Source organism: Muntiacus reevesi, chromosome 7 (genome assembly GCF_963930625.1).
Source record: "Muntiacus reevesi chromosome 7, mMunRee1.1, whole genome shotgun sequence".
NCBI classification, from domain to species: Eukaryota; Metazoa; Chordata; class Mammalia; order Artiodactyla; family Cervidae; genus Muntiacus; species Muntiacus reevesi.
This window is the reverse complement of record NC_089255.1, coordinates 66,365,748-66,509,926: the sequence shown is the minus strand read 5'-3', so window position 1 is coordinate 66,509,926 and position 144,179 is coordinate 66,365,748. Positions and strand designations below refer to the sequence as shown.

Sequence of the window (144,179 nt, the reverse complement as noted above, 5' to 3'; positions counted from 1 at the left end):
TGAAAAGAGGTGCTTTTGGCATCTGGCCACTGAAAACAAGAAAACCAAAGCCTAATTCTCTGAGTGGGATGTGAAGGCAGGGGCAGGTGCCTCTGTCAGCACATTTAGACAATGGATAGAAAGGTGGGGTAGCCCAGTCCCGCCTGCCTCAGAGTGAAGGGGCTGACTGTGGAGATATTCTAAGTAAAAGCTGCACCTTGGGATGCATTTCCATCCTCCTACTACTCAGGGTGGTAAATGTAGCACCTGTGAGCCATTGTGTAGAGAATCAATTACACCTTGGGCCCAGTGATAAGAATTCATCCCCCCTGAGCATAGTTTTCAAAAGGCTTCAAAAGGCCTCCCACCTCTTTCCCTTTTTCCAATGCAAATGAGCAACACTTCGGAAATTTGCATGCCAAATTCCAACAAGGGTTTCAAGCGAGTAAATGGTCATATTTATTAGTAATAGCAGTAGTAGAGGAGTAAGAGGTATTTAATAAATGTATGCTGAATGTGTAGCATTTCTATAGCACTTACTTGTTTTCAAAGTTTTTTTTAAACTCCTCTGTACCTCATATATTTGATTCTTAAATAAGCAAACAAATCCAAAAGTCCCATGATGAGAATGGAGGGGAATTATTATCCTCATTTTACTGATGAAAATAAGGCTCAAGAAAGATTTTATCTTGCACAATGTCACATCCATTGGATCATAGAAAAAGCAAGGGAATTCCAGAAAAACATCTACTTCTGCTTTGTTGACTATGCCAAAGCCTTTGACTGTGTAGATCACAACAAACTGTGGAAAATGCTTCAAGAGATGGGAATACCAGACCATCTTACCTGCTTCCTGTGAAACCTGTATGCAGGTCAAGAAACGACATTTAGAACTAGACATGGAAAAATGGATTGGTTCCAAATTGGGAAAGGAGTACGTCAAGGGTGTATATTGTCACCCTGCTCATTTAACTTACATGCAGAGTACATCAAGCAAAATGCCAGGTTGGATGATGCACAAGTTGGAATCAAGATTGAAAGGAGAAATATCAATAACCTCAGATATGCAGATGACACCACCCTTATGGTAGAAAGTGAAGAGGAACTAAAGCGCCTCTTGATGAAAGTGAAAGAGGGGAGTGAAAAAGCTGGCTTAGAACTCAACATTCAAAAAATGAAGATTGTGACATCCAGTCCCATCACTTCATGGCAAATAAATGGGGAAACAATGGAAACAGTGACAGACTTCATTTTCTTGGGCTCCAAAATCACTGCAGATGGTGACTGCAGTCATGAAATTAAAAGATGCTTGCTCCCTGAAAGAAAAGTAATGACAAACCTAAACAGCGTATTAAAAAGCAGAGACATTACTTTGCTGAAGTAGAGGTGAAGTGAAGAGAAAGTCACTCAGTTGTGTCTGACTCTTTGAGATCCCATGGACTGTGTAGTCCACGGAATTCTCCAGGCCAGAATACTGGAGTGGGTAGCCTTTCTCTTCTTCAGGGGATCTTCCCGACCCAGGGATCAAACCCAGGTCTCCTGCATTGCAGGCAGATTCTTTACCAGCTGAGCCACACCCTTGCTAACAAAGGTCCATCTAGTCAAAGCTATGGTTTTTCCAGTAGTCATGTATGGATGTGAGAGCTGGACCATAATAAAGGCTGAGTGCTAAAGAACTAATGCCCTTGAACTGTGGTCCCTGAGAAGACTCTTGAGAGTCTCTTGGATAGCAAGGAGATCAAACCAGTCAATCCTAAAGGACTGAACCCTGAATATTCATTGGAAGGACTGATGCTGAAACTCCAATACTTTAGCCACCTTATGCGAATAGCTGACTCATTGGAAAAGACCTTGATGCTGGGAAAGATTGAAAGCATGAGGAGAAGGGGATGACCGAGGATGAGATGGTTGGATGGCATCACCGACTCAATGGACGTGAATTTGAACAAACTCCTGGAGATGGTGAAGGACAGGGAAGCCTGGCATGCTGCAGTCCATGGGGTTGCAAAGAACTGGACATGACAGAGACTACAATGTCACACAGCTGAGTCATAAGTGTCAGAGTTCTGACTAGAATTTGAGTTTGATTCCCTGCCTTACTGCTGTGCCACATTGCCTCATGGCATTTCAGAAGGGTCAGGGGTACAGAACAGCAGCTGTATTAAGTAATAGCAGGAAAGTGCTATCAATAAGAGCTAAAATGTATCCCTAGGTTTCCCAGATATCTGTCATGGATATTCACTCGTTTAACTATTCATTTTTTAATATTTATTTATGTGGTTGTGCTGGGTCTTAGTTGCAGCACACAGGATCTAGTTAAAGCTTCCAAACTCTTAGTTGTGGCATGTGGGATCTCGTTCCCCAACCAGAGAGTGAACCCTGGCCCCCTGCATTCGGAGCACAGAGTCTTTGCCACTGGACCACCAAGGAAGTCCTTCATTTCATTATTTTAAACTTTTTAGTTTGGGATAGTTGTAGATGCCCATGCAACTGTAGGAAATAAAAAGGCAGTTTCTTCCAACGGAACAATGACAGAGATTGTTAGACAGACAATGTCAAAAGCAGGATATTGATATGGATACATTTGAGATACATAGTATTTCCATCACCCCAGGATCCCTCAGGTTGTCCTTTTATTCATACCCACTTCACTCTCTTCGCCATACCTCCTTAACCCTTGACAACCACTAATCTGTTCTCCATTTCTATAAATATGCTATTTCAAGATGATTACATAAGTGGAATTATGCAGCATGTAATCTTTTGTGTTTTTCTCCTGCACTCAGTATAATTGTCTAGAGATTCATCCAGGTTGTCTCATGCATCAGAAGTTCATTCCTTTTTATTATTAAGTTGTATTCCTTGGTATGATGCACCAAGTTTGTTTATCCACTCATTTCTTGAAGGACAATCTGGGTTGTTTCCAGCTTGAGGCTAATATGAAGAAAGTTATTATGAATATTTGTGTATAGTTTTGTGTGTCTTCATTTTTCTGGGAAAAATACCCAGGGTTGCAATTATTGAATTGTATGATAGTTACATGCTTAGTTTCTTAAGCCATTGACCAGTTGTTTTATATTCCCACCAGCAATGCATGAACAATCCCGTTTTTCCACATCCTACCAGCATTTAATGTTGTCACTATTTTTTACTTTAGTCTTTCTGATAGGTGTGTACTAATATTTCATTGTAGTTTTATTTTGCATTTCCCCAATGATGTGGAACAGCTTTTCATGTGCTCATTTATTATTTATATATCATCTATGTTGAAGTATCTTTTCATGTCTTTTGCCAATTTTCTATTGAATTGTTCATTTTCTGTTCTATTTTTTTTCCTATTGAGGTTTGAGTTTCTGAATTTTTTATATTCCAGATACGAGTCCTTTATTGGATATATGATCTGCAGTGTTTTCTTGTACTCTGTAGCTTGTTTTTTTCATCTTAAGAGGGTCTTTTGCAGAGCAAATATATTTTGATGAAGCTACCAACTTATTAATTTTTCCTTTCATGGACCATGGTTTTGGTGTCAAGTATAAGAACTCCTTGCCTAACCCTAGTGGGGAGTTTTACCCACTGGCTCTCATCTCCCTTGGTCAAGGCTTGCTCCAAGGAGTGCTGACTCCCTCACACCTCCAGGTCTGTGCGTGGAGATGCTAGCCTGACCAGGCTGGCTCCCACAGGCAGGGAGGGAGAGGAGCCCTGGGCAGAAAGGAGGAGTAAGGAAGCACAGCTGAGGGAATGGACCGTCAGGCTACAGCGGGTGCAGGTGTGCCCCAGTAACAGCTGGAGCTAAAAGGCGGCCTGAGTCCACATGAGAAAGGGCACAGAAACTATCTGGTGAAAAGAATGTTATCTGAGGGGAAATAAGTCACTACTGGGACTTCCCTGGTGGTCCAGTGGCTAAGCATCCACCTTGCAATGGAGGAGACATGGGTTTCATCCCTGGTTGGGGAACTAGGACTCCATGTGCCTTGGAGCAGCTAAACCTGCGCGCTCTGGAGCCTGCACGACACAGCTAGAGAGTCTGTGTATCGCAACAAAAGATCCTCATGACATGACAAAGATCCTAGTGCTGCAACGAAGATCCGACACAGCCAAGTAAATAAATATTAATATAAAAAAGTCCCTGTTACATTAGGTTAGTGTCAGTCACTGATTACATATATTCAGCTCTGATGAAGCATTTATCGTATGACCCTGGCTTGCTCATTCAGGGTCCTCCTGAGGAAACAGTGTAGAGGGCGGTAAGTTCTGATAGGTCAGTAGGAGGAGAACAGTTTGATGGTGGAGAGGGAAGACCCAGGAGAACAACTCAGATCACTGACTGCCTGAGAAGAACGCAGGCAGGGGCCTGGGATCTCCTAAGCCTGGAGTCTCCTCTGGAAAGGAAGAGAAAAGTGCCCAAAGCAAATCTCTCCCAGGGACTTCAAGAAGAGGTAGGCTGACAAATCTTTGAGGAGTCTGAGAAACTTGCATCCTTAGCTTATTTTTTTGAACTGGTACCACATTGCAAACCCAGGCCATTTCACATGCTTGAAACATAAGACAAGAAGGCGAGGCCAGTTTCTACAAAGATTGGTCATAATGAATAGCCTTCTCATTGCTTCACCAAACTTGGGTTTCATTGGAATTGAGTTACACTCTTGCTGCTTTGAACATACAATATGCTTCAGTGGGGAGCTAACACACTAGCTCTGTGGCTGGAGCTCTGTGCTCTAATAGAATAACTGTCAGAACCATTAGGCATCAGTTATGACTTCTTTCCTTATTGGTGTTGGAAAATACCACAGTTGTGTTTAAAAATAAATGCCCAAGTGTTTTATCCCAGAAGACCAAATATAGCCTGGAATTCTTCAAGTAACTTGGGCCCCCATAATACCCCACATAGTTTATTTTTCACATGTGCAAACCTGTAGAGATCCATATGCCTGGACCATAGCTCCTAAACCAGGAGAGGATAAAAGAGAAGAAAAAAACCCACAAGAAATAGAGTTTCAAAAAAAAAAAAAAGAAATAGAGTTTCAAATCTTCAAAATCATAGCTTTATTAACTAAAGCTGCCATTTCTTGCATCCTTACCCTGTGTCAGGCCTTGTACAGCGCGTATCTTCTTATTTAATCCTTAGGACAACAACAGCGTGAAGTAGGTGTCCACTTCCCCATTTTTAAAAAATTGAAGTGTAGTTAATTTACAATGCTGTGTTAGTTTCTGGTGTACAACAGTGATTCAGATATATGTATATTATTTTCATTATAGTTTATTACCAGACACTGAATATAGTTCCCTGTGCTATATAGTAGGTCCTTGTTTATCTGTTTTACATATATAGTAGTCTGTATCTGCTAATTTGAAACTCCTAATTTATCCTTTCCCATTTCTCCCATTTTATAATCAAGAAACTTGATAAAGTAACTTGCCCCATATCACACAACCTTAAGGGGAAGATCCAGGACTCACAACTAGGTCTGATTCTGAAGCCCAGGCTTTGGACATTGAATGGAAAAAAAATGATTAATAAACGAGAATAAAAATATACCCCATGAAAAAACCTTCTCTCAGGCTGAGTTGAGATGTTTCTAATAATTTGTCATAATTGCTACGGATTCTCAGCTTCATGAGCAGAGATGATTTTGTTATTGCTGTTTTCCAGTTGCTAAGTCATGTCTGACTCTGTGACCCCATGGACTGCAGCAACTCAGGCTCCTCTGTCCTGCAGTATCTTCCAGAGTTTGCTCAAATTCATGGTTATTCTTCTACAAAACCAGGTCACCCAGCCATCCCCTGCCCCTCCCTCAAACCACAACCAATTAGTCCTACACACTTCTGCTAATTATGCTGAATTATTTAGGTCCTTTTAAAGGCAGAGGGAGTGGTGGGGTCAGTCGGCCATAAAATATCTTCCTTCTATGAACATTCCTCTCTGGGGGCTGAGGAATATTCTTGGCTGCCTAGGGCTGGGAACATAGCCCATCCTGAGCTGGGTAGACATTTCCTTCCTTCTCACTCTAAACGATATTTGATTGTATCCTGTGGTGCTGAAAGGAGAAGGGACTGGGTAGATTAGTTGTCAATTTTGACTGTCTTCTGTGGTTAGGCCATGGCATGATTGATTTACCTCTATTACAGAGAGTTCCTCTTTCACACACATGGATGCCTACTGAACTCTTCAGAGACCACTTGTCAAGCAAAATGAGGCACTAGAAGACAACTGAATGAACAACCCCTGTTTTAAAAATTTTAATCGATTCTTTCATTTTGCCCTTGCTCTTGGTGGGTGACTTAGCATCTTAAATGCACACCTTTTCTCCATTATGCCGTCTTACCTGCTTATGGTGCCTTTCACCATCTTCTTGTGGAACAGAATCAATATTCTGTTATTCTCTGTTATTTGGATGCTACTTTGTGCAAACAGTAGTTTTTAAAAAAATAACATCAGGAGCTCTGCTGTCTACACAAATCAACAACAACGAGAAACAAGAAGTGGATTACTACCGAAATCCTTTTTGTTCTAAATTGTAATCAACTATATTGGATGCGAGGTTTGTCCATTTTAAAAATTTAATAATGGGTTTTGGTCCTCTTGGTTCTATAAAAAGGGCATTTATAAATATTAATATGGAATACCAGGGAAAGAACAATACATAACAATAATGAGAATCACAAAATCCCATCACATTTGACACTGTCATATCACCAGCTTAAGGATTAGTAGGTTAACCTCAGAGTTAAAAATATTGCTTCATGATTAAAAAAAAAATCTCAGAATAAAAAAAGCTTCTTGTTGCATTATATATTCCTTTTGGCTTCCTTATTTTTCTTCAGGTTATGGGATCATTGCTTCGATTAACATTTTCGGGGAGAGTAGGCTGAGGGGAAGGTGGTGGGTTGACTTATCTGCATTCTTTCCTGCCCAAGTCGTGCTGGGCTTGGCTTTTGTCTAAGTCTAACCTCTGACACTGCTTGAGTCAAAGGCCTGGTGACTAATACCCCTATTTTAGCTGGTTTTTTTTTATCCACCCGAAGCTCCATTTTAAATGATAAAGTTACCCAAGGTGTCAGTTTTCACCAGTATTTCTAAATACACCTAGTAAAAAATGCAGCAATTTCATAGAAAATCCAAGCTATTGAGATCTAATCACTGCGTAAGCTGTGGCTTTATTCAAATCTGGATCACCAATATGGCTTAAGATGTAAATGAAGTGCAGAGAGAAATAAAGCAAGAAAATCTCCGATGGCCTTTCTCTCTGCTATTTGATGCCCGGGCCCTTATCAGTCAATTAATGCCGCTAAACTTCAGTGGCGGCATCGGTGTCACAGCCCCAGTAGCTGCTGAACTCCTCCAGCCTTAGCCAAACAAAACGCACTTTCAGTAGCCTTAATATGAAACGGAAAAAAAGGTCAAAATAGATGGGCTTTGCCAAATAAATCCTGGAGATCCATTCTAATTTCCACCCGTGGGTCTTTTAAGTCATCCTGGATGCTCTTTATGATACGTTGATCCACATTTAGTTTCATTAAAACTTTGTGACTTGGTATTTTTCAACCTGATAGCTTCACTGAACTGGTTCTCAGAGTGTTCCCTAAGCCGCTATGCATAAAACGTCTTTGCTGTCATGGTGGCTTCTAATACCACCTAAAACGCAGGCAGTGGCTGTCCTGGAAATGAACCTGATCTACATGCATTCCATCTGAGCTGGGGAATTACTTTGCTTTTGCTTTTACTGGATGCCTTATGAGGAAGAGTTGCCGTCCTCTGCAGCCCCCGCCCTAAGCCCTCCGGAAACCGAATGCTGAATTATCTACTACCCTGTATTTGTTCTGGAAGCAATCTACACAGAACATGACTTTTATCTGCTGAGGTTTCCAACCGGGATTAACAGATGCGAAAACATTTGGAGAGGAGGGAGAGAAGAGGGACCCACAGAAGAAAAGAAAATTAAAATCAAGGTCTCTTCCAATAATGGCATGGTCAATACAGGGCAGATTCTGACTAAGCTGGAAAAGCAAGAGGTTTCTCAGAGGGGCGCACCAAGAACCTGGTTCTGCTGACATGATTTTAAAATAGTAAAAGAAAAGGAAAAAGATGAAAAATAAAAACCCACCACTCTGGGTTCTTGACTCGCCTGAAAATTACTTCTGAGCTGGCCAGGTCTCCCTAACAATCAGTGACCCCTCAGCTTCCCTGCACCCTGAGGTCTAACAGAAGCCTTTATTTCTTTATCAACTGCTGTGGTCAGTATACATTACTGCAGTTAACAGAACTATTGGCAAAGGACTTCAAAAGAGGTGGAGATCATTTTTCTAGGGGAAAAAGGGATTAAACATAAAATAAATAAACCAACAAGGCAGAATAACCAATTCCTAGCCTCACCTGAGGCAGTTGTCGTGTTTTCAAGTAACAAGTTGGTCCCCCAAATGTGTTGTCCTTCCAACAAGACAGGTGTTCATGGCTCACATCTACTTGGGATGCACAGTGGGAAGCCAGCCCTCACTTTAGCTGACCTTGCCTTTCTTCGTGAGCTTTGTTTCAAGGTGGGGGAGGTAGAGGCTGCGATCTGACACCAGGACTGTATTTATACTCATAAACTACCCGGCTTTGCAACCAAATCAACCTGGACTGGAAACTTGACTCTCTTGTCAACCAGCTGTGTGACCTTGGCTACCTTCTCTGAGTCTCAATTTCTTCGTCTAGAAATGAAGATGAAAATAACTCCCTCTTCTTGAGTTGATGAAATGAGATAATTTATGTGAAGCAGCTAGCCTAGTGCCTGGCACATGCTTGATGTTTAATGTGCTGTGCTGAGACAGAGTCGTGTCTGACTCTTTGTGACCCATGGACTGGAGCCCGCCCATGGGGATTCTCCAGGCAAGAATACTGGAGTGAGTTGCCCTGCCCCACTCCAGGGTATCTTCCCAATTCAGGAAATCTAACCCAAATCTCCCACATTGCAGGCAGGTTCTTTACCGTCTGAGCCACTAGGGAATCCCATGAATATTGGAATGTGTAGCCTATCCATTCTCCAGGGGATCTTCCCAACCCAGGAATCAAATAGGGGTCTCCTGCATTGCAGGTGGATTCTTTACCAGCTGAGCTACCAGGGAAGCCCCTTGATGCTTAATACAGGGCAGTTAATGTAGTGAAACTTATTATTGTTGTATTGTGACTCTGCAAGTACTGAGAACCGAATGTGACTGTTCACTTGGTCTGTTAAACAAAACAAATACATGCTGAAGCAAAACCCTCCACTTTTCTAGTGTTGCTGAAAACCTCTCACTATTAGAAACTGTGCCTGGATACCCCCATGACCTGGGAATTAAGAATATTTAATTCTTCACTCACCACCCCTTCACCAGATTGTATATTGTATATGACAACCCTGGGCTGGCTTGAGTCCCCAGGAATGTTGGGAAAGGTGAAGAACCCCTAAGGAGAACTCTTGGAAAAGCAGAGTGGGTTTTGCTGGGGACCTTAACTCCACCTGCCTTACTCTCTTATCTTTTCCCATAGCATCTTTCAACATGGCTGCAGGTACTCTGCTTATGGGCCCCAGCTAGCTCAGTTCTGCTTTCCTAGCTGAGACTCCATAACCTTGGGAATCTGGTTCAGAAAACTGAAGCCCTGTGATGAGAAAGTGATGGATATAAAGGCCAGAAGGGAGAAACAAAATCAGCTGCAGGATGTGTTTCCTGTAACCCCAAAGAATCTGTTTTAAGGTGTGGTTTTGGGCTTCCAGAGAAGTTTGTTGACAACCTTTACTGATTCAAGAAAAACAAGTCATTTCCTTGTTAAAAGTACTGAAAAGTTGCTGACAGCTTGGGGTGCTGGAAGAGTCTCCTCCAAAGAGGAGTGGGTGCATGTCGCGAGGCAACTAAGACTGTGAGCCACAGCTGCTGAAGCCCAGGCACCCTAGAGCCTCTGCTCTGCAACCAGAGAAGCCTGCACAACGAGAAGTCCACACACCACAACCAGAGTGTCCCCGCGTGCTGTAACTAGAGAGAGTCTGCGCACATTGATGACCCAGTGCAGCCAAAAGTAAATTAAAAAAAAAAAAAGACTACCCTTTCTTCACTGAGCTGCCTTTGCATCTTTGTTGGGAATTAATTGCCTATTAAATGTTTGGGTCTATCTCTGAGCCCTTTTTTTCTGTTAAAAAAAAAAAAAAAGAAAAGGAGTGGGTGGAAAGAGCACTGGATGCAGAGGTTGGGGCCCCCATCTTTGCTCTGCCATGTTATCATTGACTTCACCTCTCTGAACCCTCACGTCCACATCTGGAAAACAAGGTGGTTGACGCCTGTAACAGGGATTCTCTCTGAAGTGTGAGATTGCCGGGAGAACTCTCCCTCCCCACTGTGAACACCACTACTTGTTTAAGGAAATTCTCCTTAACAACACATTTGTATTAGTTCTATAACGTAAACTTTCATTGAACATGAAACTAAAGGGCTAGGGCAAGATACTCTCTAAGATCCAGAGGAGATGGTGTGTATTATTATAGGCATGACCAGGTAAAGACAGTTTGGGCAGCCAGGAAAGCCTGCAAGTTTTCTGATGACCATGACAGGATAGGATCTGAAATGTGATCATAAGATAATCAGATGAAATGGGGCCCAAAACACCTAGATTCTATTAAGACCTGGTTCTCACTCATTGGATAAACCATATGAGCAACTCAGCTCCCTACCCTAAGCTGCTGGTCCTTTAGAACACTTCCTGGCACCGTGAAATGGGATTCTTGGGGGAAGGGAAGCAACCAGCATTTTGTCTTGGTTTGGAGAATGACTCCTATAGTTCAGACTAGATTTGTCTACAAATCTAGCCTGAACAATAGGAGTCTTGCACTTTGGATTTGCTTGCACTTTGAAGATGGGGACCTGCTTCCCACCAGCTTTAGTCCATACTCAGAGGCTATGGTCATGATACCCTGTGCCCCGGCTGATCCAAGGTAATCTCCCTGGTACCTCTGCTTTTCTTCCCATCTCATGCCCATGCCCTTTCACCAAAAGGTCACTAACTGGTTTCACCCAGTAGTTCTGCATTTCAGACCTGGCTGCATATCAGGAGCACCTGGGTAGTGAGTTAATAACACAGATTCCTGACTCCTATCCCAGGCAGTTCTTCAGTAGATCTGGGAGGGACCCAGATGTCAGCACAGATTATGAAGCACTCCAGGTATTTCGGATGCCACCAGGCCAGTACAGTGATAACCACTGTGACACATTGCCAGATGATTTTTTTAGGGTTTCCCAGGTGCAGTGATCCAGGCCTGAAAACAGTCACGCATGGGCAAACCATCCAGACAGGTGACCCTAACAATAATCTCAACCTGCCAACACACCATCCACAGGTGGGTATTAGTGATGGCAACTCCATATGGGTCATGGGTGTTTTGGCAATACTGAGGATGCCTCTCCCCTGCCCCAGACACAGTGCACACCTCCCCTCGGGCCTCTCCCTTCCTCCCAACGGCAAGTTAACACAGATGGAACAAACTTCCAAAAACAGAACAGCTCTGCGGGAAGCATTCTTGGCTATGGGAGAATTCAGTTCAATTTGCCACCAATATCAAGGCTGGCTTTTGATTATGTTGATGATCAAGACTGTAAACAAAACAGCCTTTCTTTACTAATTAATTCCCTTCAAAGAACTCTAAAGATCTTTAATTACACAGTTTGAAAAGCAGCGGTTACCCAATCGGGCTGATCAGCCTGTGCACTCCTCTCTCTGCCCACCCAAACGAGATATTTTCTTGTTTTCCCTGCTTCACACACCTAGGATGGGCTTGCAGTAAATCCTGTCAACTAAATGCCTGACAAAAGTGCTCTGATGTCAGGTATAAAGAATGCCACCTACAGCTTAATGTCTGAAAAAAATTTCTGAGGGCTGCAAACAATGAAGGTTTTTGTCTTCTTAATGCCCAGTATGCAATCGAGTGGAAATGCTACTTCCATCTGTAATCTACAAATGAAATTAAAGTTGTTGAAAGACACAGGGTAAACCAGAAGCCTTTGTTTCTTTGCAGAACAGGAAAAATTTAAACCACTAAATGTTTTAGCAGATTTACTAAATTTCCAATTAAATCATGAAATCTATGATTGCAAAGCTTGGTGAGAGCTGTCTGCTCTGCCTCCCCCAGGATACATATGATATCACAAATTAAACAATGTCCCCCATATTTAGCTTCTTTCTGTCCCGCCTGTGGGGAAACTGGGGGGCAGAGTGGGGCACACAAGCTTGAAGGGGAATGTGGCCAGCTCAGCAGTGTTTGGGGGCATGGCCCAGGTCGGTCTTTGGGAAAAAAACAGCAATTTGCCCCACGTGAGGGTTCCAGGGCCTCCAGCTGGTGGAGGCAGCCTGGCTGGAGCAGAGAGTTCATTGGTGGGGAGGGAGTCAGATCTGCTATACAAGAGCACCCTCTGCCAGTTGGCACAGAGGGCTGGCTGGAAAGACCTGTGGTCCAGAGTTGGGGGTGGGGCTAGGGGAGGGCACTGGACTCTGCTTACAAAGCTGATGAGGCTGGGGGACCAGGCAGGAAAGAGATTCTATCTTTGAAACTAGACAGAGCGCTCACCTCTGGAACAATAGCTGGTGCAGGCAAGGGCGATGCTGATTTTTCCAAGGGCTCTCCACATTAATCCGCCCCACCAAATCCAGCCACTAGGAGCCTGAATGGTCCTCCAGACACCCATTCAGGAGAAAATGACGGGTGATTTTTGCCCTTGTCTCGGGAGATCTCCCGTGAGCACCGCTGCTCTGGCTGACATGTGTTTGTAAAGATAAAACACCAGGCTACTTTGGGGGCCCTCCCAGGCTATTACAAAGAGCAAGTGGTGCCAACTTGGCCTCTGCATGGCTTTTTAGAATTGAGTTGTTAATTTTTTAAAAAAATATGCACCTCTTTTTGAAAAAGGATTTAAAGCAACTTATAATAAAGGCAAACACAATAAAGTCATTCAACTAAAATTAGAAAAGCAAAGCGGTGGAAAGAAAGAAACAACAAGCATTGACTGTGAAATGTAATAGAGTTACTGTGATTTAGCATCAGATTAGGCTTTGAGCTTCCTGGCAGCCATGGCAAAAGGGGACATTCAATTAGTTCATACAACCTACTAGAAGAACAATTCTCCAGGAGAGGTATGCTTTCTTCATGGTATTAAGTTTCTTGTAGAAGACTTGGTAAAAGAACTCTGAAAACATGCAGTATGTTTGACAGTCTAGATGTGAAGGGGTACAGCAATAAACAAGCAGGCAAAGTCCTACTCTAGGGGTAAGATCTAGAAAAGAGCTTGGCATCCTCAGAGGGGCGGGGGGATAGCAGGCTAGTTCTCTTTAGCTTAGTTGCAGAATACGGTCAGATGTAACAGATAGGATGTTTTCAGATGTAAGTCTCAGACATCCCACCTCACATTGGCCTAAATAATAAAGAAATATGATTTCTTCGGTTCAACTGCTCAGTCATGCTTTCCCTATGCTACACCACCATCACTATTAGCTCCATCAGGCTGATAGCAATATGGATGCCACAGTTCTGGGAGTCACACATTCAGGACAACCTTCAGAGCAAGGCAGGAGATCATTTCTTCCTGTGACTTTCACTTAGGATAGAGGGAATTTATTGTTGCTGTCCCCACCCCATTCAACAGACTTCCTTTTTCATCTTACTGGCCAGAATTGGCCCACATGCCCATTCTTGATTCAGTCCTGGCAAGGGGGATAGGGCCACCCATAGACCAAGTAGGCCACTCCTATAGTTCTTGGCCAGGTGGGGAAGGAGGATTCTTGATCAAAATTGGGGTTGTGTTAGGGAAGAAAAAGGGCAGGGGATTAACAGATGCTGGAGTAGACAGCTAACACTGCCATTTTGGTCTTTAAATGCCCCTCCCCGGATGTCAAGATTGGTGTAGGTGAACAGTTATCAAGGCTGTTGGAAGGTCTGTCTGCTTGGTTTTCTCAGAAAAAGAGCATCCTTACTATTTTCCGTATTTCTGAGTCACATTTAATATTTCCCATACCTTCTGCCTTTACTTACTTCTCTCAGGTCTTTGCTTCCACTTGTATACATTAAAAAAAAAAAAAACCTGACTGGCCTTTTTCCATCCAATTTTACTCAGATAATAATCCATCTTCTATACTGGTAGAACAATCTTCTTAAACAAGAAATATACTTTAGGGATCCCTGGTGGCTCAGTGATAAAAAGAATCTGTCTGCCAATGCAGAAGACACGGGTTCTATTCCTGGTACTGGAAGATCCCACATGCTGTGGAGCAACTAAGCCTATGTGTCACAACTATTGAGCCTGTACTCTAGAGTCTGGGAGCCGCAACCACTGAGCCCACGGATCTACAAAGCCCATGTGCCCTGGAGCCCGTGCTTCACCACAAGAGCATCACAGAAAAGAGAAACCTGTGCACCATAACTGGAGAGCAGCCCCACTTGCTGCAACTAAAGAAAAGTCTGAGCAACCGCAAAGACCTGGTATAGTCAAAAATAAATAAATAAATAAAATTATTAACAAATAAAATAGACGTACTATATCACTCCTCTGTTTAGCAACTTCTTTGACTTCCTATTGTCTACCACATAACATTAACAATCTTTGCGCTAGCACATAAAAATGTGTATAAGATCTGTATGGGGAAAGCAAAAAACTCTGATGAAAGAAATCACAGAAGATCTAACTCAGTAAATTGAGAAATATTTAATGCTCATGGCTAGGCAGACTCAATATTGTCAAGATGTCAATTCTTCCCAACTTGATCTATAGAGATTTAATGAAATTCCTATCAAAACCCCAACAAGTGAATATTAACAAACTGATTAGAAGTGTTGTATAGAAAGGCAAAAGACTTGGAAGAGTCAATGTAATATTCAAGAAGAATGAAATTTGAGGACTGATGCTCCCTATGTGTCAGACCCATCAAAGTCCCTATCTTAGAGAAGCCCATGGTCTATCAGAGAAACAACAATTCAAGCACCATTATAAATATTTCACTAAAGAATTCAGGTTCTTTGTCTTGCTGATTGTAGTCCACAGGGTCAGAACTCTCCATGTAGTTACAGGATGGCTTCTGAAAGCTTCCCCATTTTTTTCAGATGGTAACGTTGCCACTACCTAATAGTGGAGAGACGAAATGGCTATTGCAATATTAACTGCCATGTGTATTTCCAATGTATTTTTCCACGTTAAGTAGTGTGCCCATTCTACAGGGTAGTAAAAGAGGCTCAGGGAAGTTCAGGAATTTGGGTAAGATTGTTCAACAAGAAGACAGCAAAGCTGGTATTCAAACTCGGGTCTTCAGAAGGAAGAACAGAATTCCTACCACCTGCTGGTGGCTTCAACCCACACAGAGACCCCTTAGCTGGTACGTGAGAAGGGAGGACAGCATCATGAGTTAGCTGGGCTCAGAGCTCATGCTCTTGATCACATGCCACTTGCCAGCTCCTCACCCAGAGTTAGTGCTCCTGGAAGAGGTGCCTGGAGATGCAGACCAGAAGCTAGAGTGGGCAGTCCCGACTCCATCCTCATAACCAGGGAAATGCATGGTCATCTCAAGAAAACAAACAGATTATGGTGGTAAGATGTAAAGGTGCTTTGGGTAACAGCCTTATTGAGGAATGTTTGAAGGCTTAGCGTGGTTCACTGACCTCTGGAAATACCTCAGGTTACAATAAAATTACACCTGTCATTCTGAAGGTGTAGATAGAGAGTTTTGTGGGAAGCTTTCTGCCAGTCTCTGAAGGCAAAGAAAGCGGATGGAGCCAGAAAGCAGTTCTGGGTTGGGTGTTCCTACGTGAAGACCATGGAATGTGGACGTTGGGGGTGTCCTGCCTCTGTCTCTAGCAGTGAGAGGAAGGAAGGCAGTGTCTACCTTATCAAGTACAGGGCCTGAGCATTGAATGGCCTGGGGGCCATGGGACAACACTGAATGATGATCTGTGCACCTCTACACGGAACTCTGAGAGGAAGGGCAACAGCATAGGAATGATTTAACAAAGGAAGCAGTGTTGTGCTGCTGAGGTCTTTTTATCTTTCCTGGTATTTACCAAATTCCAGAACATGCAGAGCAGTGTTAAGAGGTGACCCTGTGATGGGGGCTTTCAATTACTACCAGCCTCTGAGGGCTCCAAACTTTCTAAAGGGATCTGTATGCTAAGCCACTGAAGCTCCAATGTGCGCTGTCTGAAAACACTTAGAAAAGATGGAGGGAGATGAAATACTTCTTCCTATCTCTAAAGTAGGGATAAATTGAAGGCCAAGTTGAAGATCAAGCCTATGTTAACAGGTCCTAAAAGGATAGTCCATGATTGCTACAGGCAGGAGTGAAGAGGGCAGTGCAAGGGTTGATGCAGCCCCACCCAGCATGGGGATCCCCTCCTGTCATCCTGGGAGGTGTCGAGGACAGAGGATCTGGGGACTGTCTGGCACTGGGAAACTGCTAAGTCGTCTCAAAGATCCCCTTTCAGCTCTGGGCTGAGACGTGCTAACAGGAGAAGCAGGCTGTAGGATATGGCCTGGGGCTCTTGTTGTATGTTCAACGCTTGGCTGCCCTTTGGAGGGCAAATACCACCGTGCACGACCAGGAGAAGAAACATAAAGGAAAGGCCCTTCCACCCCAGATGTGTCTCTAAACTCATCTCATCCTCATTCCCCAATAAAGTTCAAATTCCTGTGGTTGGCATACCCAGTCCTTCAGGAAATGGCTGCAACCAACCACTCCATGCCATCTCCCTGCTATTTCAGTTCTCACTCCTGCGTGGGCATCTCACAGACCTTACCCCCTAAACACAGTGCATGCCTTCAAGCCTCTGTGCCTTTATCATGCTCTCCTCTCAGCCTGGACCACGTCACCCTCTTTTAGGGTTAGGTAGCCCCAGATCAACCAGCTCTGTCTCTGGAAAGCCTTCCATTTCCTCTAAACTGGGGTGGGGCCCTCCTGTGAACTCTCCACGCCCACCCCCAGAGCAGCATTTATCGCATTGCGATCTCCTGTTGCCCCATCTGTTTTTGTACTCCCCTGGAGGCTCTGCAGGGGCAGCACTCTCCCAGGTTTGCAATAGGCACGCAACTCCTGGTAGGAGGCCAATCACATATTGGTTGACAAATGGAGGCTGAGAAGAGCAAATATTTGTTTAGTAAACGTGTAAACAAAATGTATTCATAATTTCAGTCGCTATATTTAAGTTCCTATGTAATTAAGTTGTTGTTGTTGTTGTTTGATTGGGCTACACTGGGTCTTAGTTGCGTGCAGGATCTTTTTTAAAATAAATGTTTAAATTTAATTAATTTATTTTTGGCTCTGCTGTGTCTTTGTTGCTGCGTAGACTTTTCTCTAGTTGTGGCTCACGGGTTTCTTATTGTGATGTCTTCTCTTGTTGCAGAGCACGGGCTTTGGGGCACACGGGCTACAGCCGTATTTGACCATATTGACTCCAGTAATCATCCTGTGTCTTCTCAGTCCGATTTCTTGGAGACTTGTCCACACCAGCTGCTAAACTCCTGTCTGCATATCCTCCCTCTGACTCATTCTTCCACACTGAAATTGGACTGTGGCCTCTACCATCTCGAGGCTACCATTTGTCTGCTTCATCTCAGTCATGTTTGACTGTGGATCACTCCCTCTATGCAATGCTCTGTACTCTTGGAGCTTTGCTACCACACCAGCTGTTGCCTCCTAGTCTCCTTTGAGTATACCACTTTCTTTGTCCTTCTCTTGAAGTTTCATGTTTCATGGGACTTGGTCCTAACTCCCTTTCTCTGTCACTTTATGCCCTGCTCATGGGAGATCACATTCATTCCAGGAGCTCTATATATCTATTATCTATCTACCTAACTATCTGTCAGTGGCTTCCAATCCTCATCAGCCCAGAACTCACTCCTTAGTGCCAGATCCATAATCTGAAGTCTTAATGGAATCTTATTCCTTTATCCAGCAAATGTTTTACTGAGCACCCCTTATCTGCCAGACATTGTTGCAGGTGTTGGATATAGGTAGTGAACAAAACAGACAGAAAGCCCTGCCCTCATGAAACAAATATCTTACTAGAGAAGTCAGAGAGTAAATTAACCAGGAAAGTAAATAGTATGTGGAAACCACAGGCTTCCCTGGTATCTCAGTAGTTAGGAATCTGCCTGCCAATGCAGGTGATATAGTTTTGATCCCTGAGTCAGGAATATCCCCTGAAGAAGGGAATGGCAATCCATTCCAGCATTCTTGCCTTGGGAACCTGGTGGGTTACAGTCCATGGGGTTGCAACGAGTTGGACATGACTGAGCAACTAGCACACACTTTTGAGAGCCACCGGGAAGAGGTAAGCAGAGGAGGGATGTCAGCTGCTCAAGTATCTAAAGGCTCAACCTGGATGCTGGGTTACAAACAGTCTGGGGGAGGTGGGGAGGCAGAAACTGGGGTGCCAGTTAGCCGACCTCTGCTTTTGAATGACGCACAGGCACCTCAGACTCAGAAATCCCATACTAAACTTTCCCCAAACTTGCTCTTCCTCCCACGCTCTGCAGTTCAGTGAAGGACAACTGAATCCACCAAGGACTGGGGTGGGAACCAGGAACCCCTGACCACTCCAGCCCCTTCCCCTCGTATCTAACTGGTTGAAAACCCTCTTTTTTCTAGCCTATGAGTACTTCATTCATTCCTTTGTTCGTTATTTCACTCAGTTACCAGATATTTACTGAAACTTATGTTTCAGGCCAATAAGGGCAGGTAAACAATCAGATGTGATCCCTGCACTCTTGGAGCTTTGGGTTTACTGTGGGAAATAAATAATACAAACAAAAATAAGCCAATACTTTCATGACTTCCTCTCATAAGGACTATAAAGAAAATAAACTTGTTTCAAGAAAGAAGAAAAATATGAGAGAAAAACTTAGATAAGGTGGCCAGTGAAGAGCCCCACAGGGAAGGCTCTGAGCTAAGAAGGGATGGGTCATGTGAGAATGGCGCCATAGCAAAAGGTCACAGACTGGGGGGCTGAAAACAACAGAATTTTATTCTCTCTGAGTTCCGGAGGCTAGAGGTCAGAAACCAAGGTATCAGCAGGGCCATGCTCCCTTTAAAGGCTCTAAGGAAGAAATTTTCCTTGCCTCTTCCTATTGCTTTTGTCCACAGTCCTTGGCTTGTAGACACACCACTCCAGCTTCTGCCTCCACCTTCACAGGGTCTCACTCCCTCCATATCTGTATCTTTATATGCCTCTTCTTATAAGAAACCAGTCACTGGATTTAGGGCCCACTTTTACCCAGTATGACTTAGTCTTAATTAATTAAATCTACAAAGACCCTATTTCCAAATAAGGTCACATCTTGAAATTCTGGGTGGACAAGAATTTTAGGGCCCAAAATTTGGGGACATGATTCAACCCAATACAAGTGGCGAGATCTTTTCCAGGCAGGTGGAGTAGCTTTCACACAGGCCCTCCACGGAGAAACATGCTTGGAGTGTTTGGGGCCAGTGTGGCTGAAGTAGGCATAAGGAGCAGAATAGACCCATAGAAGCTTGGAGAGAGAGGCAAAGCCAGATCACAGATGAATGGGGGGAGGGGTAAGGGAGAGAGAGAGGGAAAGCCTGAGGCACCAATGATGTGGAAGAGAAGTCCAAAGGATTAGCATCCTGGACAAGGTGGCCAGCACAGGATGTCACAGTTGGGACAGGGTTGGTTCGTGATAGCAGGAAGGTTCAAAAGTGGAGAAGGGGAAGATGGACAGAGGTAGGTGAGTGTGATGGTGAGAAAAAGAGAAATCTTTCTAATGGCTCCTTTTTGCTCAGCTAAACAGGAGATAGCTAGAAGGTGGAGGAAAGGGAGCTGGAGTTTGGAGGAGAGAAGAAACTTGTGATGGTTGTCTTGGGGAGAGGGAGATTAGGCTTACCAGGATGGGTAGGCAGAGTTAAGAGCCTTTTCCAGGTTCAAGTTTCTCTAGTATATGCCCATTTCCCTGCCTTTCCACAGTCACTTCCCCAGCTCAGGAAACATTATCACCACTATGTGACTGTGACCACATCCATCCAATGGGTTTCTCTTTCCTACCTTGCCGCTCCTCCAGTCTGTTCTCAACATCGCTGTCTCTTTGATCATCCTACACTCACATGGCATCACGTCCCAGTGTGGAACTCTCAATAGTTTCCCATTGTCCTAAACACACAACCTTAACTCCTCCATCGGAGTCTTCAGCTCCTTCAGGGGCCGGCCCACTCTTGCTTCACAATCTCATTTCTTGCCACTTTCATTTCAAATTCTGCATTTCAAACATTCAGAATTACTATAAATTCCTTGAATGTGCTACACACTCTGAGACTTTGCACTCACCATTCCTTCTTTCTGAATTTCTCCTTCCCCTCTGCTCGCCCCTTCTCTCCTGTCTGCCTGGCTAACTCTTCCCCCCTTTCAGTGGTCCCCTCCTCATGCAGCTTTCATCTGTCATTCACCCACTCTGAGTTTGGGTAGGTTTCCTGCATAACCCTCTACGCTTCCCTTTTCTTTTATTTCTTCAAAAGCGGGTACCATATAACAATGTAATTGCTTCCTTATTTCTATTTGACTCTCATAAAACAACCTCCCTAAAGTATCATGCCTATGTTTTTCATGTTGCCTTCTACATAGTATTTTTTTTTAACTATTAAAAAGGTAAATAAATGAAAAGATTGAGATGAATTAATGTTTGTGCTGAAGGTTGTGAGTAACTCAAAGCTTTTGAGCAGATGACTGCTTCCCCTCAAGGCACGACAATGCAACTGAACGATATGCTGGTGACATCAGGAAACCGCACTCTGCGTGGCCATTGCAGCTCAGCTTCCTGTCTTACGCTCTAGTTCTCAGCTGGACTCCTGACTTTCCTTCATAAATTGCACGCGGCTTTGTAAGGGTTCCCCACAGGATAATCTCTGCTGTCTTTTTGCTCTTTCTACCTCCTCCTGCAATCTGTGGTCTCTGTTATTTGGTTATAGGTTATGTTTTTCTTTATAAGTGGTCTTCCAGCTTCTTAAAGCCTTGGGACAGCGTGCGTATTGTAGTCTCTTGGGTCATTGGATTTTGAGTTCTCAGAAATTCTTTTTTTAAGCTGCTTTTTTCCTGTAGCAAAAACAGCTTTGTCCTCATTCTAACTCTTGAGTGGTACTTCCTGCTCTGCCTCCCAGCAGTGGCCCAAGGATATCCTTCCACTCATGCCCAAGTTGTCCTCAGATGGCTTCTCAGGTGACAATGGAAAAGAAATACAACGTGTATTTCTCTGTGATCGTCAGGCTTTCTGATCTTGTTGGAGGCATGTTGATTCCACTACTCCTGCATGCAGATGGACCATGACCAGTTTACATCTTTAACCCATTCCACTGATGATGCAATAGTTTCCTTTCTCAGTTGTAACCTTCACAACAGGGGAGTCCATACCAGTTCCTGTGCCATTACTAGGTGAAATAGGCTACTATTTGCCCTTCTGCCCCATCTTCTGATAATGTACTGCTTACCATGTTCCAGATATCACATAAACAGACACAGTGTACTGACCTTTGTGGGTTCCTCTATTGGCAGGATAGAGGAAATAAAAGAATTCCCATCCCCTCCTTCTTTGTGTGTTGACTTCAATACCCATACGTTCTTGTTGGGACAATCCTGCTTCATGAATCTGTCCATTTCAGAATGCACATTTATTTTGGCTCAGAAGAAACCATTTTCTCTTGTGTAGAGTTTGTAAATGAGTCTTTTACAAAAAAGCATGTTTTCAGCACTGTAGTCTTTTTGAAATTGTAGCAGACATAGCGTATTGATGTCTGACATTTACTCCACTGCCTTCTGGAATGCCCTCCATACCGCAGAGACTGGGAAATGAGAACTATGTCTCCCAAACACCAGCCTTGCAGCTGGGGTTCTGGGGCTGAGCTCTGTCCAGCCATTCAGATGTATGGGGTTTGGAAGGCAGGAGTGAGACACAGCCCTCACTTCTCTTTTCCCTGGAAAGCGTGGTCACCCATGTTCCGTTTCACTGTGTCCAACCGCTGCTCTGTGTGTTGAACGCTGTGGTGGGTCAACTGTTTCTGGTGTGGATTCTAGTGGACACTTGGGTACTTCTGGTTGCAGCAGATGCCCGGGCTTCCTAACCATGGTGGCTCCCCGAAGGCAGCGGTGGTGTCATGGTTCTGGGGTTGGGGCAAGAACGTAGTTTGCTGCTTTGCCGGAGAGCTTGCTGGTGGTAGAGGCCGCAGCTCTGTTGGTGACGGGGCTCTGCAGAGCAGTGTTGAAGTCAGCCTAGAAAGGATCAACCTAGAGCCTGTCTCTACTAATTTGTGAGGCATTTAATGGTATGTACTAAGTCCCTTTCTGCTGAAGCTAGTTGGAATGGATTCTGGATTTTGCAAGGGGACTCTGATTGATATACCATGGGAGTAGTTATTTGCAATATTAAACATAGCTTCTGCTTAGCAAGATTTTAGGGCAAGAGAAGCAGCTAAGAAGAGAGGTAATAATCAGACTTTTTATGTAGGAACCAAATCGAGGCTCTTGCTGTTTTGGGTTTGTATATCTCTGTGCCAATAGGATTTTGAGTGATGGATGGGCAGGGGGCAGAGCTCTGGAGACCCTAACTTTCACATTAAGTTGAATTTATCCTAAAACTCAACCCCAAATTTATAAGCTTTCAGGTCGAATTCTGCCACAACCTTTCTAATGATGAGCAGCCCCTCCCCATTCTCCCCCAGTCATCTCTCTCTTTTCTCCTCTCCTCTCCTGCAGGAGTTCTTCAGCACCTCCACCTAGTCACCCAGCTCTCTCTCTCTCACACACACACAAGGGAAGAGTCCACTTGTAAAGAAACAGATGATATAAATGACAAAGTTTCCGAGGACAAGTGATACAAGATCTGCAGGAGAGTTTGCTCCTGGGAGAAAGGATCGTTATTCCTACATGAAAAGCACAAGGAAGGGGAGGAAGTAAATGATGTGGCAGAGAGAGTAAACAAGAATAGGTCTAGGAACGGGCAAGTCACTCTTCATCTATCTTAGGTTCAAGTTCCATTTCTCTGCAATTTTAAGATTAGGCAATACCTGCTCAGGGTACAAAATTCAAAGCCAAAAAAACGGGGACATAGTAAGCCAGCCTGGAGCCCAGACTCCTGGTTCCCCACTCAGAGGCCAGCCCCGTGGTTTCTTCCCAATGGGGCACCTCTGATCTGGGGATGGCAAAGAAACCTCCAAAATGGTGGGGGGAAGCTCTGGGGTGGGGGAGGCGAGGAGGAAGCTCTGTGTTGGAGGCAAGGAGGGGTGATGACAACCAGGATTCCACACCAGTCGACTGGTGGCTGGCCGAGATCCGATCCCACAATGTGGACAGGACACCTGTGGTTGCCCGCTCCCAGCAGCCTGATCCTCAGGAAATAGCCAATTCCCTGGCAGGAGGCTGGCCTGTGACTTTTTCTTTTTAGCGTTATTGTCTGTTAGGCTTTTTTTTTAATGTTGTGGGTTATTCCCACAGCTTTCCCTTCAGCTGCAAATTAGAGTGCTTCTGGACGAATGTTTGTTTATATATGTCATGTTGCTGTCCTTTCAGGGCCAAACACGTGCATCTGCGGCAGGAGACCATGTTTGTTTTTTAAACTAAGTGGAACTGCCAAGCACCCTCTCCTAGATTATGGAAAGTTACCCTATTAGGAGTTTACAGAAGAAAAATCTCTGCCAGTTACAGCAGGTATTGAGAAAGAAGGAGGGAGGGAATGAGACAGAGACAGAGACAGAAAACCTGAATAATCCTTGGCAATTCTGAGTGTGACACAGGATTCTCTTCTTTCTTAGCAATTCTGTGCCTCGTTCCTGATAATTTTAGGGTCTGCTATGTCTCTTGCTATGAGAATTAGCATCAGCAGCTTTCAAAATGACTTACCAGTTAACCCCTCCAGAAATCTTAAGACATTATTCTTTTCTTCTCCAAATTTCCCATCCCTAAGCCTTCTAATTCTCCTTCAAATTTCCATCTGTAAAGTTAATACAATCCAATAAGAAAATAATGTGCTCTTGAGACATTGACATGCTCAGAGCCATTTTATCCTGCCCTAAAGCCTGGAAAGTTTGAATTTTCCTTAGGATAAAAAAGTAAGAAATAATAGAATAATTCACTGTACTGTAACAATTAAATCCAGCAATTTAACATTATGCATTGGTAAATATAATGCTCGTAACGACCCGAAGTCTCCCATGTATTGACAGACAAAAACAAAGTTATAAATCTAAACCTCCTATTCCGAACCACATTCCTAAATGTAAATAAGCATCCAAGCATGCTGCTACATATCTTTACAGAAGCAATTACAAACAAGCCTTATCAGTCGCTAAGTCACCAACGCACACAACGCTTATCTGCTATGCCCTCTACTGGATAGAGTACACAAAGCAAGTCACATTATTTCCAATTAATTTTTGGCATCCTCTCTCGCATCTGCTTTAGGAATGCAAGGCGTGAAATTTATAGTAGCAGGTTTAATATTCCAGCCAGCCAAAATTATTTTGCTACAAGGACTTACCTTCGGTAGAATATTTTGGGTTGGCACATTTTTTTTAAAATGCATAGATTGCTTCTCCTCTTCTTGCAACCCACTGTCCCAACTCTCAAGCTGTCACCAAACTCAGTACGTGGCAGGAATAATTTCATGCTGAGTAAAATGTGTTTAATTTCACATCCTGTAAGAATAATTACTTAGCATAATGCCACTTAAAATGTATTTCTATCTGCAAATGCTAATGAAGCTATAAAAACCTGAATCACTTTTGGAAAGAATTAGGGAATTAAGGGTGCTTCGTCTTCAGTCCCTCTCCTCCCGGAGAAGGACTGCCTAAAGAGAGAAACCCGGACCACAGGAGTAATCCGAGGCGAGACCCTGCTGTCTTCAAACTGGGTTTGAGTCCAGTGGCTTTTCGGGGAAATTAATCCCACAGGCCTCTCCTGAGCTCCCCCAAGGTGCTGAACCAGGGCTGCAGGCTCCCTGTTGATGCTCAGTCCTCACCCAGGTCCCAGAGGACGGCCCCTAGAAGGGGGCTCAGGCTCAGGGCCAGTGAGGACCACCTACCCGAATGGCAGGTCTGTGGTCTTTGGCCTTAAAAATCTTGCCCCTTTGATCATCGGAGCACCCAAGTAGTAAAGACCGTGGTGTTAGCTGTGGCATGTCTTGAGGTTTAAAGCTTTCAATAAGGAACAAAATGACAAGGACCAAAATAAAAAGGAGCACATTGCCTTAAAAATGTAAACTGTTTTAATGTGAAATCATCTTAGAATTATAGAAAAGTTGCAAAAATAGCTCAGAGAGTTCCTGTATACCCTTCCCTCAATTTCACCTAATTTAATATCTAACAGGACTTCAGGGGCTTCCCTAGTGGCTCAGTGGTAAAGAATCTGCTTGCAATGCAGGAGCCACAATACATGCTGGTTCGATCCCTGGATCAGGAAGATCCCCTGGAGGAGGGTATGGCAACCCACTCCAGAATTCTTGCCTGGAGAATTCCACGGACAAAGAAGCCTGGTAGGCTACAATCCATAGGGTCCCAAAGAGTCAGACACAACTGAAGTGACTTAGCACACATGACCACTGTGCAACAAAACCAAAAAACTTACACTAGTGCAATATTATTAACTACACAGCAGACTCGATTCAGATTCACTAGTGTTTCCACTAATGCTTCCGTTCTAGACTCCAACCCAGGATCCCATATTCCGTTTAGTTGTCACAACTCCTTATTTCCCTTCAATCTGTGTCATGCTCTTGGTCTCTCCTTGCCATTCACAACTTTGACACTTTGAAGCGTCCTGGTCAGATATTTTGCAGAGTGTCCTTCCATTTTGGCTTGGGTGCTGTTTTCTTGTGACCACACCGAGGTTATACATTTTTGGCAAGAATGGCATGGAAGTGCTGCTTCCTTCCCATTGCTTTGTGGATGAGGGGCCTGTTCTCTTCCAGCAACGGAGTGAAGCAATAGCATTTGCTGGGCGCCTAAGGGAGCCACTGCACCTCTTAGAATCTGGGTGGTGGGTCCCAGAGAGTCAGGCATTGAGCCTGAAAGCACTCAGCATGCTTCTGTTACCTGACTTCTCCCTTCTTGGTTGGCAAGCTAGCAATGCAGAAGTGAGGTTTCTTCTTTGCAGGTAGACAGCACTAGTTTTTGTTGTTTTTTTTTTAAATCCAGCACTGTTGAGACCTGCAGAAAAAACAAGGTGTGGCCAACGAAGGCAGAGTATTGTGGACTCTAGGGGGAAAAGAGGTGTGGGGAGAGGAGGACCAAGGGAAAGTGTGGGGAGAGGGACTGCTCTGCAGCCCAGTGAAGCCATGTATGGGTTCATCAGGGCTCTCCATGTCCTAAGAATGAGACTTGGACATCTAAATGGGTGGGAAGCTTGTTAAACTATTGAAGCAGTGGTGGTAAACATTTCTCAATCAGCATTTGTAGCAATGAGAGATTTGCTCCGTGGAGTTAAATGTAGTGGTGGTGCAAAAGGATCCTCGGTAGATTTTCAGTGCTTGCATTTGGTTTTCTCCCTCTCTAGATTGGAAGCTCCCTAGGGGACAGGCTCCTGTCTCTCTGGTTCCCACCTCTCCCCACCCCTCACCCCTCACCCCACCCCCGGCCCCTCTGAAAACCTATTACCCAGGCCTGGAACACTGTAGGAACTCAAAAAGTGATTGTTGATGAAATGAATTTTAAAAAATGAGTTGTAAAGCAGTGAGTGGATGAGGTCCTCATTTAGGAAACACCCTGATGGGCACTCCACTTCTTCCTTATTGGAAGTCTGTGGCCCTGCCCCCAAGATTCATTTCTTCATCCCTTCAGCGCTTCTTGGTTACACTCTTAAAACTGCCAGTTTTCCTTATAATTTAAATGACACATTATGTCTAATTATTGTAATTTAAGTGGCATTGTTTTTCAGATGCATGTTTAGTGAGCACTTTTTAATTATTCAGGAGAGAAGCAAAGCAACAGGAGGCTTTGCAGACCTGTCCTCGGGTGTGTAGAGTGGATGAGCTCCAGTATTCCCGCTCGTTCATGAGAACAGGCAGCACCGTGAGCGGTCACTGCGCCGGGTCCCCTTCAGCGCACGCTGTCTACATCAGCCCACTTTGTCCTCACAGACGCACCATGCGGTAAGTGTGCTATAAGCCCCTTCTACAGGTGAGGACGTTAAGGCACGCAGACGCTTGCACTAAGTCATCCAGCTACAGAGTGTAGAGCTGGGAGTCCAGCCCTATACACTGGGTGTTCTAGTGCTGTTTGAAAAAGGCCTGTGCTTTCTGGAATAGCCTGTCTCCTGGACATAAGAGTTGGGAAAGACTAGGTTTCTGCTCTTTCAGGCACAAGTGTGCCCATGTGTGTGTATGCCCGTGTGTGTGTGTGTGCGCGCGCTGCTTTATGCAGGCAAGGAGATCTTGAGTTGTCCCTCCTTCTATGGGAGGTCCCAGTGAGTTCCTGCAGAGATTGCACACCACTGGGGGAGCTTTCAGATGAGGGCAAGGTGTTTGTTAAGGTATTTCCTTAATCCAGCCGCACTATAATAAAAAAGAACATAAATTTCTTATAATAAAAAGGAACACAAATTTCAAGCAGGTCACATTTTTCACAAGATAGTTATTATTACTAAGCACAATTGCTATGAAATTTCATGAAATTGCTTTAAAATAAAGTTCTAGTTTTGATTCTTATATAGACTCCCATATTTTCCTTTGGACTTCTCTGGTAGCAGAGCTGGTAAAGAATCCGCTTGCAATGCAGGAGACCCCTGTTAGATCCCTGGGTCAGGAAGATCCGCTGGAGATGGGATAGGCTATCCACTTCAGTATTCTTGGGCTTCCCTGGTGACTCAGCTGGTAAAGAATCTGCCTGCAGTGTGGGAGACCTAAGTTCAATCTCTGGGTTGAGAAGATCTCTTGGAGAAGGGCAAGGCTACTCATTCCAGTATTCTGGCCTGGAGAATTTCATGGACTGTGTAGTCCATGGGGTCTCAAAGAGTCAGACACAACTGAGCAACTTTCACGTTCTTTCACTTTCAGATTTATCTTGTACAAATTAGCTCATAGTTTTCAACAAGTTTAGGCTCTGTAGAGCAACTATTTAATTGTTCACAAGGGGATATGTGAAAGGAGAAAAGTATTGTCACATAAATTCATGCAGCATGACTTGTGTGGTCACATTAGGAATCTTCATCTTATGAGCACCACTAAATGTATTTGCCTGCCAAAGATGAAAAGCCAGACTACTTCCAATACTGACAGTAAATGCAGAAATGAAACCATTCAATGGATATTAAATGGAATTACTTGTTATGACAATAATTATTATTGTTATCATTTTTACAAATCACATACATGACTTCAGAGCCAAATTTGAAATAAATCATTGTCATCTAGACACTGAATTGGTAAGGCTCATAATTAGGAAACCAGATAATTAGTTCTTCAAAGAAGTCTCTGACCTTATGGACACTGTTTTTTAATAGCATGGCTGAACCAAATAGAACAATCATGAACACTGGCTGTAGCTGGTTTTAGTTTCTGGGAGGAAAAGTCCAATTCCCAATGAACATTCCAGTGGAGCTAGGACATAGTTCCTCCGGCAAAACATAGAAATACTATTATGTTTTGAACCTTGCATATGAGCGGGAAGGAATATATAAACTACTGGGACATTTTTCAAATGGAACTTTCAGTAGCTGATTCAGCTGGAATGTAATTTATGCTAATAAGTTCCTGGGTTTCAAAGTGACTTTTTCTTATCACACTAAAACCTTTTAATTTGGATATATATTCCTAAGTCCAGAATGGTAGAAAAATTCTCTATCAAAAGCCAGGGATACAACTGGCCCTGAGTAAAAAGGAAGGAAAAAAAAATGAAATTATATTCCAGAATTTTGGAGGAGGGCAAGAAAGAAGTTCGATGTATGGCTTTTAAACAATTTCTTATGACATAGTTCTTGATTTCACACACCATTTACTGCAGGAAAAGTTTATCATAATTTTAATATGACTGCATAATTTGGGGATTTCAGTGTGACACAGAGTTGAGAGTGGAATGTAACTAGTTTCATTTAACTGTGGTGGAAGAAGGGAAAGTATACCAGATTGAGCCAAGAAGCTTGTGCTCTAGTTCCTATCTAGGTTAGTTGCACTAGTTATATTAGATGATCCTGTCACCAATCTTTTTGGCATTAACATTCAATACATTTGGATAAATTCTCTGAGTCCAGTGGCTTTCAGAGTTATTCTTTACTGTGATCCACAATAAGAAGTACATTTTATATTATGACCTAGTTCACCTACCTTTATAGATTTGTATGTAAATGTTATATCTACATCTCTCTATATTAATATCACTCATAGTAAGATATGCGGGACATAAACCACACATCAATATCTGTGAAATGAAACAAAGTTTTATAACATAATAGTTACCCTCCTTACCTCTGGTGCATTACGATATCTTTTATTCTATTTCATTAAGAAAAAGCTTGTCAAGTACAGAACAGACTTTTGAACTCTGGGGGAGAACGTGAGGGTGGGATGTTTTGAAAGAACAGCATGTATACTATCTATGGTGAAACGGACCACCAGCCCAGGTGGGATGCATGAGTCAGGTGCTCTTGCCTGGTGCACTGGGAGGACCCTGAGGAGTCAGGTGGGGAGGGAGGTGGGAGGGGGGATCGGGATGGGGAATACGTGTAACTATATGGCTGATTCATGTCAATGTATGACAAAACCCACTGAAATGTTGTAAAGTGATTGGCCTCCAACTAATAAAATAATATTTAAAAAAAAAAAAAAAAAAAAAAAAAAGAAAAAGCTTGTCAATTTCCACTAAACTGACTTTATGACCCAGTTTGACAGCCACCTTAACACACACAATTGGAGGCAGTCATAATCACCTTAACCAGGCAGTCCTGCACTCGGAAGAACTGCCTCCAGTTGAATGCAGGTAACTGCATAACTCTGATTACTAAAAGAGAAATTTAAAAACTGTGTAAATACCAGTCCACATATTGAAGGAATATGCTCTAGTTTTAGTGAAAAATTATGACACATTAAACAAAAACAATGCCTAACCACAAGTACTATTAAGCTCTACATAACCGAACTTTGGTTTTTCATTTTTTCATAAGCGAAATTATTTTTGAAACTTCTTCTCATCTGTTAGATTGGTTTTTAACTCTTCAAGCAAAGGAATCTAGTGTTTTGATAAATGAATCACCTTTTTTTAAAATTAATTTTTATTGGAGTATAACTGCTTTACAATATGGTGTTAATCATCTTCTGTTTATAAACAACCCTTTTAAAAGTTCCTGTGGCTTTTGCCAGAGTATTTTAAAAGAGCCTTTGATTTTTTTTTTAAATATTAACTTTTAAAAACACTGTTAATAATAAAACAATTATAGGGAATTCCCTGGTGGCCCCATGGTTAAGACTTGTGCTTCTACTGCAGGGAGCCTGAGTTCGATTCCTAGTCAGAGAGCTAAAATTCTGCAAGCTGTGTGGTGCAGCCAAAAAAAATTATACAATGCTTTCCTTCCACTTTCAAAACCCATTTGAGGGAAGATACCATAACAAGATTTTAGTCCTTGCATATTTTGCCCTATTCCTCTAATCCTCTGTTGCAGTTTTTGAGTTCAAGTGTTGGAATGCCAGGGATTTCTTGGTCTCAGACAGTACACAAGGATGCGTGGTAATAAGTGGTTCATTTAGGTTCCTTCACACTACAGTCTAAGGGAGAGAAAATTGAGTCTAATTTCCCAAGCATTGTTCCCTTTGGGGCTTTAGTCACACATTGGTTATTTAGTTGCTAAGTTGTGTCTGACTCTTCCCAACACCATGGACTGTAGCCCCTCAGGCTCCTTTGTCCATGGGACTTCCCAGACAAGAATATGGAGCAGCTTGTCATTTCCTTCTCCAGGGGATCTTCCTGACCCACGGTTTGTGGGTCAGAAAGGAAACTGTGTCTCCTGCATTGGCAGGCAGATTCCTTATCACGGAGCCATGAGGGAAGCCCCTCTAGTCACAAATACTTATGCATATAAGTGACAACCACAGATATTAAAGGTATTTCCAATGGTTCAACCATTAGGGAATATTTTATTTATATGAGAGACGTCCCCAAAATATTTTCTTTAAAAGGTTACATTATTTTTAAAAACTCCTTAAACATTTATTTATTTGGCTGTGTTGGGTCATAGTTGCGACACTCAAGATCTTTCGTTGTGGCATGTCAGCTTTTCTAGGTGTGGCACCTGGGCTAAGTTGTCCTGCAGCATGTGGGAATCTCAGTTCCTCTACCAGGGATTGAACTTGCGTCCCCTGCATTGGAAAGTGGATTCTTAATCACTAGACTACCAGGGAAGTCCCCAAATAACTCCATTTCAGAAACATTTCTAAAATAGGATATGGTTATGGTTTGCATATTTTAACAAAGGACAATCTCCATTTATTAGTTTATCATATATAATATATAAAGAACTTGCCAATATAAAAATTATACTTCATCTATTCTTACCCTTTCATACTACTTTAACAAATTCTAAACAACATTCTGAGTGGGTTAAAACTTAGATATGGCTTATTTCTATTTACCTTTTATTAGACCTTTGTTTAACATAAACTTCATCTAATGGCACCCAAAAGACCTGTGACTACCTGGGTGCTCTGTGAAGTTGGAGCATGTGGATGGCAGCGTGGTCCATTTATTTGCCTTTGTGTTTGATCTATATCTTGAAACTTTCTTAACCTTATCAACTTTTAAAAAATCATCACATTATCTGTGCTATTGAAAATTAGCCTTCACCAGTAACACTTGGGATCAGTGGAAAAGATCCAGGTAATTCCATTTACAGGGCAACAATTTCAGGCTCTATGTTTACAGTTTTGGAACCTCTACCTGTCTCTCCCCCCCATCTTTTCTTTTTGCAATATGATATAAGCTAATCTTTCCAGTACATGCAAATATATATTACACTGTTGAAGAGCAATCAGATGTTTTTCTTCAGAAAAATCCATTTCTCAAGATATATTCCTATTAGTTTACTTTCCAATATCCAGGTAAGTACATCGTGCTATTCCTGAGGCTTTTTTTATATCTCCCACGCTGATCCAAATCAAACAGACCTTTAGAGGGTACTGACAATGACGTCTTCATTGAATATGATCGCTGCTAAGCTTCAGCTCCCTGTTTGCTCTGTAAGGCTGTGCCAAGATCTTGGCCTTTAGATGTTCCCAGAATCCCTGGAAACATTAGTTATTTGTTTCTAAGTGTAAGTCTTAGGATGGGCTTGCATCCACAACAAGATATGAGGATGAACAAAGCAGTGTGAATCTCCTACTGGGTTAGAATTTCTTTACCCTTTTACCATAGGGCTCAGAGCCAGTTAGAAGAACAGAATTTTAAGTATTACTCTACACTGGTGCTTTTACAAAATATACCAGAATTAAAACAATAAAAAGATTTGCTTTAATAGGATCCATTTTTTTCAATCTTTGGTATTAACTTTTTTCTTAAATATTTAAAGTATTAATATTTCTAAATTCTGAGAGATATTGATGGGAACTCTGAAAAATGACTCACATTGTTTAACTTTCAAAATATGAATTTAAAAAACTACTCTTCATATCCTAGTCTGATGTCTTAAAGAAATCAGCAGGGTATCATACAATAATCCTAACACTCAAAAAGAGCTTTATTTAAGTATCATAAAGGCTATAAACATCCTGGTTCTATCATTAGAAAGTACTAAGAATGCAGGCAGAAATAACATTTCGCTTCTATTAGAAGACTTTAAAATAGGACACAAGTCATTGATTCCCTTCTATTTTGGCTACATTTTGAATAATAGAACAAAAGCATTAAAAAAAAAAAAAAGGATTCTTTGGAAAAACAAAGAGGAAAGTCAACAGCAAGAAGCAAGTATACCTCCCATCAGCGGGAACAGGGCTGGGGAGGTTTGCTAGGGAGCATGGAAGTCACTAGCCCCGTCTCCACTGGCCTCTGGTGCGTGCCAGCCTTAGTGCTGCGCGGGAGGGCCCGGCAGCCTGTGGAGAGGCAGACAGTGCTTCTGGCTCCAACTTGCTCCTTAGGCCAAAGTCCAGGCAGAAGTTGGCCTTGTGGGGTTCCTGTCATCCTGCCAACACATGGCACTCCAGGGACACTGCTAGGGGAATGCTGGCCAAATCCTCCATGAGAAGTCACCTCCTTCACATTCTCTTCCATGTCAGGGGTTAGACTGAAGGAAACCCCTTCTGTCAGATTTTATGGTGTTTGTGCACTAGCCCAGGAGAAGGAAGGGAAAGAAAAGAAAGCAAATGGTTTAACCTCACAAAATAGAAAGGAAAGAATTATTCAAAGCAGTTGATCTGGGAATGAAGCCCAACATCCCCAAATCTCAGCTCAGTTTGCTCTTTTTCCATTCACTGCTGGTTTTTAGAAATTTAAATAATTATGACCCCATCTATAGTGGGCCATCGTATCACTGCTTTCTCAAAGAGAGTGGTCCAAAGTCACTGTTGCACAAATACAGAATAATCTATGCACCATCTGACAACAGTCAATATGCAAAGCATATTCAGATGTATATGAGGAATCATAGTATAGACAGACATTTAAAATGCAGATATTTCTCAAAAAGAGGCCCTCATTTGCCATACTTATGGCCATAAGTAGGAAATATTACTCCAAAACAAGATGTGTAGGTAAATGCTGAAATGAAAATTTACATATTATTCCCTATACAGAATATAGATTTCAAAAACCAACATGATCATCTCACACACACATAGTGTCTTTTCTGAAAAAATAAAGAGTGCATTTCCAGGGAATGAGTATATGAGTTTTATTGCACTGCTTAAAAAGAAAAGTAGGAAAAAAAAGAAAAGTAGAAATCATAATCTTACATAATTCTTTCAAATGGATCCACTGAGACAACTCCTCAATGCTTCCTTAAATTTTTACACCACACTGAACTCCAACAGGTTTTTTGTTTTAAGGTAAACCAGGTTTTTGGTTCTTCCCTGTGGAGAAGTTACTTTCAAGTCAGTGAAAGTTCTTGGCCCATGATTAAAAGTCTTTGCCAATTAGTACTCAACAACTTCAATTCATTTTTTTCTGGTTCAAGATGAGTAGGAGCCTAATAAGGCTGTGATAAAAGGGCAAAAGGCACCGGGAGCCAAAAGCGGATTAATGAGCTCCTCCATTTATTTGTCTTCCTAACAGCCGAACTGTTACAACTATTGACACTCTTCAAAAGGTTCCGCTCTGAACCCTGTCCAGGCGCTGCAGGCTCCGATGGACATCTTCAAATCCAGAGAATGGAGGGGCAAGGGCTTCCCCTGTGTGGTGCCAAAACCAACAAAGCCCCATGGATCAGGTAATGAAACTTCAGCTTTTCCCCCTTTGAGATTTATTTACTGGCAGCTGACAAGGGGCAAATTCAGCTCGAATTGTGCAGTCAAGGCCCTGTCAAGCTTTTAGAGGCACCCTTGTCTTGAAGCACCTTCATGACTGGCATTTCACTCAAAAGCCCTCGGCACTGGTCCTTAACAGCTTATGACATCACAAAGGACACTCCAGACAGATGCCTACATGGCATCCTGCAGCATTTTAAAAGAGAATTAGTGGTTTTAATTATGGTCGTAGTATGAAAGGGAACCATGCAAGCTCCACAGGAGACCTTTGATCAGACCCTTTCGCTAGTACAATGCCACGGAACTGTGACTATTCCTGGTAAGGGGCCTTTTCTTGCTGAATGACTCACCAGTGATCTTTGAATGCAGACAAGCTTCTAGCCCTCCCTCTTCATTAGTGAGCATTTCTATACAGGGGCCTATATAGTGCTTGGAGTTTAGGAGCTACACAATTGGGGGGAAAAGAATCCCTACAGATTCAGGCCTCTACTTAGGAAGTGCTGAAGGACTCTGAGTGACTTTATTCATTAAAACAGGTTGCTATTAATTAACTGTCATAATAAAATAAAGAACTATTATTTGCATTTCTTACTATGTTCTCTTTAGTAATATGTATAAAAGATGCTTGTAACAGAAATGAATTTATTGAACCACTTCCCCACACCCCTGAACCCCCAAAGCCCCCCTTTTTGGCAGCAGGAAGCCTCCTAATTATTGGGTCCAGATTTATGAGCCCAAATAGAAGTAAAACATGAATATAAAATTAATTAAGGAAAGACAAAATCCTTTTTACTTGCCAGTTTAAGCAACTGAAAAAAAAAAGCAAACAACAATTAGCTTACATTTTTAGTGATTTCAGAGAATGATTGAACACAATAAAACCTTAACTTTTTTCAAAATATCATCTGGTTGGTATTTAGTTTGAAGTGTGAGATTATGTAACAACTACAGCTACTAAAAAAAAAAAATAAAAGAAGGAAAACCAACGCCCCCCGCCCCCATCCCCTTGCACCCCAAACAGTACTCTAGCTTGAAGTGTAATAAGATTAATTAAAAAAAAATAATAAAAATTTCATTTCTGGGAGCCAGAGAATGTCTTTGGTCTGGTATTAATATTTTAAGAATTTAATTTTAATACCAATCCCAATAAGCAGGGCCCTTAAGATTCATGGTCGATATTTTAAGTATATGAAGATAGTTCATTCTCTTCTAGAATTTAATCAAGCAAGTCATTTGATGAAAGGTGGTGGAAGAAAAAAAAAAAAAAAAAAAAAAAGAAAGGTGGTGGAAGTAGGAAGATTTTTCAAAATATTCTCACTGAAATGCTAATTCAGTAACACAGGCTAAACAGAATTTGTGGAAATAGCACATCAGTTTCTAACTCTGCCGTAAAACAGTTCCGTGACACCATGTTACTTATATCTGGGAGATGACTTAGTCTTCATTTTTTAATGCCATTTCTTTTCTTGGAGGAAAAACTTTTGGACTTGGGAATTCTGGAAGCTGAAAGCTGAGCTGGTTTTTCACAGTTTGCTGTCTCAGCCATTTTTCATATTTCTCAGACTTCGTAGTTCCTTTCTTAGGTGCTTTAGAGCAACTGAAATATCGGCCAGCTGGGGATCATTCTGGGCCTTTTGAGTGTAGAGACGGAAGTGTCTGATGGTTTCAGACAACAAGACTTCAGGGTCTGCACTTCTTTCCTGAAGGCGCAGCATCCGTTCACAGGAGATGGCGTAGTTCTTGTGCCAATTCACTGGGTGTTCCTTTTGTAAATAGACAATCTCCTTGTAAAGCTGGAAGACAGTAAAAACATTGGCATTCCATTATTATCCCTTGACTTTTTTAAAAAAAGACTAGAAACACAGAGGAATTAATAACACAAGGGAAAAAAATGCAAGCAGCCTACAGTAAAAATCTAATCGTTGCTAGGCCATGCAGAAAATGCAAGGAGGGTACTGTAATTACTACAGTAGCAGGAGGCAAATGCGCTTCATATAAAACTGTTTCTGGGGTTTTTTGGATGTTGCGGAGGGAACTTTAGACACACCGTGTCAGGACAAAATGCTCTTCCTCCAGAAAGATGTTCTGGGAAAGGGATTTGGTTCTAATTCACGGAAAGCTATTTACTCAACAGGCAGAAAGGTTGAAACTCTAAATTTAGCTACTAAAGAAAAAAAAAGTAGCTTTCTTTAGAAAACTGCATGGAAAAAGAACTTGAAGAAATTTCAATTTTGTCCCTAATTTTTACATAAAATTATCTCTACATTATAAGCAACAGTATTAACAATGGCAGCAATAGAAAACCTCTAACAAATCCAGCATCCAACAGGGTGGGCATAATATAATTTAAGAGACATCCTTAAAGTGAGATGTTGAAAATCTCTAGTGTCCTAAAAATAACAATTTTCATAGTTAAAACTTTGCCCCCAGGAATTCAGAATTTTGTTTTTCAGTATCAGAGATAGTATTGATTGGATAGAATTAGAATATCTAATATTGAGTTTTCTAGAGGAAAAAGATCAAAACTTAACAAATAAACCAAAATAAGTAGATGCAAATCTACAAAACAATATTATGCTTGCTTAGTGGGGGAATTTCACAACCTTCTTAGGGATTATCAAATTGAAGTCAAATCCACAGGCACTTGAGTCAACCAGTAGCCGCCATGAGAGCACAGGACAAGTAATGATGCTTTCTCCAGGGACAAGGGCTTTTTGAATTAGAACTATACTCATTACATCATTCAGCTGAAAGGGACACAATTATATTATCTATTTCCCCAACTCCTACTCTAGAGTAGACAAATGCATACCCAATCTTTTTCAAAATAACATCCCCATGAAAAATTCCCCAATCTGTATTTTTCATGTCATTTTGATATTTAATAACCCTTAGTCCTGAAGCTGCCTTTTAAAGCTATTCTTCCCCTTGCCTTCACTCCATAAAATAGGAAAGAGTCACCTCGCACTTTTCATAGACTTCAAAGCTATTAAATCAGCATTTTATTTTCTTGGTAAAATGTTCAAAGCTTCTCTACTTTTTCTCATAGGTCTTTTTTATTTTCCCTATCTGCTGCTGCTCTACCTGAGCCTCCCTCTGATGAGGGACATGTGTAAAATGCATGGCAGGCTGCCCTGCACAAAGTCGGTGCTCAAGAACTGCTCAAGTTCTTTTCTTAGCCGTTTTCAAAATCCTGATTAGATTTTGGAGTGCAAGATGGATGCCAGGAACTCAGTAAGCACTTTCCAATGGCTCAAGAGAATAAGAGGCTCACTCATGACCTCCCTGCTACGTCTTCGGACATCAGAACAGCCATACTACCCTTTCCTAAAACACTCTGGTCCTGATGTCTCATCAGCTCATTCTGGATGGCCCGTTAGCCACAGGTGCTGTATCTTAAGAAGCTAACAGTCATTTTTCATCATGTGGGGACAGTATTTCCTCCTCTAAGCGTGAATCTTTGTGACATTAAGTTTAGGGGAACATAGTCTAGTTTGGGGGCACGTCTTCAGTGTATCAACTGTATTCCTAAAGATAACAGATCATTCTTGCTCTCCAGTACAGCTGAACTTAATGTTCTGGGTAACTATTGAACAGGACAATGTAAATAATAACAAAAATATCTTCTACACCTAACAAGAATGTTCTCGAAAAACCTGTACGAGGAGGTGATCTGTGTTGACCCATCAAGTATTTGAGCTCCTCTGTCTTGCAAACAATGTCACACACCTGGAGACATACGTGAAGGAGATACCTATAGACTATGTTACAGACTTGTGTTCACTGAACAGAGTAATGCCTGCAGACCCAAAGGGACAATAAATCCATGAATTGGCTTTAGTGGTGGCCTAATGACTGACCATGGAACAGATCACTGATGAGAACATAAAATATTACTAAGTCTCAGATTCCTCCCAACTAAATACGACTTGTTTTACACAGAATCATAGGGTATTAGAGATGAAATGGATCTGACATGGCCAGGATGTGAGAGATAATCTATAAAGTTTACAATCCGCTTTTTTTGTGTGAAAGAAAAAATAAAAAGGTTAATTGGCCCACAGTTAACAATGAATGGTGGAGCAGGCCTTGAACCGGGACTCCCTGACTGCCAGTCAGAAAACTCCAGAACACTGCTTCCTGTATCTAGTCCCTGGCTGTCCTTGATGGGTACCTCGGAGGTGTCCACCTTCATCCCTGTGGTTTCCTGCACCACATGTGTCTGGCTGGCTTCTTCTGATCTTTCAAGATGACACTGCAGTGACATCTCCTCTGGCAGCTTTCCCTCCCTTCCTCGCCGCCTCGTTCCAGGAGGCTGGCTCATATGCCTCTCTCTGTCCCATGGCACCTCTGCACATCTCTTGTATCTCTCACTACTAACTGAGGACTTTATCTTCCATCCCCCTCTCTGGTGTGTGCCCATTTGACAGTAGGGTCAATGCCTGATCATCTCCATCACAGTATTTGGTAGAGACTGGGTGCTCCATAAATGCTCTGTGAGTAAATGAATACATGAGTAAACCATGGACCAATAAATACACAACTGAGGGGTTAAAGGCTGTCACACTAATTGGACACCATGCTATTTTGACTCAGTCCCAAAGAAATGTCCTGGCTGAGTAGATCCGCAGCAGCCCAGAGACAGCATAAATAACTACTTGCTTAGACATACAGCTCCTGGGCTCTGGTCTCACTGGTTTTTGCCAGGATGTCTGTTTCCTATACTGTAGGCTCCGAGACTATCTCAGAAGGTGTGGAAGAGTCCAGTGCTATAAATCACAGAAAAGCAGGGCCTTGTTAACACAGTGCTACAGCAAAGCAAGCCTCTGGTCTGTACCCTCATTCCCATCCCAGAGAACCAGCTAAGCAAGAGCCCTGGTGTGGCTGGATGTGAAGGCTGTCTGGCTTCCTGGGGTTATCCTCCATGACCCTTTATCTCTCTCATGAAATCTCAACCAGCCACGGTCCAATCGTTTCAAGTGTTGCCAGGGTTAAGACTTTTGTATAGAGGGCGACCCATCAGAACTGCTTTTTTAAAAAATAAAGCCATCATATTAGTTTCCTATTACTGTTGTAACAAATCACCACAAATGTAGTGGTTAAAACATAGCAGTTAAAATAATATAAATGTATTATCATATATTTCTAGAGGCTCTAGAATCTGGTTTTTTTGCTTGTTTGTTTTTGTCTTTTCTAGCTTTCAGAGGCTGCCTGCACTTCCTAACCTGTGGCCCCTTCCTCCATCTTTCAGGCCAGCTACCTGGCAATCTTCAAATCTCTTTCTGACCTCTGCTTACAATGCTACATCTCCTTCTCTGACTCTGACCTTCCTGCCTCCTTCTTCTAGGGGCCCTTGTGATTATATTAGCCCCACCTGGATAACCTAGGATAATCTCCCCACCTCAGGATCCTTAATCACATCTGCAATGTGCCCTTTGCCATGTAAGACCACATATTCACAAGTTCTGGAGATGAGCACATGAACTTCTTACATTATTTTGTCAACCACGGTCATTTACTTTAAACGTTATTTGAGAGACACATGACTATTTTTCCATTTGTATTGATTTATAATGCCAAATAAGCTGGAGACAAAAAAGTAAAAACTCTACTGTGATACACTCTTTTCATCCCAAAGTCACCACTACCCTCCCACCAAATGTATTTATGTATGTAAAAGTGCAACATACGTTATAGGCGTGAGTGTAGAGTTGAGCTTTCACGTTTGAAGGCAAACTTGCACTTTCTGCCAGGTTAAAGATGAAGAACGGTGTTTTCATCCTGGGAGTGGGAGGGTGTTCGCGTCAATTTCACATTCAAAGCTAAGTCCGCCAAACTTTTCCATTGATGAGGATCATACAGAACCCTTTATTGTATTCTTTTCACTTCTTTCATATTCATGGAAGTTTACTCTGAACCAACAGTAACCCTCCCCCCATACCAAGACACTGGATTCTGCTCATCATCACTATCGTGCATCACCTTCCCTCCAGATGTACATATTCACTGTGCAAGAGCAGCTGGGAGGGGGAGACTTGCTGAGTCTGTCAGCACATCCCGGGAGGTACCCATCACGACAGCTCATGCCGTGTGTGACCAGTTCTTCAAAGGTGCCTGGACTCTGACCACATGAACCCATCCAAATTGTATTCAGCACACCAATTAAATCAATACCTGCCCGAATAATGACCTGCTTTCTTCTTTTATGTGATTTCTCCCCCAGCTTTCCCACACTGTCACACTGAAGAATCATGCGAACATTTGGTATATCTTTGATTAGTCCCTCAAAACAAGTATTTGTTCTTATAACTGGGTTGATAACTTGAAATATGCAATTTTCTGACATTTCCAAAACACTACTACAAAGGCTATCTTTTTTGTAATTGTTATTTTGTCAAGAACCATATTTCTCGACAATTAAAAAAAAACCCTCTTCAAACATATTACAAAAAAAAAAAAAAAAAAACATATTACACCCTAACTCAATTCCTGGTGCACTCAGCCCCTGGCCCAGAGTGGGCATCAGCCCATTTTTCCTGGAGGAAGTACCTCATACTTGGTACCCCTGTCTGCATCACTTAGGGCTTTTACATTTTAGGCCAAAGTCTGTTAGTGTTAGATATTTTGAATATTTTAAAATAATGGCAGGAGCACAGAGAGACAAGAGCATCACCGTGAAGTGTTCATTTCACATAGGAACAGGAAAGTCCAGCATCTAGCACATGAATACTCAAATCTCTTGGACTATGTCTGTCTGCTCCATTGACAATAGGAACTGTGTCATATTCCTATGTGCAGCCTCCAAGCCTAGCACGGTGCCTGGTCTCTAGGAAGTTTTCAATAAGTGCTTAAATAACTAACTAGCACATCACACATGGGACAGGGTGGTAATTATCAATTTCTCCTCAATCAATTACGCTGACTTTGGTTTAGTGGAGGCGGGAGAACACCAGGAGTGATGAATGTTCCAGTCAGAGAGATGTGAATTTTGGACTCTATTGGTAGAGTTATGCGGCCTTGGACAAGTAACCTCTCTGCCTTCAGTTTGTTCTTTTTGTAAAATGGAGTAATAATGACTTCTCCACAGGTTGTTGTATGGATGAAATGAGATTATGCCTTAGTAACAATTAGTACAATGCCCCAAACAAAATGATTGCTCATAAATAACTATTTTTATTATCACAATGCCCCCCCCCCCCCGCTCCCCAAATGAAAAGTGCCACAAGCTACTTCTACTACATTAAAAATAGGCTGCAAACCGAAAGTATACGTTAGTCACCTTGCTTGCCACATCTCCTCATTGGCCACAGATTCCCAGGAAGAAGGATCAAACCTGTAGTTAGAAGAAAATCATAATATTTTCCTGACAGCTACCTTTATTGTTATGCACATATCATTTTTGTTTTATAATCTTACAAGGCAAATAAAATAGGTTGCATCTTGAAGTACGGATAGAGACCAACATAACAAACTTATTCTCCTGAAATATTTGATGGTTAGGAATTTGAGGTTTTGGTAAATGTATTCTTAATCGGCATAATTAGCCCCACTATCACAGGAGCACACTAAAGCTCAGTGGGAAGAGGCTGGAGGCTTCTGGGGAGTCAGCTGTTCCCGAGAGCTGTCAGGCGGGCAATGGGGTGGGGGTGAGGCCTGGGCCCCTCTGTGGGCACAGCTGAAAGCCACAGAGCTGTGAGGAGAGGGGACTCCTGGCTTTGATAAATCGCTGTTGGAGCTAGGATGCTGCTCAAAGAGCCCTAGCTAAACCATTTGCCGATTTTTCCCACTTAATTAAAATTTCCCTTAGCAAGTATCTACTTTGACAGAATGGAGGCAGTGAGTGATGCTGTGTATCTGCACTGTCATCAGCTGTTTGGAGAACAGGGGATTTTCCAGCTTTTCCTCACAATGGTCACAGAGTACTTTGATAGATAACTACTTATCCAGCTCTGGCTGGAGCATAGCAGTGGGGTCTGTTTGCTCATATTGACTCAGAAAACTTCAGTAGCATTTGTTCCTATGATTTTGAGTGTTGCTCTTGAATTACAGGCGTCCCTGATATCTCAGTTGGTAAAGAATCTGCCTGCAATGCAGGAGACCCCGGTTTGATTCCTGAGTCAGGAAGATCCTCTGGAGAAGGGATAGGCTACCCACTCCAGTAGTCTTGGGCTTCCTTTGTGGCTCAGCTGGTAAAGAATCTGCCTGCAATGTGGGAGACCTGGGTTCGATCCCTGGGTTGGGAAGATTCTCTGGAGAAGGGAACAGCTACCCACTTGAATTATAAGCAGTAATTATCTAATCTTTGCATAATTCATAATTTAGTTAAAAAATTAGGCAATAGAGAGCCCTATATTCAGATGGTGACTCATTTTCCACATGGGAGAGAGTCAACTATAGGTAGAGATGCTTCCAGGAAGACTAATCAAAACAACAGAACAAGGCTAACGACAAACAACTGTGAAGAAAAAGTTACTTAAACCCTAGTCTTCCTACAGAGAAGTGATCTGCCATTCTTTTTTTTCTTTCTTATTTTGACCACACCATGTGGCAGATGGGATCTTAATTCTCCGACCAGGGATGGAACCTGAGCCCTCTGCTGTGGAAGTGAGGAGTCTTAATCACTGGACCAATCAGGGAAGTCCCTGATCTGCCATTCTTGAAGAAAAAAAAAAAGTGACAGGTTTATGTGGGTGGAAACTATTAGGGACAACAGAGTGAGTTTTAAAGCTCTGCTTCAGTTAATGAATCTCTTCCACTTTTAGGGTCTGAGATACAGGATGATGGACCATGTAGCATTATAAGAGTGGACGTGGATGGTGGCACATATGTAACTATATGGTACCCGCTTAACCATCACTGCCTTTCCTCCACCTCTCCATTGTCCTTCAAGCCTGTGGACAAGAAATATATGTTCTCCTTCTCTAGCACGATACTCTGCGGGCAGCAAATAGCAATATTAGCTACTAATAAAAAAACAAAAAAATAAAAAAATAAAAGTCATTTCAAAATTTAGTAAGTTTTTTAGGCACACAAAACAGCTATACACTGATGGGAAACAACTGCTCTCCATACCTTCCATAGTCTTCAGTCCAGTTATAGATATTTCTCGTAAGTTTAATCCACTCCTCAGGGTTGAATACAATCTCTGAAGAAACTAATTTGTCACAAGAACCCCATGGCCAAAGTGAATAGTTTGTTTTCCAGGTTGGGTCACCTTCGTGAATTCCTATGCAAACAAATGTTTCTTTTCTATTGAATAAAGAAAAATATGTATTATCAGCTTAAAGTTCTAAATGCCAAATACATATAACTCAGGAAGGGTCAATTTTGACTGTAAACCTCAGTTACCAATAAACCATTTGTGAACACTTTGGTTTCTTTAAACCTCTGCCAATAGATTGCTTTAAATTTATTTTAGTGGGGAAAAAAGCTGTCTGGGGATTGAAGGGAAGCACACAGACATAAATAATAAAACCTACCTGTTTGTGACACAGTACGAAATCAGGCGGGGACAAACACAAGGAAAGAGTCTGTGGTTTTGTCTCATGTGTAAATATACATATTATTTGATACCTTCTAAATTTTATAGGTGGAAACATGTCTTCATATTAGTAATACTACTAATACTAGTAGTCTTTCTGTCCTCCAATTTCCATTGCATTTTACTTTTACTCTCTTTTAGCATTATCTTATTGAACCTACTATTTTCATTTACAAATCCTTCTGAGTAGCCCAGAAGTATCCTGAGGATAGGCTCTTTATCTCTAAATTAATTCTGAAATCTAAACATGGAACAACTATCTGAAGACTCTGAACAGTAAATGGTAGAAAGAAGATTGAGGGAGGAAAGCAGAATTCTGAGTTCCACCAAATCCGTGGTGAGTTTACTCCTTTTCGTCTTCCAGGATTACCTGGCCTGAACTCAAAGGAAGCCTGAAACCCAAAACACATACCAAGTGAGAACAAACAGATCTCAAGAGAAGCCTTCCCCTTGCTTTTTCCCAAGTCCAAGGAGCAGGAAAAGGAACTTGTAAGGGTTGGAAGAGCAGAGGAAATCCCCAGAACTTTTCCCCTTCTCTCCTTCCCCCGGCACCAGACAACACTGTGCCATCAGCGGAAGCAGCAGCACGGGGCAGCTGGGCGGGTTCCCGAAACGCTGTGCAAGTGGACGCTTCTCGCTAACCAGAGGAGCTGGGGTTCCAAGAATTGGAAGCAAATCCCATTACTCCTCCACTGGATGGGCTTCATATAATTTTAGAAAGACAGAACGTGTGTCAATGAACTTGAAGCTAGATCAAGAGAAATTGTATAATTTAAACAAAGAGGAAAAAATATTGAAAGTATAGAGTCTTAAGTACCTGTGGAACATTATCAAAAGGTCTAACACGGGAGTCATCAGAATCCCAGAAGAAGAGAAAAAAGGTGGAGCAGGAAAAGTACTTAAAGAAATAACGTCAGAAAACTTCCAACTTTTGTGAAAGACATAATCTTTCAGATTCAAAAAACTTAGTAAATCCCAAGCAGGTTAAACTCAAAGAAATTCATGCCCAGATACATCATAATCAAATTGCTTAAAACTAAAGACAAAAGATCTTGAAAGCTGTCAGAGAAAAACAACACATTTCACACAAGGGAAACAATGATTTGAATAACTGCAGATTTCTCAACGGAAGCCATGCATGGCAAAAGGATATAAAATAACACTGTTAAAGTGGTGAGAGAAAAAAAGGAACTATCCAACCCAGAATTCCATATCCAGAAATATCCTTCAAAAATGAAGATGAAATAAAGACATTTTTGGCTAAAGAAAGACTAAGAGAATTCACTGCTAACAGTCTTGCTCTGAAAGAAATACTAAAGGACTAACTTCAGAAGGGAGAAAAGTGATATAAGATGGAAAGCTGGAATACCAGGACTGAAAGAAGAGCAACAGATTTGGTAAATATCTGAACAAATATCTAAGACTACTTTTTCTCTTAAATTAAAAAACATATGTTGAAAACAAAAATTATCACATCTAATATAACATGTTTGACAACACAATCAAAAGTGGAGTAAAGGAACTTACATGCCACTAAGATTTCTACAGTTCACTTGAAGTAGTAAATTAGTTTAGTCACTAAGTGATGTCCGACTCTTGTGACCCATGGACTATTGCCCGCCAGGCTTTTCTGTCCGTGGGGTTTTCCAGGCAAGAGTACTGGAGTGGTTTGTCATTTCCTTCTCCAAAAGTAGTAAACAGATTGTGAAAATTAAATATGTCTGTATATTGTAATTCTAAGATCAACCACTGAAAAAATTTACCAAGAAACACAGTAACATGGAATGCTAAAAACAATCAAATTATCCAAAAGAAAGCAGGAAGGGAAACAGTGGAATGAAAAACAGAAAACAAGTAATAAAATGACAGATGTACATCTAAAACATATCAATATTTACATTCAATGCAAATGGCCTGGATATAAATGAAATTATAGACATATTCTCAGAATGGATAATAAAACAAGAGTCAAATATGTGCTGTCTACAAGAAACCCACTTTAAACATGACATAGGTGGCTAAAAGCAAAAGGAAGAAAAAAAAGATACGCCATGAAAAAAAACTAACCAAATTAAAACCAGTCAAAAACCCCAGAAGTAATTTTTTTTTTTGGTAAATACAGAAAAAGGTGCAAATGCAATTAAATGAAGAAAGAACAAATGTTTTGAACAAATGATATTAGGACAAAATAACATTCATAGGCAAAAATATCTCTGTTCTAAGCAACCCCCTTGCAAAAATTAACTCAAAAGTGATTTTTGATCTGAAATATAAAATATAAAACTGTAAAACTCTTAGAAGAAAACATGAGATAATCTTTGTGACCTGGCATTAGGCAAGAGTTGTTTGACAGGAGATCAAAAAGTATGATCCATAAAAGAGAAATATGATAATTGGATTTCATCAAAATAAAAAAAAATTACCTGCAAAAGACACTTTGAAGAGAACAAAAAGACTGGGAGAAAATATCACATATTTAATAAAAGATTTGAATCTAGAATATACACACAACTCTTAAAACTCAATAGTAAGAAAACAAACAATCCAATAAATCCAATAACCCCACTCCTAGGTATGAAAACATATTCATACACAAACCTGTACATGAATGTTTATAGCAGCTCTATTCACAAATAACTGGAAACAACCCAAATGTCCTTGAATAGATGAACAGATAAACTGCAGTACATCCATACAAGGGAATACTAATCAGTAACAAAAAGGAATAAACTAATGATACACAACAGTAACTTGGAAGGATCTCAGAGGCGTCTTGCTAAGTAAGGTATGCTAGTTATCAAAAAGCCACATACTTTATGAGTCCACTTATATGACATTCTGGAAAAGGTAAAACTATAGTAACAGAGGTGGTGAGGGTTAGGGGTCTGGGGACAGTACAACAACAAAGGAGCAGCAAGAGGGAGCTTCTGGGGTCATGGATTTGTTCTGTATCCTAACTGTTCCTGCCCACTTGGCAAATGCTTTGTTAGTCTTTGAGTCTCCAAATTTCATCCATACCAGTATTATCATGCTTACCAGCTGATACTACAACTTATCTGTTTCACATTTAAGGCATCACTTGACATCTGTCTCAAAGATGGTAACAGCAGGGATCACACCCATCCATCTACAGCTAGTACAGGTGTTGGGACATTTTGAATATCCAATATTTATTAAATAAACATTGAATGAATGCCCCTCGGCAGAATTAATTGCTTCCTCATCCATGGTCCCAGAACATTTGGCTTATACTGTCAATTAAGTCATCGATTTAGTAAGCACACATTGAACATTTACTGTGTCTCACACTTTACAAGGCTTTGTTAGTAGAGAGCTTACACCATTATGGTCAACTGTATTCATATCTATGTATATATACAACTAGACTGTAGTCTACTTAAATCTGGAACTGAGTCTCACTTTATTGCCTAATACAAACTGGTACATAGTAAGTTCAATTAATGTTTATGATGTTAAATTAAATAAACTGCACCAAAAATGCTTATTAGGAGATGTTGTTAATATTTTATTCCAAAATAGAACAATTAATTATTACTCTCCCAGCACATTTGTACCTATTACCTTCATATTACTTCATGAGCCACAGTAAACTTCAGGCTCTGAACACCAAAGTACCACTTCATTATGTTCTTAGTAAGGGACAGTTTAACTTTGGAATTTACAAAAATTTCTGAAATCCCCTTTATAAGAGAATAGAAATTATGAAATAAGTTTTCTTCTTCAGGCTCTGGACAATCCCAAGCATTTCACGGACAGGAAAAATATTCAACAGTATACCACTGAAGGAGTTATTTATTCTTGACCTTAACTATGAATAATTTTATGTTCTGAAGTATAGAATTCACAATTCTCATATGTTATCTCAGTCAGCCTAACTGTAGGTGTTTTTCTTATTTATAAAATGCCTTATCCTTTAGAAAAAAATCCTTAAGCTATTTTTATATAGTGATTATTCTCGGAAAACATTTGCATTAAACTTAAAAGGGGGCCATGGTGTTGATCAGGGGGAAACTATAATTGCTTGCGATCTACCTGCAATGATTTCAAGTAGGCAGGCACATCTCCAATTTCTCTGAATTGTACTAAGATCTTATTTGCTATTCTTGCTAATCTGTTTTTATTTTTCCTTTACCCAGAACAATAACATTTATTTCTGCCTGGCCTCATTTATGCACAGATATTCAATTTAATTACAAAGATAATCTCACCGGTGACAGGGAAATAGGTGTAGAAAATTGGTCTTTTGGATGAAGCACAGCTGCTACATAAACAATTTTAGAAAAGCTTAAGATTTTAGAAAAGCTATTATATGAAAAGAATGCTTACTGTTTATTTACTTCAAGAAAATGATAAAGATTAAATGTGACCATTCCACTAGGTAATATTCCTTCCACAGGATTCCATCGGTCCCCAGGAAACGTGACGCCTGGTAAATGCTTTGCCATCTTGGGTAAATACCACTCGTAAGTCATCATCTGCCAGAAAGATAACATGTGATATCATGTTTTTAATATGTTTTTTAAAAAAGAACCAAGTTTATCAAGGACGATGAAGAAGTTACCAAATGTGGAGTTACTCATTAAATATAAAAGTAATTGAAAAATACATACAAATGCAACCAAGCTATGTGCCACTATTCTTCTAATGACTCGGCCCTTAGATTTTATGTCTTAAGTTATAATTATCAGCTATCAATAAAATCAGCACCTAGTTTATGACCAGAAGGACCTACTGTTCTTATACCTCGGGAGTGTCCTGAACTTTCAGAACCAGCTGAAGCATCACTTCCTCTAGGATGCCCTCCCCAGTTTCCACAGCAGAACAAGATGCTCCTGTAGCATATGTACCTACCTTGATTATAGCTTCTAGCCTATTCCTCACTAGACTGAGAGCTCCTACAGGAAAGAGACTGTATCTTATCACCTCATTGCCTCTGCACCTAGCACAATGCCTGGCACAGAATAGCTCCCAAACTATGTTTTCTGAAGCTGAAATGTCTTTTTGATGGCCAGACTAGACAACCTAGGCAAAATAAAGAGGTGTGTCATAGCTCTGTTCTTTCATTCATTTATTCAGAAAACAAAACAAGTAGTGCTTGACCTAGAGTGAAGAAGATATAATCCCTGCCCTTGCAAAGTTCAATCATATAGCCTAGGCCTCAAAGTTAAAAACCCCTTGGCTAGATAATCTGAATTTATTAATAACTCCAAATTAATTACATGTCCTTACATATTCTTTTGGTTAAAATAAATCATTAGTATTAAAATTTTTTTCTTAATTCTGTACTTAATATATACTTCATTCTACAATTTTATATGTACAGATTTAATTTTTTAAAGAAGACTTAAAGTTTGGATATTATCACTTGAGCAATTATTTTATGTTTTACTTGTCTCTACTAATCATTTAGCTAAAAGTGACAAATTAATTTTAACTTAAATATGTAGAGGGTGCTTCCCTGGTGGCTCAGTGGTAAAAAATCCACTTAAAATGCAGGAGATGTGGGTTTGATCCCTGCATTGGGAAGATCCCCGGGAGGAGGGCATGGCAACCCACTTCAGTATTCTTGCCTGGAGAATTCTATGGACCGAGCAGCCTGGCAGCATGCAATCCACAGTGCTGAAAAGAATCGGACACAACTTAGCTACTGAACAACAACAACATATTGGAAATACTCAAAAAATACTTATTGAATTAGAGTTTATTTCCCAATAGTTTCAGTATTTGAGAATCAAAAGTCAAAGTCAAAGTCACTCAGTCATGTCTGACCCTTTGTGACCCCATGGGCTATACAGTCCACAGAATACTCCAGGCCAGAATAATGGAGAAGATTCCCTTCTCCAGGAGATCTTCCCAACCCAGGAATCGAACCGGAGTCTCCTGTGCTGCAGGTGGATTCTTTACCAACTGAGCTATGAGGGAAGCCCCTATTTGGGAACAGTAACATTCAATAACCTCAGATATGCAGATGACACCACCCTTATGGCAGAAAGTGAAGAGGAACTAAAGAGCCTTTTGATGAAAGTGAAAGAGCAGAGTGAAAAAGCTGGTTTAAAGCTTAACATTCAGAAAACTAAGATCATGGCATCTGGTCCCATCACCTCATGAGATGGGGAGACAGTGGAAACAGTGTCAGACTTTATTTTTTTGGGCTCCAAAATCACTATAGATGTGACTACAGCCATGAAATTAAATGACACTTACTCCTTGGAAGGAAAGTTATGACCAACATAGAGAGCATGTTAAAAAGCAGAGACATTACTTTGCCAACAAAGGTCCGTCTGGTCAAGGCCATGGGTTTTTCCAGTGGTCATGCATGGATGTGAGAGTTGGACTGTGAAGAAAGCTGAGTACCGAAAAATTGATGCTTTTGAACTGTGGTGTTGGAGAAGACTCTTGAGAGTCCCTTGGACTGCAAGGAGATCCAACCAGTCCATCCTAAAGGAGATCAGTCCTGGGTGTTCATTGGAAGGACTGATGCTGAAGCTGAAATTCCAGTACTTTGGCCACCTCATGCGAAGAGTTGACTCATTGGAAAAGATCCTGATGCTGGGAGGGATTGGGGGCAGGAGGAGAAGGGGACGACAGAGGATGAGATGGCTGGATGGCATCACTGACTCGATGGGCATGAGTTTGAGTAAACTCTGGGAGTTGTTGATGGACAGGGAGGCCTGGCGTGCTGTGGTTCATGGGGTCGCAAAGACTTGGACACGACTGAGCGACTGAACTGAACTGAACATTCATTAAATACCCACTTTGTACTAGGACCTTACTGTTTCTCATTCAATTCTCATAATAACCTTATTATGCAAGAATAATTATTTCTGATACTGTTGATTGCCCACTCAACAGCCAATCCTTCTTTTCAACTAACACAATCCTGGTTTTAATCAGGGAGTTACAGTCATTCTTCTTTGCTAGTGAGTAGTTTTTGGAGTAGTCATGTGACTCAATACTGGTTAGTGGGGCCTGAATAGAGGTCTGGTGGGGGTATCTGGGGCACATGTTATTCCCAATACAGAGAGAGAGAGAGATCTCAGAAGAAGCACTTTGCATGCAATGTTTGGAACCAGGCATCCTTCAGTTCAAGAGACCTGCAGAAAAGCTGCCCTAGAACATGGCCATCATGAAACTGCTTGTATTATCAATCCTAAAAGCTCTTTTCTCCAGACTACTTATTTTGTGAGATTAAAAATTCCATAGTCTAAGCTACTCTTAGTCAGAGATTTTGTTTCTTACATTCAAAAGCATCCTAACTTACTTATCTAATGATTATTTCCAAACACTTTAAAACACTCAGGGAAACAGAAGTTCTGAAAGGAAAACTCTTTAGCCCTAAGTCACACATTTAGGAAGTGAGAGGATAAGGATGTAAATTCAGGTTGAATTAACTTTGAAATCCAAGCTTCTCAACCATAGTACCTGTATTTAAAATCATGGTATACTATATTATTAACAAATGATCTAGCTTTTGTCAGATTCTAGATCATTTTAATCAAGGCCAAATTAATCATCAGTGTACATGACATAAATGCAAACTGCTTATAAAAATGTGTGATTTTCAAATTTCCCTATGTTTGCAAATCTGTTTAAAGTGTTCCAAAAATTTTAAATTATTTATTAATTGAATGAAATTATTAAATAAGTATTGTTTTTTTCAAAAAATTTTTAAGCTCAGTATTGTGCCTATAGTTTGCTCAATAAAACTAATAATACTTTTTCAAGGTTAAGAATTTCTCTTTTCCTGATGACTGTTCTAAAAAGACCAGAGATAGATTTGTTCCCTTTAACTATTTATGGCTTAAACAATAAATCCTATAGTTTAAATACATTGTTTTTAGTTCCAGAAGATTGTTTTAAGAGACCTTGAAATTTTCACAAGTCCTTTCCCAACATACTTGTGTCATAAGATCTACAAAATTTACAAATTCTATAACAGAATTGTGGTTAATAATTTCTATTTTGAGTGAAATGTTTACTTACTTGCAGTATGACTTATTTTATAGTCAACCTAATTTATTTTAATCCCTGGACCAGTGGGCAGTGTTCATTTGAATGGCTGAACTGACTGAATGTAAAAGAACAATTTAAAAATAAATTTACAACACAGTATTGTCATGGTCTGTCATGTGAACTAGAGACCTAGGATGTTGTTTGAATCTGAGACATATAAATTCTTAAAACACTCAGTTTAAAAAAGAAAGAAGAAACACATGACTTATCCTATTAGTTACAATAAAGGAAAGAATGTGATATACATTTTACCTCAGAGTGATCATGAAAACTGTACCCATGCACTGTTAAAAAAAAGAAATAGTTCTTTAAAATACACATGTTTTAAAACAATTGCGACTACTATATTTTAAGTATATTTCTCACATACTTACTTCCTGATCCACTAATGAAATATCTGGCCTCAGTCCCTCACAATAATGCATGTAACGGAGAGAATTCCCTGGCAGATCTCCTCTGAGTAAGATAATTGCATCACGAGGCATAGAGGATAGAAGGTTCTTTGCAAATGTATCAATCACATAGTTGGTCCTTTGGTCACAAATGCTAAATAAAAGGATTACAAAATATTAGAATAGCAACACATTGTTTGGGTTTTAATAAGACTAGGCTTATTCCCCACTCCATTCCTTTCCCATTATACAATCTACACTTAGTGTTTTAAATATTCTAACATATCTTCTAAGAGGATGCATATATTTGAAAGGGAACACTACTAACTGGGGAAAAAAAGGTAGAACTAATTGTGCTAGTGAAAAAAATCAGTGTACTGCTTTACTTCTGGAATTTATAATCATTTCCATATAAAGGGAACCAGTTAGTACTCAATGAGTACTTTTTACCCCTAAAAACATACCAATTTCACTAAAAAGAAGTAAAGTTTTTGATTCCATTTGGAGTATAAGGTAATTTCATGTTAATTCCATTTAGTTCATAGGATTTTCAGCAATGCAAAAGGAAATGTGCCAGTTTCTGGCATAAATTTGCACATTTGTCTGACATGTAAGAGAGCATGTAGAGGTTGATCCTTTCCACCACTTTCCTGGACCACTGGCTCTCTGTGTTCCTCTCTCTCTTCTAGATTGAAGCTGCTTATCACTAGGGGATGAACCCAATGAGAAAGAAGGGAAGGAATAATTTGTTGAGATATTTACTTCTCTCCAGGCATTATTTATTGTTGCCAACAATAGCAGGATAGCTCTTTTCGATGATGAAGTGGACTTTTTAACTTCAAAGGAAAAATTGGCATAAATTCTCAGAGCTTTCCACACAAAAAGAAAATGAATACAAGAGAGAAAAAGCATAAAAAAACTGAACAAGCAATGTCCTTCCTCTTATTTTTTTTTTTGTCCTTCCTCTTGTTATCAGCTCCATTACATGTAATGGTGTTAAGAAACACAGCCTAAAGTTGAATCACTGAGTTAGCATCACAAAGCAAATTAATACTTCCAGGAACAAAATATTATCCCTGCCTTTGTAATTGATGACACAAATGTTTCCTACTGTGATTCCCTACTTTGCAGGGTGATGTCTCACCTTTTGCCACCCAGCAAAGTTCCATTCACCTGGGGGCAAAAAAGAATCCAAATCGAACCAAGCCACCCAGTCCGTGCAGGCATCCCTGGTGTGGAAACTGAGCTGCTCTAAAGACCTGAGCCAGGAGAAGAATGGGATAAAAGAGGGGTGGGAAACACACTATGGGCCTGGCAAACCCTTCTTGAGCCAGCTATGGAGTTGTATCAGGAAACTGCCTCCCCTTCCCACAAGGCCTCCTGGTGACACAGTGTCCCTGAAATGGCTGTTCCTCAGCATTATAAAGTACATTGGCTTTTAAAGTTAAGTTGAAAGGGGAACTGCCATCTTTTAAAGTACCAATCAAATCTCACTATAACAAAACTCCAGTGGACTCTTCCACTTCTATAAAGTTTACTCAATATTCCTGCAAATAAATGAACTATCACCTAAGCCTTTCATCTTTCATGTTTGACTGACATTTACATTATAAGGGTCATCAAGCAGATTTTGAAAAATACAAACAACACTAATAATGCATAAGGGTTAAGAAACTTTCAGAACTTTGATTATTCAAAATATTTGATATACACTACTACAGAGTATACTAGATAAGGGCCAAGGATTACTCAAAAGATAAATTCTTTGAAGCACAAAGTGAATTATTTTAAGGCATACAAAAAACGCCCAAGTTGGGACTTCCCTGCCAGTCCATGAGATGGTTAGATGGCATCAATGACTCCATGCACATGAGCTTGAGCAAGCTCTGGGAGTTGATGATGGGCAGGGAAGCCTGGCCTTCTGCAGTCCATGGGGTCACAAAGAGTCAGACATGACTAAGCGACTGAACTCAATTGCCAGTCCATTGGTTAAGACTCTGTGCTTCTACACAGGGAGTGCAGGTTCGATCCCTGGTTGGGGAGCTAAGATCCCACAAGCCTAGTGGTATGGTAAAAACAAACAAAAGCAAAACTTCAAATGTCTTTACTCTCCATCTAAATGGTATTTTAGATCATGGAATTTTACATATACTCCACAGAGCTTGCTCAAACTCATGTCCATGGAGTCATTGATGCCATCCAAGATTCTAGAAAGTAGCTCTAGGATCCCTTTTAGTGGAAAATACACAGATAGTTTACAAGCACCACTTGAACCCTTGTTTGTAATGCCCTGAAACTATACATCACTCATGCTGAGATTCTTGTTCAAAGGTTTAACAACCACTACATTCAGATCAAGCTATTTCACTTTGAAAACTAGTGGAAGGTAAAGATAAAACAAAGCCCTAGTATCTAAATATCCCAAATGTCTCTGGCTGGAAAGCTACTTTTCATAAAAATAACCAAGTATTACCTATAGTTAGAATATATTTGGCAAGTTACAAAAAGAATTGCTGAAAGCCATTCCAGATACTGAAGCCCGTTGGTGTTGAGCATTCGGTTACTCTCAGATACAAGGGCAGCCAAACCGACGCCAGCAAGGACAGCCACCACCGCATTGCTCTGCATCCAGAATCGTTCCACCTGTGAACGGGGCATGGGAACAGAGCATCCAACTGACTGTTTTATGTAATCGATCAGGTATTTATATATTTTAAAATATATATTGCATGCATCTAGTTGCTTATGCCTGTGTCATTTATGTCTTCTTAACTGACTTCCCCAACTCAACTCCATGTCACTTGATTTTTCCATTTTCAAGCATTCTTCCTTCCCTGTTGGACATGTGGATCTCCCTTTTTGGATCCACAGTCTTTTCTATACTGCACACTTAATCTTGAATTCTTTATCCTAACGTTCAAAGTTGAAGAGGTGGAGAAATGCTTTTGCTTAACTCCTGATGTTTCCTTTCATGAGAAGCCCCACCAGTATAACACTCTTTCCCCTCACTTATTTCTTCTGGAAGGACTGTAGGGACTGAGCTGACTGGAGAGTCAGGGGGATGGGCCTGCAGGGCTCTCCTCTTTCCTCTTCTTTCTCTTGGAAGTGAGCCGCCCACAGGAAGTACTTGTCCAGGGGCAGACTCTGGGGTGAGGTGAACTGGGGAGGGAAGAGGTCCGTCCTGAGCAGCACTGCTAATGACTGGACTGTTCAGGGATACAGGATGAGGAGGCTCCCTTGCCCACAGATATTAACCACATTCTCCAACCCCATTGTTATTGGTAACAAAGGTGATTCTCCCACCCAAAGTACTGGCTTATCTTGTTCTCAACTGATTCAGAACTCAGGTACTCAAATAAGGCATTATTCATCAGGTCTCTAGGAAATACACACACACACACACACACACAGGTGGTTTCGGCTGCTATATCTAAGTTTACATAGTTTGTGTTATAAGGAAAAGAAATACTCTAATCTCAGATATTGTAGTCAGGGAAAATTGAAATATACTTCTTGTTTTGTACAGGTGTGAACTGGTGCGGTAAGAAAATAAGGGAGTATGTTGGTAGAGACCCTAAGTACAACCCATATTTCTTTGCTATTTAAAAAAGTTCCAGAAGAAATGTGAAAAAGAAAGTGAAAGTGTTAGTCACTCAGTGGTGTCTGACTCTTTGCGATCCCATGGACTGTAGCCCAGTAGACTCCTCTGTCCGCGGGACCCTCCAAGCAAGAATTCTGGAGTGGGCTGCCGTGCCCTCCCCCAGGGGATCCTCCCGACCTAGGGACTGAGCCCGTGTCTCCTGCACTGCAGGCAGGTTTTTTACCAGCTGAGCCACCAGGGAAGCTCAATCCCCTAAAACATTACATTTAAATACAATTTCCAACTCCTCATTCTTCAGCGTGTAAAAAACCATTGAAAACACCATAATTAAACCAGAAAGGAATATTCCTAAGACAGTCTTATAAGAAACCTAAACTTCAGGATACTGCTCAGTAGCCATAGCCATTGTATAACCAAATACTACCAACATCCCTCTCTAAAAAAATTAAAAACACCATTAATCCTAAAAAAGAACCACCAAAATTCAATACAATACCACAACCAACACCACCTCTTACAATTAACATGAGCCTCTGATAAATAGGTGAAGATTTTGAAGAAAACCCCACAAAACCAATCACAAAAATAGTACTTAAATATGATGGATGTTATCATTATTCTTACATGGAATTTACCACAAGTAATGATATGAAAAACCATCATTGTTATTCAACTATAAGAATACTAATGACCAACATTCAGAAATCACACCCACTAATAAAAATCATCAACAATGCATTCATTGATCTCCCCACACCATCAAACATTTTCATCAAGCTATTTTAAAAAATTCCAGAAGAAATGTAGTGGTTCCTATTAACATATCTGCAAGCACACACATAAAATGACCAACTTAAATCTACCTTACATTTATTTTTCTATTTAACTATTGTGTTAATGAAACTATGCTTCCCCACCCCCCAAAAGAGGCCTTAGCCTTACTTATTCAATAATTTAATTTTGATTTGTGGTCATGTATACACAATATCAGGGCTTCACTGATAGCTCAGTTGGTAAAGAATCCGCCTGCAATGCAGGAGATCCCGGTTCAATTCCTGGGTCACGAATATGCCCTGGAAAAGTGACAGGCTACCCACTCCAGTATTCTTGGGTTTTCCTTGTGGCTCACCTGGTAAAGAATTCACCTATAATGCTGGAGATCTGGGTTCGATCCCTGGGTTGGAAAGATTCCCTGGAGAAGAGAAAGGCTACCCACTTCAACATTCCAAAGAGTTGGACATGACAGAGTGACTTTCACTTCCCTTCATGTACAATTTTAACTATTTCTGAGACAGCTTGCCCTTCTACAAGATTCATGAAAGACAGGTTTGTACATTCTTCACGAACTTTCTGGTCAAAGGATATATCTAGGCAAAACTTACCACACCCATGAAAAGCGGTTTTGAAATATCTAAATTTGCCCTCCAGGCAAAGAACAATGAATAAACGCAAAACATTCCAGTAAAAAGCCATACTAATGATGGGCTCTGTCTGTCCCTATAAAAAAATTAAAATATGTCCAAAATTACTTATGTGACATGAATATTAATAATATTACAGTTATAAGCTATAGGAAAAATATTTGGAACTAAAAATCTTTCCATTTTTAAATAGGAACAAAGAATGACCTTAGGCTTAAAAATGTGAGTTGGAATAGATAACCAAAACATAGTAACAAGCCACATTGCATTACATATTATAAGCATAACTTGGAACTATGCAGCAAAAATATGAAATTAAAATCTACAGAAGAAATATAAATTACTAATCCTATTAAATTTAAGCTTATGGCAATCCACTCCAGTATTCTTGCCTGGAGAATCCCATGGACGGAAGAGCCTGGTAGACTCCAGTCCATGGGGTCACAAAGAGTAGGACACGACTGAGCAACTTCACTTTCACACATATGCAAAACAAAAGAATAATTTCATGCATCAAAATAACAAAAATTTAAAAATGACAAATCTCAATGCTGGTGAGAATGAAGTTTTATGAGTATATATGTTAGTACAATGTTCAAGAAAAATTAATTTGATCATATATCAATATATCAAGAGCCTTAAAAAATATTCACATCCATTGGCCCAGTAATTTGATATGTGGGCATAAATCTTTAAGTAAGAATCAGAAATACTGGATAAGAATTAATCCATAATAATGGCTTGGTATTTATTTACAGTTCTGGAAAAAGTGGAAGCAATCTAAGACTCTTAAATAGGAAAACATTTAAATTAATTGTCCCAGGTTTTAGAATGGACTATTATACAGAAATTTAAATGATTCTAAGTATTTCTTATGGTATGGAAAAATGCTCACTATAATGTTAAGGGTTAAGGAAATAAAACAGTAAGTATATACGCAAATATACATTTATATAAGAATATACTCAATAGACTAGAAAGTCAGTGAACAAGAAATTAACAGAGGTTAATAGTGTGATATTTTTTAGGTTTCCTTTTATCATCAGAGGTTACTTTTATCTTCAGTGGAGTTCAAATAGTTGCTGGGTTCTTTTCCAAAGCAACAACAATGATTGACTGTGGAGAGAGTAAGAGATCCGACCAGAAGTTTAAGACATCAGATGGCTCACCTAGTTAGATTATTAATCAATCTTTCAAAGTCATTAATTTATAATCAGAAAAAAAACTAGCAAAAAAGCAATATATATTTGCCTTTATAGAACTGGTCACAGTCATTTATTTGGAATATAAAATACTACTGGCAATGTTCTATATAATGACATCAGTTCAGTTCAGTTGCTCAGTCATGTCTGACTCTTTGTGACCCCATGAACCGCAGCACGCCAGGCCTCCCTGTCCATCACCAACTCCCAGAGTCTACCAAATCCATGTCCATTGAGTCAGTAATGTCATCCAACCATCTAATCCTCTGTCATCCCATTCTCCTCCTGCCCTCAATCTTTCCCAGCATCAGGGTCTTTTCCAATAAGTCAGCTCTTCACATCAGGTAGCCAAAGTACTGGAGTTTCAGCTTCAACATCAGTCCTTCCAATGAACACCCAGGACTGATCTCCTTTAGGATGAACTGGTTGGATGTCCTTGCAGTCCAAGGGACTCTCAAGAGTATTCTCCAACACCACAGTTCAAAAGCATCAATTCTTCGGTGCTCAGCTTTCTTTATGATCCAACACTCACATCCACACATGACTACTGGAAAAACCATAGCATTGACTAGATGGGCCTTTGATGATAAAGTAATGTCTCTGCTTTTTAATATGCTCTCTATGTTGGTCATAACTTTCCTTCCAAGGAGTAAGTGTCTTTTAATTTCATGGCTGCAGTCACCATCTGCAGTGATTTTGGAGTCCAAAAAAATAAAGTCAGCCACTGTTTCCACTGTTTCCCCATCTATTTGTCATAATGATATAGTGACTATATTAATTAAATTAATGAACATGGAAAAAATAACAGAAGAAGGAATTACTTTACTCACTTTTTTGTTAAACATATATTTGCCCAAACTGCAAGGGCTTGAATGTTGAATGAGAGTTGGGTCCTCATATGTGTCACTTGAGAACTGTAAAAGACAATTTATTATTGGCAGAAAACAAATTTGCTAGTTCTAAATAAAGCATTCTTTACAGACTATACCTGATTATGCAGTAGATAATTTTAAGCCTGGGAGTCAGATTTTAAAATTATTTTATGTTCTTTTAAATATGGGAGAAAAAGTACAAGAAAGAGCTAAACATTTCTAAGATGTTTTTCAGTTGTAACACTGAATTACCAACTTATACTATTTGAGCTAAGAACAAATAATTATTTGGTATTTTTGGTATTGGGATACTATACTGATAATATACACCAATTTGTATCCCAGATTAGTTTGATAAGAAGTCATGTGAAACTGAAAACAAAAATAATTCAAATAATTTTCTGGAGATCCAATCAAGGAGAAAAAAGGAAAGAGAATTGATCTCCAACCATCCTTTTCTAGGTTACCTCCTTCTTAAAAGTCTTCCTTGTTTTCTGTATTATTTGGTACAAAAAATGTTTAAGCAATCTCCAAGAAATGTATTTTCCCCCTATAATTAAATTGTTTCATTAACTAATAAACATTTTCCAAGTATTATCTGAGTTTTCAAATAGCTCTAGCAATCTCCAATTTTTAATAAAAAAATGACTCTAAACACTATCTCAAAGAACTTTCTTCTCCCTACTGGCAATTTTATTGGAAAAAATGTAATGCCATAATTATGGAAACCACACAATGTGTATTTTACTAATGGAGACTCATCTACTATGAGAAGATAGCTTTACTCATTTTCAAATACACTTGAAAAATTGGTTTCAGCATGAGGCCCATTTCAAACCATCCTTCAAAAGGAATGAAGTCAGTCTCAAAATCAATTTGTAGAGATCTGTTGCTTAAATGTAAGCTTTAAAACATGGTCACTGCCTAGGGTTAGATTAAATAATTTCCAGTATGTAATCCAACAGGATTGCAATTTAAAAGATATGCATGGAAAAAGAATGCAATTTGCTTGACTGGAAAAGGGTAGATGATTAGGTTCTATCATATTCAAGAATTTTCTAGTAGGCTAATTATGAGCTGCCTTTCTTAACACTCCTGTCTACCTGAAACAATTAAAGACTAGAAATTCTCTCCCTCAGAGAGTGTTAGGATTATTTCCCCATTCCACATATGATTTCATCGGAACAAACAATGTGGGTGTGTGTGGGCATCACTTTTATCAAGTCTTTTTTTCTGAGTATGTGACCTAACTGCTATTATTTCAATGAAAAGGAGACCTTTGAGTTCCCCTATAGATGATTTTTACATGCAGCTAAGGAAAATTAGAGATGTATGGTCTAGGATTACTCTTGAGGCATCTCTGGAGTTCATGTGGGGTTTGTTAAGACAAAATATATCAATGATCCTGAACGTGATGACAGTTTTGGAAGGTAGGTAGAAAACAGCAGGCCAGGAGCCTTGGCATGGAGAAAAGCCCCAAAGGAGAAGCCTACAGACACTGATAAAGTTGTCTTTATCTTTAAAAGGGGAGCTGAGCTTCTTGCTACCTTCTCCCCAACAGAAAAGAAAAAGGAGCCACAAGTCTTTATCAGACATAAACAGAAATATTTAAAGTCAATTATAAGAACCTTAAAAGGTTGTACAAGAATAAATGTTGGCAGGGAGGTATTTTCAAGATATAGTATTAAATGAAAAACAGCAGGCTAACAAAACAGAGTGTATATTATGATTCCATTTTTAAAAACAAGCAAAAATATTAATAATATTGGAAGGATATAGACAAGAATGTTAATGGATTAAGAACAGTAGTTATCTCTGCATGCTGGAATTATAGGTAATTTTAATTTTCTTGGTTTTCTTACCTGTATTTTCTAAATTTTCTATAATAATTATGTATCATTTATTTAGAGTAGAAAGAAAGTAATTTAGAACTTCCCTGGAGGCACAGAGGATAAGAATCTGCTTGCCAATGCAGGGGACACAGGTTTGATCCCTGGTCTGGGAAGATTTCCCACGTCTTGGAGCAACTAAGCCCAAGCACCACAACTACTGAGCCCAAGCTCTAGAGCCCACAAGCTGCAACTACTGAGCCCATGAGCTGCAACTACTGAAGCCTGTGTACCTAGAGCCTGTTTTCTGCAACAAGAGAAGCCAATGCAATGAAAAGCCTGTGCACCACAATGAAGAGTAGGCCTTACTCACTGAAACTAGAGAAAGCTCACACAAAGCAATGAACACCTAGCGCAGTTAAAAAATTTATAAAAGTAATTTAAAAAGAAAAGAACAAAGTATGGAAGGAAGCAAGAAAATTAGCAAATGAACAAGATAGAAATTGTGAGAACATGTGAGCTACCTCACACATAGATTTAAAATATTTTCCCCATATTTTTAAGTTTTCAAGTTGTCCTGTGAATTCCGTATTAATACTGAGGAGATCACTTTAGTGTTAGGTAAACCTATTCATACTTAATTTTATATAGAAATACTGTAGGAATATTACAAAATTGCTATAGATAATTTTCAGTTATCTTAATCTGCATAGGTTTTAAAGCAAATATTAACCCATTTTTCAAAGAAAACTGAGAGATAATATAGATGAAAATATATTAAGCTGGTTCTAGTAAGGCTGGATGTTTAAAAATGTGTAAGTCAAAAACAGAGCTTAAGGACAGCTTAAAGGAAGTATTAAAACATTAAATAAATTAATATTTGAAGAATTAAATGAATACTGTTGTTCAGTTATTCAGTTATGTCTGACTGTTTGTGACCCCACGGACTGTAGCACACAGGCTTCCCTGTCCTTCACCAACTCCTGGAGTTTGCTCAAACTCATGTTCACTGAGTTGGTGATGCCATCCAACCATCTTATCCTCTTTCATCCCCTTCTCCTTCTGCCTTCAATCTTTCCTAGCATCAGGGTCTTTTCCAAATAGTAGGGTCTTTTCCAATGAGTCGGCTCTTTGCATCAGGAGGCCAAAGTATTCGAGTTTCAGCTTCAGCATCAATCCTTCCAATGAATATTCAGGACTGATTTCCTTTAGGATTGACTGGTTTGTCTTTGTTTGCAGTCTAAGGGACTGTCGAGTCTTTTCCAGCACCACAATTTAAAAGCATCAATTCTTCAGTGCTCAGCTTTTTATGGTCCAACTCTCACATCCACACACGACTATTGGAAAACCATCAGTTCAGTTCAGTCGATCATTCATATCCGACTCTGTGATCCCATGCATTGCAGTATTCCAGGCTTCCCTGTCCATCAGCAACTCCCGGAGCTTGCTCAAACTCATGTCCATCGAGTCGGTGATACCATCCAACCATCTCAGCCTCTGTCATCCCCTTCTCCTCCTGCCTTCAATCTTTCCCAGCATCAGGGTCTTTTCCAATGAGTCAGTTCTTTGCATCGGGTGACCAAAGTATTGGAGCTTCAGCTTCAACATCAATCCTTCCAATGAACACCAAGGACTGATCTCCTGTAGGATGGACTGGTTGGATCTCCTTGCAGTCCAAGGGACTCTCAAGAGTCTTCTCTGACACCGCAGTTCAAAAGCATCAACTCTTTGGCACTCAGCTTTCTTTATGATCCAACTCTCACATCCATACATGACTACTAGAAAAACCATAACTTTGACTAGACAGACCTTTGTCAGCAAAGTAATGTCTCTGCTTTTTAGTATTCTGTCTAGGTTGGTTATAGCTTTTCTTCAAAGGAGTAAGCGTCTTCTAATTTCATGGCTGCAGTCACCAAATGCAGTGATTTTTGGAGCCCCCCAAAATAAAGTCTCTCACTGTTTCCACTGTTTCCCCATCTATTTGCCATGAAGTGATGGGACTAGATGCCATGATCTCAGTTTTTTTAGTTAGCTTTTTTAATGTTGAGTTTTAAGTCAGTTTTTTCACTTTCCTCTTTCACTTTCATCAAGAGGCTCTTTAGTTCTTTGCTTTCTGCCATAAGGGTGGTGTCATCTGCCTATCTGAGGTTATTGATATTTCTCCTGGCAATCTTGATTCCAGCTTGTGCTTCGTCCAGCCCAGCATTTCACATGATGTGCTCTGCATATAAATTAAATAAGCAGGGTGACAATATACAGCCTTGATGTACTCCTTTCCCAGTTTGGAACCAGTCTGTTTTTCAATGTCCAGTTCTAACTGTTGCTCCTTGACCTGCACACAGATTTCTCAGGAGGCAGGTCAGGTGTCTGGTAATTCCATCTCTTTCAGAATTTTCCAGAGTTTACTGTGATCCACACAGTCAAAGGCTCTGGCATAGTCAATAAAGCAGAAATAGATGTTTTTCTGGAACTCTCTTGCTTTTTCTATGATCCAGGGGATGTTGGCAATTTGATCTCTGGTTCCTCTGTCTTTTCTAAATCCAGCTTGAACATCTGGAAATTCACGGTTCATATACTGTTGAAGCCTGGCTTGAAGAATTTTGAGCATTACTTTGCTAGCATGTGAGATGAGCGCAATTGTGTGGTGGCTTGAACATTCTTTGGCATTGCTTTTCTTTGGGAGTGGAATGAAAACTGACCTTTTCCAGTCCTGTGGCCACTGCTGAGTTTTCCAAATTTGCTGGTAACATGAGTGCAGCATTTTAACAGCATCATCTTTTAGGCTTTGAAACAGCTCCACTCTAATTCCATCACCTCCACTAATTCTGTTTATAGTGATGCTTCTTAAGGCCCAGTTGACTTCACATTCAAGAATGTCTGGCTCTAGGTGAGTGATCACACCATCGTGGTTATCTGGGTCATGGAGAACTTTTTTGTATAGTTCTGTGTATTCTTGCCAACTCTTCTTAATATCTTCTGTTTCTGTTAGGTCCCTACCATTTCTGCCCTTTATTGTGTCTATTATTGCATGAAATAAAAACCATAGCTTTGGCTAGATGGACTTTTCTAGGCAAAAGCAAAGTAGGGTCTGTGCTTTTTAATATGCTGTCTAGGTTTGTTATTGCTTTTCTTCCAAGGAGCAAGTGTCTTTTAATTTCATGGCTGCAGTCACTGTCCACAGTGATTTTGGAGCCCAAGAAAATAGTCTCTCACTGCTCCCATTGTTTCCCCATCTATTTGCCATGAAGTGATGAGACTGGATGCCATGATCTTTGTTTTCTGAATGTTGAGTTTTAAGCCAGCCTTTTCACCTTCATCTAGAGGCTCTTTTATTCCTCTTTGCTTTCCGTCATAAGGGTGGTATCATCTGCATATCTGATGTTATTGCTATTTCTCCCCTCAATATAGTTCAAACCAAAATAACAAGAAAATGATTGTTTAAATTGTGCTAAATGCAATGTTCTAAAATGTCTCCAAAAGCAAGAAGATATAAACAAAGAAAAAGTTATTTATAAAGCCACAATATATTGGGTAATTTTGTATCTAACTGAAAGTTGAAACATTTTCATTTTATAGATTCTATTTAGTCTCCTAATAGTCTTGTTCACTGCTGTATTTAGTGCTCATTACAAGCTTTATGTTATTGATGGGATGCTAGAATATTTGACATTATACACAAAAACTGTTAACCACAGAGGTGAGAACTACTTCTCAGATGTACTCCTTCACAAAGAGATAAACTCAGAAATCCCTAAGATCATTTAAAGTAACTAATATAGAGTTCATTTAAAAATAGTTTAAAATATTTCATACTCACAGCAATATTTCAGACATACTGGATCCTATTTCAGATTTGGCCTGAACATAAAAGAGAAAAGTTTATTTGCACAAGTGTTAAACTGAAACTTGGAAGGCTATTATATTTTAACTACCCTGATTTAAAAGATACATGTTTTAAATATAAGATGCAACTCCTCTTCATTCAAAGTGTTTATTTCAGAGCCTTATTGGATTTCTTAAGAGAAGTCAGTGAAAACTAAACACAGACATCCCTTAGGAATCATTTCAGAAATAATAATTGGCTAAAAATCAGTTAAACTCTTCCAGCAGGAGTGATTAACACATTAATGAATTAACAGACTTTACACTTTTATTACAAAGTCTCTTTAAGCTCTTTTTTGGGCACTTTGATTAGAGCTCATTATCACCTGCCTATAATTTCACAATTATGTGTGAATTATACACGTTTTCAAATCTGCAATGGCCCTCAAGCAATATTTCAATGGAATAACCAATGTAAGTAAACCAGAGTATAAATTTAAAGCACCAAACCTTCTCAGTCAAAGAATAATAACTATCCTTTTATTAAATGATTTTATTAGGAAATATCTCTTATATATAAAAACATATATAATCTATATTTAGGCAATAAAGAGTTTTAAAAAAATCTATAGACTCACCATTTATTGAAGAAATAGAACTGCACAACTACTATATTTCACAGAGCCCTCGAAAGGGGCTTTCTTATCCCCTAGTGGTAACTATTACCTTGAACTCTGTGTTAGTTATTACCCTATGTTCTAAAACTATATAGTTTTACTACCCTTTATGTATTATTGAGTAACAGATCATTAGTTTTTGCATGGTTTAAAATTTTGTATAAATGGTATTCTTTAATATTGTAGTCATCTAAGATTTGCCTAATTCAAGTAAGACACAAAAAGCACAAATCATGAAAGAAAAATCAGATATAACTGCCTATTTAAAAATAAAAACCCATCTGTATATCCTTTCACTTTTCAGTAACTATTATTCACAAGCACATTTAGTGTTTTACCCTAAACCATGTCTTAGGGAAAGCAAAGTCTTTTGAAATTCTCTGGAACATACTGTCTCCATTGAGTGAGATCATATTTTATGAAGCATTAACATATTTAGGTCTCCCACTAAATACTAACATGAACACTGTTCATCAAATATTTGAAAAAAAAAAGAAATATTTTGGTCAAGGTATATTAAAATATCTGAAGTGTTTTACCTCTAATTGTTTCCAAATATTTTTAATCATAGACCAAGGGCCCAAAATGATACCTGATGATAAAAAGACTGAAAAGCTTCAGCTCCTGGGAGCAGAGTTTTTTGACTGCTTGTTATCTTGAAAAATATATTCAGGATACACAAAAGGATGATGTCAGATTAAGTGATTCAGTTTTTTCGAACTCATGTGAAAGGCTACATTCCAAGGGGCAAGTCTGCTAGATAAATAATGAAAGAAAATTCCATATGCTGTCATTGATAAACACTTTTTTTTTTTCCCCACTCATGGTCCAGGCAGAACACTGAAGTTTTGCCACTTATTTCCTTAGAAGTGTTTGAAATATAAATTTACCAGACTGAATGTTCCATATTCTTCCCTGAGAAAATGTGTCAAAAATCCTAGCAATGTGGTCTGGTCTCCCCAGGTCCAACGAGCTTGATTGAGGTAGGATGAGACAGGCAGGTAGATATAGGGCAGCAGGCCAGCAGAGAAGCACAGACTCAACTTCAACAGGGAGCCTGGGGAGAGTTCCTGCATTAGAGCACACGGAGTCACATGTATCACAATGTTTATTTGAGTCAGATTCATCCTGGAACTTCAAGAACATATCGAGGAAAACATCAAATGTTTATTCAGAGTTGATCTCTCAATTTATATCAAGTCACCATGGAAGACGATGTTAAAACTTCTGATTACTGTGGATTAGTAGGAAATTGCATCAGCCTGAACTCCTTTGCATGGCAAGTGAAATCTGAGTGAAGCAAATAATATTAGCAAAGACATGATTTTCATGTTTATTGCATCCTCTACATTTAAAACCATGTCATGACATGCAGCATTGCACAGCTGAGACTACTCACTTGGAAGTGATTACAGTGTTGATTATGGTGTTTGACCGTTTTCAAAACTGCCCAAGATATTGTTCTAATACTGATTCACTTCATCATCATCATCAGGAGTAGGCTTTAACTATATACTATATTATGACTGCACATTAATAATATATTATTTCTTGTAGAAACCCCTTTGTAGGGTTTTGAACACTTCATGGAAATCCTTAGCACAAATGAAGGTAGTTTTTAAGTAACACTCAAGTTCATCCAAATGCTGGTTTTTTTTTCTCAATTTACATAGGAAAGAAGGAAATGTGTTGTATGCAACAACCTTGCCTCAAACAGAATATATTTCTCATCTGCAAGTTTCTTCTTTGCTTTTTTCTTTTTTGGCCATGTCATGTGGCATGTGATTTTAGTTCCCCCACCAAGGATCGAGCCTTGAAGTAATTGAAGCATGGAGTTTTAACCACTGTACTACCAGGAAGTCCTGCTTCTGCACATTTCTAAAGCCAAGGGAAACTCTGCCAAATTTTTACAAAGACTGAGTCCAAAAGAATTCTATGTTTGCTTTAGTAATTGGAAATGTCATCTCTTACAAATATCGTGATTGGAAATTGCCAATTTTTTCTTTATGAAAAAGGGAAATTCATAGGTGACAATGAATGTGAGAACCAAGATTTGCAATCACCAGAAGTAGAAAAGTAGTTGACTTACACTGGCATTTTCAAATAAACATTCTCAGTTTAAAATGGAGTGTTTTTATTACAGTACTGATTTTGTTTGACATTTCTAAAGTGGTAATGAGATTCTTATAAAATGATGGGATGAAAAAAATGGAAGAAATAACTAATTGAAGAATATGCCTTTGCTATTCTTAAAAGTAGCTTTAAAGAAAGTAAATGTTTAGATTTTAGCAGTTTCTGCACACTATAAAGTTCAGTTTAGAATGGCAAGACATAGTTGCTGAATTTTCCTTCTGTGTGGGACATAGAGAAACAAACACAGGAGAACTATTTCAGAGAGTGCAGGAGAGTGGCTCTGAGTCCTAGCTGCATGCACACTGGAGTCAACTGGGGAACTTTTAAAACTATCATTCCCAGGGCCTCACACCCAAACAAATAAATCAGAATTATGTTAGGGTAGTGAGACCACACAAAGGCACACACACACACAAACACCTATTTACTTTCTTAAATCTTTCCAGATAATTTAAGCGAGCAGTTGGGGTTGCAACCAACTAATTTCCTTCTCTGCCTTAGATCACCTGAGCAGTCAGATCCAATTCCCTATCACTTCACTGGTATATCTTATTTTCTGGACTCTGCTCTTTAAAAAATAAAAATAAAAGGTGCTTTGAAGAGTCACACTTTCTCAAGTTTCATCATTCATCAGAAGTTGATCTAAGTACAGGGTAAACAGGCTCTCAGACCAGGTTCCTAACTTGTCAGCTCTGGATCTTGTATGTTTTACATGAGAATATGGCTCTCCCTTCAAAGACTTAAAACAAAAGATCTGCTTTTTAAGTTCATGCCAGAGAATGTATCTCTCTGATATCTAGCCGCACCTTCTCTGATATCAGAAGCCTGGCTAAGAGTGACGCCATCAAGATGGCAATATAAGTAATCCCAACTTAAGTCCTTCCCACAAAACACCATCAACAACTACATGTAGACAAGATACTGTTGTGAAAATCCTAGACACTGTGGTTGAGGCTGAAGTCCTGGGCCACACAGACTGAGAAGCACTGCACTCGAGGTTTTGAGGGGCACTCTGACCATATCACTCCTCCCCTAGGCCAGCACAGCGCTGCATCAGAGGACTCCCCTTGGGGTACACTTTTTCCAGTGGGAAAAGAGACCCCAGGGTGGAAATCCAGATCCCCAGGCATTGCAGGATGCTCCTCAGGAGACTCACTCAGTTCTCACTCGCAGGGGCCACTGCGGCGGGGTGGGGGGGAGTGGATCTTTGGGGCTCAACCACTGGGGATCAGACAGACATGGAGAAGGGAACCAGGGCTCACAGTGACCGGTCTCTATTCTTGGGGGAACACATTCCTGCTTGCAGCGGTGCCAGAGCAAAGGTTTCAGCCAGCAGTTCTGTGCATCTACAGAGCTGAGCCAGTGGCTGATCCTACTCTAAAATAATTTTTATTTAATTGATGTGAGGCATATATCAACATGATGAAAGTCACATATGACAAGGCCACACCTAACATAATACTCAATGGTGACAGACTGAATGCTTCTTCTCTAAGATCAGGAATAAGACAAGGGTGCCCACTCTCACCTCTCACGTTCAACATAGTACTGGAAGTCCTATTCAGGGTAATTAGGCCAAAAAAAAAAAAAAAAAAGAAATAAAAGGAATCCAAACTAGAAAGGAAGTGAAATCGTCTCTGTTTGCAAATGACATGATCTTAAATAGGAAATCCTAAAGATTCTATCAAAAAGCTGTAAAACCTAATAAATTTAGGAAAGTTACAGGATACAAAATTAGTTGTATTTCTATATACTAACAATGAACTATCTGAAAAAAAAAAAAAAACTATTTCATTTACAATAGCATGGCATCAAATATAATAAATAGTTTAGGAATAAATTTAACTGAGGAGGTATTACTGAAATATCTGTATACTGAAAACTATAAGACATTGATGAAAGAAAGTTAAGAAGACACATATGAAAAGATCTCTCACGTTCATGGATTAAAATAATTAATATTGTTAAAATGTTCATACTATCCAAAGCCATTTATCGATTTAATAATATCCCTATCAAGCCTTGTATGAAACTAGTGAATAAATAAATCCCATGTTTTCTGATGCCATAAATGTCATATTGGGCATTTTTACTGGAAAACCTACCTTCTCTCTGAAAAGCCGAAAGAGGATCCATGGTATTAAGCACAAAACATAGACTGCTATGGTGTGCTGGTTACACAAGCTAAGGCCACAGCAGAAAGCACCAACCTTAGCTATCTGAAAAAATAATCAAGTAATCCAAATTAGAAAGTCACCAAACACTAAGAAAGCACACCAGTAAAAAGCTATTCTTTCTATTAAAACTAGGCATTTATACAGTAAACCAGGTTAACATCAACCTTTTAATGTAAACAATCATGCTTTAATACTAATATTTATCACCATTATTTTATTAATATTTTTCATTCTTATCAAATTACTGCAGGCTGATCTTAAATTACTGTCTTCAAACTAGGTTTTAGGAAGTCCTATATGATGACAAGTTCTGACAGTAATAAGACATAGTATAGTTCAAGAGAAATCTAGAACTAAAGTTCAGCAATTCTTTGTTTTACATTTTCTTCTATTAAATTAATTAAATATAACATTTTTATTTAGAAACCTGGTTCCCTATGGGTGGTCTTTTTGCTACTTCTGAACATGTGTTATTTTCATAATCATAAAAACGTTTATTTTAAACAAAAAATAAACTCTAATATCATCACAGGTTTGTTTATGGAAACCAGAGATAAAAACCTTGATGTTCTTTTGTTTCTAAATTCTTTAGTGACACAGGCTGCCCATATATTAGGATAATCTGGCACTCTTCAACGTGTAGATAGTAAGCCCTTAGGAGACAGGGTTCCTCCACATCGCAAATTATTTTGATGACAGAGGTGGCTTTAGAAGTCATTGCAATCTCTTCAGAACTACTTCATTTTACATCTGATTACTTTCCTTTTAGTTAAAAAAAAAATACAAACTATTTGATCTTTTGTGAAATTACAGAATAAGCCAATGCACCATAATGGTAAATAATTTAAGGTGGTCAACCTAAAGCTTGGCATCTTAAGATTACACACACACAAACACACACATATACAACAGTGGATTAGCTAACAAGTCTTTCTTTCCAATAAGACTCAAACGGGATTTCATAATACCCTTCTCCAAAAAACTTCTGAATTCTGAGACGGAAAAAAAATTCTCATGTTTTATAAAGGCTCTCATAGTTCACAGTAAAAAAACTGAGAGTGTTTTGAGAGTTTTTTCTCTCAACAAGCCTAGATTACCTTGACAGTAATCAGAATAGATAAACAGTATCTATACCAAAGTTAAAAAGAAATAGAGCATCTGTCTAAAATTAAAACAAAAAGTGATTTCACTTTGATCAAAATAGGTTACCTTTGATCTTTCTTGTGCAGTTGCTGCCTCTTCAAAATGTACAGTAAGAGCCATAAGCAGGCCCACAAACAGATTGTTTAAGCTAAAAACCTCTGCTGCAATGGACCACTGCCATGTTAGACGAGAAAATGAAAACACCCCCGCAGCAAGGATTCCTCCAGCATATGAGCCAGAAAGCCTGCAAATACAGATAACATGAAATCTTCTTTCCCAACAAAAAGAACTGACTTTATTTTCCTTTTTACAAACTGTAGCAGCAGAAATTATGACAGCCGCCCAGCACCATCCCAACACATTAGATGGTTAGTACATTACTTCGTGTAATAATTCCTTTCAACAGATTTTAATTACAAAGTCCATATATTAACCTATTAAGAAACAAATAAACAAACCTGCTTGGTATCTTATGAACTGAATGAGGTTTAGTTCTCCGATGTACTCTTTAGGATTCAAGTCATTTCAGAAAGCCTGAAGAGACAGAAACTACAAAGATAACAAACCTGTGCCATTTTTCTTGCTATATCTAAGAAGAAAAACAATCATGACTGATTAAGACTGAAAAATTAATGAAATGGCAGAGTATCTGTTTGGTAGAAACAGACTTACAGACTTAGAAAAGGAACTTATGGTTACCAGTGAGGAAGGGACGGGGTAGAGGGACAGTTATGGAGTTTCGGATGGACAGGTACACACTGCTAAATTAAAAATGGATAACCAACAAGGACCTACTGTATAGCACAGGGAACTCTGCTCAATGTTATGTGTCAGCCTGGATGGGAGGGGAGCCGGGGGGAGGATGGATACATGAATGTGTATGGCTGAGTCCCTTCGCTGCTCACCTGAAACTATCACAATATCACAGCATTGTTAATCAGCTGTATCTTAATACAAAATAAAAAGGTTTTAAAAATAAATAATTAAAAGGAAAAAAAAGGAATATCTGTTCGGGAACACTCACTCTCACTCCTTGTGGAATGCTTGGATTTGGGTACTTTCTACATCTATCTCCCAACATATGGCAAAGTATGTCTTGGTTATAATATTTGGTGATTTTAAGACCTTGTAAGCTAAATTCTTAGTTTCTAATGATTTCTTCTTTACACAAAGTCAAAGTTAAAAATGATTTTTTTTTTAAAGAGAAGGGTGGGAGTGTGAATTTCAGTAACACAGAAGAATCAAATGCTACACTTGGAAACAAATTCCACATTCCCAATGCCAACAAAAGCCCACATTTCAAATTAATTGAGGAATCTGGATCTCAATTTAGAGATATGATTTGAGAGGTCAAATCATAGGTCATTACTTTTTAGCTATATTGTTTTGTATAAAAATTATGGAGTAATTGTATAGTTTTTAATCAAACTTAGTAGGAAAAAAAGCTAACAATTTTCAATATCACCAAACCTGGTTTTCTTTGAATTTCTCTTCACAATTTTCCTGTTCTCCTTCCCTTATAAAAATCATCAGTTTCCTGTTTCTCGCAGAATACTCCATTCTCCCAGTTTTCCTGATTCAATAACCTAAAGTTATTTCTTCCTTCCAAATTCATTTCCAGATTCCTTTCCATTTGTATTCCTATTGCCTTAGATTCAAAGTAATAGTTTCCTAACTTGCCTTACTTTTTCTAATCCTTCTGCAGTATAACATCAGACTAAACTTTCTAAAGGATACTCTTTGTGAATACTCTTTATTCCTACAGGATGAATTAGAATCAACCTGGAATCCAGGCTCCCAATAAAGTGGGCTCCCTAGACACTTATTACCAACATGAACTCACACCAAGTAGTCAAGCTCCTTAAAATTCCCTAGTAAGACTTGCCTATTCTTAGCTCCATACCTTTGCCCATGCTGTAGCCCTGAATTGAATGTCCTCCCTGCTCCTTTATTAAAACTCTACTCTTCTTCCAATTTTCTCTTCAGTTCCCAGGTTTCTAGCCCATCTCTGCATATGTTTTTTGAAATGTGAACTGGAGCTAAACTTTACTTAATTGGAAGCATCTGGTCCCAAGTACAGAAAGAAAACTTAGCAAATAAAAGAATGAATTAATCTTAAAGTATTAGTAACAGTTTAAAGGAACTTCTAAGTTTCAGCTGTCAATATGACTTTGGAAAGCCAGCAAAAGATACAAGATTCTTTCTTCTACTTAAAACATAAATTAGCATCTTTGGAGAAATGGCTGATGCCAGGGTTGGAAAAGCTCAAGTACCAAATGAATTTGAAACATTTTGGGACACAAAGTAAGGAAATGCTCAAATGGAGACATAACCAAAGAGCATATTAGCCAGCTTACAGGACTCTCATTGGCCAAACTGGGGATAACTTGAGCATAAAAATAATTAGAGTAATAGACTGTAACCCAATGAATAAATAAGAATGTATGAATCTAAAAAAAAGAAGGCTATGGATCTGTAGTGATTTAAAAAATTGGGTGAGAAGGGAAAGTCCATGGAAACTCAACTAATAACTACAGAAGAAATTAGAAGAATTAGAAATCCCCACTTCACAAGCATCATAATAATAATCAATGGATACCAAAGTAGAGGGTAAAGTTTGGAGTAACAGAACTATGTACACTGTCTAAAGGTATTTCCCTGTAAATAATTACAAAAGAAGAAACAGTAATTACAGTGGCAGACTGGACCGACACAGTCTTAATCACATCATCAAAGTTAACAGCCCATTAATGGGACAAAAAAATCATCATATGCTTCTTTTTGCAATAAAAAAGAATACAGCATCATTTCTACGGCATTCCTGCCAAAAATGCATTACCTGAATATAAGCAAGAGGACAGACAAATTCAGACTGAAGGACATTCTACAGAATAACTGACCTGTATATATCAAGAAATGTCAAAGTCTTGAGAAGAACCAAAATCATCATGAGGAACTGCCCGAGATTAGACACCAAAAGGATGACAATAGAATAAAAGGCATGATCTAGAACTTTCTTCTACTATAAGCACGTGGAAAAAATTGAATCAAGTCTGAAGATTAGGTAACAGTGTTGTTCAGTTCAGTCGCTCAGTCATGTCCGACTCTTTGTGATCCCATGAACCACAGCATGCCAGGCCTCCCTGTCCATCATCAACTCCTGGAGTTCACCCAAACCCATGTCCATCGAGTCAGTGATGCCATCCAACCATCTCAGCCTCTGTCATTCCCTTCTCCTCCTGCCCTCAATATTTCCCAGCATCAGGGTCTTTTCCAATAAGTCAGCTCTTCGCATCAGGTAGCCAAAGTACTGGAGTTTCAGCTTCAACATCAGTCCTTCCAATGAACACCCAGGACTGATCTCCTTTAGGATGGACTGGTTGGATCTCCTTGCAGTCCAAGGGACTCTCAAGCATTTTCTCCAACACCACAGTTCAAAAGCATCAATTCTTCAGGCTCAGCTTTCTTTATACTTCAACTCTCACATCCATACATGACCACTGGAAAAACCATACCCTTGACTAGACGGACCTTTGTTGGCAAAACAATGTCTCTGCTTTTTAATATGCTGTCTAGGTTGGCCATAATTTTCCTTCCAAGGAGTAAGCATCTTTTAATTTCATGGTTGCAATCACCATCTGCAGTGATTTTGGAACCCAGAAAAATAAAGTCTGATACTGTTTCCACTGCTTCCCTATCTATTTCCCATGAAGTGATGGGACTGGATGCCATGATCTTAGTTTTCTGAATGTTGAGCTTTAAGCCAACTTTTTCACTCTGCTCTTTCACTTTCATCAAGAGGCTCTTTAGTTCCTCTTCACTTTCTGTCATAAGGGTGGTGTCATCTGCATATCTAAGGTTATTGATATTTCTCCCAGCAATCTTGATTCCAGCTTGTGCTTCATCCAGCCCAGCGTTTCTCATGATGTACTCTGCATGTAAGTTAAATAGGCAGGATGACAATATACAGCCTTGACGTACTCCTTTTCCTATTTGGAACCAGTCTGTTGTTCCATGTCCAGTTCTAACTGTTGCTTCCTGAGCTGCATACAGGTTACTCAAGAGGCAGGTCAAGTGGTCTGGTATTTCCATCTCTTTCAGAATTTTCCACAGTTTATTGTGATCCTCAAAAAGGTTTTGGCATAGTCAATAAAGCAGAAATAGATGTCTTTCTGGCACTCTCTTGCTTTTTCGATGATCCAGCAGATGTTGGCAATTTGATCTCTGGTTCCTCTGCCTTTTCTAAAACCAGCTTGAACATCTGGAAGTTCATGGTTCACATATTGCTGAAGCCTAGCTTGGAGAATTTTGAGCATCACTTTACTAGTGTGTGAGATGAATGCAACTGTGCAGTAGTTTGAGCATTCTTTGGGATTGAAATGAAAACTGATCTTTCTCAGTCCTATGGCCACTGCTGAGTTTTCTAAATTTGCTGAGTGTAGGACTTTCACAGCGTCATCTTCCAGGATTTGAAATAGCTCAACTGGAATTCCATCACCTCCACTAGCTTTGTTCTTTGTTCGTTTGTTCAAGTGGGCTTCCTAAGGCCCACTTGATTTCACATTCCAGGATGTCTGGCTCTAGGTGAGTGATCACACCATCATGATTATCTGGGTCATGAAGATCTTTTTTGTATAGTTCTTCTGTGTATTCTTGCCACCTCTTCTTAATATCTGCTGCTTCTGTTAGGTCCCTACCATTTCTGTCCTTTATTAAGTTCATCTTTGCATGAAATGTTCCCTTGGTATCTCTAATTTTCCTGAAGAGATCTCATCTTTCCCATTCTATTGTTTTCCTTGGTTTCTTTGCACTGATTACTGAGGAAGGCTTTCTTATCTCTCCTTGCTATTCTTTGGAACTCTGCATTCAAATGGGTATATCTTTCCTTTTCTCCTTTGCTTTTCGCTTCTCTTCTTTTCACAACTATTTGTAAGGCCTCCTCAGACAGCCATTTTGCTTTTTTGCATGTCTTTTTCTTGGGGATGGTCTTGATTCCTGTCTCCTGTACAATGTCACGAACCTCCATTCATAGTTCATCAGGCACTCTGACGAACTCTGAGGATCTACCCCACACCCAAGGGCAAACAGTGTTGTATCACTGATAATGTGTTTTGAGACCTACACTGTGTACACGTAAGACAATGGTGGTTTAAAGAAACCATCTTGAAGCATTTAAGGGTAAAAGGACAACATGACTGCAGCTTACTCTTAAATGGTTAAAAAGCAAAATAATACATACATATCCACTGAGTCAAGGATAAAGCAAATGTGGTAATATATTAATATTTGGGAGCTTGAGTAAAGGGCAGACAAACAGTGAGCCATTCGTGCCACTTATTTTATAAATCTGAAATTGCATCAAGATAAAAAGTCTAAAGAAATCAGCAAATTTCCAAGATAATTTGCTAACATTTGTTGAGTTTCTTGTTAGCCATGTTTCAGGTATTGTTCTACTGCCTTCTTTATATTCATTTAATTTTCACAATAACCCTGGGAATAAATGGTGGTTTGTCTCCTTTTCTCAAATGAAGAAATTGAGGCTCAGGGAGGCCAAATAAATTTTCCAGAGTCCTATAGTAGGTAATTAAGTGGCAGAACCAGGATTAAAATTGTTAATCTAGCTATTTAAAATAATTATATTATGGGTGAGAAATGGCTATTTTAGTTTTAATGTCAAATCATTTATCTCAGACTAATGATATACTTCCCTGGTGGCTCAGATGGTAAAGCGTCTGCCTACAATGCGGGAGACCCGGGTACAATCCCTGGGTCGAGAAGATCCTCTGGAGAAGGAAATGGCAACCCACTCTAGTACTCTTGTCTGGAAAATCCCATGGACAGAGGAGCGTGGTAGGCTACAGTCCATGGGGTTGCAAAGAGTCAGAAACAACTGAGCGATTTCACTTTCATTTTCAATGATATATTGTACATTTATTTAGTTAGATATGCACCTCTTTGAGTGAAGAATAGAACAGAAGCTTTGTCAATTATTAGAATTGTATTTATGTCTATGTGTTATCTAAACAACACACTACCAACCTGAATTGTACACACCTCTCAAGACTTATATTAATCTTTTCTTGTTTTGAAAGGGCAGTTAAATTTAAAACCAGCAAACAGTTAATTAAAGAGAACTGATATGTACAAATCCTCAGGAAGAAAACTCAAGACTCATTAATCTACAATGATTTTTAGCACACTATTATGCTCAGGAAGACATCCTAAAGTGTTTAAATTGTTGACATTAATTATTGGAATTATGAACTATGTTAAGTGCCTTTTCAAATATTTCATAAGGTTTCAGAAATTGAAGATAGTATAAGTAAAATTATCAGTGGTAAAATTTATCCAGCCACCTTAGACTATTACAGATAGTTATGTACATTAGCATTTTAGTGAAGACTAATCCTACATCAGCAAGGTCTAAAATCTGAATTTTTCCCACCTCACTTCTGTCCCATATCACCCCTCCTGCCAAGGTCAAGATTGCTTTACAATGAATAATCCATATACTCTTTCACCTGATTTTTCTGGATATCAGAGAAATAATTTGTGAGACTGTTGAGTAAGGTTATAGAAGAGAAGGTAACTTATTATAAAGCCAGTAATGAAAATCAAACCTATAATCTTGATTTTTTTAGCATCTCAAAAAGAGTTTGCTTAGAAATCAACTCAGTCTATAGACTGAAGACAAAAGAGTAGTGGACCTTCTCTTTTCTTTTGCTACTCAACATCTAAAATCCTTTCATATGCTAGAGGGATATAAGCTTATGAGGCACAGCCCTTCTTACTACACACACTGAAATATAGGATATTTTTCTGGTCTCCATTGCAGCTAGAGCATGGGTATATGACCTGGGCTCTGCCTGTCAGAATCACCTGCTCCATTCTTTGAATTGGAAATTCATGAGGCCAAAAAGCAGGTTATGGAGACAGAATCAGACATGGTGGGTGGGATTTGTGCATCATTTTAGCAGACAATAATGGCAACACTTTCAGGGCTAGTGCTCAGAATCCAGATCAGTGTCGGTGATGTGAGCTGGGGTGCCTGGGGCCCAGGGATGGCAGTTGTGGTGATTTCACCAGCATATACTAGCCTGGGACTATGAATACTTTGGGATCAGAGCCTGCTAATCCAGCCTTCCCAGAAATTCTGCAAGCTTTCCAGCTTCCTTCTCTCGTTTTTAAATTCTAGATTTGAATGTTTCCTCTTTTACAAAGCTTTCAGTTCAGTTCAGTTCAGTCACTCAGTCGTGTCTGACTCTTTGTGACCCCGTGGACTGCGGCATGCCAGGCCTCCCTGTCCATCACCAATTCCCGGAGATTACTCAAACTCATGTCCATTGAGTTGGTGAATCCATCCAACCTTCTCATCCTGTCGTCCCCTTCTCCTCCTGCCTTCAATCTTTCCCAGCATCAGGGTCTTTTCAAATGAATCATTTCTTCACATCAGGTGGTCAAAGTATTGGAGATTCAGCACCAACATCAGTCCTTCCAATGAATATTCAGGACTGATATCCTTTAGGATGGACTGCTTGGATCTTCTTGCAGTCCAGGGGACTCTCAAGAGTCTTCTCCAATACCACAGTTCAAAAGCATCAATTCTTCAGGTTCAGCTTTCTTTATACTCCAACTCTCACATCCATACATGACCACTGGAAAAACCATAGCTTTGACTAGACGGACCTTTGTTGGCAAAGTAATGTCTCTGCTTTTTAATATGCTGTCTAGATTGGTCATAACTTTTCTTTCAAGGAGCAAGTGTCTTTAATTTCATGGCTGCAGTCACCATCTGCATGATTTTGGAGCCCCCCAAAATAAAGTCTGTCACTGTTTCCACTGCGTCCCCATCTATTTGCCATGAAGTGAAGGGACTGGATATCATGATTTTAGTTTCCTGAATGTTGAGTTTTAAGCCAATTTTTTTGCTCTCCTCTTTCACTTTCATCAAGAGGCTCTTTAGTTCTTCTTCACTTTCTGCCATAAGGGTGGTGTCATCTGCATATCTAAGGTTATTGATATTTCTCCCGGCAGTCTTGATTCCAGCTTGTGCTTCATCCAGCCCAGTGTTTCTCATGATATACTCTGCATATAAGTTAAATAAGCAGGGTGACAATATACAGCCTTGACGTACTCCTTTTCCTATTTGGAACCAGCCTGTTGTCCCAAGTCCAGTTCTGTTGCTTCCTGACCTGCACACAGATTTCTCAAAAGGCAGGTCAGATAGTCTAGTATTCCCATCGCTTTAAGAATTTTCCACAGTTTGTTGTGATCCACACAGTCAAAGGCTTTGGTATAGTCAATAAAGCAGATATTTTTCTGGAACTCTCTTGCTTTTTCTATGATCCAATGGATGTTAGCAATTTGATCTCTGGTTCATCTGCCTTTCCTAATCCAGCTTGAACATCTGGAAGTTCACGATTCATGTACCATTGAAGCCTGGCTTGGAGAATTTTGAGCATCACTTTACTAGTGTGTGAGATGAGTGCAATGGTGCAGTAGTTTGAGCATTCTTTGGGATTGTCTTTCTTTGGGACTGGAATGAAAACTGACCTTTTCCAGTCCTATGGCCACTGCTGAGTTTTCTAAATTTGTTGGCATATTGAGTGTAGCACTTTTACAGCATCATCTTTTAGGATTTGAAATAGCTCAACTGGAATTCCATCACCTCCACTAGCTTTGTTCGTAGTGATGCTTCCTAAGACCCACTTGACTTCACATTCCAGATGTCTGGCTCTAGGTGAGTGATCACACCATCGTGATTATCTGGGTTGTAAAGATCTTTTTGAATAGTTTCTGTGTATTCTTGCCACCTCTTATTAATATCTTCTGCTTCTGTTAGGTCCCTACCATTTCTGTCCTTTATTGAGCCCATCTTTGCATGAAATGTTCCCTTGGTATCTCTAATTTTCCTGAAGAGATCTCGTCTTTCCCATTCTATTGTTTTCCTTGGTTTCTTTGCACTGATTATTGAGGAAGGCTTTCTTATCTCTCCTTGCTATTCTTTGGAACTCTGCATTCAAATGGGTATATCTTTCCTTTTCTCCTTTGCCTTTTGCTTCTCTTCTTTACTCAGTTATTTGTAAGGCCTCCTCAGACAACCATTTTGTCTTTTTGCATGTCTTTTTCTTGAGGGATGGTCTTGATCCCTGCCTCCTGTACAGTGTCATGAACCTCTATTCATAGTTCTTCAGGCACTCTATCAGATCTAATTCCTTGAATCTATTTCTAACTTCCACTGTATAATCATAAGGGATTTGATTATAGGTCATACCTGAATGGTCTAGTGGTTTTCCCTACTTTCTTGAATTTAAAAGTAAAAAGCTTTATTGAGATATAACTCATATACTATATAATTCATTTAAAATGTACAATTAAAGATTTTCAGTATATTTACAGATATATGCACCTATCATTACAGTAAACTCTATAACTTTTTTATCACCTCAAAAAGAAACTCTATCTCCTTTTACTGTCTCTCCCAACCTCGCTGCCAGGCTTAAGTAACTACTAATCTAACTTCTGTTTGTGAATTTCCCTCCTCTGGGTTTTCATATAAGTGGAATCATATAATACATGGACTTTTGTGACTGACTTCTTTCACTTAACATGATGTGTTCAAGGTTCATCCAACTTGTAGTATGTATCAGTGTTTTACTTCTTTATACAGCTGAGTTAGTATTCCACTATACAGCTATTCCACATTTTGCTTACTCATTCTCCCACTGATGGACATCTAGACTGTTCCCATTTTTTGCCTACTATGAATTGTGCTTCTGTAAATATTTGTGTACAAGTTTTTGTGTGGACATGTTTTCATTTGTCTAGGGTATATACCTAGCAGTGGAATTGCTGGATCCTATAACAACTCATTTAATCATTTGAAACTGCTAGACTGTTTTCCAAAGTGGCTATACAATTTTACGTTCCCACCAGCAACAGATGAGGGTTCTGATTTTTCCACAACCCAGTGAACACTTGTTATCTGACTCTTTGATTCTAGTCATCACTTTGGGTGTGAAAGGGTATCTCACTGAGATTTTGATTTGCATTTCCTTAATGGCTAACAATGCTGAGCACCTTTTCAATTGATCATTGGTCACTTTTACATCTTCCTTAGATAAGTGTCTTTTCAAATATTTTGCCCATTTAAAATATTGCTGTATCATTTTTATTACTGAGTTGTAGCTTCTTCCCAACTTCCTTTCAATATGCTTCTTTTCTGCTAAACACAGCCAATCACTTGCCACTGAGAATCCTGACTAAAGCTATCTGCCTTCCTTCTTTATTATTTCTATTGTCTTCAAGAGTCGGGTGGAGAGGGAGGTGGGAGGGGGGATCGGGATGGGGAATACGTGTAACTATATGGCTGATTCATGTCAATGTATGACAAAACCCACTGAAATGTTATGAAGTGATTGGCCTCCAACTAATAATATTAAAAAAAAAAAAAAAAGAAAAACTGTGTGAGGAAATTCTGAAAACAAATGCTGCAGTTGTCAGAGTTTTGTGGAACATAGAAAAGAAGGCGTATGCCTAAGGGCAAAAAGTTATGCATGCATCCATACAGAGAATATAAAACATTTTGGAGGCCTCATTTTATTAATACTATCTTTGATTTTCATAAAATAATGTATATAGGCTATACCTTTGAGAGTCTCTTTGCTTCCAACAGCCTTTTATATATCAAACTGTGCATGTTCCTTCAAACGCACAGGTTTGAACACACTGCCTTTAAAAGCTTGTTTCATGCTAAGACTCAGAATCAATCAACATTTACTGACCATGTAACATGGACGGTCTAGTGGATTAAGAAAAGTAGAGATAATTTGAAATGTCTGCTCTGAGAAAACTCTGCAAGCTAAGGAGGGCTACAGAACAAGGACTTGCAGGTAGCAAATAATGTGTAATAATAAGCAGTCAGTTGAGGCTGGAGACTGTAGAAGCTGTGGATGTGGGGTGGCAGCCTCGCTTCACATGGCTGTGGCAAGGTCTGCAGCAGCCTGACCTGGGCTTGGGAAGGCTGTAAGGAGCCAGGGTGAGTTTTACTAGGTTGGTAGGGCAGAAGGACAAGAGGACAAGGTGTTAAAGCAATGAACTACAGGGTCTACACTGAATGGGGTAGGAAGTAGAGCCAGCAGGGGGCTGATGGAGGAGATCAAAAGGATGAGCAAAGGGACCTAGGTCTCAATTCAATGGAAGACAAGTGTAGGGGCACCAAGAAAATGAGCGAACTGGAAGCTCAAATTGGGCAGGGAGTGGGAAGAGAGATGGAGGAGTTTAATAGAGCTGTTCTCAAAATCATAAGATACCCATTTAAATTAAGCATTTGTCTCAAAAGACAAGCAGTACATGGTATATTAGTAAGTCTGCAGGGTGAGAGCAATGTAGGAAGAGAGGTGTGTGGTCTAGTGCCACAACGTCACAAGCAGGCAAACAAGCAGATGTGATGTCCCACATCAGCCTACAGCAAGCTGAGTCTGTAACTGGTTGACAGGTCAAAGGATAAAGTCAGCAATGGTGAAGATGAAGAGCTTCTGAAGACTTCAGAGATGGTCTCCAGTTCATTCACTGACTGCAGGTAGGCAGTCTTGTTACATTGTTCATGGTATATGACAAGATCTGTGCATGCTTTGTTTCCCCTTATTGAGATGGAAATAAAATGACTAGTGGGCAAGCTGATGTTGAGAACACTTTCCCGAAGACAATTTTCAGGGTCACAGTGAGGCTCAGGATTGGCCTCACGTCGTCCACATCTGCAGTCTCCATCCTGTTTTCACCCTAGTCCTCTATTGGAATTGTTCTCACTGTGGTCTCCAGTGACTGTCTGACCAGTAAACAGTGCAGGCTCGAGGAACCTCTCTGCTGTGTTGACCACTGCCCCAGCCACGCTCTACCAAGTTGACCCTCTGGACTTCACATCCTCTGGTTTTCCTTTTATGGCTCTGTGTCTTCCTTCTGTGTTTGCTCCAAATGGCTCCTCTTCTTGCATTTAACACCTTTCAAGCCAGTTTTTCTCAAAGATGTCATTCTCAGGAAATTGTTCTCACGCTACTTTGCCTGGGTGACTTTATTCACTATCTGGACTTCACTTGCCAGTGACAAACTAAAGAAACCAAATCTGTCTCCAGCACTGCCTCTCCCTTAGTTTTGAACTTAATCTTATCTCCAACTTACTGTTGTACCCTCACCACAAAGCCACCCTGACTCTGGATGTCTCACAGAACCTCAGGGTCAGTACGTGCAAAATTAATTTCTCATCCTCTTCCCTGAAATAATTTCTTGTGTTCTCTATCTTAGTGAATTTCACTATCTTCCTTGTTTAGTTATCTCAATTAAGAGCCCTAGGAGTCATCATCAGAGCTCTTCTCCCTTTCCAACATCCTGCCAATTGGACTTCATCAACATTTTATAAAATCATAGTCTTCTCTCTACCCACACTCACTTCCCTAGTCAGATGAGTCAGTTCATCTGACTCATCACCTCAGGCTCACACAATGTTGTAGGTTTATGTGCTGCCTGCCTCCAGCCCTGGGCCCACCACTGCCACCAGAGTGAGGGATCTAAGGCACACCTGATGTTGGGCTTTTCTGTTTCCAACCCTTCAAGGGTTCCTCTTTGATTATAAAACATATTATAAACTTCCCATGACAACAGACACGAATTTTCATGATCTGGTCTCAGCCCACCTGTAGCTTCATTTTTGACACAACCTATTTTGAACTGTGTTCCAGCAACACTGAACGACTTGCCCCTGTGCTTACAGGCTGTTTCTCTTCCACCACAGTTTCCTAGCACAGGAGATTCTCTGTATCTGGAACATGGCTTTGCCTTCACTTGGCCACTCCCGCTGATTGATTGTTTACAACTCAGCACGGGCTTCACCTTTTCAAGAAGTTTTCCCAGAAGTACTTTTGCAAAGACTAGGGTAACTGCCCCTTCTCCAGACTCTCATTAAATTAAATGTATTAATATTATTTTATTATTATTATTAATGATTAATTAAATGTATTAATTTAATTTTTTCTGTATTTCTTAGTAAAAACAATCTTGAGGAGTAAAGTATTTTAACTGTAACTTAATCAAAACATACTTAAGAAACCAGATGTGAGGAACTTAAAACTCTCTAAATAAAGTATTAACAGAGCCGATAGAATTTTTTGGACTACTCATACCACTAGATAGCTGTGTCAGTATATTAGCACATTTAAAAGTTAAAAGAATATCTCATTTTACAAACATTTGGATGATCTCCTGGAGGAGGAAATGGCAACCCACTCTAGTATTCTTGCCTGGAGAATGCCATGGACAGAGGAGTCTGGAGGGCTACAGTCCACGGGATTGCAAAGAGTCAGACGTGACTGAGTGACTGCACACACACACACAGAACAAAGCTGTTCAATATTTTGGAAACTGTCTATATAACATATATATATATAATTTCAGACATACTTTACCTTCACTTTTTACTGTTGTTGTTCTTTACTCACATTGCCTTTCACACTGATGTGTACAGGCAGTTCCTTATATTTTCTCAAGCTTTTGTAAATATTAAACAAAATACCTCAAAACACCTCAAAAAAAGTTTCCACTTTATGTCTTTTTGAGCCAAATATCAATGAATCTTTCATATCAGTAAGCCACTGTGAATTCTGGATAAAGACATTAAATGTGCAAAAGACTTATCTAAGTGAAGCCGCAAAAATCACACTGACAAATATGTCTGAAGGTGAATCTGGTCTTAGACTTGTTAAATAAGATGACTTAGCAAGCATTTTTATTGTCTGTTTATCAGTTGGTTTTTTTTGTTTGTTTGTTTTAAGGCATGAATTCTATGAATCTGCTGACTTTTGAAAACCTCCAATTAATCCATTATCTGTTTGATTGCTAGGGTCTTTGTTATCTTATGAGTTTGACAAATAATATTACCAATGCCGGTGATTGAACAAATTAGTTGTAACTTGCTCTTTTGAGCAATCATTCTAACCAGAACACATACTCTACAATTTTTTTCCCCTGAAAAGTCTACAACATACCTTTGCAATTTTTTGGCAGACTTAGATTATATAAGCATAGTTAAACACTATGCATGAATGCTGGTAAATGAACTGCAGTCCAAATTTCTGCCTAAGCAATATTTCTTTTAAAAATATAGGGAAGTAATATTTAATCTGACCTTTTATTAGACATGAGTTTTAAGTGAAAATGTTGTCCTGAACCCACAAAACAATCTGTTTGGTATCATTCATAAAGTCAAATGAATAGATGGAGAGTAAATATAAATAACTCCCAAATAAGACAATCTACCTATAGATTAAGCCTGGTTTTTTTTTTTCAAAGAAAAATGACATAATAAAAAAACACCAAAGTGTTTTCACTTGACAATCAAGGAGGCCTACTTTTAATTTTCATTTCATTCTTTTAAATAAATATGCTTAAGTAGTTGTTATTTTTTATAAAGCAACTGAAGAACTGATATATTTATTTAGATTTAATGTGCTAAAAGTGATATCTTAAAATTAGCTCATTTAAATTTAAAAGACAAACAGTTTTCTACTGAAATGATGAATCTGCTACTAATAGGAAACTGGAGGGAAAAAAGAAATTCAAATGAAGTTGTGAATAAAATGAGAACTGTTTTTGGCACAACTCACTAATAAATTGCAAAATAATCTAAAATATTTTCCACTTTAATTAAAGAGTAACTTATGATAAAATTATATATATATATATATATAATATGAGAAAAATGTTTTCTATTCTCAATCGAGAGGCTCATAGAGCCTCACAGAAGAATATCAAGGGAGCTATTTTTTCAAGTAAAATACATATTTTACAATCTAACATGACTTACAGAAAGATAACATCTTATGAGGCCATATAAAGAACACACACTTCAAACATTACTATGAAATTTCAGCAAGACAACCACTGTATTTTAAAAAATAGTCACATGTAAACAATCAAAATCAAGTTTTTACACTATTAATTTTCAAGGTCTCAGACTAACAGAATAAGGTAATAATACAGATGATTCAAAATAACAAATAATCTAAAAGCGACTGAAGTTTGTTTTGTATTAATAAATACATATTACATATATGTGACACATAAAATGTATTTTGCAGTATATTTGCAATAAATAAATTTTCCTCATTGCTTTTTACTTGGGCTAAGGCTAAAACCATGGAGTTCACATCCCAGGGGATCACAGTGGTCAGTCACTGAGGAAAGATATACCAGGAGTATGACAGACAGGATAAGAAGGGTGGCCAAGTATTTAAAATTTCACCCAGAGAATGGAAAAATTCTCTTCTAGGGTGAGGAATATGTGATGCTTCTCAGAGAATCCTAACAAATGTGAGGCTCAGAATTCTATGAGACCTAGACGAGATTCCTAAGAAAGGTACTGATTGTGCAGTAGTTTTCTCACTGATGGAATGCTATTCATCTGTTGACATAATGGATAAACTGGGGGGGGGGGGGGTAAAATTTACACCATTGACACAGGTTTGCTATTGATGATAAGGTGTATTTTTCTTTCTGCTACACAGTATTTGATTTTCATGTGTAGTCACATGTTTGTCTAACCCTCAATCAAAAGACATATAACAGAAAACTGAAATTCTTTCAGAACACACATTTGACATGCTTCATAAAATTCATGAATGTATCTGTCTTCAGTGTGCAAAGAACCCAACATGCAGGGTACACTATGCTCCTTGAACGTTGAAAACTCCTACTTGAAGTAAGTACAAGTAGGAAGGCCACAATGCATCTGAGCATTCTTGTTAAAAAAATTATTTTTAGTGTCAACTCATATTGATGACTTAAAATGCAGCAGATTACAGGGAAGAGATACAGTAAAGCAGGATACAATTAGTGGCAAATCTACGGCTCCCATCCTCCCAAGTTCTTATCCTTCTGAGTCTTGTTCATGAAGATTATACACATATTACCTCTGGCTCTCATTCGCTAAATCATCTCACCCATAGATTTCTCTCTTAATGCACCTGGAGACGTCAAACTGGGAAACTAAGCCATAGACGGGAAAGATCTTCAGTTTCAGCTGAACTTCTCTCTTTCAGCAGCAGTTCACCAACACTCTTTCAACAAATACGTATTGAGTATCTAACATGTGCCAAGTGCTCTATGGGCAAATTATGCATATGTGTGCTAAGTCGCTACAGTCATGTCTGACTCTTTGCCACCCTATGGACTGTAGCCTGCCAGGTTCCCCTGGCTTTGGGATTCTCCAGGCAAGAATACTGGAGGGGGTTGCCATGCCCTCCTCCAGGGGATCTTCCCAATCCAGGAATAGAACCCACATCTCTTATATCTCCTGGAAGGCAGGTTCTTTACCATTAGCGCCATCTGGAAAGCCGGGGCAAATTATAGTCAGTGGGTATTTGGAGAACAGTAGAATCTACATGTTCTTCTTGTCATTTTCAAGTTTAGACCTAACGGACATCAATCAATAATTTAGGGCCTGGTATATTAAAGTTCTATCTCTAAAGCCATCACCACCATAACTAAAAAAATGTAAAACATTTGCATCTTTAATAAATTTGCAAATAAGCTCGTTTTCCCATATTTTGTAAAAATTTACTTTCACTCCAGGTGAAATCCTACCAAGGTTTATTCTATTCCATGAGACTCTATCAATAGGAAAAAGATTGTTCTACCCCGAATTTTCAGCTACATAAATATCAACTACCAGTACGCTGAAAGGAAAAGTACAAAGTATTAGTCTTGATTTTAAAACCACTAAATAAAATTGGGAAAAAAATGGGAAAGCTTTCATATAGGGAAAGGGCACAAGTGAAACAGAGGGAACAAGATTATGAATAGTTCTTGTAAATAAAATATAATCATGCAATTTCCATTAGAATTAAAATTTGTAAACTAACTAATAAATGATGGAGCTATTCAAGGCTTAGAACAACTCATCTCATCAACTTATACCCAAATACCTAAAAGAAAAACACTGAACTGAGCCTTATAGGAATCACCATCATTTACTTTACATTTGACCAAGCGTCCATAGTATGCCAAATAACTTGCGCTATGCAAGGCAATATCCTCTTAAGGTACAATCTAGCAGATTTTCGTCAATTTTGCTTGAAATGTTTAAAAACATGCAAGGCCTCAAGATGAGCTTATTACTCAATCTTGATAGTATATTTTGTATTCGGTATCAAAACTGAAATTGGTTAAGGGTACAGTTCAGAATTATATTCTCAAAGTCCTTTTTAACTGAAAACTTAGAAAATGCTGCATAATTTTTAAAATGTTAAGATCCTAAAGGTAAATGAAGTAAACTTAAAAGAGCCAAATAACTAAGATCAACAGAATGGGGATATTCAACTATTTTCACTAGCAACACTAACCAACTTACTAAACAATAGAGATTTAATACAAAGTTGTCTTATTATGCAAAGTTATAAAGTATATAGTAATATTTTAATTCGTTGAGTGTTTTCTACTTTTTATGGCTTTGAAAAGCAGGAAATCTATGAGTTACGATTTATCATTTTATTTGCAACTTTGAGAAATGTATACATTTATTATTATAGCCATAATGACAGATGACTAGTTCCAGTGGCAAAAATCTCGGCAGGAAACAGATTTAGCAATTTAAATGTTTTATAAGTTTTTGTAATTGGGGAAACTTTTCATAATCTGACATTTGTTAAAACCACTTATTAGAAATTATGCAGCACAGTAGCTGTGGAAATATGAGCTAGCTTCACAATTATAAAGTCAGCCTATGTAGCCCTTTCCTATTGTATATAGTGGCATAAACCCCACGGCGGCCTATCAGCTAACTGGCAGGCAGGGGGCTGCTCTATTCAAAGTGAGAGATACAAGCTGCAGGGCAAAAACCTGGCAGCTCCCATCTGACCCCACAATCCCCTACTGGTGACAGCTCCAAGCTCCATGGCAAATTAGGCCTTCTCATATTACAATTGGAGAAGACAGATTCCATTAGCAGTATCTGAAATTGAGTGGAGAGCTGCACTGTTATCAGACTTGACTCATAAGCACTGCTATTAATCAGAGCTATGATAGCATTTATATATTTCAAGCTATCTGCTGCCGCTGTGATATTCTGCTACAAAGGGTTGATGGGACTTAGGAAAGTGAACAATAGAGCTTTCTGGGAAAAGCAGAGTAAATCAAGAAAGTCTATGACTTCCGCACATTCTGAAGGGATTGTGGTTTACATAAATTTTCTCCCAATTGGAGATTGAGCTCTTCCTCATCTTACACATGGGATTTAGTTGTCACTCAATGGTAACAGCTGTGAAAAGGTGAAGCGGCCCACCGCTCAGAATATTGCCTTTGCTTTTAAAGCAATTAACCCATGAACAGGAGGATACCTGGTGATATCAAAGGGATTAGGCCAGGCAGTGCATTATTAACATTTCCTTGAACTAATTCTAACTCTGACTAGCTGTCAGAAAAGACTCTACAGTCTCAAAAAAGAGTTTTTGCCCTGCTTTTTTCCCTTCAAAATGAAGTGCTGCTATTTGAGCCTAATATGGCCCTCTACTTATAAGAAAATGCAAATGAACCAAGCTCTTAATATGCTTAGCCAGTCTGAGTCAATGCAATTTTAATACAAGTATGAGAGAAATATATGATCAATTAACCAGGGATCAAGACAGATATTCTCCTGAATGGAAATTAATGCTCCAGTACTTTCCATTCTTCTTCAACTACAAAAACTTGGTGAATATTTGTTACTTATGCATAGTTACCTCTGAAATTAGGAAGAGCTTCACATTATTCTCTATGGCAATAATCTAAAATACTCTTTGAGCTGGAAAATCCAAATGTCTCTTAAGCAGGAGATTCTACATCCTCTAAGGTATGGCATTTTAATTTTCAATTCTTTATTGAATGGAATCTTAGCTGAAACCCTAAGAATAGCAGACACAGCGCTCAGGATCAAGTGTTCCTATTCCAAAAGTTTAATCAAATTAATTTTTAGTAGTGGCAGAATGTTTAGAAATACATAACTTATAAAAAATAAAATACTGCATAAACAAAATACTGGCACAAAACAATCTACCAGGAGATATTTACATATCACTGAAATTGGCTGTAAGTTCTTTGTAGTAAGCAGGCAGAGTTTCAAGATACCTTTAATTATAATTAATATTTACATATTCTAGGGAACCTGCTTGATATTAAAGAGATCTGATTTCTTATTGTACAATCTTAATGGAGTTACAAAGTTTTTTAATGCAAACTTCCTGAAACAATGCCTTTTAGAAAAAAAGATTAAAAGAAATTTTATTTAAGAGTAACTTTACCTTTCTCTAAAATAAGCACTGAATTTTGATTATAAAAACTAAAAAAAAATTTACTTTCAATTTATATGAGTGCACAACAAATGTTGCTGAATGAGTTCTGCTCATGAGTTCCATTTGGCCCATACTAGCTTGAAAAGGATATGCTGACTCTCAAGCCTGTTGAGAACATATTCCCTGCCCTGGAACTTATTAAAAAAATAGGATACTAGAGATGCTTTCATCTGAGATCATAAGCAATTTAAATCTTCCCTCCAGTATAGGATTGTTATAGGATACTGTCAACAGGGTCCATTCTCTGCTAGTGATACCAGAACATAGACAATGGAAGCATGTTGATATTAATGACAGTGAGTTCAGTACTCCTTCTTTACTAAGTGCATTGACGGGATCTAGTCTGAGGTTTTTAGAAAATAAGTTGCAATTCATGTACTAAGCAAAGCTAAACAATGTTCTTATTAGTGATTTATAGGACCTATAACTTTTACATTTTTGTATTAATAGGATTTGCAAATTTCAAATATGACACTTTTAAATACCCTTCTGTCAAACTAAAAAATCATTTACTTCATTGGTCTTCAGGGAAAAAAAAAATTCCAGTTCCTCTAAATCACTTAACTGTAGTACAGAGTTTTAAATGCACAGATGAACACATTAATAAAATGAATACTATTTCCTATAAATGAAATGTATTAGATTAAACTCCTTTAACATAATCATGCTTTAAAATACCCCCAAAGGGGACAATATGTAAATAAATATATGCAGAAATAACTGCCCCAATCTTACTATTTTTAATTCAATAAAGTACAGTGACACATACAGCTTTCAATGTACTGTTTTACTCATATCCTTTCTACCTCAGCAAATATAAAAGAATTCTTGCCAACCATTAAGAAAGATTGACAAAAAATGCAGTGTTAATGACATCTTATAGGCTTTTAAAAGCAAAAAAAGATGAAAGAAAAGCAAAAATTACATGGTAATTGGAAACAACGAAGTAACTGGTCTTTCAATCCAAGTCATGTTTACTGAAAAAAATGGAGCTTTTTACATCAACATATTTAAACAGAAATTTGCTTTTGAAATACAATCTTTGTTTAAAAGGTACAGAAGGTCTTTATGTCCACCCCAAGAGCTAAATATAGTGAATGCTCTGTGAACAATTACCTGAAAAAAACCTAAACCTGTTAAAAGAATTAATTTCCTGCACACCAGTCAGCACTAATCCTACATGTACAGTAATGTTCTCTTAAGTGATGGGGGAAAGAAAGAATAAAACTGTCTCCGGGATCAAAACCCCTCAATATTCCACAAGAAAATGGAATGATGACTTGGTTGGTAGATAAATAAAGTAGAGAAATGTCTTCTGAATGAGTTCTGATGAAGGAGTCAACCTGTGAAGGAATACATTTAAGGTACGCTAGGACTGGAAAAAAGCCGTCACTGTAATGGCTGCACAAAAACCGCGTCCTGCTGTTGGGTTTATATTCACAGAAGGAAGGTTTTAAAGGTTAAGTTCAGGTCATTTGACAAATGAAATTGTAACAAGCCAGCTGACATTGTATAATGTCTTCTTCCACTCGATCAATAGGCTACTGTTAGTCCTATTACCATAGAGATGGCTTGCTCTTTCCCGAAGGGTGGCCATTGTTTGACAAAACAGATTTGCCACTTGATCTAGGTTGTTCCCAAAGGACGTGTACCTTGTCAATTATTTGTATTCAAAATAATGAAGTATTTTCATATTAAAATTACATGAAAGATAATATTGTTAGGACACATTTTAGAAGAAAATAACTTTTCCAAAGTACGAGATTACTAAAACTAAGCCAATATCCAGTCTATAAAGAGTTTTTGTTTTAAAACATGTCAGTAAGTATATGAATTTATCATTAAGACTGTATATTAAAATAAAATGGGCACAGGTCTGTGTGCTGATCTAAAACCCATTATAATCAAGCATAATAATTAAAGCTATTTTAAAATGCAGACAACTCAAAGGAAAATTACTGTCCCAAACTATTCAGATTCTGAAAATACAAAGAATTTATATATGATTTTTGCAGTGGTTTTTATGTGGAAGGGCATCAACAATTAATATAACAAAAAACCATGGAAAAGTTTTAGAAAACAAATAGCTTTACTTGCTTTAAGAGATAGCTATAGCATTTAAATGTGTGTATATGTTGTAGAAATAATCTAAAATACAAATGAACTAGCAAAACAAATATTAGTTTTTTTTTTTTAAATGGCTTTGTCTTAAATGTCTTATGAAAATTAGTAACTCATACATTTAATACAGAACTGGTGTGTTCTAAATTTCATCCTAGATATTTAAAATAGTTTTTCTCTCAATGAAAATAATGACACAGTCTTAATTATAAAAGACCAGAAGGAACAATTCTAATAATTACTCTAGTCATTTAGAAAAAGAAAGTATTCATAACACTAATTAATCCAAGCAAAAATGTTATTTTAAACATTTCATACTTAAAGATATGGCTATCACTGAAAACCTGTAAGACTGAACTAAAAACAAGTTAAATAATACAGATAAATGTTTAGTCAATGATCAACAATTACAATTTTGAATCTGAAACTTTCCACAAATAGATTTAATAGTAAGTTTTAGCCATAGTAACTTTTACCTTCTTACAAACAAGCAAAGGGGAATTTAGAAAGAATTCAGTCAAAGGGCAGTAATAAGACAAATGTATATAAAACAGTCTCCAAAAATGACATTTGAAATGTTCTATTCAAATTATGCTATATTTACAAACAAAATTATTTGTTTTTATAATAAAATCTGCAATACTTTTTGAAAGAAATGTTTTAACTTGGTTTTCCCTTTGCAGAAAGTATAATTTGTAGTTTTGACTATAATCCTTTCAGGCATAGGTTAGACTGAGTACTGAAAGCAAGAGAAACAGCAAAGACAAATGGAGATTACCAATATCCTAAATGAATGACCTTTTTTTTTTAAAAAGCAGGGTAGCCTTCCAAAGTCGGAAAGCTTTTCATTATGAAGTAAGTGGCGTCTCATTTGCCTGTCTTCCCTACAGCTATCCTGCAACAAAGTGAAACCTTACTAAAACCACATTCCCAAATTGATTCCCTTAGTTAATAGCCTTATTTCAAAATGTATGCATGTGCATATTTAAAATACAATATAATTAGGTATTAACTCTGGACCTGATAGGCAGCTGCCTATCAGCAATACTGTGAGTAATTAAATAATATTTACCATTTACCAAAAGAAGAACTTCATACTGTTAAATTAAACTGGCCCATCTGCATCTTCCTAAAATGACAAACCTTATTAGTTCTGCCTAAACAGAGAATTGTGATAATGAACTAGTGACACCTTCTCTCCACTGTATGAAGCAGAACCAACTGTGTAATCATTTGAGGGTCAAACACAAATGAAATTACTGTAAATTGAGAAAGTGAAATCCCATGAGTGATTAGGAAAACCATTCAAGCAACAAAAGGTTTTTTTTTTGGTCACGTATGTACATGGGCCATAAGAAAGCTCCATCTCCAATTAGTCAAAATTAATTTTAACTAATCAACTACTTTACCTGAAAACGGTGAAAAAAAGTAAAGCTGCAGCTACTGCTCCAAATAAGCCACACAGCAAATTGACTCGGTAGGCAACTGAACCAAAAGGAAATAGTAGAATTGCCAGTTTAGCCACCAGAGTAAACAAAGGATAGCCAGGAGGATGGGCAACCTAAGGGAAAATTAGCAACAGTCAGAAGGTTTTCATCTAGTTTTAAAGGAAGAGTCACACTGGCTTTAATTGAAAAGTAGCCCTTTTCCCAGGCAAGTATAAAGATTAAGAGACAATGACTAAGTGTTTGAATAGTGGTTTTCTATTGTAATCCTCTTGTGCCAATACAAATAAATATTTTCTTTAGTGGATTTGGCAGTGTCTATCACATGGTGTGTCACCTAGAGAAAGGGTGACATATTTCATTGTCAGTCCTTAAGCAGTTTGTTCTCTGGGTTCACAGTACATTAGGGTCATTTAAAAGGCTATTCAAAAAAAAGCAGGTTCTGAAATATCGTATTGGTTAGAAAGTTGAAAGACCACACTGCTATCGGATTACCACCATGCTGACAGTCCTAAGGTCTTGCCTAAAGGGATCATACACCATAATAAAGTTTATTAAATAATAAACTTATTAAAAGTGTTAACCCGATTTATTTTATTCTCCATAGCTTATACAAAATTTGGGGTGATAATAAGCCAGCTACTGTATATATAGTAAAGGCTTTGCTTTATAATTTAGTTTAATTGGATTTAAAACTTAAAGTAAATTGTCACGTACTGTACTTATAAGTTACTAAAAACTGGGGTTTGAAAATAAATTAATCTACTTTACTCCATGCTTAATTAAACTTTCTTAATTCCTAAAACTGTTAATGAGAGCATTGATTAAACAATAAAACTAATACTTACTCCAAGCTCATGTGCGGCTGTGATCAGTTCCCCTGTGAAAAAATAATGTAAAACCAATAATTACTATTAGAAAATGACACTCCTCCAAAGTTTTCAAAATCCAAATGCTTGCATTGGGGTTTTGCATTAATTTGACTGGATAAAACTGTAAATCTGTAGAGATTTAACAGCATGAAACAGTCTCAGAGTATTTTCTCCCTTAGGTCTCATTGAACAAACTATCTTTGACAGTTTTTAATAACTGGTCAGTGGAAATATAGGTGAATTCTAGTTTCTAAAAATGCTTAAACAAACTCCTACTATATAGCACAGGGAATAATATTCAGTATCTTGCAATAACCTATAATGAAGAATATGTAATATGTATAACTGAATTACTTTTCTGTACACCAGAAACTAACACATTGTAAATCAAGTATACTTCAATTTTTCAAAAAAGCTTACTTTCCGTTCTGAAGGTTGTTTACACTTGCAAATATATAAAAATTCTTACAGAGCATTAGTGTAGAAAGCTATGTTATCCCTCAAGAATTTAGTGCAAAACTGCCTGTAAAAATGTAACCTTATATGTAAAATGTGCAGAAGCTGGATTTGAACAATCTATAAAATGTGCCTTTCCGCCCTAAGCTGGCATTTAGATACCTTCTCTACATTAATTACATTGGATATTTTTTAAAAATTACCAAATGCTTATTAACTGCAGGTTATTTTGGCAAGCTTTGATTACCACAGCACATTTTTTTTCAAACCATTGAATCACCATGTCATTTACATAGTTCTTTGTAATTCCTCACCATTAGCAATTACTTCTAAAATTATGATGTAGTAATTCAGTGTCTATTTGATAGTACTTTTAGCATCCAGGGTCTATTTCTGATTCATTCCTATACACATAATACTGTACAGTTTAAGAAATCAATCAATATCAATATTAACTGATTTATGAAAATTAAAAATTATCTATCAGAAAATGTATTAATTTCTATTTTCTATCCTTCAGTGGCTATCAATGTCCTTCATTTCTAGAGCCCAGATCATATTTTAGAACTTTTCTCTTGTCCTGGGCTATGGCAATAGCTTTTGACCAATGTTCTATTTCAATTCATCTTCCCACTGAAATCACTAATTACTGCCACCCCCACCCCCAAAAGGTCAGATTGTTTTATTAGTCTAAAATTTCTCAATGGCTGCTCTCTGCCCACTGAATGAAGTTGATTCCTCATCGTGACACCTAAGCCCTCTACAGCTTCTGGTTCCTTTTCCAAGGCTTATATCCATGAAACTTAGGCTCACCTCTGTCAGATCAGACTCCCCACTGTTACTCTGAAATGGTCCTCTTTTGCACCTTTTATCACTCACTTTCTCACCCAGCATTCTCTGCTAAATCCTTCCAGGGCTGGTTCAATTGTTACCTTCTCAGTGACACCTTTCTACACATACCCCTCCCCAGCTTCACCCATCAGAATTCATCACTTCTGCCTCATTCATAGAACCTGCTTGAACCTATTTAGCACTTTAGATTGCTTTCTATTCTGGTGAGTTGTTTTGTCTTTTCCACTAAGTTATCCATTTCAGGGTTCTGTCAAGAAGGCATCGGCACCTCTCCCTCCTTGTGCCACCCAGAAGAAGGCATCGGCACCTCTCCCTCCTTGTGCCACACTCTCCCACCTTGTGCACACAGAAGATGACAAAAAGACCTATCATGCTGTCATCCTTGTTACTCAGACATCCCCATCAGGTGGGATAATTGCTCACTTCAGAGTAGCCCCACAAGGGCATGAGAGACAGATAGTGCTCACTTAAGTCACTTACTTAAGGACACCGTTGAAGTCTTCCAGAGAAATTCAAGAACATCTTAGAAGACAAAAGCCCTTTTTGCATCTTACACAAATCATTCATGGTTTTAAAATGCTTAAAATAACTTTCCCTTTATAGATATTGTTACCAAAACTGTATTTATCATTTTCTACTCTAGAATGGGTTTTGCTCTTATATCTTCAGTCCCAAAAGGTTTTAATTAATTTCTGATTCTTACATTCCCGTGCGATGAAGCACAGTTCAGTTCAGATTTTCAAGGTTGCTATTCATTCTCTTCATATAAAAATGTATTTAGAATTACTTTTAACATTAAGAAAAATGCCCTATTTTCTCTAACTTCTTTTTACCATTGAAAAGTCAATATATTGTTATTCTTTGTGGGAGTTGTTGGTAGAAAGATGAATCTTGAATGTTACAAACCTCCATCACCAACTCTTCATATGTGAATTAAAATCTAAGTAGAAAAGATGCTAGTATTCAAAGTCTATTATGTACCCTTGATAAAAAGCTAAAGAGAAGCACTACTCTTAAAATTGAACATGATAAAAAGGAAAATAGTTTTAAAAAAAAGTCTTCTGTCACCTTGCTTTCCCTCAATCAACCCTTTACACAAGGGTTTGGTGGCTCGGTGGTAAAGCATCCACCTGCAATGCAGGAGACGTGGGTTTGATCCCTGGACCAAGAAGATCCCCTGGAGAAGAAAATGGCAACCCACTCCAGTTTTATTGCCAGGGAAATCCCATGGACAGAGGAGCCTGGCAGGCTATAGTCCATGGGGTCCAAAAGAGTTGGATAGTACTTGGCAACTAAACAACAAACAATTTGTCAAATATAAGCCCTACATCATATATAACCTGCATCAGAATTACCTGGATGCCTTTTAGAAATGAAGATTCCTTGACCATAACCCAAATCTACTTATTTGACACCTTCTGGAATCAGGGCTCATGTTTTCCAGGCAATTCTCAAGTATCAATATATTCAAGCTTGAGAACCACAGCTTTCTCTGGGACACAAATGGGTGGCAAACTCAGAGTAGATAGTAGATGCTTCACCTTTCCATAACCCAGATCCCTCTATATGTTAAAAACATATAAATACACATATAAGCTAATTTATTTTCCCAAGAATAACAAACACAAGTGAAGGCTAGATCCCCAACCTTTCCTCTAAATGACCAGGAATGCTTTTGCCCATAAATCAACAATTAGTATCAAGTGGTACAAAAAGTAGTTTTGGTTAGGTCACACAATGTGATGGATTCGTGAAGTATAATTTAAGACTTATCAGGAAGAAGAGTATATGCTTTATGTTGGTGTTGAGATGCATTGTTTATTGGTTAAAAAAAATTCATAAACACGAAATTCAAAGAGAACAGTACATTAAACATATAAGCAGAATTATCAAAGATGTGATTATACAAATTTTACTGGCAACACTGGAAAAGTTTATTTAGCATTCTCAAAAAATATGAACGAAAATATTAGAAGCAACTACTATCTAGCGTCAAATTAAACAAATCAGAATACCTAAAAAGTTTGATAACTCTAAGTGAATAGATAACTTTATTCTTTTGGGAAAAAAATAAAAGACATTATTAACGAAAACAAAGCAACAATTGTAATGGTGTGGAGCAGGCACCAGATATCGCAGCCCCGCTCAGCCACTGGTCAGCACCACAGTGGACTCTCCCCCTCTTCTGTATAAAAGGAACCCAAATTCAGGTTAAGTTTTTTTGTGTATGTGTATATAAACTTTTTATTTTTTATTGGGGTGGTGGTGGTGTAGCCCTCATAATCAACAGAAGAGTCCGAAACTGTACTTGTACAGTACTTGGGTGTAACCTCAAAAATGACAGAATGATTTCAGTTCATTTCCAAGGCAAGCCATTCAACATCACAGTAATCCAAGTCTATGCCTCTACCACCGATGCCAAAGAAGCTTATCAGTTCTATGAAGACCTAGAAGATCTCCTAAAACTAACACTGAAAAGAGATGTTCTATTCATCATTGGAGATTGGAATGCAAAAGAAGAAAAGTCAAGATATACCTGGAGTAACAGTCAAGTTTGGCCTTGGAAAACAAAATGAAGCAGGGCAAAGGCTAACTGAATTCTGCCAAGAGAATGTACTAGTCATAGCATATACCCTTTTTCAACAAATCAAGAGACTACTTTACACATGGACATCACCAAATGGTCAATACTGAAATCAAATTCATTACATTCTTTGTAGTCGAAGATGGAGAAGCTGAATACAGAAGCTGAATACAGTCAGCAAAAATAAGACCTGGAGCTGACTGTGGCTCAGATCATCAGCTTCTCATAGAAGATTCTCTGGTGGCTCAGATGGTAAAGAATCCGCCTGCAATGTGGGAGACCTGGGTTCCATCCCTGGATTGGGAAGATCCCCTGGAGGAGGGCATGGCAACCCACTCTAGTATTCTTGCCTGGAGAATCCCCGTGGACAGAGTCCACAGGGTCGCCAAGAGTCGTACACAACTGAGCGACAAAGCACAGCACAAAGAAAACCGGGAAAAACACTTGGCCAGTCAGGTATGACTTAAATCAAATCCCACATGAATTCGCAGTAGAGGTAATGAATAGATTCAAGGGACTAGATCTAGTTAAAAGAGTGCCTGAAGAACTAAGGACAGAAGTCCACATATTGTATAGGAGGTGGCGAACAAAACCATTCCGAAGAAAAAGAAAAGTAAGAAGGCAAAATGGTATCTGAGGAGACTTTACAAATAGTGGAAGAACGAAGAAAAGCAAGGGAGAGAGGGAAAAGTACATCCAATTAAATGCAGAGTTCCAAAGAATAGCTAGGAGAGACAAGAAGACCTTCTTCAATGAACAGTGCTTAATAATAGAAGAAAACAACAAAAGGGGAAAGACTAGAGATCTCTTTAGGAAAAGTGGAAACAACAAGGGAACATTCCACCCAAAGACGGGCACAATAAAGGATAAAAATGGTAGAGACCTAATAGACTCTGAAGAGATCAAGAAGAGATGGAAAGAATACATGGAAGAACTGTATAAAAAAGATCTTAATGAACCAGATTATTACAATGGTGTGGTTAGTGACCCAGAGCCAGACATTCTGGAGCGCAAAGTCAAGAGGGCCTTAAGAAGCACTGCTGCTAATAAAGTTAGTGGATGTGATGAAATTCCAGCAGAACTATTCAAATCCCTAAAGGATGATGCCATGAGGTTTTGCATTCATTATGTCAGCAATTTGTCACCCTGTTTATTTAACTTATATGCAGAGTACATCATGCAAAATGCTGGGCTAGATGAAGCACAAGCTAGAATCAAAGTTGTCGGGAGGAATATCAATAACCTCAGATATGCAGATGACACCACCCTTACGGCAGAAAGTGAAGAAGAACTTAAGAGCCTCCTGATGAAAGTGAAAGAGGATAGTGAAAAAGCTGGCTTAAAACTCAACATTCAAATAAATGAAGATCATGGCATCCAATCATTTCATGGCAAATAGATGGGGAAACAATGGAAACAGCGATGCTTTATTTTCTTGGGATCCAAAATCACTGCAGATGTTGACTGCAGCCATGAAATTAAAGGACACTTCTCCTTGGAAGAAAAGCTATGACAAACCTAGATAGCATATTAAAAAGCAGAGACATTACTTTGCTGACAAAGGTTCATCTAGTCAAAGCTATGGTTTTTCCAGTACTCACATATGGATGTGAGGGTTGGACCATAAAGGCTGAGCACCGAAGAATTGATGCTTTTGAACTGTAGTGTTGGAGAAGACTCTTGACAGTCCCTTAGACTGGAAGATCAAACCAGTCAATCCTAAAGGAAATCAGTCCTCAATATTCATTGGAAGGACTGATGCTGAAGCTGAAACTCTTAATACTTTGGCCACCTGATGCGAAGAGCTGACTCATTAGAAAAGACCCTGATAATGGGAAAGAATGAAGGCAGGAGGAGAAGGGGATGACAGGATGAGATGGTTGGATGGCATCACTGACTTAATGGACATAGTTTGAGCAAGTCCCAGAAGATGGGGAAGGAAAGGAAAACCTGGCATATAGCAGTCCATGGGGTCCCAAAGAGTCAGACATAACTGAGCAACTAAACAATGTCAGCAAATCTGGAAGACCCAGCAGTATCCACAGGACTAGAAAAGGTCAATTCTCATCCCAAGAAGGGTAGTACAAAAAATGTGCTAACCATCGAACAATTGTGCTGATCTCCCATACTAATAAGGCCATGCTTAAAATCCTACATGCTAGGCTTCAGCATTATGTGAACCAAGAACTTCCAGATGTCCAAACTGGGTTTAGAAAAGGAAAAAGAACTGAAGATCAAATTGCTAACCTTAACTGGATTATAGAGAAAGTAAGGGAATTTCAGAAAAACATCTATTTCTGTTTCATCAACTACACCAAAGTCTTTGACTGTATGGATCATGACAAACTGTGGAAAACTCTTAGATGGGAATACCAGACCATCTCACCTGTCTCCTGAGAAACTTGAATGCGGGTCAAAAAGCAACAGTTAGAATCCTGTATGGAACAACTGATTGGTTCAAGATCATGAAAGGAGTATGACAGGGCTGTCTGCTGTCACCCTGTTTGTTTAACCTACACGCTGAGTACATCATGAGAAATGCCAGGCTGGATGAGTTATAAGTTGCAATCAAGATAGGTGGGAGAAACATCAACAACCTCAGATATGCAGATGATACCACTCTAATGGCAGAAAGTTTAGAGGAACTAAAGAGCTTCTTGATGAGGGTGAAGGAGAGTAAAAGAGCCAGCTTAAGACTAACTATTAAAAAACCTAAGATCATGGCACCTGGCCCCATTACTACATGGCAAATAGAAGGGGAAATGGTGGAAATAGTGACAGATTTTCTCTTCTTGGGTTCCAAAATCACTGCAGATGGAGACTGCAGCCATGAAATCAGAAGACAATTGCTTCTGGACAGTTAAATGATGACAAACCTAGATGGTATGTTGAAAAGCAGAGACATTACTCTGCTGACAAAGGTCCGTATAGTCAAGGCTATGGTCTTTCCAGTGGTCATGTACAGTTGTTGAGAGCTGGAATGTAAAGAGGGCAGAACGCCAAAGAATTGATGCCCTCAAACTGTGGTGCTGGAGAGGACTCCTGAAAGTCCCTTGGACGCAAGGAGATCAAACCAATCTTAAGATTAACTCTGAATATTCACTGGAAGGACTGATGCTGAAGTTCCAGTATTTTGGTCATCTGATGTGAACAGATGACTCACTGGAAGTCCCTGATGCTGGGAAAGATTGAGGGCAGAAGAGGGAGTCAGAGGATGAGATGGCTGGACAGCATCAGTAATGCAATGAACATGAACTTGGGCACACTCAGGGAGATGGTGAGGGAAAGGGAGGTCTGGCATGCTGCAGTCTATAGGCATAAAGTCAGACACGACTAGGTGACTGAACAACAACCACCTTTTTATTTTGTATTGGGGTGGTGGTGGTTTAGTTGGTAAGATGTGTCCTACTCTTTTGTGACGCCATGGGCTGTAGCCTGCCAGGCTCCCCTGTCCATAGGATTTCCCAGGCAGTACTGAAGTGGGTTGCCATTTGCTTCTCCAGGGGATCTTCCCAATTCAGGGGTGAAACCCTTATCTCCTGCATTTGCAGGTGGATTCTCTACAGCTGAGCTGCCAGGGAAACCTGGCATAGTGGGCACAGCGGATTAACAACATTGTGATAGCTTCAGGTGGACAGCAAAGGGACTCAGCCATATGTATACATGTATCCATTCTCCGCCAATTCCCCTCCCATTCAGGATGCCACATAACACTAAGCAGAGTTCCATGTGCTATATAGGTTTTTGTTGGTTGGTTATCCATTTTAAACACAGCAGTGTGTACTTGTCCATCCCAGACTCCTTATCTATTCATTCCCCCTGGCAAACTGTTAAGTTCCTTCTCTAAACTTGTGAGTTTGTTTCTGTTTTCTAAGTAAGTTCATTTGTATCATTTCTTTTTAGAGTCCACATATAAGGGGTGTCATGCAATATTTCTCCTTCTGTCTGACTTACTTCACTCAGTATGATAATCTCTAGGTACACGCATGTTGTTGCAAATGGCATTACTTCACTTTTTAAAGACTGAGTAATATTCTATTGTATATGTACCAAGGTTTTTTTTTTTTTTTTTTTGAAATGCTAGTCTGCCATCTTTTCAGTCTACTAGCTTTACAATTAAAGTGGTCCTTGTTCCAACAACTGTTTTCCCGATTTACTGGCCTGCTGTGCAGAGGGCAAAATGAAATTGAGCTTGGTAACACATAAATTTAAAATAAATTATTTAAACAAATAATTATTTAAATTCATTTAAATATTTACTTGAATTTAAATAAATTTTCCTAAATTTTAAATAGACTTCATTACTAAATACATGATAATAGATTTAAAAGAATTTAGAGCATAGGCTAGTTAAGAAAGCATGCTCTAAATTCAATCTACTTGGCTATTTTTTCTCTTCACTGCCTCTGTCTTCTACTTGTGTGATTCTGGACACAGCTTAACCTTAGTTTTGTCATCTATAAAATAAATGAGTACCTACCTCACAGGGTAGCAGCTGGGAGAATTAAAAGGGCAATCTATGTAAAGCACTTTGAACAGTGCCTGGCACATAGTAGGTGCTCAACAAGGGTTATTATTATTCATTCTAATCTCATCCTTCAGGCTCAAACAACCATAGTCAAGAAGTACCAACGCTTTTTTCCAAAGGTACAGAACTATTCAACCTGTAAGTAATACTCTCCAAAATCAAAGCTCTCACAACTATAAAGTTAGTTCTATTATTTAGTATAAAACTTGGAAATATGGTAACTCCATTCCCCACTATACTAATGAAACACTGCTCCTATTCAATAGGATCTGAAAGAAAAAATAAAGGTAATGATGTGTAAAAGGATATTCAGGGATCTTCAATGTGGTAGGCTGCCTTGAGGACGGCCTCTAAAACTCCAAAATTTCAGTATTCTCACTGGATAACCTTCTGCCGGTTGAGTGTGGGCTGGACATACTGACTCATTTCCAAGAATAAAACAGGGCAGTGGTCTGCTACTGCCAAGATTGGGTTACAAAATGACAGAGCTGTAGGCAGAGATGCCATCTCTCTCTCTGTGTGACCCCCCACATCAAAGAGCTGGATGAAGTTTAGAATTTAATCCTCGTTAGGTTGAACCTTTGAGCTGACTGCACCCCAGCCCAAACCAGGACAACAAACTTGTACTGGATAAGAGCACCCACTTAAACTGTACCCAGATTCCTGATCAACAGAACATGTGAGAGAATAACCGTTTGTTGTTTTAAGCCACTTAATTTGGGGGTATTCTGCTATGCACAAACTAAGGTGCTCAGTTTTTTTCAGTCTATAGATTCACTACTCAAAGTTTCAGTACCATTCTGACAAAATTACTGATCATTATTAGGCAGTATTAGATGATCAGTTTGACAACAAACCAAAACCTGCATCTGCCTCTCATCCCAAACACGCAACGATTATTCATGTGATTTAAACAGCCCCCGACTCACGCTTCTCAATAGAAGCAGCTTTAAGCCGCAACTGGTTTCCACTATTTTAAGTATTCTCCCGCAAATAGTCTGCAAGGCTGGTTGCTTTTCAATGTTCAGATTTCAGCTAAAATATCACCTTATTAAAGGCCTTTCCGGACTAGCCATCCGGATAGAGCCACTGCCTACCTCACTACCAATCACATTTTCCTCTTACTGTCTCCAATAACTTCTCCTCCCAATACGTTGTGTTTATTCAGTAGTTTGTGTATTGCCTCCGCCCGCACTACAACACTCTCCATGAAACTTGTTCGCGGCTCCCGTCAGCCCTTTGTCTGGTACACGACAAAGACTCTGTAAGTAACACTGGTATCTGTGGACGAAAAAGGCATGGAAAGCAAAAACTCAGGCCAAGGAAGATGATCTGGAGAAGTGGAGCGGTCAGCTAAGTCCCATCAGGCGAAACCAACCAGCCCTGCCTCGAAAGCCTGAAAACTACAAGAGACCAGAACTACAGGAAAACTACAGAAATGAAAACACAGAGATTGGTTTTGACACGCAAAACACTGCAGGGGGCCCCGGCGGGGAGAATGGAGTGAGCGAACTGACCAGACCTCGTGGGAACGGTGAGGATCAGGGAGGGGACGGGAGGGACGACCTTGAGAGTACATTACCCGAGTCGCCCCCCGGCACCGAGGGGGGCAGCGTGAGGGTGAACACGGCGGCCACAGCGGCGAACACGGCGACGCCGCCGCGGAGGCCCCCAGCGCGCCGCGCCCCCGCTCGGGCTGCCCGCCCCCCCAGCCGGGCCCCCGCCGTCGCCATGGAGACCCATGGGCCAGAGGGGACCAAGGAAGGAGGACGCGGCGGGCCCCAGGAGTCGGGGCGCCCGGAGCCCACAGGGCGAGAGGCGAGCTCGGCACTAGGCGGCCGCGGCGGCTTCCGGGTCGGGCCGGGTGGGACCGGACCGCACCTTTCTGCGCCGGCGCGGGGGCAGAAAACGCGGGGTCTCGCGGGAGCCAGGCCCGGGCAGCCGTCAGACTGCTCGGGGATTTCAGAATTATAGTGTGCTTTCCACTAGCGCATCACAAGGGACAGCCTTCTCTTAACAGAGGAAGCCTGGGCCGCCGTCTCTATGGCCTCCCCCACTTCCTGGCCACTTGGTCGGGTCTGACAGAGACGGGAGCCGGGTCGCCAAGCGGACTGGAGGAAGGGTAGCGACTTCCCCCTGAGGTGTGGGGTGGAACTGCACGAGGGGCCCCAGCCCGCCAGCCCGCAGTGTGCGCCTTAGGAAGTCAGCAAACACCGAAATCACGTGTTTACAGCGAGTAATTATATGGCCGTGTGCTAACTGTTAAATCGCCGAGTTATTTTCAGAGAGATTAAAGAAAGCTAATTGGTCTTTTTTCCCCCCTTATAGCATGAGGAAAACTTGGGAGATGAGCTGAAAAACTTGTTTCTGAGGTAGTAGAAATAATTTATATCATGATAAAATTGTCTCCAACATTGATGAGGAGGAGTGTTTCTGTGAAGCTTTGACTACGCGGTGGAAAATGAGATGAAGTCACTGCATTTTCCAGTTGGCTGCAACACCAAAAAGAATGGGGACTCTTGGTAAGGTCTTTAAGCTTACTTTATACAGTATTGTAGCAACTATTTTGGAGTGGGAGGGGAGGTGGGATACCTCCCTGGAATGCATCTCAAAAGACACTGAAGATCAGTGATGGTCTAAAACGTGTTATAAGCAAGCTGACAGGAACACAGCGTCTCAAACGTAGAGTGACTTAACACACCTGTGTAGACTGGCACACATGGCGCCAGCATTACCTTGGTCTTTCTCAGGTACTCCGTAAGGCTTTCTCTGCAGGATTTCGAGTCCCTGGGGAACCGGTAGGCAGCTTCTAAAATGCTCCCCATAATCTGACTTCCCGTATTCACTCCCTTATGTAAATCCTCTACCCTTGAGTGTGGGCAGAACCTAGTGACTCACTTCTAGCAATAGGCTAAGACAAAAGTGATGGAGGTCACTTTGGAGATGAGGTTTTTAAAAGACTGACTTTTCATCTTTTTTGCACTCCCCACCATGGGCATCACCTTGCTGCCCTCCCACTTATTCACTCTGATGAAGTGGCTTCACCAGCTTGTGAGCTATCTTATGGAGCCATCCACATGGCAGGGAACTCCTCTGCACCCTGAAATTGTTTCTCCTATCAGCGATAGCACACTTCTTTGACTTTCCTTTTACCCCTGGCCTCTCTGCCCGGTATTGCTTCTATCAAGCCCTCCACATAATAAGAGTACACCAGGCCTTGGTTATAGACTTTTCTTTCTCTTTCTCCCTTCTTTCCCAAGATAATCTTATTGAGACTTTAAATAGTAACTCTAGGCTGATAAAGGGCTTCCCCAGTGGCTCAGCAGTTAAAGAATCTACCTGCAATGCAGGAGACGTGAGTTGATCCCTGGGTGGGGAAGATCCCCTGGAGAAAGAAATGGCAATTCACTCCAGTATTCTTGCCTGGGAAATCCCATGGACAGAGTATCCTAGCAGGCTCCAGTCCATGGGGTCACAAAAGAGTCAGACATGATTTAGCAATTGACTATCAATAATCAGGTCCTACTATAGTTAGATTTGATGACCTGGAGGTACTTGAACCTTGAAAGTTCCACAGGTCAGTGTCAGGAGGTTAATAGATATGGAAACAAAGGAACAGTGAATAAGAAGTGAGAAAATGGAAAAGGGAAAATAGAATATATTTGCAAGAAATTTGGCAGTGAAGGGAAAGAGAGAAGTAGTGCAGGAAGACACAGGGATTGAAGTGTCACATGAGTTTTTGGTAATCCAGGGGAGCATTTGGAGAGAAATAGTGAGGAACAAAAGATGTACAGGAGGCTGGAGGGGATGGAACCAAGGAGGGAAGAAGAGTAGGGATGAAAACAGGAAATGTTAAGAATTGTTTACGAAAGAGAGATAGTGAGGTGGACCTTATCCTGCAGCAGACTAATAAAATACAGGAGTATTTTTACCTGTTATGTATGTTCTGCTCCATTCCACATTGCATTAGAGACAGCTACTACTGTAAAACAGAAAAATATGTGTATCAGGATCCAACCAGAGAAGAACTAGAGGGAGATACGTATTATGGAATTTATTGCAGGGAGTTGTCTCACGTGATTGTGGGGGCTGGCTAGGCAAGTCTGAAATCCATGGAGAAAGCCAGGCCTTCCTGGCATTGTGGTCTGCATCCACATCTATGGACATTCAAGGGCTCCACATTCTATCTGGGCAGAGAGGATGCTCCAGCTCTTCCCCTGTGTTCCACTGATACCTCCCTGGATAGGAGAAGGGGTAGGAGTGCCTCATGACTGCTCCCCTGCAGCTTCCTCTGACACTACAGTGAGGAGGGGGCAGGCCAGGGATCTCCTTTAGGTCCTGTCTGACACCACCGCAGCAGGGAGAAGAGGGGCAGCTCGTTACTGCTGGATGGGGCAGAAGGCTGGTCTCCCCATGTTAACATCACTGGTGCCATGGATGGAAGTTTTGGCTCTCTTCTTGGCCTTTTTTGACATCACCCTGGTGGGTGTGTTGGGGCATCTGGAAAGGGTAGAAGTCTCTGTTCCCCACTCAGCCTTTGCTGGAGCAACTGGAGGTGGGGAGGCCACAGTTTTTTCTTTGGTTTCTAGTTACATAGAGAGTTACTTTCTAAATGTATCTGTATTACCTTTTCCTTGTTCTTTGACCAGAGAGAGAGAGAAGGTTTTTGTGGGGTGGAGGCTTTTTTTGTCTGTCCTATTGGAGTCTCACTTTTCTAGCACCCAATCTCAGCTACGTGAAGCAAAGAGACACCCAAGGATCTGACCACCATGTTCTTTAGGTTTCAAGATTCCTGTCTGGTCTACCTTATCCTCTCCACCTTTTGGGCACTATTTCATCCTTTTTAATAGCTGAGTAATATTCCATTGTATTCATGTACATCACAGATTTTTTATTCATTTATCTGTCAGTGGTCACTTAAGTTGCTTCCATGTCTTGGCTGTTGTAAATAATGCTGCTATGAACGTTGAGGTGCAGATATCTTTTCGAGTTAGAGTTTTCAACTTTTCCAGATATATGCCCAGGAGTGGGACTGCTGGATCATCTGGTAGCTCCATTTTTAGTTTTTTTTAAAGAACTTCTATACTGGTCTCCATAGTCGCTATACCAACTTACATTCCCACCAACAGTGCAGGAGGGCTCCCTCTTCTCCCCACCCTCACCAGCAATTTTACAGTATTGATTTATTCAGGCTTTGCTGAGTCTGTATTGCTGCACAGGCTTTCCTCCAGTTGCAGCCAGCAGGGTCTACTCTGTAGTTGTGGTGGGCAGACTTCTCATTTCTGTGGTTTCTTTTGCTGCAGAGCCCACGCTCTAGGATGCACAGGCTTCAGTCGTTGTGGCACGTGGGCTCAGTAGTTGGGGCTCCTGGCTCTAGAGCACAGGCTCAGTAGTTGAGACTTAGACTTAGTTGCTCTGCAGCATATGGGATCTGCTTGTATCAGGAATCGAACCCGTGTCTCCTGCATTAGCAGGTAGATTTTTTTTTTTTTTTTTTTTTTTTTTTTACCATTGAGCCACTAGGGAAGCCCCCTCTCCAGCATTTATTATTTGTAGACATTTTGATGATGGTCATTCCAAAGATCCCACTCCAGTATTCTTTCCTAGAAAACCCCATAGACAGAGGACCCTGATGGGCTACAGTCCAAAAAGTTGGATACAACTAAGCATGGAGGCAGGCATTCCAAAGATATTTAGTATCTCTAGAGTACTAGTCACAACTGAAGCAACTTAGCAGCAGAGTACTAGTGATGAAGGAATTTGGTGTAACGTTTTAGAGGGCAGTATAGGTACATATATCAACAATCTGTGAGATACTCATATAATTAGACCTAGAATTGTGAGTAAATATATGAAAATGTGTCCAACTTTATTAGTAACCAGAGAAATGTAAATTAAAGTCACAGTGGAATACTATACACTTACTAGGTTAGGAAAAATGAAAGTCTAACTGTATATGATATTGGCACGTGTGTAGAACAATGGAAATGTTAGCAGGAATGCAAAATAGTGCAACCACTCCGTAAAGCAAGCATTTCTATGAAGTCAAAGATATACAGATCATACAGCCAAGCAGTTCTACTCTAGGTTTGTACCTGTTTGTGGTAATATTGTTCATGTGTGCATGCGTGTGTGCTAAATTGCTTCAGTCATGTCTTTACTCTTGCGGCCCTACAGACTGTAACCTGCCAGGCTCCACTGTCCATGGGATTCTCCAGCAAGAATACTGGAGTGGGTAGCCATTTCCTTCTCCAGGGGATCTTCCCAACCCAGGGATTGAACCTGTGTCTCCTACATTGCAGGAGGATTCTTTACCATCTGAGTCACCAGGGAAGCTCCAATATTGTTCATGAGAGCTCCCAAATAGGAACAGCCTCAGACACTCATTAACACTGGAATAGAGAAATAAGTCCTGGTATATTTATACAAAGAAATACTGTATAACAAAGAATGAACAAACTACAGCTAGCTACCATGGAATAATATGGATGACTCCTGGAGCTTCCCTAGTGGTCCAGTGGTCTGAGCTCCCAATGCAGGGGCCTGGGTTCATTCCCCAGTCAGGGAACTAGATCCCACATGCCACAAATAAAGATCCTACATCCCACAACTAAGACCTGGCACAGTCAAATAATGAAATATTTTCAAAAATATCGATGACTCCCCCCCCAAAAATTGAGCAAAAGGAGCAGGTGATAAAACAATACACACAGAATGACTCTATCTATTTAAAGTTGAAAGATAAATCGTTTAGAGATATATCCATAGAATTTTAAACTGTAAAGAAAATAAAAGTCATCATCTCAGATGTTGGGTAATTACCTCTAGAGGTGAGCGGGGGCTTTGATGGGAAAGGGTACATGGGGGCTTCATGTGGCCCACTGATCTAACGTTAAAACCCCTCAGTTTACAGATAAGCAGATGCCAGAGAGGTTAACCATCTCACCTTGAGCCACACAGCTGGTTGATGGTAGAAGTGGAACTGGGCTTTAATCCAATGTTCTTTCCACATTACCCTACCTTCCTGTCACTATATTGAATGGGTAAAATGCTATAAAGAAAGCTGAGCACTGAAGAATTGATGCTTTTGAACTGTGGTGTTGGAGAAGACTCTTGAGAGTCCCTTGGACTGCAAGGAGATCCAACCAGTCAATCCTAAAGGAAATCAGTCCTGAATAGTCATTGGAAGGACTGATGCTGAAGCTCCAATACTTTGGCCACCTGCGGTGAAGAACTGACTCATTGGAAAAGACCCTGATGCCGGGAAAGATTGAAGCCAGCAGGAGAAGGGGACAACAGAGGATGAGATGGTTCAATGGCATCACCGACTCAATGGACATGCGTTTGAGCAAACTCTGGGAGTTGGTGAAGGACAGGGAAGCCTGATGTGCTACAGTCCATGGGGTCCCAAAGAGTCAGACATGACTGAGTGACTGAACTGAACTGACGTCTTGGGCAAATCATGGTCCCAGAGCTTGAATATGTGGTTGTGTGGGTGGTGGGGTTATGTTGGAAGGACTGGATTTATCCTATCAGTGACTTCAGCTGTTGCGGCGGGGGGGGGGGTGGGGTGGGGTGGGATGCAGGGGGGGCGGGGGCGGGTGGTGGTGGTGGTGGTGGTAGGAATCCAAGCAGTGGGAAGAATGATGGGCTTCCAGTGGAGGAGGGACCTTCGGACAGAGGAGGAGCTGAGATGTATATCTGTGGCCACAGATTCATAGGAGCACATCGTGAAACCCCTCAGCAAGGAGTGTGAAAGTGATGGAAGAGTCCAGGGTGAATTTGAGGGAGATTCCTTTAATCAGGGTGAGAAAACAGGCTCATTAAAGAAAGACCAACAGTGGCCAGTTTTCTAAGGTAGTCTTTCTTAAACCTGGCTGATCATCAGAAACATTTGGCAGTGCTTTAAAAAAGATGTAAATTTCTGGGCTAACTCCTGGAGGTTTTAATTAGTGATTCCAGGTAGGTCTTGGGTATCTGTACATTTTCAAACCTTCCCAGGTGAACCTGTTGATTAGCTTGGTCTGGGGCCCACGGATCTAAAGTTACAACCCCTCAGTTTATAGATAAGGAAGCAGACTCTAGGGAGGTTAAGTGTCTCACCTACCTGAGCCACACAGCTGGTTGATGGTAGAAGTGGAACTGGGCTTTAATTCAATGTTCTTTCCACAATACTCTACCTTCCTGTCACTATATTGAATGGGTAAAATGCTTCTGGGGGGAAAACTCTGAAATATAAGGTGTTTTGGTATGCAGTTATAAAATAGTGTTCATTGTTTTAAACTGCAAATAACCATAGTTATGCACAATAAAGTCAATGAACAATCTCTTCACAACTTCATAGTGTTCTGACTCCAAGTGGAATGTGAGCAGCTCAGAAGTTGGAACCATATATTTTCAAATTTTTATTTCATCAGTGTCTCCCATGTTAAATAATTACAATGAGTTTTAAATAACTAACATGTTCAGTGGTGAAAGCTCTATTGTGGTAGGAAGACATTTATTTTTGTGTAAATCTCAGAGTTCTTTTTTTTTTCCCAAGTCTGTCAAAACTTTGTTGCTTTTGAAATTATAGCTTGTTTGGTAAATAATATAAACTCAAGAAGGAGTAATAGTCTTCTTCCTTTTTAAAGGCAGTTTTGACAAATGGGATTGAGTAAACCATTCTGTAGATTGAAGAATTCTCTGAGTTAACAGTGCCGATTTTTCACTTTTGGTAGCATTATGCTACTCTCAGCCTGGTTCTCATAGCACCTCTGTTTTACAAAAAAGAAAATTGAGGCCCAGAAAGTTTGAGTAAACCTTGATCACACAACCGATGAACTAAGGAATTTGAAGTCAGTGCTCTCTCCCTACACAGCATCACACGGCGAAGTTTGTGTTCATTTTTCCTGCCCAAGGAGTGCAAGTCATGGGAACACAAGGCTGAAGAACTCTGAGAGCAAGAGAAAAAGCAGGACCTGCCGGGGGCCTTTGCTGTCACACAGACCATTCTCATGTGTGTTCTCAGAAGCCAGTGAGGTATTTGAGGGGCTCCTGGCCCCGATAGAATCTCGGGGTCAGGAGTAGGACAGATGGTGCCCCTTGAGGTTCAGAGACTCCAAGGGCTGGATGCCCCAGGTTTCTGGAAGAGGAATCTGAAGGACCAACCATTTAGAGTTGCATTGGAAGAAAGATGGCTCATTGGTGTCTACGTTGATGGGACTTTGCTTAGAAGCTGGAAAGGCTGCTCTTCATATAACTTGGCTTAAAACTCTACTGATATAGCAAGTGCGCCACCTTTATTTAGATTCTACTTTTATTTAGGGTGGCTCTTTTTAAAAAAAATTTTTTTTTTTTTAATTTAATTTGGCTGTGCTGGATCTTAGCTGTGGCATGCGGGGTCTTCAATTTTCGTTGTGGCATGTGGGATCTAGTTCCCTGACCAGAGATCCAACATGGGGCCCCTGCATTGCGAGCACAGAGTCTTAGCCACTGGATCACCCTAGAAGTCTCTATTTGGGGTGGCTCTGAAAGGGCCTTCTCAAAGAAGTGCCATATTACTGGCTTCTGTGAGTTTCTTGTAGTGAGCCCTTGCTTGGTAACATTTATTGCAGGGGAAAGGGGGCCTGAAACCTTCCAGGCTACTTCTCTATTACTCCGTTGTGCTAGAGAACTGAGGAGCATTCACTACCACCTCCCAGCTGAAAAGGGGGTTGGAATACTGTCTGTTCCAAATCTGAAGTTCATAGGAGGAAGCACAGGGGTGGTTAAACACCTAAGTGGATCTCTCCAGGGGCAAAGGAAGCCTGGTGCACTGGGAGATCTCAGACAGTTCTCTGGGCTGTGATCTCTTTAGAGCTGGTCTGCTTTAGGGTGGCCTCCCAAGCAGAACCTGAACTGGGTCTCCATCTGTCCAGGCCCACCCAGCCACACACTGCTGTGAAAGTGGTCCTGAGCTGTCCTCTGGTCAGAAGGAGAATGTGAGCCCCAGAGGTTGTGGTCACAGAACTCTGGGCTACAAGGACCTTGTTGCAGACTTTGCAGAAGCAACTATACTGATGCCCAAAAAAGGAAGTTGTGTTGGGTCTCAGGTTGTTCAAAGACCCTAAAGCAAGAGGGATCAATGGTGATATAAGGGGGACTGAGGGGCCACTTCCTCTGGGGGAGAAGTAAAGATGAAAGCACCCTGTTCCAATGGGGGAGCTGAAGGGGAAGGAGGTGCTGCTAAAACATGCTAGAATCACCCTCCAGCATGACCGGCCCCCAGTGGAGACTGAGACTGTGCTCCCATCACCAACAGAGCATCCAGGACTGGGGGAGGGGTCTTCTGTCAGAGACTCAGAGTGTGAATTCTTCCTAAATCCCTGCCACTGTGCATCCATGCCCTGGGGTCGTCGTGATGGCTATTTTATAAATCAAAAGAGTTATTGCCTGAAAACATAGCTTGTAGACGAACAGGGAAAAAATTTTACCATTGGACCTAAACAAGGCTAACTCAGATACAAAAAATGAACTCACCCAAAACAGTATGCATTAATATTGAAGGTGAAGTCTCCAGATCCACTTTAATTAACTCCACGAACATAATCCAGCCTTACCAAGACACTTAAAAGGACACCTGTGAAATTAGATGCCAAAGGTTTTTTTCCTAGGTGGTTCATCCATCTACCTTTCCCACTTCCTAAAGAAAACGTTCTGAATCTGACAGCATTAGAGCACACTCTAGTGGTGGCGAAGCACAGCAAACTCTTCCACACTGTTGAATTTATCCACTGCGAGGGCACACTAGATAAACATTCCTTGTTTGGGCAAAAGGTTATGTAGGCTTGCCTCAAAACAGCTAAGGGAATTAATAAAACATTTACAATGACTCCAAGCCTTCTAATTCTCTGAGAATAGGGCAAGTTCTGTTTTATCCAATGTTCAATGCCAAAGGCAAACAAATAAGAATTATTCAAAATCGTAAAACAATCTGAAATAACACCTTACCCAGTGAGGTTTTAGGAAAGCTTTTGTTTTTTCTTCTTAAATCCAAGCCACATGCAGACTTTCTCCTTGGAGATTCTGTTTAAAGAAAGGAGAGGAAGCAGATAATAGATATAATACCTAAAACAAACTCCCTTCAGCCATGACAGTGTTATTACAAACTCGAGTACCATTATTGCAGATAAATAAAAACAATGGACCATAACCAATTTTACATAAGGAAATATTCAATTTGTTGCAAGCCTTGGTTTAGATTTTTCTCTGATCTGTCAAGTGATGGTTAATATAAATAAGAATGTCTGTCTTTGCTTATAGATAGCATTCTTAGAAAAGAGCTCAAATTCATTTAGCCAAGTAACAATGTTACCATCTTTTATGTGTGTCTCTCAACCAAAAGAAATAGATTCACTAGTTTGAAAGGTAAATTATACACTTAAAATTAAACAAACACAAACTGGAGGAAAAAAATACAACAACACATAAAAAAAAAAAGAAAAACTTTTTTTAAAAGCCAGAAGCTTTGTGTTCTATTGTGTTTAGACTTAAAATATGGAACTATTTAGAAAGAATTAAAGAGATTATGTTTATTTGATTTCAAGTTATCTCAGCAAGAAACACATTTTTCCTACCTCTTTGGAAGAACAGCAGGTCAAATGACACATTTGTGAGTGCCTGCTTGAAATATTGCAGCCACGCTGCAGGGTCCACCTGACCTGAGCACCATAGATTGAGGGAACAAAGGCTCGTGTTTTAAATGTTCCTTTAAGAGCCTTTCTGGGGAGTGGAGGGAAAGTGGGAAGCTGTCACAGGCCTTGCTTTTTATTTTTATCCTATGACACTAATCAGTTTAATTATATTTCTAACCCATGACTTTAGGATCATAATTAATTTTTCCAAATGCAAACATTATATAGCATAATTCTGCAACTTTGCAAGAATAATACAGTCAGTTTCAAAGTCATCCACATCCTTAAACTCCAAAGAGTTTCCCAATATGTGCAAATTCATTCCCTGCTTTGAGTAGGTTTTGCTTGTGAATCTGTTCAATAGCAAAAGTAGGTCTTTTATTCTCAATGCTAAAACAAGGAACAGAATGGCTTTATGAAAGAAGACATCTGGGATCTGAGAACGTGATTCACATTATTACTTGACTAAATGAAAATCGTATCCATGTAAGGATCGGTGGGGCTGCGGTTCCCTTATTAAATGGAACAATTAATATTACCAGTGTCTGAAGATCCTGCTTGAGAGGACTTCTCTTGACATTTCGAGAGTTATCATTCCAAACACAGAGCAGAGCACAAGCCCTGTTTAGGGTGTAACTCAGTATAAGGACTTCTGAGTCAAATATTGAACCCTTTAGAACTACAAACCTTTGTCTGTGGCCTTGGTAAAGAAATTCTCACATCTCCATTTAGAGAGATAGCTTGCCAAGGCCTAAATGAAACACCAGGACCTAAAATGAAAATGGTTTGACCTCTCTGCTACACTTGATACTTCCAAGGCTGATTTCCTCCAAGCTCCCCTTTCTTCACCTCCTTCGCCCTAGGCTTTCATAAGCCAGAGAGAGAAAAAGGAATTTCACTTCCCAAATGCTAGAATTGCTGGTGCAGAACGTAACTAAATATCAGCAGCTGTGCCAGGGCACCTGGGGCCATATAAGGAGACCTGACAAAAGACTTAGTTATGAACAAGATCCCAGTTCTCTGCTCATCATGGCTTCATGTGCTTTAAGAAGGGCAGGAAGAATTGGAGATTTGCAGCTATGCTCTTTTTAAAAAATGTGTATGAGAGACATTCTTAGGAAAAAGGATAAAACAGATGTTCCTAAAACAACAAAGTGGGACAGATGTAATGTCAGTATTGCTCCTGACCACTGCTTCCAACTTTACTGTGTAAATTTTCTATCACCTGGGGATTGTGTAAGATACAGATTGTGAACCAGTAGGTTTGGGGTAGGGCCTCAGACTCTGTATTTCTGACAAGCTCACACAGGATATTGGTGCAGTTAGTTTGAGGACCATATTTTATTTTTTAAGTTTTTTTTTTTTTTTTTTTGATGTGGACCATTTATAAGGTCTTTATTGAACTTGTTACAATATTGCTTTTGTTTTATGTTTTGGTTTTCTGGCTGTGAGATATGTGAGATCTTAGCTCCAAGACCAGGGGTTGAATGCATGCCCATTGCATTGGAAGGCAAAATCTTAACCACTGGACCATGAGGGAAGTCCCCGAGGACCTCATTTTAAATAATTAGGGGCTAGAGCAATGTACTGGCCTTTCAAATACTTGCCCCTCAATACTATTTCAAAGAAGTTTCATTTAAGAATTGCTACTCAACTCAACAAGAGCTCTCCTTAAGACAAGCACTGCATATTCGAGCTCCCTGGTAGATCTCTTAGCACCTAGCATAGTGCCATCATCAGAACAAAAAAGATGAAGTAACTAAGTTTCAGAAGCAAACCTTTCCAGAGGCGATGCAGCACAGATGCAAGGAAGGAGACCTGGGTTCAAGGACAGTTTGTGATATTGGCAGAAAGAGTATCAGAGAGCCCTCTTCTTGTCTTTACAGTCTCTCATGAAGAATGTTTGACAAGAGCATCTCTGGTCTCTCCCTACTTCTCTTTTCAGTGTTTTAAATATGGTACTGTCCTTCCAGGAGAGCAGCAGTTAGACCAGGAAAGGATGAGGTTTGGGGGCAGGCAGATGGGATAGACTGTCTATGACTGATTTGAGTGTACTCACTTCTCAAAGGGGGATGAGCATACCTATCTGCCAGTCAGATGTTAAGGCCTGGAAAGAATCCGTGTAAAGTGCCCAGTGCAGTGCCTGGGAATAGTAGTTGCTCAATAAATATCAGGTACAATTAACTCCCATCAGGGCCTGCTCTAATCCACAGTTTTCAAACTTGGCACCTTGGAAGCTGCACGTAAGAATCACCTGAAGGAGTTTAGAAAAATCCCAATTCTGCCTCCCCGCTTCTACCATACTGCAGCCCAATTAAAGATACTCCCTGAGGGGGTCAATGAGGCAGGGCATTTTAAAGCCTCAGGTGGTTCATATGTTCAGCTTAGATTGGGAATCACTCATCTACCTGTAAGCTAAGGAGCCTAGTAATAGGTACTGGCTAATTAGCCTTCCCCAGGGGTGGTATAGAGAGAGGAGGAGGGAGAGAGGCTGCCCCTCTCCTCCTACACACACCCCTAAGGCTTCTCTTTCTTCTTTTTGATCTTAGCAGAACAGTAATCTGCCAGCCATCAGTGCTAATCAGTATCTCCCTAGTTATAACTCTGCTCTGGGGACATCAGCACTGCACAGCACCATCTCTTTGGCTATTTGAGCTAGGACTACACTGTTTATTGGTGATTTGTGATTATCTACCTTCTCCTTAGCCCAGTATGGTTATTTTATTGTCACCCATGTTTTCTGTGGTTTCTCCAGCCAATGAAATCAAATGGGCTTTGATTAAAATAGCAGAAAATCTCGCCCCAATAGTTAGCACCTGAGTCATCACTCCACAAACATGTTTCCTGGGGATGGGGTGGGGGTGGGGTACTCATGTGTGTTCTTAAAGAAATCCAGTCTGTTACCTTCCTTGTTTTGTTGCATTGTATCTGAGACCTCAAGCTACCTCAAAGGATTATGAATAGTAAATAAATAACATACCTAAATTACATTAGCCTAGTGTTTGGGACAAGGTGTGTTTTCAGTAAACGTTAGGGTTTTTCTTTACCATTAATAGGTGACACATGCTGGGCTCAGCCACCCCCACAAGGCCCCACTTGGTTGGCAGGCCGCTAACACTGCTGTTTTTCCATCAGATTGCTTACTCATGATACTCCTACCATGGTCTGGAGACCGCACAGGAGCTCATGGCAAAGATGGGCAGAGTCCCAGCCTTTTGGGATATGAATTTTGTTACACTGTTCTTATGGCAGTACTACTTGGGCTCCAAAGTCTCACTAAGCTTTTACTTCCTTTTCTCTCTCTGACCAAGGCGCAAGTCCTTACCTTGTACTCAGAAGTATATTCTGCCCTTTATTCCTTAGATGTTTTTACCAGATCATACTTGGTGGCCCAACTTCCTCTTTGCCCCACCTGCACTCATTAGACATTGCTGGACACACAGAGCTGAATCTGCAGGGAGCACGGCTTGGGTCAGGCTGGGCGCTGATGCGCTTTCCCTCTGCAAGAGGGGTAGGGCCTTTGAGGGCATTGGTCTGCACATTGCCATCCCCACTGTCTTCCACCACCAGCTAAACAGTAACTGTGCACTGGTTAGGTCATTCAGCAAGTGATGGATGCTGGACCCAGACCTGTCCTTGTTACATTCTCTTTGAGGAGGAACAAGATGTACAGAAAGGAGTAATTAACATTTAAGTTTGTGTTTAGATAAGGGCTAGTGAAGATGGACAAGAGTATGATGGCTACAGAAGATCTTCACAGACTAGGAGTTGGCCTGACAGGGGCTGGTCAAAAAGATGTGACAGATGAGATAAAATAGTTGAAGGAAGAGCCATAGTGTATCAAGGGGCGGGGAGGTTGCAGGTAAAAGGAAGGTGTGTTCTCTGGAGAAAATCTAAAAACAATAAAACCAACTAAAAGTCCACTCTTTATTATCATAGTGTCTCAGCAATTCTAGACAGTAGAAGATTATCTGGTAGTAAGCCTTTATTGCCCTAGTAATTCTTATGAAACAGTATGAGCTGTGTGCTTTATATTACTCTCAGAGAAATCAGTAGTCTTTCTGAAGTATTTGACTTCCCAATTCCTTCTGTCCAATAAGTTAAGCATTTTATTTTCAATCTCTCACCTCACCTTTTCTTGGAAAATCTAGTGTAAAAGTCAGATCATCATTAGAAGTTAGAAGGAAAATGGGACATCAGAGAGAGGACTGTGTATGTAAACTATTCAGGGAATCGGCAATGGGTCTAGAATCCTAGAATTTTTCTTTCAGTTTTACTTCTGGCTCCCCTATATAAACCTGCTGTCCTATCCAAAAATCAGTGAGCCCATGTGGGTAGGTGTCCTTTGTATTATTCACTTGTGTCCCCAAATCATCAAGGTTAGTACTTGGCCAGAGGAGATGCTCAATAAATATTTGTTGTGTTGGAGGGAAAAATAAATCGTTCAAGTGATCCAAATAGAGGTTAAGGCTTTGTTCAGCTGATGTAAATCTGGCTCTGAAAGACCCAGAAACTCTTGAAAATGAAGCAGTATTGGCATCTTATAAATTGAGAAGCAAGGAGTTCGTGACCTTGTGGTCTGGCCCAGGTTGCAATTCTTCATCTCTAACTATTGCAAACTTTTCCTTGCAGCAAATGGTCAGAGATTGCTTTGGGTGTTCCTGATTCTTACTGAAGATCATTGAGCAGTCTCATCCCAGCAACTAACAGAATAGTTCTTTCAAGAGTGGTTTTTGTAAGCTTAGAGGTTGTCTGTTAATCAGAGTCATGAATGGGGGAGGTAGCCACAATGGGATGGGCTGGAGAAAATAAAAGGGATAAAAGGGAAAGAAAGGAGGCAAAGTTTGAGGCAGGAAAATGAAGTCTGTTCTAATCCTTTTACAACCAAATGAATGACTTGCCTTTTTAACCCCTCAGCCATGCATTTGCACTTGGAAAGTTGCTAGAAGTATCTGTTAGGTTATTTTTTGGATTCACATATATATCCAAAGCAGCTGCTGCAGAATATCCTCCTGTGAGCCCTGATTTCACATAGGAAATTGCTACTCCTTTAGTTTTCAAAGCGTCTGTTTTATCAGTCATGGTGAATTAAAGTCAGATTCACTAGAGGCATTTTAACATTTCCTGAGCGATGAGATCAGTACTTGGGGTCCCCACTGAACACTTCAAACGTACAGCTGAGAGAGAGCAAATTAGCCAAGTTCTACCAAGTTTTAAATCCAGTCTAATTTTGTGGTTGTGTGTAACTTTGATCTGTTTTAGGAACACAGCCTGCACTTCTAATCTGGGCCCCATGGTCCTGCTAATAAGAGATGCAAAATGTGTGTCCTGTTCATAAGAGATACTGAGAAAGAAGGGGTAAACCGATCAGGGCAAGACTACCACCATCACCCTTGGGAAAAGCACCTCAAAGGCATTGCTGGTGATAGGTCAGCATTGCACCTTTAATAGGAAAGAGCCTTCTGTAGCTTTGAGAAGTATTCAATTTATAATTAGGACTGTGCTTTAATTGGGGATTGATAAGGGAAAAGAGGCAAAAATGCTATTTTACTTTTTAGGAAGACCTCAAAAACCACACCAACCTTTTCTTCCTTTCAGATACTTGTTGAATGAATCTTCATCACTTGTAGATGTATTCAGTGGTATCAATATCAGCTTGCACGGGCTCACAAGAGCCAGTTGTGAACATTTCTCTCCCGCCCCACTCCAGAACTCTTGGGCTTCCCTGGTGGCTCAGATGGTAAAGAATCCGCCTTCCATGTGGGAGACCTGGGTCCGATCCCTGGTTGGGAAGATTCCCCTGGAGGAGGGCACGGCAACCCACTCCAGTGTTCTTGCCTGGAGAATCCCCGTGGGCAGAGGAGCCTGGCGGGCTCCAGTCCATGGGGTCGCGAAGAGTCTGACACGACTGAGAAACTGAGCACAACAGAGCACTCTCCCACTTCACCTCCAAGAGAATCACGTTGGTAGCTTCCAGTCAGCCATGGTGGGCGTGATTACGGAAATCGCAGATGCTGCGAATCAGGCTACCCCAGCCCACCAGCACATCCCTGCTCCTAGCCATGCATCTTCCATGAACCAGCTTCATACTCATTTCCTCATAAAGCTTGAACTCCAACTCCACAAGGACTCCCTGCCTGCCATGGCTTGAGAGCATGTGTACAATCTATTCCATTTATTTGACACTTAAGCAATATATTGTGGCTTAGGATATTTCAGAGTTATCTTAACATTTTTCCACTTAACCTTAAATGATTCTTCTTGTGGATTGTAAGCTACATGAGAGCAGGAAGAGTGTGCTATCTATTTACCACATGGGGTTTGTCAGCATGAAAGTGAATGGCTGGTGCTCAAAATTGTTGTTCAGTCACTAAGTTGGGTCTGACTCTTTGTGACCCCATGGGCTGCAGCACACCAGGCTTCCCTGTCCTTCATTGTCTCCTGGAGCTTGCTCAAACTCATGTGCATTGAGTCGATGATGTCATCCAACCATCTCATTCTTTGTCACCCCCTTCTCATCCTGTCCTCAATCTTTCCCAGCATCTGGGTCTTTTCCAGTGAGTTGGCTCTTTGAACCAGGTGGCCAAAGTGTTGGACCTTCAGCATCAGTCCTTCCAATGAGTATTCAGGGTAGATTTCCTTTAGGATTGACTGATTTGATCTCCTTGCTGTCCAAGGGACTCCCAAGAGTCTTCTCCAGCACCACAGTTAGAAAGCATCAATTCTTCAGAAGTCAGCCTTCTTTATGATCCAACTCTCACATCCATTCATGACTATTTGAAATACCTGTATCTTTGACTATATGGAACTTTGTTGGCAAAGTGATTTCTTTGCTTTTTAATATGCTGTCTAGGTTGTTCACAGCTTTTTTTCTAAGGAGCAAGCATCTTTTAATATCATGGCTGCAGTCACTGTCCACAGTAATTTTGGAGCCCAGGAAAATAAACTCTGTCACCATTTCCATTTTTTCCCCATCTACTTGCCATGAAGTGATGAGATCAGATGCCATGATCTTAGTGTTTTCAGCTCAAAACAAAATATGTTAAAGAAATGAGTTACTTACTGATAATTACGTGCTAGAAAAACCTAGGCAGTTGAATGGAAAGTGAATACATTTTAAACACATAAAATCATATTTTCAGATGATAGTTTAACCATATAAATAAGTGTTGTAATGCTACTTCCAATTTGTTAATAGAACTGATTTATGATTTTTTTAAATTCAGTATTTCTTTATAACTATTTCTGTCATTACAGTAAAAGTTGGTTTATGCTTTTTGGAGACTTTGACATGCCTTTTGTGCTCATTGCCATATTGTTTGGTCGTGAAATCTGAACACTGGTATGTTGGTTGATCATGGCAGATGTCCTTCACTGCTGTTGAACACATTCCAAGGCAGGGAAGCAAAATATGTCACAAGGTACCCTCTTTTTAATCCGTTGACTCGTTGATCAGTTCTTAAATGGCCATCACATCTTTGCTACTAATTGAAAAAGTGCTGTAAGTCATAATCTGTATCCCCTACCCAACTTCACATATAGTCCTGATTTCTACTCATTGTTTTTGGGGTCAGGATATGTCTTAATACCAAGAAATAAAGCTCCATACATAATGTACCAGTAATGGATACACATGTTTTAAAATATACTTTAATACTAATGTCAGATTATTTAGGTCTAATCTGTCCTATTGATTGGACCTAGTATCAGTGGAAGGATAAAGATTTCTATCCCTACATTAATACATTTTATGGGTTGCAAAGCCACTTTTTCTCCACTAAAACATAAGGTCGTGAACTAATAGTATCCTCACTTTCTGAGGGTTTCATTTGGCTTTAAAAAACATTTTTAGAAAAGATTAATCTGCAGAATAGGCTTGTAGAAGAACTGGATAAATAAGACATCTGAGTTTTAGGAAATGTTGCTCTCAAAGTAATGTCTGCTCTTCAAAATATTTAGGTTAAATGGAGTAGTGTTAAATGGAGTATGTGTTAAGAAGCACTCTGCTCAAAGCTATTTATGTAACTGTGCTGTCACAGATTAGAATTATGACTTGAGGCAGTCTCCCCAAAACAAAACAAGACCAAAAGGGAAGACTGGATTTTTCCATATCCTTTTTCCTTCTAAATGGCTAAAATGTCTATCTTATGGTCATTAATAGTTATAATACTATATGATTTATTTTACTGATTTCATTTTTCATTTCCCCCTCTATTACATGAGTCTTTTCTGTGTCCATTTTTACATCAATAAATGACAATTTTATGGGTTAAAAGAAAAGCACGACAACAGTATAATTAGCACTGTTTCCAAAAAGAAGACGGTCTCCTCTCCTTTGTGCACGGTTACTCCCAATCTCCCACCTGACATTACAGAAAATTTTCTTTCTTTTCTCTGTTTTCTTCCTTCCCAATTTCCAGGGTTCTACTATATTCTACTAGTTTCTTGTCTCTCCAGAATGGCCCCTTTTGCTGTTTATCTTGGGGACTAGGAACTGGATGACCTGACTCTTGTTTTACCACCGGTCCTTCCCATCTGCTGCTCAGGCTTCTGACAGCTGGTTCAGGACTCACATTCTTAGACCACCTGAGTCCACCTCCCAAGAAAACCTGGGGCCAGGTATGTCTGTGCTTTATCAATTTGCTCTGAATTGTACCAGGAAGACTAAATTGCAAACTTTTTGCATCTGAGGTGAGAAAAGGCTACTGTAGGGCCATTACCAGAGCTGAAACAAGTTTCAGGTGCCTAAGAAATTTTATTTGCCCTGTAAGAATTTAGTGAACACTGGGTTTTAGTTTTCAAGGAAAACCCTTTACAGTTTCCCCAATGAAGCAATGGAGAGAGAGAGACATCCTGTGATTTGTCCCAGTAGCTTTGTGTGGCTACTTTTCTCTGAACTGTTGTGTAGCACATTTTCTCTTTTCTCTTAAAGCATGTTAGCAGCGCTTTCCTTTCTATCTCCACTCCTGGGGCATTTTCTTTCCTCTACTCCTGATGGACCACCTATATCTGGTCTTGCCACATTCAACACCTTCCTCTACATAGCCACCTGAGGAATCTTCCCCAAACAGAAACTTTATATGTTATTTCACTTTTAAAAAGTCCTTAACATGTAAATTCTAGCTCCTTAAAAATGGCAATCAGTGGCATGGTTGCTTGAGAAAGTAAAAACATGTGAAGCAGCTCGCCTGTGATGTTCTCAACTGTACATAAACTGCTCACAGAACACTAATCAGCTTCCCTCTATGACCTTGTCTAAAACAGGCAAGGATGCTTTGCAACCACAGAGACAACTAAATATCCCCTTTTCCCAACTAACATGGAAAACTTTACAACAGTGTTAACTCTGATTTAGTCCATTTAGCTCCTTGATCACATTATCAAATACCCAACTACTGAATAGCCCCTGTTCTAGATGGCACTCAATCCAGAACAAATCTGCACTTTCTTACTCCCTCCTTAGACCTGCTCAGCAGAAGCCAGAGTGAATCCCTCACAACTTCCTTTTACCTTCGCTGATCTTTCTCTCTTGCTGCAATGAGCCTGATAAATTTGTCCTTTTTGCCCAGGTGTAGGTTCTCAATAATTTTGGTCCATGGGCTTTAACACATCTCTCCCTGCCACAGCAGATGCTCTCGTCGCAGCAAGCCCACGTGTAGTTTCCCAAACTTGTGTCCTTTAGCGCAGGCAGCTCTCTTGGCTTCTAGGAACTTTTTTCTCCCTGTCTCCACATAGAAAACTCCATCTTTTCAAAATCCAGCTCCCATGTCAACTCATGTGTGAACATTGCCAAGAAACAACATTCTTCCTTGGATCAAGTTCCCGTTGTTCAGTGTTGAGTCTCAGCCAGAGCCTATGATGGAGAGGCTCAAAGTCTGTGGACCTTGAAATCAAGGAAGGCCAGATTCAGGTCTGGCTTTGGCAATGCATGACATTGAGAAGCTTCCTTATTACTCAAATCAGGGCAGAACTAGCAAATGCTATGCCCCCAACAAATTCTATTTGATTATTACCACCATCATTGACACTTAAGAAATGACCCTGAAACCAAATGCACACATATTAACAGTCTTGGGGCTGAGAACACTACATCTTTTTCTTATTTGGAGCTTAATAAGACAGTGCCAAAGATGGTTGAATAAATCATATTCCTTTGCTTCTCTGGTTTGTAAACTGGGAATTATCAATTTGATATATTCTAGCACACAGGTGTAAAACAACTATGAAGAATTGGCTCTTAAGAGGCATCAGTAGAGGGTCCAAGGATTACACCCAGGTCTTAATCCTCAAATTCTGTCCTGACCACATGACCAAGCCAGAGGGTCTCCACCTGAAAATTTGTGATAATACCATGTTCCTCTGAGAGTTAATCGATGAGCTGTATGAACTTGCTAAATCAATGGTTCTTGACCTGTGGTGCACATTAGGATCACCTAAGGAGCTTTTGAAACATGCCTGGGTCTACCCTCTAAATTCTGGAGGGCTACCTGGGCATGAATAATGTTTTAAAGCTTCGTAGTTTTAATTTATTGTCAAGGCTGAACATCACTTATCTGGATCTTGGCAGGAAAGTTCCTCTAAAAACATAAAGCATTTACTAGGACTGGGGAATGGATAATAAAACAGGCATGGAAATCTATATCCAATAAGTGATTGATAAATGATCAAATTTTATGAAGACCCCAGGTACACCTTCATGAGGGCAGTGCTCCTTCAAACTAAAAGGAAGTAAATGATGTATAGATTCACAGTGAAATCCAGGTGGTAGAAATTTAAGACTTTAATGAATTTGGAAATGTGTACTGTTGCATAGATCAGGGAATGTTGAAATGAAATGGGGCCAGAAGCTAATTACATGGAAATATTCCTATTTGCACATTTCTCCAGAAGGCAAAGTAGAGATTGCAACCAGTATATCTATACAAGTGACAAGAATATTAAGTTTTCTGTCATTCCCTTAGTACACTACCTTTCTCAGCATGTATTCTGTCCTAGTTCTTGTGAAGGTGAGAATAATATCAAACTCATTAATTGTCTACATTTTAGATACGATAAGACTTTAGTGGATGGTGTTAATTAAACTACAAAACAACTCCTCTTGCTGTGGTGTGCATTCCAAGTTAGAGCAATTAATTCACTCACTTAAACTGATCAAGATTTAATTACCATCACTCTGTGCAATTACTCCATAATTAAAGTAATTTGGTTCATTCCACTTGCTGACAGTGTCATTGAACAGCCATTCACAGAACCAAAAGAAGTGATAATTAACTTAAAGAATAGCTCAGGGCAGTTTTACTCAGACAAGTTCACTATTAGGTTTTCCTAAAATACCTAGAATGAGGTAAAGTGTGGAGAGAAAATCCTGCAAGAATTTTAAAACAAAAATAATGATAAACAATACTTGAGGGATTTTTCTCTCCCACAAATGAAGTCCCCAGCAATTTAAATAGCCATTGTTATAACCTAACCATAAATTAGTGTCATGGGCAAAACAAATAGAGCTTGAAAAAAATTAAGCACTTAAATATTGGTTAGGGCTAGTCACTGTGGGGGATTAGTACCTACCTGGGGGTTGGTAGGTGTGGTACAAAAAGAATACCCAGCATCTTTACAGAAGCACTGAAAAGAAGTTTGAGACTGGCAAGACTCAAGTTTGAAAGCAGCAGCTTTGACACACACACACAGAAGAAGATCATGAAGATAAGCAATTGTCTCTACTCAACCAAAAGACCCATTGTTTTATGGGGAATGTTCCCTTAACACAGGTCTCAGCCTTCTCTTAGAAAAATTCCTCCTGCAATCCTTTGTCTTTTCTGGTCCCATTTGAAAATATTAGAAGGGCATGATGTTAAAATATCATTCAGAGGATAAAATATATGCTCTTGGAGTTTTACTCACAAATTAGTTAAATCATCTATTTATTACTAAATTTTTTTCCTGAATATAAGGAAAAAGGTTTGAAGAATCTATGTAATGATAAGAGAAGAGAGTGAAAAAGTTGACTTAAAACTCAACATTCAAAAAACTAAGATCATGGCATCCAGTCTCATCACTTTCATAGCAAATAGAAGGGGGAAAAGTGGAAGCAGTGACAGATTTTATTTTCTTGGTCTCCAAAATCATTGTAGATGGTGACTGCAGCTGTGAAATTAAAAGATGCTTGCTTCTTGGAAGAAAAGCTATGACAAACCTAGATAGCATATTAAACAGCAGAGACATCACTTTGCCAACAAAGGTCCATATAGTCAAAGCTATGGTTTTTCCAGTAGTCATGTATGGATGTGAGAGTTGGACCATAAAGAAGGCTGAGCACTGAAGAACTGATACTTTTGAATTGTGGTGCTGAAGAAAACTCTTGAGTCCCTTGGACAGCAAGGAAATCAAACCAGTCAATCCTAAAGGAAATCGGTCCTGAATAGTCATTGGAAGGACTGATGCTGAAGCTGAAGCTCCGATATTTTGGCCGCCTGATGCGAAGAGCTGACTCATTGAAAAAGACCCTGTTGCTGGAAAAGATTGAAGGCAAAAGGAGAAGGGGGCGTCAGAGGATGAGGTGGTAGGATAGCATCACTGACTCAGTAGACGTAAATCTGAGCAAACCTCTGGGAGATAGTGTAGGACAGAGGAGCCTGGCATGCTGTAGTCCGTGGGGTTACAAAGAGTCGGACACAATTTAGGGACTAAACAACAACAACAACAATGATAAAACTAAGGTTTAAATAGAATAACCTCCAAGCGAGGGATTAGGATCATAGGACTTCATAGCTAGATGTGATTGTGGGAATTAAACTGACAACATAATTTGTATATGAGGAAATGGTTGCCTAGAGTGGTGGTGTGGCTTTTCGAAGGGCAAATGGCTAACTAGTGGCAGAGTTAGGACTAACTCAGGTCTCCTCACTCTAACCCAGGATACAGTGGTGAAAGTCAGATATTTGAATTAAATGTAAAACTTCAAGTTTTCTGAGGAAATATGCCCAGGCTTCCGTGTGTTAAAGCACAGGTTCTTCAGCCAGACCACTGGAGCTGGACCCCAGACCCACCATTTCCTGATCTTTGTGTACCTCAGTTTCACCACAGGTTGAAAAGGGGTAAAGACAGCACCTCCTCACAGAATTACTATTGTATTAAATGATTTAATTCCAGTGGAAGGCTTAGCAGACTGTCTGGCTCATGGCACCCAGTAGACAGTGGCTACTCTTCTCACTCCACTTTGGTGAAGAGAGGCTGTCTCAGCAGCCACGTGCTGCCTCTGTGCTGGCGTCTCTGGCTCACTCCACCTTTGCTATTTTCTAACATAGACCCCTGAGCTTCTCAATGTTCTGACACTTCTGGGTTGGAACACAGTGTCCTAGGAGAATGTGCCAATCAGAAACCTCAGATGTCAGGTCAGCTTACTCCTGAAATCATTAACCCAGATCCTCTGATACGGCCACAGTTCCAGCCAGGTTTATCCACTGAATGAAAAACCACAGCTGTTTTACCACCAACCTTAATGGGCCTCCTCGCTAATGGGTTCTTTTCATGTAACCGTGCCTGCGTGACCGGTTGCTTAGGTCATGTCTGACCCTTTGTGACCCTGTAGCTTGCCAGGCTCCTCAGTCCATGTGATTCTCCAGGCAAGAATACTGAAGTGGGTTGCCATGCCCTCCTCCAAATGGACTACCTAATCATGACTTGAGTTACAAAAGTATTTCCTGCTATGTACAGAAGCAAAATTCCCACTGAAGTATGTTGCTTCCCTTTTTAAAATGCGAGTGTGAGTGTGCCAGTGTGGAACTGTTCACGTGTGTACCTTGTGCAAGAGCACTGAAAGTAGGAATTTAAGGACTTGGTACTGATCCATCCTTGACTGGCTGTGTGACCTTAAGCAAGTCACTAATCTCTCTTTGCCTTACTTGATTCAACTCTAGAATGAGGAGATAAAAAGCCTTCTGTATTAGTCAGGGTTCTCCAGAGAAATAGAACCAATAGGATATTGATTTATTTATTATAAGGAATTGGTTCATGTAATTATGGAGGCTGGTGAGTCAGCAGGAAAGTTGGTGGCATAGTTCCCATCTGGAGGCAAGTAGACTTGAAACCTGGGAAGAGGTGATGCTTCAGTTTGAGTTTGAAGGCAAAAAAAAAAAGAAAAAAAAGAAAAGAAAAGAAAGCTGCTCAGTTCTAAAGCCTTCAGACAAAAAGAATTCTGTTACTTGAGGAAGGTCAGTCTTTTGTTCTGTTTAGACCTTGAACTGATTGGATGAGGCCCACCCATATTATGGAGGGCAATTCAATTTACTCAAGTCAGCTGATTTAAATGTTAATTGTATCTGAAATTTCCCTCACAGAAATATCATCATGTTTTACCAAATACCTGGATACCCCATGGCCCAATCAAGTTGACACATAAAATTAACCATCCCACCTTCTGAAGCCTCTTCCAATTTAAGCCTCAGTGATACAAAATTATATTTATCACTAGTAAATAAGGAAAAATCTCTTTTATAAGCAGAATCGGTGCTCTGTCTCTCTAGCCATTCCCTGCGTGCAGAAGGGCCAACAATTACAGTAAGGCAGGTGCATATAAAACATGATGGGGAGGGGGAAGAAGCCCTTAGTTCTAAGTACCGCTCTCTTCATCAAACAGGTAAATGGCTCAAAAGTAGAAAATATTTCCTTCATTTTTTAGAGTTGGTATTAAATAATACATATTTAGTAAATTGAAAGATATAAAATGAGTAGAAATTAGATAACTTGGGGAAGGAAACACTTTGAAACATTGAACATGGTATGAAATTATTTGGTCAATAGAATAAGTTGGACTGGGAGAAAGAAAGTCTGGCCACTAATGGCTATTGCATATTGAGATGTACTGTTATATACAAGAAATACTGGAACAAAGACTTAATCTGAAAAAGAGAAAGTAAAATACCTAAATTTTTCATATTGATTATGTGTTGAAATAAAATATTGAGTTAAACATAATACTAAAATTAACAGTTTCTCTTAAAAAAATTTTTTTTAATTTATTTTATTTTTGGTTCTGGGTCTTCATTGCTAAGCGCAGTGAAGGGGGCTACTCTAGTTGTGGTATGCGAGCTTCTCATTGTGGTGGCTTCTCTTGTGGGGCATGAGTTGTAGAGCACAGGTTCAGTAGTTGTGGCTCGAGGGCTTAGTAGCCTCTCAGCATGTGGAATCTTCCCAGACCAGCGATCAAACCCATGTTCCCTGCATTGACAGGTGGATTCTTAACTATTGGACCACTGGGAAAGTCCAAAAATATTATTAAAAAATCATTTGGGCTCATTCATATGTGATCAGCTTCAACCATGGGCATGAAATTTAGCTTTGCTGACGTAATACTCTAACATATGTGTTTCATTTAGATTTCAAATTGAAAAAGATACATAGAAGCATATGGGCCCATTTTTCTCGCTTCTTCCCTCTCTTCCTACCTTCCTACTTTCCTTCCTTCCCTACAAAGGAAATGGGTATATCTTAGCACTGATTTTTTTTTTTTTTAATTGGAAGGGAAAAGAGGCAGGAGGGGAGACTTGAAACTTTTCTAGAAGATAGCATTTCCCCAGTGATTACAGTTTATTATCTGTAATAAATGATAAACTACCAGAAACTTATATCTTCATCCTGTTGACTCAGTTGTATAGCCCCTTATAGCATGGACTTAAGTACTCATTTGTATCAGGAAACTCTTGTCCGTTGTCTGTAGGTATACTAGTCCATATTTTGAAGGCTTCAAAGGAAGTAGTTTAGAAAATAGAAAAGAGGATTCCACTGAATTGATTCAATAAGCTTTCACACACAAGAATAAGGCACCTCTAGTAATAGGTGGATGTGGACATAATTCACACTAACCTTGCACATTTAATACCATTAATTTGTCAAAACTAATAATATTAATTCATTCAAAAATGAGATTAAACCCAGGCACCCCTTGCAGCCCATAATCCGTGACTGATGGCTCTGTGACACGGACAGCACAGCGCCTCCAGCAGAGCGAGCCACATTCGTGTGGCCGATTGCGATGGGAAGCCATCTAGTAGCTCCTGTCTTCATCTTTGTTTTTTTTTAATTGCGTCTCTCTCTGCACTCCTTGAATGTTGTATTTTAGCAGCCAAACCAACGATTTATATTTAATGCCAACAGGGCAGAGTCACACAATTATTTTTCTAAACAGCATTTAATGAAAGTCAGCGGGTGTGAAGAGCCCGACCAGGCTCACAAAATGATAGTCGCTGCCGTTGACTTTATTTCCGACTGTGTAAATCAGGTGTGGATGTCGTTAAACGTAGTCATCCAAGGGTGGTGCGGTGTGTTCTGTGGTGTCACTCTGAATTATGAAGGACACCCACTTGTCCCTTCTCTCAATCCCTCGATTGCTTCTTTGCAACACCCTGTACTATTCTCCAGTCTTTTCTCTGCTATTTTTCATTCTGTACACATTTATTGAGCACCCACTATGAGTGAGGGACTCCAACTAGGACTGGGTATATGAAAATTAATAAGAAAGGGCCATCCTTCCCACGGAGATCTTTGCCTTTTGAGAAGTACTGTGGTACCTGGAAAGGAGCACAGGTACTGAAGTCAGACGGCTCCAGCTTCTATGTTCCAGATGCTGGAGTTAGGATAACTAGCTATTCGACCTAGGGTAAATGACTTAGCCTTTCTGAGCTTCTACTTCCTCCTCTATCTCCTATTTCTATTTCCTATAATGCTTCATAACGTTGTCATGAGGATGAACTGAAACAAATAGATGTAAGACAATTAGTACAATGCCTCAGTTCAGTTCAGTCACTCAGTCGTGTCCGACTCTTTGTAACCCCGTCCATCACCAACTCCTGGAGTTTGCTCAAACTCATGCCCATCGAGTCGGTGATGCCATCCAACCATCTCGTCCTCTGTTGTCCCCATCTTCTCCTGCCTTCAATTTTTCCCAGCATCAAGGTCTTTTCCAGTGAGTCAGTTCTTCACATCAGGTGGTCAAAGTATAGCAAATGCTTAGTTTTTAAATGATAACTAATATTGTTTTTAATTATAATAAAGTACTAGCGAAGTACATGTGTAAGGTAGATACTCAATAAATATTCATTCCCTTTTTCCTTGTTATTTAAGGTGATAATTTTCTCAGTGCCAGCCTTAAAGAGGGGTGAAGGGGGAGAAATTTGTTTTGGGCCCATTCCCTCTTCTTGTGCTCCTCTCCCTCCCTGGTGAATCTCTACACCCCTGTGTCTTCTGTTTAAAGCATCTGTTTTCAGGAAGAAAAATCTAAACTTTCTTCAGGCTGAAATATGTAGGCAAATGACTGTCAAGGGGAAAGAAATTCTAACAGAAGCCTAGTTACCAGGCTATATCTAAGGGAGCTTTCTGCTTTTACTAGATGCCAGGCACTGGAGATAGCAAAATACCTCTACCCTCTGATTCTGATCATTGGTGGGGTCATTACAAATGGTGTATTCTTGTGATATGAAAAAACAAGTGAAAAAAAAAAAAGAGGCTCTTGTGGTTCCATATTCCATAGTGAAAAGTGAAAGTGAAAGTTGCCCAGAATATGGGAGTGGGTAGCCTTTCCCTTCTCCAGGGGATCTTCCCAACCCAGGGATTGAACCCAGGTCTCCCACATTGCAGGTGGATTCTTTACCAGCTGAGTCACAAGGGAAGCCCAAGAATACTGGAGTGGGTAGCCTATCCCTTCTCCAGGGGATCTTCCTGGCCCAGGAATCAAACCGGGTCTTCTGCATTGCAGGTGGATTCTTTACCAACTGAGCTATGAGGGAAGCCATAATCTATAGTAGATATTTATTAAAGTATTTTTTCCAAAGAGAGTTTTCTGAGACAAATTCCTGCTATAGTTGTTAAAATTAAAAATAAGCTTATGAAATTACATAGTAGTAGTACCATTTATATGTTCTGTGTAAGTATATAGTGTGAAATTTTTCATTACATCCTTCAGAACTTCTAGGAGGTAAGTAACTTATCATCTGCTTTTTACAGATGAGAAAACTGAGGCAAGAGAAGCAAAATATCTCTTCTAATTGAAAAAGCTAGGATTTCTAGGCCCTTCTGAATGAATGCAGAGGTGGTGTTCTTTATACTGTCCTAGGTGTCATTCTCACAAAGCTGAGCCTCAAAAAACTATATAAAGTGAAATTCAACTTTTATTTCATGATGTGTTATAGATGAACTTTTCTTTATAGTTAACTTTTACTGATAAAGCAGATCACACAAATAAATCTGTTGGGAGCAGCTGAGACTCAAAAGCTACCTGTTATATCCGGCATGGCTGATGGAGGAGATTGTGCACGGCCCTGGAGGGAGAACTCGTGGACAGTGTCCTGCACTGCCGTGTAATTTTACTAAGTTCAATTCAGTCTATCGTTTCTTTTAGGTAGGAATTAGGGGCAAGCCATGTACAGAGTAGTGTCCATAAAGGTACCGTAGGGACTTCCCTGGTGTCCAGTGGTTAAGAATCCTCCTGCCAATGCAGGGAACATGGATTTAATCCCTGGTCTGGGGAAACTCCGCATGCCACAGGGCAACTAAGCTGTTTCGCCGCAACTACTGAAGGACAAGCACCCTAGAGTCCAGGCTCCTCGACAAGAGAAGCCACCGCAGTGAGAAGCCCACGCATCACAACTAGAGAGTAGACCCCACTCACTGCAACTAGAGAAAGCCCGCACAGCAACGGAGACCAGCACAACCAATAAATGAATAGATAAATATTTTAAAAAGAGGAACCATGGCATGAAGGTGCTAGGTTAATGTGGGGTGTATGGGAAATAGTTCGGAATGGGGATACATGAGGTTAGGTGGCTGAAGACTAAAATGAAAGAACAGATTAGGGCTTGATTTTTAAGGATCTTGATTACCAGTCTAAAGGATTCGGGTGTTACCCCATAAGAGTAGAGTGCAGTTGGAGATGTTTAAAACAAAAAGTCTTAAATAAGCTCTGAGTTCTATACCGCCTGGGCAGCAGCATTGAGGATGGAGGGAAGCTAGAGGTATTGGAGACCGAAAGACCCATTGCACCTTGAATCTGATGGGCTGCCTTAGACCTGCCAAAGACCTGGATGAGAGTTTGCACAAGGTACATGAGGAAGACAAAAATATATGTTCAAAAGATGTTTGGGAAGTAGAATGGTGGGAGAGAGGGAGGCAGCCTCCTGATTCCTGTTTAGAGTTTGGGGATCATGTAGAAGGCTCCGGATAGCTCTGAGTTTCTAGACCAGAAATGACAATCAGATTTCCTCTAGAATGCTGAGAGATTCTGAGGTGGAGAACTGGGTTAACATCTTGCCACAGGCACAGGAAGAGCAGTGGCAACACACTTGCCAGGTATATGTCATCCTCTCCAGGCTGAATGTCTGGTTTGCCGTGAAGAAGGCCTTTGTCTTTGAAGGAAACTCATCATATTGCCTGATAATGATGTTTTATTGGTCATCTTCAGCATGAATGCTAACAACCAGAAGTTCCAACAAGATACTGCAGAACCAACACATAACTATTTGCAAAGCTGAGTTAAAGATCAGTACCAGGAAATATAAAAAATATTAACCAAGTAAGAAAATATGTTACAAAGTTACCACCAACCCTTTTCAGGCAAGGTAAATGTAAATTACAATGTGCTATAAATATAAATGTTGGAAAGCTAAGAGCTGACTCCAAATCCTTCCAGATATTTTGAAAAATTGACTATAAAAGACTCATGCATTCCTATTATACACAGCGAAGTAAGTCAGAAAGAAAAACAGCAATACAGTATATTAACGCATATGTTTGGAATTTAGAAAGATGGTAACGATGACCCTATATGCGAGACAGCGAAAGAAGCACAGATGTAAAGAACAGATCTTTGGACTCTGTGGGAGAAGTTGAGGGTGGGAAGATTTGAGAGAATAGTGTTGAAACATGTATATTATCATATTTGAAACAGATTGCCAGTCCAGGTTTGATTCATGAGACAGGGTGCTCAGGGCTGGTGCACTGGGATGACCCTGAGGGATGGGATGGGGAGGGAGACAGGAGGGGGTTTCAGGATGGAAAACACATGTACACCCATGGCTGATTCATGTGAATTTATGGCAAAAGTCATCACAATATTGTAAAGTAATTAGCCTCCAATTAAAATACAAAAGACTCATGCTATTGTTTTGCTCATCTTCTCTTAATCTCGAGGGTAGGAGAGAGAGTCTTGCCCCAAGGTTCCAGCGAGGACTGAATATGTGATACTGGACAGAACAGATGATACTGACAGCAGTTTACTGGTCCGATATACTCACAGCCTGGGGGAGGACACCACATACCACGCAGCGCCACATACAGGTTGCAGAGTGAAGCAGCAGGGGCTGTAGGAGGCTGGCTTTGCAGTAACGAGAGGGTGGGATAACGTCTGGTCCCCACGGGAGGATTGTTTGAAAAATGCCACAGGCTTGCAGAAAAGGGAAACTCATTAGGTGGAGGACCATGTGGGGAGCAGCTGGTCTGGCTGCCAGGGGAACTAGCTGGATAGGAAGCCTTTCCCCTCGAGGGGGAGGGAGGCATATCTGGCAAGAACAGGAGAACTGAGTTACGACTTGGCCTGTGAGGCTCAAAGAGATCAAGGCAGCACACGAAATTTTAGTGCTTACAATCTAAGATGTTAGCCACTGGCCACTTGTGCCTACTGAACACCTGAAATGTGACTAGACTACACTGAGATGTGCTGTAGGTATAAAATACACTCTAGATTTTAAGTATTTATTACCAAAAAAGGGAAAAAAATATCTTATTAGCTTTTTTATTGATTACATGTTGGAATGGTAATATATTGGATATATTTTTAGGCAAAACATATTATTGAAATGAATTTTATCTGTGTCTTTTTACTTTAAAAAAATGTGACTATTAAAAGACTTAAAATTACATTTGTGGCTGGCATTTGTAGCTCACACTGTTTCTGTTGGACAGTGCTAGCGGACAGCTTCCTCTAGGAAACTGAGCAGCTTAACAAACCTCAGAGTCGTGGACTGGAATTTTTAGTATGGAAAACTCCTGCTTTACTGATGGAGAGACTTATTATAGCTTTTTTCTCTAGTTACCACTCCTCAAACTGCCTAGCAAATAGGTGCTCTTTTTTCTGTCTTAGACCAAATCTCACCCTTCATTGATTAACATTCTGAGTTCACTTAGCTGAAGTTCAGAAAAAGAGGTGTTACTGTTATTGGGCTGAATTGTAGGGATGTTCTATATCACCATATTTTTGAGTCCCTTGTAATGTTTGTGCTAGTCCAAAAAATCAACAGCTGTCTCCTAAAACTAATTTATACAAGTTGAAAAAGCCACAATTGATTATTTTGTCCTCAAAATTGAAACCAGGAGGCCAAAAGCATATCACACTAAATAAAGCAGAGTTTTGACAATTGCATGTACTCAAGAAAAAAAGGACAAAGAAAAAAAGAAAATGCTATCTTTAGAGGCAAGAATCTGTGGTCCAGAGAATATTTCTCTGGCTTTTAATTGAAGTGCCCTATTAAATGCTAATTTTGCAGTTTGCTGCTGTGGTTATTGTGTCAGGAATGAAATATAGTCAAGGAATTTGGTTTCACTATAAACAAAGCAACAGCTTGCTCTCTGAGTGTTAGAAACAGCTAGTATGCATTAGCAGTAAGCCAGAAAAATCTCCTAAAGTAAGAACAGAAGGACGAAGTTTTTGGATATTGACTATTTATAGACCATCCTACTAAACTAAGGTTTCCACCCCACTATGACCTCAACTTTTTGCCCAGAGCAGTCCCCAGCTCAGGGAAAGCTGAGCTCTACTCCTTTAAGTTTCTCGAAAGAAAAAGAAATACTCATTTCAGTCTTATCAATAAATAATAATAATAATAGCCTCTAACTATTACTGAGTTAGGCATTGGGCTAGGAATTATAGATATATCAACTAGGGCTTCTCCGATGGCTCAGCGGTAAAGAATCTGCCTGCAATGCCGGAGACACATGAGACTTAGATTTGATCCCTGGGTCAGGAAGATCCTGGAGGAAGGCATGGCAACCCACTCCGGTATTCTTGCCAGGAAAATCCCATAGACAGAGGAGCCTGGCAGGCTGCAGTCCGTGGGGTCGCAAAGAGTCGGACACGACTGAAGCAACAGAGCGTGCACGTACAATGAGGCTTTACAGCAAATCTTCCAAGTTGATAAAGGTTAGATCCCCATTTTGTAGATGAAAAAATGAAGCTCTGAGACATTGGTTTATCACTGAGAAATGCCTTGGCTGCGAATACTAGAACACCTGACACCAGGTGGCTTATGCAAGTTGGAATTTACTTGGCCCATGCAACAAGGTATTGCGGGGAGGCCATCTAGGGTTGCTGCATTGGCTCAAAGACCCAGGCTCTTTGTGTCTTTTCTCTCTGCCATTCAGAGTAAGTTGACTTCTGTATTTGGATTCATCACTGCTGTGTGATTGCTACATCTCTAGCAGGAAGGGGGAGAAGGATAGAGAGGTGAAGGACCCTGCCAGCTGAGACTGCCCTTCTTATAACAATTAAAAAGTTTCCTCAGAATCATATCCAGCATCTCATTGGACAGAACATGTCTCATGGCTACTTCTATCTGCAAGAAAAGTCAAGGGCAGTATTTTTTGTCTGAACAATGAACTTAAAGCTGGATTCTTTAGCAAGAAGTAAGAAGAGACTGATTAGACAAGTAATTTAACTCCGGTCACTTTGGGGTTGGATTCCAGGGTTATCTGAGCCCAAAACCCATGCTCATGTCTTAAGTGTTTTGCAGGCTCCTTAGGACCCTACCACATTCCCACGCTTGACTGGCACCAGTAGGCACACAGGTTTTGCACCATGTTGAAATCCCACCAGAGAAAGTTTAGTGTCCCACCTTCCTTTTAATCTCCCTTGGGTGATGATGAATGCAGCAACATTGGCTATATAGTTCAGTTGTACAATATTAAGATAGTCTCTGTTTAGAGAATTTTTTTTTTTTTTAAAGGCAGGAATGCTAGGACTTCCTTGGCAGTCCACTGGTTAAAACTCTGCTTCCAGTGCAAGGGACACTGTTTCAATTCCCTGGTCGGAGAACTAAGATCCTACATGCCATGTGGTGTGGCCAAAAAAATTAAATAAATAAATAAAATAGTCTTTTTTTTTTTTTAAAGCAGGAATGCTAAGTGATATTTTTTTTAAGGTTTGGAAACTTTCTACATAAAAAGATTTTTCTCTAGCTAGATAGAGAAAACAATTCGAAAGCTAACTTTTGTTCCTTACTTTGTCTAAGCTTTTACTAATATGTTTTTAGCCCCAAAGAGCTGCCTCAAATCCTTTGCCTTTGGGTGGCAAGTTACTGGAACTAAGCTTCACATTTTTGGTAAAATAGCATTTTCTTCTTAGGAGACGTGGGATGCTATAGATAAAAACAAGAAGTATTTTAATAATTAGGAAACCAGTGGGTGATTATTGTGAGCCTGTGTATACAAACATGTAGACATGGAAACTGTGGAAGATTTTTCAGAGATAGCAGTTGGAGTTAGACCCTGGATTGCAGAACTCAGGCAGGAACGATAGAAATCACCATAAATATGACTTTCTCCTAAGACAGCAGCAGAATCCATTATAGGGAAACTCACGGATTAGTCAGACCTTCTGTGGCTGTCCCAGTTTTAAGCATTCTGTCCTGGTGCAGATCAAATGCTTGGTAGTGTGTCCTGATCGGTCGGTCATGTGTGAAATACGGCCCCTTAGCTGATGGTAATTGGGACATTTTCGATTAAAATGATCTGAACCTCTTCAGGCTCAGTTTCTGTGAGGGATTCAAAGTTTGGCTATTCCCTCTTCTTTGTTCTTTACTCTTTTCCTTTTGTTGTAATAAGTTCCCAGGTATAAAAGCTGCATTTTCAGGTCAAGGCAGTTCTGCAGTTCAGACCACAGAGTTTGCTGTGGCCACAGTGCCAGGCAATCTTTTTGAATGGAGGATCTTCTTGGAGTTGCTAGTGATCAGCAAACTCACAAAATGTTTTCTCTGAAGTCATTGTACCTGGTTGCAGATATGCTGATAAAATGGATGTAGTTATAACCTCCCCCGAAATAGAATAAATAAGCAAAACATAAATAAAAGCAAAAAATAAGCAAATATAAATAATTATTTTAATTTGGAAGTTAACCTGATGAAATGTTTGAATTTTTTCACATAAGAGCACGAGAATGCACATTTATGGGCTGTGTGGCTATTAACTAGAGTATTACAACCACTATAGGAATTTGATTATTAATTCATGCTCACAGGTTAACTATATTCATTTGAAATTTGCTTCTGATTTCATTCAGACTATGGTATTTTATATTAAAAAATGCCCACATTATCTTCATATAGGGCATGGAAAATGCCATTTTATGAAAAGCTAATAAAATTTTATTCCACAGTGGGTTTTTTTGTTTGTTTTACTTCAGCTTTTTTTCCCCCCCTTTCCCTCCCACCCTGGCATTCAGGAACTTTGATATTTTAAAATACATATTTTAAAAGGTACTACAGTAATTAAGGCTTTCTTTCCCATTGTCTGCTGAAAATTACAATGAACAAGACTGAAAAGAACAGTTAATCAGTGCTATGTCTCATCTTCTGGCTCATCAGTACCAAATTTTCAGTCCAGCTAATAGCAGTTGTTGGGATGTTTCTTTAAGTTGGAATATAGCTGAGGGTTTCTGGAGACTCTTTCTCTAGTCAGAACCACACCATCTCAACACACCCTCATCCATAATCCAAGGGTGGGCTCAAATGGGACTAGACTGTGTGAAATGTTTTCATTTCCTATTGACTGGTTGTGTACTTCCCTTGTGTTAATCCCTTGTTAATGGACACTTTCTTTGAGCCAGCTGAGATCGGAGTTGTGTTGTCTTTGTGATTCTAGCAGATTTTATTACTTGGATATCTTTGTTTTCATTATTTTGAGATTTTGGGATTTTGTCTGTTTCATTGATATTGATTCTCTCAGTTAGAGATGGCCCGGTCTCCCACTGTTTCTGTTTGTGTTTGATCTACAAACAGTGGGAGGGAATCCTTAGGCTGCAAATGTTTTGGTTCTGTGCTTTAACTGGGAAAGGTAGGGTAAGAGCCATTAGCAGCTTTCTCAACAGAAAACAGATGAATGTGGCTTTATGCCTAGACGGGGGACTTATATTTTGTCATTTAAATGATCTCAGGTCATTGTTCTAGGGCATTCATTTTAGAGGGCAGTGTGGAATTTTGAAGAGCCCTGACTTTCTGAGAAATCCAAACACAAGTACATACAGTTCCTTTATTTATTTGCTCTGCCTCTTCTTAGCTATGACTTTGGGCAAGTCATTTTACTTCTCTGGGTCTCAGTTTCCTTATCTTTAAAATGAAATTACTAGACTGGATGATCTTTAAGTTCTTTCTCCCCTTGATTAATAGATGGAAAAGAAGTAACATTTCTTGATCTGTTACTTAATGCTCAGGTTATTTAAATATTTTGTTTCAATGATGTATAGTTATTTTGCTTAGTAGCAGCCAAGTGTGTAAGTATCATTATTTTGCAGATAAAATAACTGAGTTAAAATGTAGGTACATGCTGTATCCTCTAATCTATGATGAGATAGACTTGGCTCTATAACTGCTTAGGGCTTCCCTGGTGACTCAGTGGTAAAGAATCCACCTGCTAGTGCAGTGACATAGGAGGTTCGGGTTCGATCCCTGAGTTGGGAAGATCCCCTGGAGAAAGAAATGGCAGCTCACTCCAGGATTCTTGCCAGGAGAACCCACGGACAAAGGAGCCTGGCGTGCTACAGTCCTGGAGTCGCAAAGAGTCAGACATGACTGAACACACACACATATAGTATAAATGCTTAATATGGGTAAATGCACTTTCTCTCCCCATCAAGATTATAAGCTCCTAGAGAGAAGAGAAAACACCTGCTGAACACTTTCTTCAGGGCTTGGTTTCAAATAAAATGCCTGTTGAATTAGTTTACTTAGTAGTTTATAGGTGAGGATAAGGGACCTCTTTGGCAGCATCCCAAGCAAATGGGGTCATGACATTGAAAATGCGCTAGCTGTGTGGGTGCAACCAGGTTGACTTCAGCTGGTAGTTGCAAGACCCCTGATGTCCCCTCACTGGGAACTCAGCTGTTTATCATCTTGTCATCCAACCAGTTGCCAGAAAGATGGCATTTTCTGCTCAGGATCCCTTTCCAGGCAACCCATCCTTTCACTTTTGTGCCTGTTAAGTAAGATTAAGAATTGACCAAGAAAAGACATAAAGTTTTTAAAAATGCTTATTAAGTACAAGCATTCATAAGGATTTTTTAAAAACACTGAAACATGCTCACAAATGTACTTTATAATTGGACAATTAAAAAAGTAATCTCAATTGGCTAGAGGTTTTACAATAGCTGTAATAAAAATACTATCTCAGAAGGAAGAATATTTTGATATTTCCTTTGTTATCAGTGGCAGTCTGGACTGGATGTCACTGTCTGTGCGAGGCAGGTCCTGGACTGAAGCCTTTTTTCCAGGGAGGTAGAGGAGATGATGGGCAGATCCAGAGACAAGAGACTTTGGTAATTTGGATCCCTTTCAAAGTGATATGCTTTACATTTTTGATCAGTATGTTGAAAAGTTGAAGGCATAAAGTGGCAAGGTTGGGAAACACCAATTACTGGTATCAACGATTCAGCTCTGTCCCCAAATTTCGATTCCCACCCAGTAAAAGAAAACTCCTGCAGTTAATGGAGCGCATTCTTCTTATAAGACAGTTTGGAAACCATCCTCTGCCCCTCATGGCATGCCCTTTGGAGGTGGGTAATCATTTTAAACATCAGGTAATCATTTTAAACATTTATCAAAGAATTCCTTCCAATCTGTTGCAATTCTTCACTTCCTTCCATTTCTAGAAGGAAATGTCTTCCAGTTCATGACCATACTTTAGATGGTCATGAGCACCTTTTTGCTGAGCTTCCCTTTATCCAGGTCAGGGGCCCGGCCATTGGGTTTCTTTTTTTTTTTTTTTTTTTTTTACCCTCCTGCCCCCAACTGCCCTTCCATGGACCAACTTGTCAGAAGACTTGAAGACTCTACCACAGGAATTCCTCAGATGATGATGTCTCTATAGCAGTTATGGTGAACCCACATCAGAATCCCTTCAGGAACTGAAAATAATCCCCAGTGCCTAGGCTGTACCCCATGCCAGTAACTCAGAATCTCTGGGCTTGAGACTTAGCAAGAGTAGTTTTATATGCTCCTCTGGTGATTCCAGTGTGCAGCCAAGGTTGAAAACCAGGGCTTTAGAAGGACTATGTTTATAAAGCTCTTACTTGGAATTTGAAATATACTCATTTGGATATATTTACCTGGAATTTATGATGTAAATTAACCACTGAATTCTGACCCTCAGAATTATCTGGGGGAATATCCACCTCAGGCTTTTTCTTTACTAGAATTGAAAATTTCCAGCACTCACCCCAGTATATTTGCTTTAGTAGTACTTGATAGGGGATGGAGATCTGCATTTTTAAACCTGCTCCCGTATGATTATGCTGTAGGTAGTTTAAGAAACCCAGCTTAAGATGCTGTCACAGAGATATAGAGAAGAGTCACATGTAGTCCCTAACCTTGAGTAGAAAGACAGCAACATGTTGTAATAAGGACGGTGAGAGCCAGAGCTCAGGATCAAAGCATAGGGCGCCTAGCCCAGGAGCAGCAGTGTGACTTAGAAGAGTAGATTGCTCAACTCTATCCTTTACCTAGGACGGTGCCATGTGGACAAGCCACAGCCTTTCCAGAGGGTTCACCCAAGACCAGGGCAAGATCCATAAAACATGACTTAATCATTCCCCTAACTAGTTACATTCTGGGCACCTTGGTGCTTGGTTTCTCCAGTCTCATCCCTTCTTTCCTATGTGGAGAATTCTGTCAATTCTTCAACGTTCAATTAAATAAGTCACGCTCTGGGTAAGGTCTTTCCTGATCCTTCCGAAGCCCAGTCGGTGCATCCTGTTGGCTCTCATGGCAGTTCTTGCCTGCCTCTGTCTGTTTGTCTTACTGTGTCTCACCACGGCCCCCAGGGCATGCAGTGCCTGTCAATCTCAGTATCACCAGCACTTCACCAGGGGCTGTCACACGGCAGGTGCTCAAGAAATCTTTGTCGAGTAGAGTCCTGAAGTCAGAAACAGGCAACCACTGAACCCCTCCACACAAATGGTAGTGAACATTCTGAGCAGTGGGAGTGAGATGAGAAGACACTCCCCCAACCCAGTATAAATGTGCATAATCCTACCCCTACTTCCAGGAATGATGAGGAGCCATGGAGTGTGAGCATTCCCTTGTAAGGACCACTGCATACAGCATGCTGATGGATGTAGTTGCTCCAACACTCACCATTCCAAGAATGTGTGTGTAATAGGAATAGCACAACAAGGCTGTATACTGACACCCTGCTTATTTAACTTACATGCAGAGTACATCATGAGAAATGCCAGGCTGGATGAAGTACAAGCTGGAATCAAGATTGCTCAGGGAAATACCAGGAACCTTAGATATGCAGATGACACCCCCCTTATGACAGAAAGCTAAGAGGAACTGAAGAGCCTCTTGATGAAAGCGAAAGAGGAGAGTGAAAAGGCTGGCTTAAAACTCAGCTTTCAAAAAACGAAGATGATGGCATCAGGTTCCATCACTTCATGGCAAATAGATGGGGAAACAGTGGAAACAGTGAGAAACTTTATTCTCTTGGGCTCCAAAATCTCTGCAGACAGTGACTGCAGACATGAAATTAAAAGATGCTTGCTCCTTGAAAGAAAAGCTATGACAAACCTAGACAGCATATTGAGAAGTATAGACATTACTTTGCCAACAAAGGTCCATATAGTCAAAGTTATGGTTTTTCCAGTAGTCATGTATGGATGTGAGAGTTGGACCATAAAGAAAACTGAGCACCGAAGAATTGATGCTTTTGAACTGTGGTGTTGGAGAAGACTCTTGACAGTCCCTTGGACTGCAAGGAGATCAAACCAGTCAATCCTAAAGGAAATCAGTCTCGAATATTCATTGGAAGGACTGATCC

The 144,179-nt window shown here is 39.9% G+C and overlaps 1 protein-coding gene and 1 long non-coding RNA gene across 4 annotated transcripts; one reads left to right on the top strand and one right to left on the bottom strand.

Moving 5' to 3' along the window:
• Positions 1 to 35,150: 35,150 nt before the first annotated feature.
• Positions 35,151 to 105,216, bottom strand: TMEM260 (transmembrane protein 260). Its single transcript, XM_065940233.1, is given in 17 exon segments — positions 35,151 to 36,176; positions 40,074 to 40,164; positions 41,663 to 41,716; positions 43,456 to 43,632; positions 48,272 to 48,420; positions 52,333 to 52,504; positions 54,824 to 54,993; positions 57,334 to 57,448; positions 59,405 to 59,488; positions 65,093 to 65,133; positions 66,665 to 66,844; positions 70,013 to 70,126; positions 71,294 to 71,471; positions 94,131 to 94,282; positions 95,015 to 95,046; positions 105,041 to 105,167; positions 105,169 to 105,216. Coding segments are annotated over 17 exon segments (2,124 nt in total). The 5' UTR covers positions 105,202 to 105,216; the 3' UTR covers positions 35,151 to 35,921.
• On the top strand, positions 102,837 to 111,002 carry LOC136171550 (uncharacterized). 3 transcript variants are annotated; one of them, XR_010663892.1, is made up of 3 exons: positions 102,837 to 104,992; positions 105,787 to 105,980; positions 110,372 to 111,002. It is a non-coding gene; the product is annotated as an uncharacterized lncRNA (long non-coding RNA). The 3 variants fall into 3 exon arrangements; XR_010663891.1 differs by having other exon boundaries at positions 110,365 to 111,002; XR_010663890.1 differs by having other exon boundaries at positions 105,787 to 105,985.
• The last annotated feature ends 33,177 nt before the right edge of the window (positions 111,003 to 144,179 follow it).